The 144,179-nt window shown below is 50.0% G+C and overlaps 1 protein-coding gene across 4 annotated transcripts; it reads right to left on the reverse strand.

The window, feature by feature from the left end:
• Window positions 1–5,532: 5,532 nt before the first annotated feature.
• lipeb (lipase, hormone-sensitive b) lies at window positions 5,533–117,404 on the reverse strand. Of its 4 annotated transcripts, XM_052045492.1 has the most exons (13): window positions 117,319–117,404; window positions 73,129–73,664; window positions 60,106–60,196; window positions 46,281–46,301; window positions 42,694–42,839; window positions 40,703–40,888; window positions 29,246–29,395; window positions 27,414–27,558; window positions 26,314–26,541; window positions 19,803–19,970; window positions 17,365–17,463; window positions 10,665–11,053; window positions 5,533–9,132 (listed from the first exon to the last, which is right to left on the reverse strand). In XM_052045492.1, the coding sequence occupies exons 1-13, from the start codon at window positions 117,380–117,382 to the stop codon at window positions 8,854–8,856; spliced, it is 2,502 nt and encodes an 833-aa protein (XP_051901452.1). In that variant the 5' UTR covers window positions 117,383–117,404; the 3' UTR covers window positions 5,533–8,853. The 4 variants fall into 4 exon arrangements, with proteins under 4 accessions (XP_051901452.1, XP_051901453.1, XP_051901454.1 ...); XM_052045493.1 differs by lacking the exon at window positions 46,281–46,301; XM_052045494.1 differs by lacking the exon at window positions 17,365–17,463.
• Window positions 117,405–144,179: the final 26,775 nt, after the last annotated feature.

The following is a 144,179-nucleotide window of genomic DNA, read 5'->3' on the forward strand; positions in this document are numbered from 1 at the left end:
CCTCCACAGCCCTCTGTGGCAACGAATTCCACAGATTCACCACCCGATGCACCATAGAAAGCATCCTATCTGGATGCATCACGGCTTGGTACGACAACTGCTCTGCCCAGGACCGCAAGAAACTGCAGAGAGTTGTGGACACAGCCCACCGAAACCAGCCTCCCCTCCTTGGATGCTGCCTCGGTGAAGCAGCCGGCATAATCAAAGACCCCACCCACCCAGGTCATTCTCTCTTCTCCCTCTCCCAACAGGTAGAAGATACAGGAGCCTGAGGGCACGTACCACCAGGCTCAAGGACAGCTTCTATCCCACTGTGATGTCTGTTGAACGGTTCCCTTATACGATGAGATGGACTCTTGACCTCAATCTACCTTGCTGTGACTTTGCACCTTATTGTCTACCTGCACTGCACTTCCCTGTAGCTGTGACACTTTATTCTGCATTCTGTTGTCGTTTTACCCTGTACTACCTCAATGCACTGTGTAATGAATTGATCTGTACGATCGGTATGCAAGACAAGTTTTTCACTGTACCTCAGTACAAGTGACAATAATAAACCAATACCAATACCCTCTGGCTGAAGAAATTCCTCCTCGTCTCAGTTCTAAAGGGACGTCCCTTTATTCCAAGGCTGTGCCCTTGGATCCCGGACAGAGTGTGTGTGTGTGTGTGTGTGAGAGTGTGTGTGTGTGTGTTTAGCTTGCACGTTCTCCCTGTGACCCCATGGGTTCCCCTGGGTGCTCTGGTTCCCTCCCACATCCCAACGATGTGCAGGGTTGGTGGGTTAATTAGCCGCTGTAAACCGCACTCCTCCCACCCACCCCCTCAGTGAGTGGGGTCATGCACTCTGGTAGGAAGAATAAAGGCATGGACTATTTTCTAAACGGGGAGAGAATTCAGAAATCGGAGGTCCAAGGGGACTTGGGAGTCTCGGTGCAGGATTCCCTGAAGGTTAACTTGCAGGTTGGGTCATTGCAAGTGCAATGTCAGCATTCATTTCAAGAGGACTAGAATATAAAAGCAAGGATGTAATGCTGAGGCTTTATAAGGCGTAGGCCAGACCACATCTGGAGTATTGTGAGCAGTTTTGGGTCCCGTATCTGAGGAAGGATGTGCTGGAGTTGGAGAGGGTCCAGAGGAGGTTCACAATCCCGGGTTAACGTACGAGGAGCGTTTGACGTCTCTGGGCCTGTCCTCGATGGAGCTCAGAAGGATGAGGGAGGGGTGGCATCTCATTGAAACCTCCCGGGTACTGAAAGGCCTGGATAGAGCGGACGTGGAGAGGCTGTTTCCGTCAGTGGGAGAGTCCGGGATCCGAGGGCACAGCCTCAGAATAAAGGGACGACCCTTTAGAACGGAGATGAGGAGGAATTTCTTCAGCCAGAGGGTGGTGAATCTGTGAAATCCATTGCCACAGAGGGCTGTGGAGGCCAAGTCATTGGGTGTATTTAAGGCAGAGAATGATAAAGTTCTCGATTGGTGAGGGCAGAAGGTCGGACAATGGGGCTACAAAGAAAATCAGCTGTCATTGAACAGTGGGACAGATTCGATGGGCCGTACAGGATACTTGCCTTCATAGGCCGGGACGTAGATCTAAGAGCAGGGAGCTCTTGATACAACTTTATAAAGCATTGGCCAGCCCTCAAATGGAGCACTGCATCCAGTTCTGGTCCCCACACTGCGGGAAGGACATGACTGCACTGGAGGGGGCTGCAGAGGGGACCCCCCAGGACAGTGCCCTGGGACAGGGCATTTTGGTTATGAGGGGAGACCGGAGGGGCTGGGTCTGTCCTCCCTGGAGCAGAGCAGGGAGTGAGTGGGCACCCGATGGAGGTGGACAACATCGTGAGGAGGAGATACAGGGTGGAGCGTGAGAATTTGAGGTGTCCGGACTGGCATTTGAACGGCCGAGGGAGGGAAGGGTTCGGCCAGGAAAATGGGATTAGTCACAGAGTCACACACAGCACGGAAACAAGTCCTTTGGCCCAACTCGTCCATGCTGACCAGAGGGCCTTCCTGAGCGGGACCCATTTGCCCGGCTGTTATGAGAAAGGTTCTTTTGGATCTCAAAGATAGAGGTATCTGGACACACAGTCTTTGTACTTTAAAAAGGAGGATTTTACTTACAAAGACGGACGCGGGAACAGAATGAGAAGGAACCAATGCACGCTCACACACTCGCGCTTGGGTGATCGCGAAATGTGGGGGAAGTCGCAACAGGGGTGAGTCGCACCCACGCAACAAACTAGTACAAATGGTCAGGGAATGAACAAATATGTTGTCTGAACCCCCTGAATCTGGACAAACAACGGCTCTACGTTACCGGGAATCTACTTAGGATGCCCCTAGACCCCTGTGAAAGTGCACTCTCTCACCTGTGGTCTCGACCCCGGCAGCAATCGGCAAAGAGGAAGAGCTGCCCATGTGTACCATCTTTTATAGGGCTGGAACTGGGTGGAACCCGTTCAGGTAATTCAAACAAATGACTCAGGGTGAAGAACAAGGGTGTGTTACCAAGCCAATCCTTAGGTGTGCTCTTAATGGGTGGGGCAGAGCCGAACCCTTGATTGACAGTGGTGTCGCTTCCGACCCATCGGACAATGCTATCATCCGACCATGGGGGTCAGTAGTGTTGTCACTGTCATCTGACCCCTGGCCTCTCATACTACACCGGCTTTGGGCCATATCCCTCTAAAGCTTTCCCATCCAAATGCCTTTTACATGTTGTAACTGTACCTGCCTCTACCACTTCCTCTGGCAGCTCGTTCCACACACCCTTTTGTGTGTGAAGAACTTGCCCCTTTAAATCTTTCCCCTCTCACCTCAAACCTGTGCCCTCTAGTTTTAGACTCCCTGACCCTCGGGGGGGGGGGGGGGGGCCGGAAAGTGCTGTGACCACCCACCTGATCTATGCCCCCTCATGATGTTACAAACCTCCATAAGTTCACCTCTCAGCCTCCTTCGCTCCGGGGAAAACAGTCCCGGCAGTGTAGATAGGTGCGATGGATCGCATTCACACTGTGGGCCGTAGGGCCTGTTCTCCTGCTGGATGACCTGATGACTTTGGGGCAGGAACGGGGAAATGGATCAGGAGGAATTGGTCTACCTATGACCAGCAACGAGGCCTTCTGTGACGTAAACCTTGGTATGAATCCAAGTAAATGTGAGGTATAGCATTTTGGGAGATCAAACCAGGGTGGGACGTTCAGTGATTGGTAGGGCCCCGGGGAGTGTTGTGGACCAGAGGGACTCGGGGGTACCCCTTACCTGGGAAAAAGACTGTGTGCATAATTCTCTGAAAACGGCTTCACAGGTAGACAGGGAGGTGAAGAAGGCATTTGGCACACTGGCCTTCATCGGTCAGGGCACCGAGTAAAATCGGTAAATTGGTTTATTATTGTCACTTGTACTGAGGTACAGTGAAAAACTTGTCTTGCATAGTTCATACAGATCAATTCATTACACAGTGCACTGAGGTAGTACAGGGTAAAACAATACAGAATGTAGAATAAAGTGTTACAGTTACAGAGAAAGTGCAGTGCAGGCAGACAATAAGGTGAAAGGCCATAACGAGGTAGATTGTGAGGTCAAGAGCCCATCTTATCGTATATGGGAACCGTTCAATAGTTTAGGTAAGTTTTTTTTTACACAGAGAGCAGTGGGTGCCTGGAATGTGCTGCCAGGGGTGGGGGTGGAGGCAGATATGATAGAGAGGGTTAAGAGGCTCTTAGACAGGCCCATGGATGTGCAGGAAATGGAGGGATGTGGACACTCTGCAGTCAGAAGGGATTACTAGTTCAATTACTAGTTTAATTAGTTTGACACCACCAGGTGGACTGACTGAAAGGTGACCTCGAGCAAGAACAGCCAGTTCTGAGAGACTCAGGTAAGGCACCATCAGTGGTAGACTTCACTGTTGAGTCCGGAAAGCTGTTCTGATCGTTGGGTCTCATTGCAGCAGTGTGCAGGTATCCAGAGGCAGAGAGGTCGGAGTGAGAGTGGGGCTGGAAGCTGCAGATGCTGGCATCTAGAGCAACAAACTATCTGCTGGAGAGACTCAGCATGTCGAGCAGCGTCTGTAGGAGGGGTGAGGAATTGTTGGCGTTTCAGGTCGAGACCCCTGCATCAGGACTGGGAGTGGGGAGCGGAGACAGCCAGTGTCAAGAGACGAGGGGGTAGATGTACTAGAGAACCGTTCAATAGTCTTATAACAGCGGGATAGAAGCTGGCCTTCAGCTGGGAAGTTATGCTGCAGTTGTACAAAGACGTTGGCGAGGCTGCACTTGGAGTATTGTGTTCAGTTTTGGTCACCCTGTTATAGGAAAGATGTTACTAAACTAGAAAGAGTGCAGAAGAGATTTACCAGGACGTTGCCTGGACTTGGGGGCCTGAGTTACAAGGAGAGGTTGTGTAGACTAGGACTTTATTCCCTGGAACGTAGGAGATTGAGGGGGTGACCTGATAGAGGGATATAAGAGCATTAGGGGCATAGACAGAGTGAAAGCACATCATCTTTTTCCCAAGGAGGGGGTGTTAAACACAAGAGGGCATAGGTTTAAGATCAGAGGCAAAAGGGACATCAGGGGCAGTTTCTTCACACAATTCGGAACAAGCTTCCGGAAATAGTGGGTGAGGTGGGCACATTAGCAACGTTTAAAAGCCATTGAGATAAGCCCATGGATAGGAGAGGTTTAGAGGGCTAGGGGCCAAACGTGGGCAGGTGGGACTAGCTCGCTGGGCAACACAGTCAGTGTGGATGAGTTGGGGCCAAAGGGCCTGCTTCCGTGCTGTGTGACTCTCTGAATCCATGAATCCTTTCTCACCCACGCCGTGTGTGTCTGGTAGTGCCGTGGTTAGGTTAGTGGGCTCGCCACAGTTCTGCGCCAGTTGTCCTGAGACACAGGTTTGAATCCCAGCACTGCGGTTGGGGAATTTCATTTTAATGAATCCAGTTGTGTTGGTTTGTGTCTACGTGTGACTGCAGACACAGTGTGTCGACTCTTAACCTGCCTCAGCAGGAGAGAGAGAGCACCAGATTCTGGAAATGTCCGTGGCTGGTACCTCCAGTGAACAGAGAAATAAATTCAGTCCACCAATCTAGCCTCCCCTCCGTGGACTCCCACTGTCTACACTTCCCACTGACTCGGTAAAGCAGCCAACATAATCCAAGACCCCTCCCACCACAGACATTCTCCCTTCTCCCCCCTCCCAAAGCAGCCGGCATAATCAGGGACCCCACCCACCCTGGACATTCTCTCTTCTCCCCCCTCCCATCGGGCAGAAGATACAAAAGCCTGAAAGCACGTACCACCAGGCTCAAGGACAGCTCTAAGACTATTGAACGGTCCCCTAGTACAATAAGATGGACTCTTGACCACAATCTACCTCGTCGTGGCCCTTTCACCTTATTGCCTGCCTGCACTGCACTTTCTCTGTAACTGTAACATTTTATTCTGCATTCTGTTATTGTTTTCCCTTGTACTACCTCGATGCACTGATGTGATGAAACAATTTGTATGGACGGCATGCAAAACAAAGTTTTTCACTGTACCTTGGTACATGTGACAATAATAAACCAATTTGCCTATTAATCCTTGTGACAACGAGCTGTCTGGAGCAGAGTTTGGATTTCTTGACATCTGCAATTCCTGCCTGTGGCTTTCATTATCACAGCGATTGGAATCATTGTCCATTAAAACCTCTCAATAGTTCAGAGACATCTTCTTCCCCCACCGAGGGCAGAGAGGACCTTCCTTTTGCTCCTTTGCCAAAGACTCTTTCACAAAAGCCCAAGCAATAAGCCAAGTTTTAAACCAAGCCCCAATAAGTTTCAAATGACCCTCGGCATTTTTCAATTCCTCTCCCTCTGGGAATAAGCATTAGTTTTATTTGTTCGTGGCCTCATTAACCTTGGTCCCAGTAACCGGCGTATCTATAAGCAGAGGTCCCACAGCTCGATACCTCAGCGAGGATTTTATTCTCGGAGTGATGGGTGACCTTTCTCTTACCCAGATGTCGCACACACTGAGGGGTGCTGAAATTCAACTGATAATCACATGTTCTGCTCTGCAGATTTATTGAGGTGACCCATTGCTGTTCACTCAGTGCCAACTCTTCCCCTGCACTGGTGTGATACCTACTCTTTCTCTCTGTCTCCTACTGGCCAGCAAACTATCCATTCCAAATCTTGACCCATATTCTCTATTTCTTTATACATTCTGTCTTTATACGTTCTGCCTTTATACATTCTGCCTTTATACGTTCTGCCTTTACACGTTCTGCCTTTGTACGTTCTGCCTTTATATGCTCTGCCACTGCTGGTTTGCTGATACAGGTTGATGTATAAATGGGGCAAAGTGATAGGTTAACCTACAGCCAACCCACCCTCAGCTTTTACTGGGATGTTACTCCCATTATTCCCTGTCCATTTTCCCACCACAATTAATTTCTCCTTGGCCAATCCCTCGGGATTGAGGGTGACCTGCTCCCACTCAGGTTCAGTGGGGTGGGGGGGGAGCTGATGAAGTGGGAATCTCTGACCCTTCCACATATGGGGCAGGAGGTAGTTTGTGGGGGAGGGGTGCGCTCTTTCCGCCACGTGCGGGGGCCTGTGGGCGGTCGGGACACGTGGTCTTCAGGTTCTCCCTCGCACCCTGGACCCTCCCTCCCTCCACTCGGAGTGGTGGTGGGACAGTGGGAGGAATGTTGCGTTTCTTGAACGATCTCCAAGCTCCTCCTCGAAGCTCTCCCCTCTGCCTGCCCCGGTAATCTCGTCCTGTGTGGCAGAGCTCAGGATGGGAGCGTCCGACCTGGGATCTGGTGTCGGACGAGCGACGTGTCCTGCCCAGTTGAACGGGACGGGGTGTGATCAAGTTTTCAGGGACGGGACACCGGCACCGACCCGCTCGCCCTGCCGGTGAATGGGGAGGACGTTTGGGGGGAGGGGCGGGGTTTGGCAGGGTCTTCCTGCCTGGAGGCCTCAGGAGCATACAGGAGAGGGGCCAGGGGGTGGTGGACCACTGGGATGTGGGGAGCACCCGGGGGAAACCCACGGGATCACAGGGAGAGTGTGTAAACTCCACACACACACACACACACACACACACACACACACACACACACACACACACACACACACACACACATACTCACATAGACACACACACACACATAGACACACACACAGACACACATACACAGACATACATAGAGACACACACACATAGACACAGACACACACAGAGACACACACATGGACACAGGCACAGGCACACACATAGACACACAGGCACACACACAAACACACAGAGAGATGGACACATACACACAGGCAACCACAGACATACAGACATAGACACACAAACACACACACACACACACACACACACACACACACACAGTCACACACACACACAGGAAATGGCCTCAGTTAGCTCAGAATAAATATATTATGAAAGTCAGTACTATTACAAACAGCAGAATTCTTTAAGCCTTTTTACACATACCTAATACCGGTATATGATGCAGATACACACACACACACACACACACACACAGAGACACAGGCACACACACACACACTTAGAAAGAGAACTCCGCAGATGAACACCTGAGGAGGTCATGCACCCACAGGTGGACTCACACACGGACAAAAACACAGACCTGTCAGGCCCCTGCATCCACAGAGTGATGCGCACACACACACACTGACACACACCGGGAGAAACGCTGACTCATACGCCTGCAGGAACGCACACATCAAGAAAACGAGACGCATGGGAGCAAGACTTGCAGATGAAGGAAGTGTGTGGACATGGGCAGGGGGAAATGCAGACACACAGTCAGAGGGAACCAGCTGTGAGTTGGTTGGATGCATCCGTACACAGAGACAGTGAAAAGTAAAGTGCTGCTCATGCACAGAGAAACACTGACACACGGTACATGAAGAAATAAGTGTGTACACATGCACATTAGATTTGCGTACACACAAACTGACTCTCCAAAGCAAGGAAGCAAACTTAAATATTCAGATGGATTTACACACACAATGAAAGACTTGCGCACAGGAACAGAAAGAAATGCAGACTTGTGCAGGCAAACGCAGACTCAAGCAAACGCAGACACGTGCGGGCAAACAGACTCAAGCAGAGGCAGGCCCACAACAGGCAAACACGGACTCACGTAGCCGAACGCAGACTCACCAAGGCAAATGCAGGCTCACAGACACAAACGCAGGCTCACAGACACAAACGCAGACTCAAGCAAATGCAGGTCCGCAGCCGTGAACACAGACTCACGTGTGGCCAGCCAAACAGAATCACACAGGAAAACACAGACTGGTGCGCGCGTGCACACACACACACACACACACACACACACACACAGATTAGACTCGAAAAGGAAAACACAAACACACACGCGCAGCCCCAAACACAGGAGAATGGACACACACGTCAACCGAGAGAGACCACCTCAGACGCAGAACCACACCCACGGGTGCAGAAGCGGCGACTCCCGAGGTCCAGAGGTTAGCCGCAGGCGTGCCCGCGCTGGGCGGGACGCGCCGCGCTTTGGTCCGTGTTAGTGCTGTGGCTCGTGCTGGAGCAGGGGCATCTGGCGCTACGGGGCGAGCCGATCCCACGCAGCCCTCGTGCAGGAGACTTGAGAACCCCTGTCCTGTCCCACAGAGAGACCCACCGGCCGGAACCCAGGAGGGGTCGAGACCCGAACGCGCGACACCCATCCGCACAAGAGCCATCCGCGCGAGCGATGCAGAGCGCGCCGTCTCGGCTGAGCGGAGGGGGAGTTTGCGGCGGGGGGGAGGGAGGGGGAGAGAGGGAGGGTTTTCCTCTCTCAAGCCCCCGTCTCCCGGTCGACGGGCTGCGGGACCTGAGGCTTGGCCCCCAGCCGCTCCAGCTTCCTGTGCGCCCGGACCGTCTTGCTCTGCAACACCTCCCGGATCTTGGCCACGCAGATCTTGGATGCCTCCTTGGTCTCGCGGGAGAGCTGGGACAGGCTCAGGAAGCCGTGGGGCAGGTCCTCCACCACGCACAGCGTCACCGGCTGCCCCAGGCCCCGCAGTCTCTTGGCAAACATCACCGCGTCGTCCAGCATCGGGTCCAGGGCGCAGGCCTGGGGAGAGGACGGGGAGGAGGAGGAGGGGAGGGGGAGTGGGAGAGGAGGAGGAGGGGCAGGAGGAGAGGGATGAGGAGACAGGAGGGTCAGACCTGGAACTTATTGAGCACAGATACAGGCCCTTCGGCCCAACCAGTCCCTGCTGACCACGGTGCCCACCCAGCGAGTCCCAATTCCCTGCGTTCGGCCCATATCCCTCCAAGCCCCAGCCCTCCATGTACCTATCCAAGTGTTTCTTGAATGATCCTGTTGTACCAGCCTCACCCACTTCCTCTGGCAGCTCGTTCCATGTACTCACCACCCTCAGGTCCCTTTTAAATCTTTCCCCTCTCACCCTAAACCTAGCGTACTCAGCGGCACGCTCGCCTTCATCGGTCGGGCCGCTGAGTACAAGAGTCGGGAGGTCACGTTGCAGCTGTATAAAACTCTGGTCAGGCTGCACTTGGGGTGTTGTGCGCAGTTCTGGTCGCCCCCGTTACAGGAAGGGTGTGGGGGCTTTGGAGAGGGTGCAGGAGAGGTTCACCAGGACGCTGCCTGGATTAGAGGGCCTCAGCTATAAGGAGAGGTCGGACAAACTTGGGTTGTTTTCTCTGGAGCGGTGGAGGCTGAGGGGAGACCTGATAGAGGTTTATAAGATTATGAGAGGCACAGATAGGGTAGACAGTCAGAGTCGAAATGTCTAATTCTGGAGGGCATGCATTTAAGGTGAGAGGGGGAAAGTTCAAAGGCAGTTTTTTTACACAGAGAGTGGTGGGTACTTGGAATGCTCTGCCAGGGGTGGGGGTGGAGGCAGATACGATAGAGGGGTTTAAGAGTGAGTTAGGCAGCCACGTGGATGTGCAGGGAATGGAGGGAGATGGACATTGTGTAGGCAGAAGGGATTAATTCGGCATTGAGTTCAGCACAGGGATGGTGTGTGAAGGGCCTGTCCTCGTGCTGTACTGTTCTGTGTTCTGTCTCTGCTCTGTGTCACTCTATCACGCTGTATCTGTCTCTCTCTGACTCTGTCTATCTGTGTCTCTGTGTCTGTCTCTGTGACTCTCTCTGTGTCTCTCTGTCTGTGATTCTGTCTGTGTCTCTGTCTCTCTGTGACTCTGTCTACCTGTGTCTCTGCCTACCTGTGTCTCTGTGTCTGTCTCTGTGACTCTCTCTGTGTCTCTCTGTCTGTGATTCTGTCTGTGTCTCTGTCTCTCTGTGACTCTGTCTACCTGTGTCTCTGCCTACCTGTGTCTCTGTGTCTGTGACTCTGTGTCTGTGACTCTGTGACTTTGTGTCTGTGTCTGTGACTCTGTCTCTCTCTGTCTGTGTCTCTGTGAGGCTGTGTCTCTGTGACTTTGTGTCTGTGTCTGTGACTCTGTGTCTGTGACTCTGTCTCTCTGTGTCTGTGACTCTGTGACTTTGTGTCTGTGTCTGTGACTCTGTCTCTCTGTGTCTGTGTCTCTGTGAGGCTGTGTCTCTGTGACCGTGTCAGCGTCTCTGTGACTTCGTAAGTCTGTGACTCTGTGAGGCTGTGACTCTGTGACACTCACCACGAGGTGTACGGCTGGCAGGCCTTTCAACATGTGGTCAGGCGCCAGCAACGGTGACATGAAGGGGTTCTTCACGATGGCGGACGTGTGCATCTTGATGTTTCCCGAACCACTGCGGAGGGGCTGGAAACCCTCAGGGAACTTGGATGCCCTGGGCCTTGGCTCCTCCTCCTTCTCCTCTAGGCCCAGCTCGAAGCCCAGCCTCGCCCCGTCCCTGCCCCCACCCCCACGTGCCGGCAGCTGCTCGCCCTGGCCGGGGGCCAGGACGGTCTCCTCCTCGGCTTCCTCGCAGGTCCTGCTCATCACGTAGTCGCGCTGGGAGTCCAGCGAAGAGTGGCTGCTACATGGCCTGCTGAGGGCCGCCTCCGAGCAGCTCTTCCTCAACCCGTCTGTTGGGGGGCGGAGTGTGGGGAGGGGGGAGAGGGTGGGGGGAGTGAGTGGGGGGAGTGTGAGGGGAGAGGGTCGGGTGAGTGTGGGGGGAGAGGGTGGGGGGTGTGTGAGGGGGAGTGTGGGGGGAGTGTGGACGCAGGGGGAGAGGGTGGGGGGAGTGTGGGGGGAGAGGGTGGGGGGAGTGTGGGGGAGAGGGAGAGGGTGGGGGGAGTGTGGGGGGAGAGGGAGAGGGTGGGGGGGAGTGTGGGGGAGAGGGAGAGGGTGGGGGGAGTGTGGGGGGAGAGGGAGAGGGTGGGGGGGAGTGTGGGGGCGGAGGGAGAGGGTGGGGAGTGTGGGGGAGGGGGGAGGGTGGGGGGAGTGTGGGGGCGGAGGGAGAGGGTGAGGGGAGTATGGCGGCGGAGGGAGGGGGTGGGGGAGTGTGGGGGAGGGGGGAGAGGGTGGGGGGGAGTGTGGGGGAGAGGGTGGGAGGAGTGTGGGGGCGGAGGGGAGAGGGTGGGGGCGGGGGGAGAGGGTGGGGGGAGTGTGGGGGAGAGGGTGGGGGAGTGTGGGGGCAGAGGGAGAGGGTGAGGGGAGTATGGCGGCGGAGGGAGGGGGTGGGGGAGTGTGGGGGAGGGGGGAGGGTGGGGGGAGTGTGGGGGCGGAGGGGGGAGGGTGGGGGGAGTGTGGGGGAGAGGGCGGGGGAGTGTGGGGGCGGAGGGAGGGGGTGGGGGAGTGTGGGGGAGGGGGGAGAGGGTGGGGGGGAGTGTGGGGGCGGAGGGAGGGGGTGGGGGAGTGTGGGGGAGGGGGGAGAGGGTGGGGGGGAGTGTGGGGGCGGAGGGGGGAGGGTGGGGGGGAGTGTGGGGAGGTAAAGGTGGGAAGGACATCGAAGGAACAAGACGAAGACTTCCTCAATCACAGTGTGAATTGCGACCACATTCACCCCACCCCCCCGTTCCGTCGCGCCGACGACACGCAGGTAGGGCGGTGGGACGGGATCCCCTCCCCTCCCCACCCCACCTCTCCGACCCTCAGGACGCATGGCGCGACAATGCAACATGGGGGACCAGGCAGCCAGTTTGCGCACAGCAGGATCCCACGAGCTGGTGTTTTAGCGAGGTCGGCTGGGGTGCGGGGGGTGGGGGGTGGTGGGGTGAAGCTTGGACCTTTGGTGGGATCTGCAGGATGAAAGGGACAACTGGTAAACCATTTTGTTTATCAATGGATAAATTACACGCTTGTCACTTCCGATCTGTCTTCACAGCGCGAGAACTTACCTGGAACAGTACAGCACAGGAACAGGCCCTTCAGCCCACAATGTTTTGCCGAACTAATTAAACTAGTAATTAATTGCCTGACTAAACTAATCCCTTCTGACTACACAGTGCCCACATCCCTCCATTCCCTGCACATCCATGTGCCTATCTACAAGCCTCTTAAACCCCTCTATCGTATCTGCCGCCACCCCCACCCCTGGCAGCACATTCCAGGCACCCACCGCGCTCTGTGTAAAAAAACTTGCCCCGCACATCTCCTTTGAACTTCCCCCCCTCTCACCTTCAGTGCACGGCCTCTAGTATTGGACATTTCGACCCTGGGGGAAAGAGATACCGGCTGTCTACTCTATCAGTGCCTCTCATAATCTTATAAACCTCTATCAGGTCTCCCCTCAGCCTCTGCCGCTCCAGAGAAAACAACCCGAGTTTGTCCGACCTCTCCTTATAGCTCATGCTCCCTAATCCAGGCAGCGTCCTGGTGAACCTCTTCTGCACCCTCTCCAAAGCCCCCACACCCTTCCTGTAACGGGGCCGACCAGAACTGCACACAACACCCCAAAAGTGCGACCTAACAGTTTTATACAGCCGCAACGTGACCTCCTGACTCTTGTACTCAGTGCCCCGACCGATGAAGGTGAGCGTGCCGTACGCCTTCTTTACCGTCCTGTCTACTTGTGCGGCCACTTTCAGGGCGCGATGGACTTGGATCCCAAGATCCCTCTGCACATCAATACCGTTAAGGGTCCTGCCACTAACAGTGTACTGTCCCTTTACACTCGACCTCCCAAATTGCGACACCTCACCCATGGCCGGATTAAACTCCATCTGCCACTTCTCCGCCCATATCTGCAACTATAAGATTTCTTTATTAGTCACATGTACATTGAAACACAGTGAAATGCATCTTTTGCGTAGAGTGTTCTGGGGGCAGCCCGCAAGTGTCGCCGAGCTTCAACATAGCACACCCACAACTTCCTAACCCGTACGTCTTTGGAATATGGGAGGAAACTGGAGCACCCAGAGGAAACCCACACAGGCACGGGGAGAACGTACAAACTCCTCGCAGACAGCGGCGGGAATTGAACCCTGTCGCTGGCTCTGTAATAGCGTTATGCTGACTGCTACACCACCAAGCTCCTGTATCTAACACCATCTGGAAGAACGTACAGGAGCTGGAAAAAGCCCGGACTTCCAGACTCAAGGACACCTTCTTCCCCACTGCTATCAGACTCCTGAACCAACCACCTCTCTCACCTCCCCTTCACGGTGGTGCTGCCACACAGTCTCAGACTCTTAACTCCACCTCTTTTGATTATTCCGTTACCGTCACTTTAACATTTTCTTTTGCATGACTTCAGTTTGCACGACAGACCTGGTACCGTTCTGCCGTGTACACTGTTTACTGTGAGCTTCATGTGAGCAAGGAATTTAACTGATGGCAAATGAATCCAATGGATTTCCTTAACCTCAGCCTCAGATTCAACGAATCCTCCTCCAGCTCTCCACACGTCCTCCGAATCAAAGGTGTTGCCATGGCAACCAGCAGAGGAACAGGCCCTGAGGCCTACCGTGTCCCCGTTGACACTGAATCTACACTGACCCCACTTGCCCCGCATTAGGTCCATATACCTAGCTCCTGATGTCGGGGACTAGACAGAGGGGTATAGACAGAGTAAATGCGAGTAGGCTCTTTCTACCCAGATTAGGAGAGATAAGTGTGAGAGGACATGGCTTTCGGGTGAAAGGGGAAAGGTTTAGGGGGAACATTAGGGGGAACTTCTTCACTCAGAGAGTGGTGGGAGTGTGGAACGGGCTGCCATCTGAAGTGGTAAATGTGGGCTCACTCTTAAGTTTTAAGAATAAATTGGAAGGATACATGGACGGGAGAGGTCTGGAGGGTTATGGACTGGGTGCAGGTCAATGGGACTAGCGGAATAAAGTTTTGGCACAGACTAGAAGGGCCGAATGGCCTGCTTTCTGTGCTATAGTGTTCTATGGATGCTGCCTTGACCTGCTGAGTTAGTTTTTTGCTCCAGATTCCAGCACTTGTATTCTCTTTGTGTCTCCTTTCTATGCGTTGCCTATTTGAATGTCTGCCTAAATACCTCTTAAACCTAGCGGTTGTATCTGGTTCTCCCACCTCCCAGGGCAGCAGGCTCCAGATGTCAACCACCCTCTGTGTAAAAAAAAACTTACCCCTCAGTTCCCCTTTAAAGTCCCAACCTGTGCCCTCTACTCCTGCCCGATTGTGGGATTGATGAGGCAGACCTTGTTCTACAATTAGGGTCTCTTTTTCCAATACCCACTTGGTCTCCCTGCTGTAGGAACGATGCCGTTAAGCTGAATAGAGTGTGGAGGCGATTTACAAGGATGTCACCGGGACTCGAGGGGCTGAGTTATGGAGAGAGGTCGGGCAGGTTGGGACTTTATTCTTTGGAGCGTAGGGGCAACCTTATAGAGGTGTATAAAATCATGAGGGGCATCGATAGGGTGAATGTGCACAGTATTTTTCCCCAGGGTTAGGGAATCAAGAACTAGAGGGCACAGGTTTAAGAACATAGAACATTACAGCACAGTACAGGCCCTTCGGCCCACAACGTTGTGCCGACATTTTATCCTGCTCTAAGATCTATCTAACCCTTCCCTCCCACATAGCCCCCCATTTTTCTATCATTCATGTGCCTATCTAAGAGTCTCTTAAATGTCCCTAATGTATCAGCCCCCACAACCTCTGCCGGCAGTGCGTTCCACGCGCCCACCACTCTCTGTGTGAAGAAACTTACCCCTGATGTCCCCCTTATACCTTCCTCCAATCACCTTAAAATTATGTCCCCTCGTGTTAGCCATTGTCGCCCTGGGAAAAACTTACTCCGGAAGAGGCCGGAGGTTACTCCATCTAGGGTGGGATATTTAATTATCCTAAATGGAGACCACCCCCGTGTTGCGGGAAGGTTTGCTTTCCCAGAAAGCGGACTGTATCGTGATTTCCCACAATGTGAGGCCGTTTGTCCGCGGGTGCGTCAGGCAACACGAGCCGCGGAAGAAAATTCTGCATTTATTACTTTTTTATCCCCACACAAGTTCTGAGGGGAGGCCCGCCAGAGGTTTATAAGATTATGAGAGGCACAGGTAGAGTAGACAGCTGGTATCTTTCTCCCCCAGGGTTGAAATGTCCAATACTAGAGGCCACACAATGAAGGTGAGAGGGGGTAAGTTCAAAGGAGATGTGCGGGGCAAGTTTTTTTACACAGAGAGCGGTGGGTGCCTGGAATGTGCTGCCAGGGGTGGGGGTGGAGGCAGATGCGATAGAGCGGGCTAAGAAGCTGTTAGACAGACACACGGATGTGCAGGGAGTGGAGGGATGTGGACATTGTGCAGGCAGAAGGGATCAGGTGTCATTAGCTCAATTAGTTCGGCACAGACATCGTGGGCCGAAGGGCCTGTTCCTCCGCCGTACTGTTCTGTGTTCCGTGAAGGCAAATTTTATTCCGTAACTGGGATCCTCGGGTGGCGACTTGCGAATTCCGTACGGGAGAACGTCCCGGGAATCGTCCGCACCCGATTTTTTTTTCCCTTGAAGGAAAAGCCCTGAACTCGGCCCGAAGTTGAATGACAGAGGTAACTGAGGCATTGGGTGGAACTCCCCTGGTCTTTCCTCCCCCCACCCCGGAGCTGCCTGGGATGGGGTAGGTGCCTTCACACCCCATCCCCTGGAGCTGCCTGGGATGGGGTAGGTGCCTTCACACCCCCTCAGGAGGCTAAAGAAATTTGGTTTGTCCCCTTTGACTCTCTCCAACTTCTATCGATGCACCATAGAAAGCATCCTATCTGGATGCATCACGGCTTGGTATGGCAACTGCTCTGCCCAGGACAGCAAGAAGCTGCAGAGAGTTGGGGACACAGCCCAGCGCATCACGGACACCAGCCTCCCCTCCTTGGACTCTCTCTTTACCTCTCGTTGTCTTGGTGAAGCAGCCGGCATAATCAAAGACCCCACCCACCCGGGTCATTCTCTCTTCCCTCCTCTTCCATCAGGTAGCCTGAGGGCACGGACCACCAGACTTAAGGACAGCTTCTACCCCACTGTGATAAGACTATTGAACGGCTCCCTTATACAATGAGATGGACTCTGACCTCATGATCTACCTTGTTGTGACCTTGCACCTTATTGCACTGCACTTTCTCTGTAGCTGTGACACTTTGTACTGTTATTGTTTTTACCTGTACTACATCAATGCACTCTGTACTAACTCAATGTCACTGCACTGTGTAATGAATTGACCCGTACGATCGGTTTGCAAGACAAGTTTTTCACTGTACCTCGGTACAAGTGACAATAATAAACCGACACCAATACCCACCCCCCGGAGCTGCCTGGGATGGGGTAGGTGTAGTGGTGGTGGGGGGGGGGGCGTGGAGAGCATGCAGGGGAGGTAGACAGGATGCACCCAGGCACAATGACACAGAGCACAAGGCAGAGGCAGAGGTGAGGGGGAAGCAGGCAGGCACACAGGCAGGAAGGCAGAGGTTGGTCAGTGCAGGTGACAGCAGAGAGCAAGAGAGAGCGAGAGAGAGAGGAAATGACAGAGAGAGTGAGGGAGAGAGAGAGAGGGAGAGAATAGAGAGAATGAGAGAGAGGGAGGGAGGAAGAGAGAGAGAGGGAGAGAGAGAGAGAGAGGGAGAAAGGGAGAACGAGAGAGAGGGAGAGAGAGAGCGAGAGAGAGGGGAGAGAGAGCTAATGAGAGAGAAAATGAGAGAGAGGGAGAGAGAGAGAACGAGAGAGTGAGGGAGAGAGAGAGGGAGAGAGAGTGAGAGAATGAAAGAGAGAGAGAACGAGAGGGAGAGAGAGTGAGAGAATGTGAGAGAGAGAGATAGGGAGAGAGAGAGGGAGAATAGAGAGAACGAGAGCGAGAGAGAGAGGGAGGGAGGAGAGAGAGAGAGAACGAGAGAGAGCGAATGAGAGAACGAGGGAGAGGGAGAGAGAGAGGGAGAGAGAGAGGGAGAGAGAGAGAGGGAGAGAGAGAGAGAGAGAGAGGGAGAGAGAGAGAGGCTCCTACCAGAGGGTAGACAGTTAGATACCACAGGGCTCCTGGGGCGTAGCAGATGTACCAAGAGGTTGAGAGGTCGCCTGAGACAAGCCCACCACCGCAGTCCCACTGGAGAGACAAGAGAGAGCTCAGAGGGAGAGGGGAGCGGAGAGAGGGGCTCCAGCACGGCTGGGTTGGAAAGGGAGGGGAGTGTGGGCTGCCCAACCTTTTGTCCCCAGCCCCTGGTTTGTTGGTCCGGTGCCTGGTTCCTGAGGGCGGATAACTCCAGACACAGCCTCCCATCTTGTCATCCCCCTCTTGCCTTCCCTCTGCACTGCCCCGCCGTCCCCAGCAACACAGCCCTCCACACGCCCCATACACCCATGCACACAAGCAGCATGCATGCATATACTCACAGAAACACAGGCGAACGTGTGTATAGGTAAACACATCAGTCATGCATTTGCATAGGCACAGATGCAGAGGCATAGATACATCCATATTATTGCATTTCGGCATGTGCACACACCCACACGCATCTGTATGTGTACACACACATCTGTACACGTACACACACCCACACATATCTGTAGGCACACACACATCTGTACACGTATGCACACCCACACACATCTGTATGTGTAACACACATCTGTATGTGTACACACACCACACACATCTGTACACGTACACACACCCACACACATCCGTATGCGTACACACACATCTGTACACTATGCACACCCACACACATCTGTACGCACACACACCCACAGACATCTGTACACATATGCACACCCACATGCACCTGTATGCACACACCACACACATCTGTACGCGCACACACATCTGTACATGTACACACACCCACACACATCTGTACACACACACACATCTGTATACGTACACACACCCACACACATCTGTACACACACACACATCTGTACACATATGCACACCCACCTGTATGCACACACATCTGTACACACACACATCTGTACATGTACACACACCCACACACATCTGTACATGCACACACATCTGTACACATATGCACACCCACACGCACCTGTACACACACACACCCACACACATCTGTACGCGTACACACACACAGCTGTACGTGCACACACACATCTGAACGCGAACAAACACACATTTGTATGCACACCCACACACATCTGTACACACACACCCACACCCACATGCACCTGTATGCACACACACCCACGCACATCTGTACATTCTACCTGTGCCCTTTAACAACCGATCATAGTGGTGGTACCTGGGGCGATGTACAGGCCTGGCCCCATGAGGAGGGCTGGTTTCTTGCCCGTCGGATGGGTTTTACCAACAGTCGGTCGTTTGGGGCTGGACCGTACCGCTGCCCAGTGCTTCCTCCCAAATCATCCCCCCCCACGGAACTGAAACCCTATTGCTGCCATCGTGGGATTTCAACTCGGGACCCCAGAGCAGAGTCAAGCTCTTTGGATTACTCATCCAGTAACTTAAGCACTGCATCACTGTCCCCTCCCCACTCCTCACCTGCACACAGAAAACACCCAGAATGCATAAATTCTGATGTCAAAAATAATTAATAAAAAGTAATTTTTCAAAAACGTAATTTAAAAAATAAAGAAAAAATACTTGACAGGTCAGGCAGCATCTGTGGAGAGAGAAACAGCTGACTCTCTGACTTTATTTCAGATTTCCCGGCACCTGCGGGGTTTTTTCCCCGATTTTTCTTTGTTGTTGGAGCAGTTGGTAGGGGTGACCCTCTGCCTGTCCACGAGGTGTTTGTGAGCTGAGGAAGGGGTGCCACAGTGGCGGGGGGGTGTTGGCCTTCCACCAGAAGGTTATCGACCCGCGGCAATTCCCCCTGCACAGGCGCTGACTGACCTGCTGAGTATTCATAGACTGGCTGCCTCTTCTCTTCCGATATGGAGGCGTGGGAAGCTGGGAGGGAGTATTCGTCCAGGAGCCAATGGATCTCAACAGATTTCGGGATGGGGGGGAATACAAGTTGGGAAGGGCGTGGGATTCCGACAACGGGAACGTTGGGGGAAATGACGCCCGTAGAGTCTGGGGATGGGGGTGTGTCCGGAGAAGGGAGGGGGTTCTGGGAACGTGAGGGGGAGGGGTTTTCCCGTGGACATTCTGGGATGGTGATGTGTCCAGAGGTGGGTTTTGGTCACTGGGGAAGCGGGTGAGATGGTGTGGGTGGGAGAAACAGTGAACGGAATGGTGGCAAGGAGGGGAAGGTAAGGTTCGGGGATTGGGAAGGGGGATGGAGCCGGGTACGGAGGGAGGGGTGGGCTCCTGAGAACATGGCATGCGGTTCCCCATTGAGAGGGTTTCCCGGCAAAGGGGATGGCGAGGGAGAGATGGGTGGGGACGCTCCTGGGGCGGGGTGGGAGGTGAGACCGGGCAGTGCGGGAGGGGAGGCGCGTGGAGGAGGCCACACTCACCGGGTTTGCCGCCTCCCTTGCCAGAGTCAAGCAGGGAGCTGATCCAGGCAGACGCCCCCAGGCGGATATCCCGCAGGATCGGGGCCGTGTCGTTGCGCGCCACGCTCAATGGATCCGCCTTTTCCAGGGAGGAGGAGGAGGAGGGGGAGCCGTCCGCCGGCTCCAGACCTGTGGAGCAAAACTGGACATGGTCAGAGGGGGCCGGGGAGGGAGACAACACCCGCTGCACCCCCTCCCTACTCCCCTCCCGCTCGGGAGCTATGCCTGAGCCCCAGGGATGTCGGGGAGTGGAACAGCACAGAGAAAGGCCCTTCGGCCATACCCGTCCGTGCTGACCCCTCTGCCCATCGACACCAATCCCACTTGCCCGCGTTGGGAGAGAATCCTTCCATGCCGAGCCTAACGTGAGAGTTATGTTCCACGTGTCAGTGGCTTCAAATTCCTGGCCGTTAACGTATCGGACGACCTGTCCTGGGCACAGCACGTAGGCGCCATCACAAGGAAGGCGCGCCAGTGTCTTTTCGGCTTGTCACTGAACACTCCAACAAGCTTCTACAGATGTGCTGTTGGAAGTGTCCTGACCGGTTGCGTCACGGTCTGGGACGGTGATTCGAATGCGCAGGAACGTAAGAAGCTGCAGAGAGTCGTGGACTCAGCCCCAATACATCACGGGCACATCCCTCCCCACCATCGGTGGTATCTACAGGAGGAGCCGCCTCAAGAAGGCAACGTCCGTCGTCAAAGATCCCCCCACCGTCCGGGCCGTGCCGTCTTCTCGCAGCTCCCATCGGGCAGGAGGTACAGAAGCCTGAAGTCCCCACACCACCAGGTTCAGGAACAGCGACTTCCCTTCAACCATTCGGTTCTTGAACTGACCGGCACAACCCTAATCACTGCCTCAGCAACGGAACACTATGGACCACCTTGTGCTCTACGGTGGACTTGTCTCTGATTGTGGCTTTTGAACACGAATGTCTTGTTCTTGCACAGTCTTTTTTATGAGGATGCTGGAGGGACTGAGTTATGGAGAGAGGTTGAACAGATTGGGACTTTTTTTTCCTTGGAGCGTAGGAGACTGAGGGGTGACCTTCTAGAAGTATATAAAATCATGAGGGGCATCGATAGGGTGAATGTGCACAGTTTTTTCCCCCAGGGTTGGGGAATCAAGAACAGGAGGGCACAGGTTTAAGGTGAGAGGGGAGAGATTTAATAGAAACCTGAGGGGGAAGATTTTCACTTGGTCCGTCTGTGGAACGAGCTGCCAGAGGAAGTGGGTGAGGCAGGTACATTAACATTTAAAAGGTACTTGGACAGGGACGTGGATGGGAAAGGTTCAGAGGGATATGGGCCAAACATGGGCAAATGGGACTGGCTTAGATAGGAATCTTGGTCGGCACTGACCAGTTGGGCCGAAGGGCCTGTTTCCGTGCTGTGTGACTATCCCTTCACTGTCTTGAAAACTTATATTCTGTGTGTTGCCTGTACCTACGTTCCTGTGATGATGCTGCAAACTATTCTTTGTACCTGTATCTCACCGTACTCGTGCACGTGACAATACACTCGTCTGTCCAAATGCCTCTGAAGCATAGCGATAGTATCTGATTCCACACCTCCCCTGACAGCATGTTCCAGATATCAGCCACTCTCTGCGTCAAGAAACTTTCCCCTTAGATCCCCTGTAAAACTCCCTTCCTCTCACCTCAAACCTCTGCTGCCTTGTTTTCAATACCCCTACCCTGGGGGAGAAAAGATTCTGACTGTCTACCCTGTCTCTGCCTCTCATAATCTTATAAACTTCTGTCAGGCCTCTGCCGCTCCAGGGAAAACAACCCAAGTTTGTCCGACCTCTCCTTATAGCTCATGCTCTCTAATCCAGGCAGCGTCCTGGTGAACCTCTCCCGCACCCTCTCCAAAGCCCCCCACACCCTTCCTGTAACGGGGTGACCAGAACTGAATGCAATACTCCAGAAGTGGCCTCACCAGCGTTGTAGTCATAGAGTTTCGCTGCCTTATCATCCACTCAGGCACTCTGGCCCCATCCTATCACTGATATTTCCTTTGTCCAATCCACCTCTCCTCCTACCTCTTTCGAAACTAACCTCGCTTCTCCCTCCACACATTCTCTCTTCCCGCCATGCACCTTAAACAGGTGACCTCCAGTATTTGACATTTCTACCCTGGGGAAAAGATCCCGGCCGTCTACTCTGTCTGTGCCTCTCATAATCTTATAAACTTCTATCGGGTCTCCCCTTAGCCTCCCCCGCTCCAGGGAAAACAAGCACAGCCTGTCCAATCTCTCCCTGTAACTACATCCCTCCATCCCAGGCAACATCCTGGGGAATCTCTTCCAGTGCAGTCACCGCCTCCCTGTGGTGTGGTGAATGGAACTGTACACAGTTCACTGCTCCCTCTGCACTGACGATGTTTGCTTTGTATTGCCCCTCGGGTCCCCTTTAAACCTTCCCTTCTCGCCTTCAGCCTCTGCCCTCTAGTCAGACTCCCCGACCCTGGGGGGGGAAAGACGGTGACCGTCCACCTTATCTACGCCCCTCATGGTTTTATAAACCCCCATAAGGTCACCCCTCAGCCTCCTTCGCTCCAGGGAAAACAGTCCCGGCCTGTCCAGCCTCTCCTTATAACTTGAGCCCTCCAGTCCCAGGAACGTCCCCATGAATCTCTCCTGCCCTCTCTCCAGCTCAGTGACGTCCTTCCTATAGCTGGGTGACCAGAACTGCACACGGTGCTCCAAGTGCGGTCTCACCGACGTCCTGTGCTGTTGTAATGTGACGTCCCATCTCCTGTACTCGATGAAGGCCAGCGTGCCAAATGCCTTCTTCACCACCCTATCTAACTGTGTTGCCACTTTCAATGAACAATTGGTATTGGTATTGGTTTATTATTATTGTCACTTGTACCGAGGTACAGTGAAAAACTTGTCTTGCATACCGATCGTTCTGGTCAATTCATTACACAGTGCAGATACATTGAGGTAGTACAGAGTGCATTGAGGTCGTACAGGGTGCATTGAGGTCGTACAGGTAAAAACAATAACAGTACAGAGTAAAGTGTCACAGCTACAGGGAAGTGCAGTGCAGGTAGACAATAAGGTGCAAGCTCACAACGAGATAGATTGTAAGGTCAAGAGTCCATCTCATCGTATAAGGGAATCATTCAATAGTCTTATCACAGTGGGATGTACCTGCACCTCTCTCTGTTCTACAACATTCTCCAGGGCCCTGTTATTTAAGAAGTCCTGCCCTACTTATACTATGAATGGTGGGGCGCTAGGGAGTGTAATGGAACAGAGGGACCAGAGCACGTGCATAGTTCGTTGAAAGCAGCGTCACAGGTAGACAGGGCGGTGAAGAAGGCGTTTGGCGCGCTGGCTTTCATCAGTCAGAGCATCAAGTACAGGAGTTGGGACATTATGTTGCAGTTGTATAAGTCGTTGGTGAAGCCACACTTGGAGCACTGTGTACAGTTTTGGTCGCCCTGTTAAGGAAAGACGTGGTTAAACTGGAAAGAGCACAGAGAAGATTTATGAGGATGTTGCCAGGACTCGAGGGCCTGAGTTATAGGGAGAGGTTGGCCAGGCCAGGATTTTATTCCTGAGAGCGCAGGAGAATGAGGGGTGAAGTGTTTAAAGTTATGAGAGGCACAGATCAGGTGGACGGTAACAGTCTTTTCCCCAGGGTAGGGGAGTCCAAAACTAGGGGGCATAGGTTTAGGGTGAGAGGGGAAAGGTTTAAAAGGGACCTGAGGGGCAACTTTTTCCACAGAGGGTGGTGAGTGTGTGGAACGAGCTGCCAGAGGAAGCGGGTGAGGCAGGGACAACAGGATCATTGGAGAAGCACTTGGACAAGTACATGGAGGGGCGGGGCTTGGAGGGATATGGGCCGAACGCAGGAAATTGGGACTAGCTGGGTGGGCACAGTGGTCGGCATGGACTGGTTGGGCCGAATGGCCTGTATCCATGCTGTATTGCTCTGAGACTCTATGGTTTGTCTTACCAAACCGCACTGGCCTTCATCAGTCAGGGCACTGAGCGTAAAAGTGGGGAGGTCATGGTGCGTTGGTGAGGCCGCACTTGGAGTATTGAGTTCAGTTTTGGTCGCCCTGCTGTAGGAAAGATGTTGCTAAACTGGAAAGAGAGCAGAAGAGATTTACAAGGATGCTGCCAGGACTCGAGGTACTGAATTATAGGGAGAGGTTGGGCAGGCCAGGACTTTATTCCTGAGAGTGCAGGAAATTGAGAGGTGTATAAAATCATGAGGAGCATCGATAGAGTGAGTGCATGCAGTCTTTTTCCCAGGGCTGAGGAATGAAGAACTAGAGGGCACAGGCTTAACGAGTGAGGGGAGAGACTTAACAGGAACCTGAGGGGGAACATCTTCACTTGGTCAGTATGTGGAACGAGCTGCCAGAGGAAATGGGTGAGGCAGGTACATTAACAACATTTAGAAGGTACTTGTACAGGTCCACGGATGGGAAAGGTTTAGAGGGATATGGGCCAAACGCAGGCAAATGGGGCTGGCTGGGATGGGAATCTTGGTCAGCATGGACCAGTTGGGCCGAAGGGCCTGTCTCTGTGCTGTCTGACCCTGTGACCTCACATTTAACCGAGTTAAACTCCATCTGCCACTCCTGGGCCCACTCTGTTCACCCACCTCCCCCCCTCCCCCAACCCTGATGGATGAACTCGCGCGCATTCACACCCTCCGTACGCCGGTGACACCCAGCTATCTCCCACCTCCCAACTATTTAAAACGCGCTCGCTCTCCCAATTCCCGTGTCCACCAGGGCCTGAACTGCTCACCCCTCCTCTCCCAGCGGCCGCTGCCTGACCTGCCGGGTGTCCTGCAGCGCCTCCCGGTTTTTGTCTCAGCCCTCTGGCCTCTGCAAGATTTTATTTAATACAATACAGAACAGGACAGCGCAGGCCATTCATAGAACATAGAACAATTACAGCACAATTCAGGCCCTTCAGCCCACAAAGCTGTGCCGAACATGTCCCTACCTTAGAAATTACTAGGCTTACCCATAGCCCTCTATTTTACTCAGCTCCATGTACCTACCTAACAGTCTCTTGAAAGACCCTATCGTATCCGCCTCCACCACCGTTGCCAGCAGCCCATTCCACACACTCACCACTCTCTGAGTAAAAAACTTACCCCTGACATCTCCTCTGTACCTACTCCCCAGCACCTTAAACCTGTGTCCTCCTGTGGCAAGCATTTCAGCCCTCGGGAAAAGCCTCTGACTATCCACACGATCAATGCCTCTCATCATCTTATACACCTCTATCAGGTCCCCCCTCATCCTCCGTCTCTCCAAGGAGAAAGGGCCGAGTTCCCTCAACCTGCTTTCATAAGGCATGCTCCCCAATCCAGGCAACATCCTTGTAAATCTCCTCTGCACCCTCTCTATGGCTTCCACATCCTTCCTGTACTGAGGTGACCAGAACTGAGCACAATCGACCAGAACTGAGCACAACAAAATGCTAAATGTCCTCCTCCTGTGTATCATCCCCATCCCTCCATATTCATGTGTCTATCTAAAAGCCTCCACCAGACTGCCTGCTTGCAGTACTACCCCTGGCAACACATTCCAGGCACCCACCACTCTTTGTGTAAAAAAACCTGCCCCTCACGTCACCTTTAAACCTCCCCCCACCAATCTTCAGAGCACGTCCTCTGGTGTTTGAAATTTCTACCCTGGGGGAGAAAGGTTCAGATTGTATCCCCTATCTATGCCTCTCATAATTTTAAAAACCTCAGCCTCCACCGCTCCAGAGGAAACAACCCAAGTTTGTCCAACCTCTCCTTATAGCTGATGCCCTCTAATCCAGGCAGCATCCCGGTGATCCTCTCCTGCGCCCTCTCCAAAGCCCCCCACACCCTTCCTGTAATGGGGGCGACCAAAACTGAATGCAAATGATGTCAAATTAAACTAAATCCCTTCTGCCCACACAGTGTCCACGTCCCTCCATTCCCTGCACATCCGTGTGTCTGTTGAAGATCCTCTTAAGCCCCTCTATCGTATCTGCCTCCACCCCCACCCCTGGCAGCACATTCCAGGCACCCACCGCTCTCTGTGTAAAAAACTTGCCCCGCACATCTCCTGTGAACTTCCCCCCTCTCACCTTCAATGCATGCCCTCTAGTATTACACATTTTGACCCTGGGGATAAAAGATACTGGCTGTCTACTCTACCTGTGCCTCTCATAACCTTATAAACCTCTATCAGGTCTCCCCTCAGCCTCTGGTATTAGACATTTCAACCCTGGGGAAAAAGACTCCCAGTATCTAGATAACCTATGCCTAGATAACCTTTAAATACTTCTATCAGCCTTCGCCGCTCCAGAGAAAACAACCCAAGTTTGTCCGACCTCTCCTCATAGCTCATGCTCTCTAATCCAGGCAGCGTCCTGGTGAACCTCTGCCGCACCCTCTCCTCAAAAGATCTCCGCTGTGGACCCACTGCCAGTAGGTGCCTCTGCCCCGGGTCTCACCTGCGTAGGCGCCCAGGCACCTGGAGAGGACGCTGAGTGGGAGCAGTGGGTCGATGAAGGTCAGGAGGCGTGACGGGGAGGCGGTGGCCTGGAGCAGGGTGGCGGGGTAGGCAACCATGATCCCGTCGGGCAGCCTGACCCCGTAGGAAGCAGCCTGCATGCAGACGGTAATGCACAGGTTCCCTCCTGCACTGTCGCCGGCCAGGCAGATCCGCTCTCCCGTCGAACCTGGAGGGGAAGGAGAGCAAGGAGTGAGGCGATTGAGGCACAGGGAGGTTCAGTACGTGCCTCTGCCGTGGACAGGGGTGTGGGGGAGCGAGAGCGGCCGGGTTACGGTGCTTGAAAACCAAACCGCTGGGCTGTTTATCCAGTGACACCAGTGTAGCGCAGCGGGAAGGGCCACTGGCAAAACTGCTCTGGAGACCCGGGTTCAATCCCGACCTCTGATGCTGTGTGTGTGTAGTGAGAGTGTGCAGTGAGTGTGTCGTGTGTGTGTGTGTGTATGTGTGTGTGTGTGTGTGTGTGTGCGCGTGCGCGCAGTGAGTGTCTGAGTGTGTGTAGTGAGAGTGTCTTAGCATGTGTGTCTGTGTGGGAGAGTGTATGTCTGAGTGTGTGTGTGAGAGAAAGTGTCTGAGTGTGTAGGTGTGTGCGAGAGGAGAATGTGTGTGTGTGTGTGTGTGTGTGGGGACTGGATCCTCAACTTCCTCATTGGGAGACCACAGTCAGTGCGGATCGGTGGTAACTTCTCCTCACTGATGGTCAACACAGGCGCACCTCGAGGATGTGTGCTTAGCCCACTGCTCTACTCTCTCTACACTCATGACGGTGTGGCTAGGCACAGCTTGAACGCCATCTATAAATGTGGGACATGCCCTCTTCTCGTTACTACCATCGGAGAGGAGGTACAGGGGCCTGAAGACCCACACTCAATGATTCAGGAACAGCTTCTTCCCCTCCGCCATCAGATTCCTGAACGGTCCGTGAACCCGTGAACACTCCCTCGTTATTCCCCTTTTGCACTATTTAGTTATTTTTGTAACTAATCAATCGGCCCCTCTCTATGCCCCATTCCAGCCCTGCTCCAGGGCTGGGACACCTACCCAACAAATGGCAGTTCTTCACCGCCCAGCAATAGGCAAAGAAACATTCTTCCAGGGCCCGGGGGAAGGGGGCCTCAGGCGCCAGGGAGTAATCGACGGACAGTATCGGCGAGTCCAGCTCGTGGGACCAGCTCTTCAGGTAAGGCTGAAAGACAGAAACAGAGACAGGGTCAGCAAGGACCTCAGCAGTGCGGGAAGTCAGGACACAGGACAGGGGGCAGAGGGCAGAGCACGGGGTGTGCGACACTGAGAGGTGGGAGTGGGGCAGAGACAGAGGCAGAGCAATGCTGGTCCCTTATTAAAGAGTCCAGCTCAAAGTGCAGGGGAGGGAATGGGAGGGTGGTGGTGAGAGATCATGGTAGTTGTGGTGCCCAGGACTGTGGTGGAGGTGGCATTCCTCCTGCCCCGGGAGTGTGTGACGGGACGGTGCGGAGGGAGCTTCACCCTGTGTCTGACCCCGGGAGTGTGTGATGGGACGGTGCGGAGGGAGCTTCACCCTGTGTCTGACCCCGGGAGTGTGTGACGGGACGGTGTGGAGGGAGCTTCACCCTGTGTCTGACCCCGGGAGTGTGTGACGGGATGGTGCGGAGGGAGCTTCACCCTGTGTCTGACCCCGGGAGTGTGTGACGGGACGGTGCGGAGGGAGCTTCACCCTGTGTCTGACCCCGGGAGTGTGTGACGGGACGGTGCGGAGGGAGCTTCACCCTGTGTCTGACCCCGGGAGTGTGTGATGGGATGGTGCGGAGGGAGCCTCACCCTGTGTCTGACCCCGGGAGTGTGTGATGGGACGGCGCGGAGGGAGCTTCACTCTGTGTCTGACCCCGGGAGTGTGTGATGGGATGGTGCGGAGGGAGCTTCACCCTGTGTCTGACCCCGGGAGTGTGTGACGGGACGGTGCGGAGGGAGCTTCACCCTGTGTCTGACCCCGGGAGTGTGTGATGGGATGGTGCGGAGGGAGCTTCACCCTGTGTCTGACCCCGGGAGTGTGTGACGGGACGGTGCTGAGGGAGCTTCACTCTGTGTCTGACCCCGGGAGTGTGTGATGGGACGGTGCGGAGGGAGCTTCACCCTGTGTCTGACCCCGGGAGTGTGTGACGGGATGGTGCGGAGGGAGCTTCACCCTGTGTCTGACCCCGGGAGTGTGTGATGGGACGGCGCGGAGGGAGCTTCACCCTGTGTCTGACCCCGGGAGTGTGTGACGGGACGGTGCTGAGGGAGCTTCACCCTGTGTCTGACCCCGGGAGTGTGTGACGGGACGGTGCGGAGGGAGCTTCACCCTGTGTCTGACCCCGGGAGTGTGTGACGGGATGGTGCGGAGGGAGCTTCACCCTGTGTCTGACCCCGGGAGTGTGTGATGGGACGGCGCGGAGGGAGCTTCACTCTGTGTCTGACCCCGGGAGTGTGTGATGGGACGGTGCGGAGGGAGCTTCACCCTGTGTCTGACCCCGGGAGTGTGTGATGGGACGGTGCGGAGGGAGCTTCACCCTGTGTCTGACCCCGGGAGTGTGTGACGGGACGGTGCGGAGGGAGCTTCACCCTGTGTCTGACCCCGGGAGTGTGTGATGGGATGGTGCGGAGGGAGCTTCACCCTGTGTCTGACCCCAGGAGTGTGTGATGGGACAGTGCGGAGGGAGCTTCACCCTGTGTCTGACCCTGGGAGTATGTGATGGGACGGTGCAGAGGGAGCTTCCACCAGACTCAGATGGAGGTCTCGATCCAAACCATCGGTTTCCCTCCACAGATGCTTCCCGATGCGCTGTTTCTGCAAGCGGTTTGGTGCATCGCCGCAGGTTCCAGCGCCCGCGGGTCTCATTCGTCCCCCGGACCCCTACCTCGTGTGACTTGGAGGTCTGCGCCACGAATCCCCCGCCATGGAAATGGACGACCAGGAACCTGGAGCGCGGCGCCTTCTTGCTTTTCAGGCGCATGTCGAGGCTCAGCTGCGCCTCTGGTTTGCAGAGGCTGTTGAGTTCGTCGCTCTCCTGATGCCGGAGGGGATTGGAAGGAAGAGGTACAGGTGTTACTGCAGGGAAGGACACTGAGGTTTGGCCCGTCTACTTCCTGCTGGGCTGTCTATCCCTCCTTCCCCAGCTGATTCCCTTCAAGGTGCCCTTCCTTCGGAAGTCATCGATTGTCTGCCGCCGCACGTCCCGATGGGTCTATTAGCTCTCCCTGTGTAAAAGAGTTAACCTGGCGGCATGGACGTCGAATTCTCAAACTTCTGGTCAGTGCTCCCCCTCTTTTCCTCTCTCTCCTCCCGCCCTCTCTCCACCTGCCCCTCACCCTCCCACTCCCCCCACTGGATCCCCCTCCCCACCTCCCTCCCTTTACTCCACCGTCCCACCTTCCTCTCTGTTGCGGGAAAAGGTTCTTTTGGGTCTCAAAAGCAGAGGTACCCGGACACAGTCTTTGGGTTTTAAAAAGAATTGACTTACAAAGGCAAACGCGGGAACTGAATGACGGATCGGAAGCACACTCACACGCACGCACTCGGGTGATCGCGAAACGTGGGGGGAGTCGCAACAGGGGCGAAGTGTACACACACACACATACAAGCGCGCACACGCACGCACACGCACACACACACACACGCACACACACGCACGTACACACACACGCGCACACACATGCACATATACACACACACACACACACACACACACACACACACACACACACACACACACACACACACACACACACAGAGTAAACTAGTTACAAATGGTCAGGGAACAACACAATACAGTGCCTGAACCTCTCCCTGCCTCTGGGCCTACTGGAAATCTACTTAAAAACACCCCTAAACCCCTGTGGACATGCACACACTTCCCAGTGGCCCCTCGACGTGGTTTCAACCCTGGTAGCAATCAAGAGAGAGAAAGGGCCACGCACAAGTGGCATCCTTTATAGTGCTGGAGAGCTGGGTGGAGCCAGCTCAGGTAATTCGAGAAGTCCAGTGGGTCATGGCCAGGTATGAGAGGTGTGCACGGGGACCAGTGGTCAGGAGTCCGCTGCTAATGGCTGGGTGGGGCTAGACCCTGATTGACAGTGGTGTCACTTTCCACCAGTGCTCAGTGGTGTCACATAACAGCCATGACCTTTCACATTACACTCTCCCGTCAGGTTCCATGGTCTGTGGCCCTCTGTCACCTCCACCTCCCCAGCTTCCTCCCTGCTCTCCCCTCCCCGCCCCCCCCACCCAACCTGCCAATCGCTCCCCTCACCTGGATCCACCTATCACCTGCCTGCTCTTCCCCTCCACCCCTTTAGACCGGCCGTCTCCCCTCTCTATCTTTCAGTCCTGATGCGGGGTCTCAACCCGAAACGTCGACAGCCCGTTTCCCTCCACGTATGCTGCCCGACCCGCTGAGTTCCTCCAGCGGTTTGGTGTGTTGCTCCAGATTCCAACATATGCAGTCTCTTGTGTCTGCTATCAAGAGTCTGTCACTAGGGGGTGGTCCTGTAAGGCTGCAGTACCAAGGGTTACATGCCAGAAATTTGAGAGAGTCAGGGAGCAGAAGTGAGTGTAGCTGCTATTACTAGGGAGAAGGTGCTTGGAAAGCTTAAAGGTCTGAAGGTGGATAAGTCACCTGGACCAGATGGACAACACCCCAAGAGATTGTGGAGGCAGTAGTAATGATCTTTCAAGAATCACTAGATTCAGGAATGGTTCCGGAGGACTGGAAAATCACAAATGTCACTCCACTCAAAAGACAGGAAATTATAGGCCAGTTAGCCTGGCTTCAGTGCTTGGTAAGATGTTAGGGTCCATTATTAAAGATGAGGTTTCAGGGTATTTGGAAGCACATGATAAAATAGGCTGAAGTCAGCATGGTTTATTTAAGGGGAGATCTTGCCTGAAAAATCTGTTGGAATTCTTTTAGGAAGTAACAGGCAGGATAGACAAAGGAGAGTCAGTGGATGTTGTTTACTTGGGTTTTCAGAAGGCCTTTGACAAGGTGCTGCACATGAGGCTGCTAAACAAGATGGTAGCCCACGGTATTACAGGAGAGGTACCAGCATGGATAGAAGTTTGCCTGACTGGCAGAAGGCAGACAGTGGGAATAAAGGGGGCCTTTTCTGGTTGGCTGCCGGTGACGAGTGGTGTTCCGCAGGGGTCGGTGTTGGGTCCGCTACTTTTCACGTTACATGTTAATGATCTGGATGACGGAATCGATGGTTTTGTGGCCAAGTTTGCAGATGATACAAAGGTAGGTGGAGGGGCAGGTAGTGTTGTGGAAGCAGGGAGTCTGCAGAAGGACTTGGACAGGTTGGGAGAATGGGCAAAGAAGTGGCAGATGGAACACAGCGTAGGGAAGTGTGCGGTCACGCACTGTGGTAGAAGGAATAAAGGCGTAGACTGTTTTCTAAACAGAGAGAATTCAGAAATCGGAGGTGCAGAGGGACTTGGGAGTCCTGGTGCAGGATTCCCTGAAGGTTACCTTGCAGGTTGAGTCGGTAGTACGGAAGGCAAATGCAATGTTAGCATTCATTTCGAGAGGACTAGAATATAAAAGCAAGGATGTAACGCTGAGGCTTTATAAGGCGTTGGTCAGACCACATTTGGAGTATTGTGAGCAGTTTTCGGCCCAATATCTAAGGAAGGATGTGCTGGCGTTGGAGAGGGTCCAGAGGAGGTTTACAAGAATGATCCTGGGGGCAAAAGGGTTAACATATGAGAAGCGTTTGATGGGTCTGGGCCTGTACTCGCTGGAATTTAGAAGGATGAGGGGGGATCTCACTGAAACCTACCGAACAGAGAAAGGCCTGGATAGAGTGGACGTGGAGAGGATGTTTCCATCAGAATAGAAGGACGTCCCTTTAGAACAGAGATGAAGAGGAATTACTTTAGCCAGAGGGTGGTGAATCTGTGGAATTCATTGCCACAGGCAGCTGTGGAGGCCAAGTCATTGGGTGTGTTTAAAGGGGAGGTTGATAGGTTCTTGATTAGTGAGGAGTGGAAGGTTACGGAGAGAAGGCAGGAGAACGGGGTTGAGAGGGAAAAATAAATCAGCTGTGATCGAATGGTGGAGCAGACTCGATGGGCCGAATGGCCTGATTCCATTCCTATGTCTAATGGTCTTTCACCAGTTTGTCTGTGAGACTGCAGTACCGGGGGTTGTCTGTGAGACTGTAGTACTGGGGTTGTCTGTGAGACTGTAGTACTGGGGTTATCTGTGAGACTGCAGTACCGGGGGTTGTCTGTGAGACTGTAGTACTGGGGGTTGTCTGTGAGACTGCAGTACTGGGGGTTGTCTGTGAGACTGTAGTACTGGGGGTTATCTGTGAGACTGTAGTACCGGGGGTTGTCTGTGAGACTGCAGTACTGGGGGTTGTCTGTGAGACTGTAGTACTGGGGGTTATCTGTGAGACTGTAGTACCGGGGGTTGTCTGTGAGACTGCAGTACTGGGGGTTGTCTGTGAGACTGTAGTACCGGGAGTTGTCTGTGAGACTGCAGTACCGGGGGTTGTCTGTGAGACTGTAGTACCGGGGGTTATCTGTGAGACTGTAGTACTGGGGGTTGTCTGTGAGACTGCAGTACTGGGGATTGTCTGTGAGACTGTAGTACTGGGGGTTGTCTGTGAGATTGTAGTACCGGGGGTTGTCTGTGAGACTGCAGTACCGGGGATTGTCTGTGAGACTTGTAGTACCGGGGGTTGTCTGTGAGACTGCAGTACCGGCGGTTGTCTGTGAGACTGTAGTACTGGGGTTGTCTGTGAGACTGTAGTACTGGGGTTATCTGTGAGACTGCAGTACCGGGGGTTGTCTGTGAGACTGTAGTACTGGGGGTTGTCTGTGAGACTGCAGTACTGGGGGTTGTCTGTGAGACTGTAGTACTGGGGGTTATCTGTGAGACTGTAGTACCGGGGGTTATCTGTGAGACTGTAGTACCGGGGGTTGTCTGTGAGACTGTAGTACCGGGGGTTGTCTGTGAGACTGCAGTACTGGGGGTTGTCTGTGAGACTGTAGTACTGGGGGTTATCTGTGAGACTGTAGTACTGGGGGTTGTCTATGAGACTGCAGTACTGGGGGTTGTCTGTGAGACTGTAGTACTGGGGGTTATCTGTGAGACTGTAGTACCGGGGGTTGTCTGTGAGACTGCAGTACTGGGGGTTGTCTGTGAGACTGTAGTACTGGGGGTTATCTGTGAGATGGTAGTGCTGGGGGTTATCTGTGAGACTGTAGTACCGGGAGTTGTCTGTGAGACTGCAGTACCGGGAGTTGTCTGTTAAGACTGTAGTACCGGGGGTTGTCTGTGAGACTGCAGTACCGGGAGTTGTCTGTGAGACTGCAGTACCGGGGGTTATCTGTGAGAGTGCAGTACCGGGGGTTGTCTGAGGCTGCAGTACCGGGGGTTGTCTGTGAGACTGTAGTACTGGGGGTTGTCTGTGAGGCTGTAGTACCGGGGGTTGCCTGTGAGACTAGTACCAGGGGTTGTCTGTGAGACTGCAGTACCGGCGGTTGTCTGTGAGACTGTAGTACCGGGGGTTGTCTGTGAGACTGCAGTACCGGGAGTTGTCTGTGAGAATGTAGTACCAGCAGTTGTCTGTGAGACTGTAGTACTGGGGGTTATCTGTGAGACTGTAGTACTGGGGGTTGTCTGTGAGACTGCAGTACTGGGGATTGTCTGTGAGACTTGTAGCACCGGGGGTTGTCTGTGAGACTGCAGTACCGGCGGTTGTCTGTGAGACTGCAGTACCGGCGGTTGTCTGTGAGACTGCAGTACTGGGGGTTGTCTGTGAGACTGCAGTACTGGGGATTGTCTGTGAGACTTGTAGCACCGGGGGTTGTCTGTGAGACTGCAGTACCGGCGGTTGTCTGTGAGACTGCAGTACCGGCGGTTGTCTGTGAGACTGCAGTACTGGGGGTTGTCTGTGAGACTGCAGTACCGGGGGTTGTCTGTGAGGCTGTAGTACAGGGGGCTGTCTGTGAGGCTGTAGTACCGGGGGCTGTCTGTGAGAGTGCAGTACCGGGGGTTGTCTGAGGCTGTAGTACCGGGGGCTGTCTGTGAGAGTGCAGTACCGGGGGTTGTCTGAGGCTGTAGTACCGGGGGCTGTCTGTGAGAGTGCAGTACCGGGGGTTGTCTGAGGCTGTAGTACCGGGGGTTGTCTGTGAGGCTGTAGTACCGGGGATTGTCTGTGAGACTGTAGTACCGGGGATTGTCTGTGAGACTGTAGTACCGGGGGTTGTCTGTGAGGCTGTAGTACCGGGGATTGTCTGTGAGGCTGTAGTACCGGGGGTTGTCTGAGGCTGTAGTACCGGGGATTGTCTGTGAGGCTGTAGTACCGGGGGTTGTCTGTGAGACTGTAGTACCGGGGATTGTCTGTGAGACTGTAGTACCGGGGGTTGTCTGTGAGGCTGTAGTACCGGGGATTGTCTGTGAGGCTGTAGTACCGGGGGTTGTCTGAGGCTGTAGTACCGGGGATTGTCTGTGAGGCTGTAGTACCGGGGGTTGTCTGTGAGACTGTAGTACCGGGGATTGTCTGTGAGACTGTAGTACCGGGGGTTGTCTGTGAGGCTGTAGTACCGGGGATTGTCTGTGAGGCTGTAGTACCGGGGGTTGTCTGAGGCTGTAGTACCGGGGATTGTCTGTGAGGCTGTAGTACCGGGGATTGTCTGTGAGGCTGTAGTACCGGGGGTTGTCTGTGAGGCTGTAGTACCGGGGGTTGTCTGAGGCTGTAGTACCGGGGATTGTCTGTGAGGCTGTAGTACCGGGGATTGTCTGTGAGGCTGTAGTACCGGGGGTTGTCTGTGAGACTGTAGTACCAGGGGTTGTCTGTGAGGCTGTAGTACCGGGGGTTGTCTGTGAGACTGTAGTACCGGGGGTTGTCTGTGAGACTGTAGTACCAGGGGTTGTCTGTGAGGCTGTAGTACCGGGGGTTGTCTGTGAGACTGTAGTACCGGGGGTTGTCTGTGAGACTGTAGTACCAGGGGTTGACACCAGGGGGCTGGGTTATGAATGCAGTACCCGCTCTGCACCAGCAGGTGGCGCTGCAGGCGCGTTATGGGGACCCCCCGGCGGCGGGGCCCTGGTACTGCAGCCTACCCCAGCCCCCTGGTGTCCAGCACCCGGTACTGCAGCCTCTCCGGTTCACAGACAGCAGTGTGTGCAGGACCAGTCCCCTCAGTGTGGCGGGCCAGGACCGCACTGTAATTCCTGCTTAATCTGTGCTTTTCATGGTCAGCAACACTGAAGAGCTGATTGTTGATTTGAGCAAGGGGAAGGAGGGCGAACATGCGCCAGTCCACATTGGTGGAGAGAGTCAGCAGCTTTAAAATCCCCGGCGTTAACATATCGGACGAACTGTCCCAGGCCAAGCACGTTGAATTTCGGTGGTGCTACCATGTTCTTGGACTCTTAACTCTCCCTCTCTTGGTTATTCTGCTTTTGTTGCTTCAGCGTTTCCTCAGCACTACTTCAGCCTGCACTACAATCTGCAGGCACGGTAGTGTAGCAGTCAGCGTGACGCTATTACAGCACCAGCGACCCCGGTTCAATTCCAGCCGCTGTCTGGAAGGAGTTTGTATGTTCTCCCCTTGTCGGCGTGGGTTTCCTCCGGGTGCTCTGGTTTCCTCCCACATTTCAGCAACGTACGGGTTAGGAAGTTGTGGGCATGCTATGCTGGCGCCGGAAGCGTGGTGACACTGGCGGGCTGCCCCCAGAACACTCTGTGCAAAAGATGCATTTCACTGTGTGTTTCGATGTACATGTGACTGATAAAGAAATCTTATCTTGCTGTTTTGAACTCATTGTTTTTCTTGCTGTAGTTATTATTATCACGTACACTTTACTCTTTGAGTTTCACATGAGCAAGGAATTTCATTGTGCTCCAGTGTATATAACGATAAATTAATATAATCTAATCCTTAGCTTTCTGGAGCAAGGAAATCCTTCACTGCAGTGGTAAACAGATGCCCTCTTATTCTGAGAACATGGCCTCAGGCAATAGGCTCTCTTATGAGCACTTACACTGACAAGCCCCCTAAGAATTGTCTCTACTGTACTTCAGTCAGGCCTGTCAGTAGATTGCAATCACAAGCAAGGCATGAACGTGTTTTTATTTTCTTAGGCGGTTAAGGAGGTTCGGCTTGTCACCGAACACTCAACAAACTTCTACAGATGCACTGTTGATAAGATATTTATTTATTAGTCACATGTACATCGAAACACACAGTGAAATGCGTCTTTTTGCGTTACTGAGAATGTGCTGGGGGCAGCCCAATATCCTGACCGGTTGCATCACGGTCTGGTACGGCAATTCGAATGCGCAGGAACGTAAGAAGCTGCAGGGAGTGGTGGACTCAGCCCCAATACATCACGGGCACATCCCTCCCCCACCGTCGGTGGTATCTACAGGAGCCGCTGCCTCATGAAGGCAATGTCAGTCGTCAAAGATCCCCCCACCATCCGGGCCGTGCCGTCTTCTCCCAGCTCCCATCGGGCAGGAGGTACGGAAGCCTGAAGTCCCCACACCACCAGGTTCAGGAACAGCGACTTCCCTTCAACCATTCGGTTCTTGAACCGACCGGCACAACCCTAATCACTGCCTCAGTACAGCAACACTGGGGCCACTTTGCACTACAGTGGACTTTGTTTTTGTTCTAAATGTGTTCTTGTAAAAATTGTGTCTAATTTATGTTTAATTTATGTTTTTGTTGTGAGTGTTGTGTCTCTGATGCTCTGTGCCTGTGATGCTGCTGCAAGTCAGTTTTTCATTGCACCTGTGCACACACGGACTTGTGCGTCTGACAATAAACTCGACTTTGAACTACCCTACAGGAGGTGCAGGGCAGTGGCAGGATAATGCTGGGGCTGAAGAGTTTTCGGTATGAGGAGGGACTTGCTAAGCTGGGGATGTTTACTTTGGAACGGAGGAGTCTGAAGGGCGATTTAATGTATAAAGCTTTATAAGGGTTCGAAACAGGGAGCGCCTCAAGTAACTATCGAGTAATAGTAACCTCCACACATTTCCATCAAGGTTCCCCTCCCGATCCTACCCCTCACCCACACACTGGGGGGGGGGGGGGTGAAATTCTCAGCTGGTTAACCCACCGACCCCTCCCGTCGTTGGGACGTGGGAGGGAACTGGAGCACCCGGGGGGGGGGGGGGGGGTCACAGGGAGAAGGTGCAAACGCCACACACACACACACACACACACACACACACACCATCACACACACACACCATCACACACACACACACACACACACACACACACACACACACACACACACACACACACACACACACAGAGCGGCAGAGGTGGGGATTGAACCCAGGGTCAATGGAGCTGGGAGCCCTGAGCAGATAGGGGACGGCTTTGAGTGGCAGGATTTGGGGGGTGGGGGGGCGGTGTTGAGGAGGATATTTGACGAGTGCCGAGGTGTCTGGCGCTCACATCCTGCGCGGAAATCTCTGCTGCACTCACTTTGCCGGTGGGCGGATGTCGAGGGTTAGAACCAGGAAACCGGGATTCACTTGAACGTGGCTGGCACAGGATGGGCAGAAGACTAACAGAGGCACAACTCATCCATGCCGACCCGAGCTTGTCCCATCTCCCCGCGTTTGGGCCATATCCCTCTAAACCTTTCCTATCCGTGTGCCTCGCCCTTTCAAATGTTGTTAATGTACCTGCCTCACCCACTTCCTCTGGCAGCTCGTTCCACGTACGGACCACCCTCTGGTGAAGAAGTTGTCCCTCGGGTCCCCTTTAAATCTTTCCCCTCTCACTTTAAACCTATACCCTCTGGTTTTAGACTCCCCGACCCTGGGGGGAAAAGATGGTGACCGTCCACCTTATCTATGCCCCTCGTGGTTTTATAAACCTCCATAAGGTCACCCCTCAGCCTCCTTCGCTCCAGGGAAAACAGTCCCGGCCTGTCCAGCCTCTCCTTATAACTCAAGCTCTCCAGTCCCAGGAACATCCCCATGAATCTTTCCTGCCCCCTCTCCAGCTCAGTGACGTCCTTCCTATAGCTGGGCGACCAGAACTGCGCACAGTGCTCCAAGTGCAGACTCACCAACAGCTGTAACGTGACGTCGAAACTCCTGTACTCAGTGCCCTGACCGAAGAAGGCCAGCGTGCCGAATGCCTTCTTCACCGCCCTGTCTATCTGTGACGCCACTTTCAGGGAACTATGTACCTGTACCCTGTGGTCTCTCTGTTCTACAACACTCCCCAGGGCCCTGTCTTTCACTGTGTAAGTCCTGCCTTAGTTAACTTCACAAAACGTAACACTTTGCACTTAAATTCCATGTGCAATTCTTTGGCCCACTTTCTCAGTTGATCTACATAGAACGTAGAAGAGTATAGCAGTGGAGCAGGCCCTTCGGCCCACAATGTCTGTGCCGTACACGATGCCAAATTAAACAAAATCACTTCAGCCTGCACATGATCCATATTCCTCCACTCCCTGCACATCCATATGTCTGTCTAACAGGCTCTTAACAGGCTCTTAACCCCCTCTATCGTATCTGCCTCCACCACCACCCCTGGCAGCACATTCCAGGCACCCACCGCTCTCCGTGTAAAAAAACTTGCCCCGCACATCTCCTTTGAACTTGCCCCTCTCTCACCTTAAATGCATATTCTCTAGCGTTAGACATTTCAACCTCTGGGGAAAAGATTCTCACTGTCTACTCGATCTATGTATCAGGTCTCCCCTCAGCCTCCGCCGCTACAGAGAAAACAACACAAGTTTGTCTACCCTCTCCTTAGAGCTCATGCCCTCTTGGCGAAGCAGCCAGCATAGTCAAAGACCCCACCCACCCGGGACATTCTCTCTTCTTCCCTCTCCCATCAGGCAGAAGATACAGGAGCCTGAGGGCATGTACCACCAGGCTCAAGGACAGCTTCTATCCCACGGTGATAAGACTATTGAACAGTTCTCTCATACGATGAGATGGACTCTTGACCTCACAATCTACCTCGTTATGACCTTGCACCTTATTGTCTGCCTGCACTGCACTTTCTCTGTAGCTGTGACACTTCACTCTGTATTCTGTTATTATTTTACCCTGTACTACCTCATTGCACTGTGTAATGAATTGACCTGTACGATCAGTATGCAAGACAAGTTTTTCACTGTACCTCGGTACAAGTAACAATAATAAACCAAGACCAATACCAATTTTTTGGTAAAAATTATGTAGAATTTATGTTTATTTTCTGTTTTTCTTGTGAATGTTGTGTCTCTGATGCTCTGTGCCTGTGATGCTGCTGCAAGTAAGTTTTTAATTGCACCCGTGCGCACACGGACTTTTGCATCTGACAATAAACTCAACCCTGGGGTAAAAGATACTGGCTGTCTACTCTATCTGTGCCTCTCATAATCTTATAAACCTCTTCCCTCAGCCTCTGCCGCTTCAGGGAGAACAACCCAAGTTTGTCCAACCTCTCCTTACAGCTCATGCTCTCTAATCCAGGCAGCATCCTGGTGAACCTCTTCTGGTATTGGTTTATTCTTGTCACTTGTACCGAGGTACAGTGAAAAACTTGTCTAGCATACCGATCGTACAGGTCAATTCATTACACAGTGCAGTTACATTGAATTGGTACAGGGTGCATTGAGGTAGTACAGAGTGCACTGAGGTAGTACAGGTAAAAACAATAACAGTACAGTGTCACAGCTACAGAGAAAGTGCAGTGCAATAAGGTGCAAGGTCACAACGAGGTAGATCGTGAGGTCAGAATCCATCTCATCGTATAAGGGAACCGTTCAATAGTCTTATCACAGTGGGGTAGAAGCTGTCCTTAAGTCTGGTGGTACGTGCCCTCAGGCTCCTGTGTCTTCTACCCGATGGAAGAGGAGAGAAGAGAGAATGACCCGGGTGGGTGGCGTCTTTGATTATGCTGGCTGCTACACCAAGACAGCGAGGGGTAAAGGCAGAGTCCACAGAGGGGAGGCTGGTGTACGTGACGCGCTGGGCTGTGTCCACAACTCTCTGCGGTTTCTTGCGGTGCTGGGCAGAGCAGTTGCCGTCCCAAGCCGTGATGCATCCAGATAGGATGCACCCTCTCCAAAGCCCCCCACACCCTTCCTGTCGCAGATCCCTCTGTCACCTTAGATAATCTTCTTTACTGTCCACTGTACCACCAAACTGACGAACCACATCAGCGAAGTGTCAATATAGACGACAAACAACAGTGGGCCCAGCACCGGTCCCTGTGGCACACCACTGCCTACAACCCACCACTCCCACCCACTGACCTACCGCCAAGCCAATTCTGCATTCAAGCTGAGGTGCGTACGAATGAACGACATCACACGCGGAAGGTGCGTTACCTGCCCGTCTCGTAGCTCGTAGGAGATGAGTCTCATCTGCACGGGGCCGGGTCCGGAGTGAGCGACGGGAGGCGTTATCTGCACCATCAGGTTGGGGTCCACCAGCAGAGGCAGCTCAAAGGGGTTGGGCGGGACGGAGAGAGTCTTGTTCACACGCACTGTGGTGGAGGTGAGCGTCACCAACGACTGGTGGGGAGAGAGTCACAAGGAACAGGGAGGATGAGCAGCTGCAAATGTTCAGAGACTATACCCATACTAACGGGCCATTTGCCCAGCTGAAAAATGCCAAATCTTAACACAAGATCCACCCAATGTATTTACCTCTGGTGTAAGGAGTGGTGTAGGACAGAGAGACCTAGGGGTACAGGTAGATAGTTCCGTGAGACACAGGTGGGCAGGGTGGTGTAGGACAGAGAGACCTCAGGGTACAGGTAGATAGTTCCGTGAGACACAGGTGGACAGGGTGGTGTAGGACAGAGAGACCTAGGGGTACAGGTAGATAGTTCCATGAGACACAGGTGGGCAGGGTGGTGTAGGACAGAGAGACCTCAGGGTACAGGTAGATAGTTCCGTGAGACACAGGTGGACAGGGTGGTGTAGGACAGAGAGACCTAGGGGTACAGGTAGATAGTTCCATGAGACACAGGTGGGCAGGGTGGTGTAGGACAGAGAGACCTCAGGGTACAGGTAGATAGTTCCATGAGACACAGGTGGACAGGGTGGTGTAGGACAGAGAGGCCTTGGCACGCTGGCCTTCATTGGTCAGGGCACTGAGTACAGGAGTTGGGACGTCCTGTTACAGCTGTACAAGGCGTCGGTGAGACCGCACTTGGAGCACTGTGCGCAGTTCTGGTTGCCCAGCTATGGGAAGGACGTCACTGAGCTGGAGAGGGGGCAGGTAAGATTCACGGGGACGTTCCTGGGACTGGAGGGCTGGAGTTATAAGGAGAGGCTGGACAGGCCGGGACTGTTTTCCCTGGAGCGAAGGAGGCTGAGGGGTGACCTTATGGAGGTTTATAAAGCCATGAGGGGCATAGATAAGGGGGATGGTCACCGTCTTTTCCCCCCAGGGTGGGGGAGCCTGAAACTAGAGGGCATAGGTTAAAGGTGAGAGGGGAGAGATTTAAAGGGGCAGGTTTTCCACACAGAGGGTGGTGGGTGTGTGGAACGAGCTGCCAGAGGAAGTGGTAGAGGCGGGTACAGTTGAACAGGGAAAGGTTTAGAGGGATATGGGCTAAACACGAGCAAATGGGACTCCCTCAGGTGGGCACCATGGTCAGCATGGACCAGTTGGGCCAAAGGGCCTGTTTCTGTGCTGTATTGAGTTCAAGAGCCGCGAGGTGATGTTGCAGCTCTGTAGAACTCTGCTCAGACCACATCTGGAGTATTGTGTTCAGTTCTGGTCGCCTCATTATAGAAAGGATGTGGAAGCTTTAGAGAGGGTGCAGAGGAGATTTACCAGGATGCTGCCTGGATTGGAGAGCATGTCTTATGAGGATAGGTTGAGTGAGCTAGGGCTTTTCTCTTTGGAGAGAAGGAGGGTGAGAGGTGACTTGATAGAGGTGTACAAGATGATAAGAGGCATAGATCGAGTGGACAGTCAGAGACTTTTTCCCAAGGCGACAATGGCTAACACGAGGGGGCATAATTTTAAGGTGGTTGGAGGAAGGTATAAGGGGGATGTCAGGGGTAAGTTTTTTACACAAAGAGTGGTGGGTGCATGGATTGCACTGCCGGCAGAGGTGGTGGGGGCAGATACATTAGGGACATTTAAGAGACTCTTAGATAGACACATGAATGATAGAGAAATGGAGGGCTATGTGGGAGGAAAGGGTTAGATAGATCTTAGAGCAGGATAAAATGTCGGCACAACACTGTGGGCCGAAGGGCCTGTACTGTGCTATGAGCTATGACTCTGTGAGCGCTCGGTTTGCGTAGATGTTGAACCACGGCCCAGATTCGGTGAGAGCAGTTGGCAGGGAGGAACTCACGGCAAGGATCTCCATCTCGGTGATGTTCCAGAAGGCCTTCCAGAAATGGACGTCCAGGTTCTGGGTGAGTCTCTCGAACTCAGAGCCCCGCAGCTCGGGATCGATGGCATACTTCCCACTGGTGAAGATGGAGGTGGCAGCGATGCCTGTGAAGATTTGAGCCGGGTGTTCACACATCAGGAACAACGTGCTCCCCCCCAACACGCACAGCAACATGAGTTCTAATGCAATCTCCGATACCTCCCCAACACGCTGCTGCCGATGGAGATGTTCAGGGGAATGAGACAAATCTGGTGCATGCCTGAACAAGGAGGATTACCAGTGGGCGAAAGTTCCCTTATGTATGGGCAGTGCCGTGGTGCAGCGGGCAGAGCCACTGCCTCCCAGCTCCGGAGACCCAGGTTCAATCCTGACCTCCGGGTGTGTGTGTGTGTGTGTGTGTGTGTGTGTGTGTGTGTGTGTGTGTGTGTGTGTGTGTGTCTCCCTCCTCCTTATGTGTGTATGTGTGTGTGTGTGGGTCTCCCTCCTCCCCTCTGCGTGTGTGTGTGTGTGTGTGTGTGTGTGTGTGTCTCCCTCCTCCCTTTGTGTGTGTGTGTGTCTCCCTCCTCCACTGTGACTCTGTGTGTGTGTGTGTGTGTGTGTGTGTCTCCCTCCTCCACTGTGACTCTGTGTGTGTGTGTGTGTGTGTTTGTGTGTGTGTGTGTAGTTTGCACGTTCTCCCTGTGACCCTGTGGGTTCCCTCCCACATCTGGCTGAAGAAAGGTCCCCCTCAAATCATACCTTAAATCAGCGTCCCCTGGATTTATTCACCTCTGATACAACTTTCCTGCAGCCTACCCTAACTATACCCCTCGCAACTGTGTATACTGCAGCCAGGTCCCGTCTTACACTCCGGAGCAGAGCAGACCCAGCCCCGCTGTAAATTGCCCCCTGGTGTATGGGTGAGAGGGAGAATCTGGGGGGGAGGGGGAGGGTGGAGTTGATGGGAATGTGGGGGCAGTGGGTCACAGAGGATGTGATTGGCCTGCGAGCCGGCATAGCTTTGAAGGGCCGAATGGCAGGAAAAAGAGGTTGAAGGAAACACTAACATATAAATGACTTGCTCGGTAACTTTACTCTGGACCCACCCCGCTGTGGGAAAGATGCTGTTATCGGACGTTGCCGGGACTCGAGGGACTGAGTTGTGGAGGGAGGTTGGGCAGGTTGGGACTTTTTCATTGGAGCGTGAGGGGTGACTTTATAGAGGTGTATAAAATCACGAGGGGCATTGATAGGGTGAATGCGCACAGTCTTTCTCCCCCAGGGTTGGGGAATCAACAACCAGAGGGGAGGGGAGAGACTTAACAGGAACCTGAGGGGCAACTTTTTCACTTGGTCAGTATGTGGAACGAGCTGCCAGAGGAAGTGGGTGAGGCAGGTATATTAACAACATTTAGAAGGCACTTGGACAGGGACATGGATGGGAAAGGTTCAGAGGGATATGGGCCAAACGCGGGCAAATGGCTTGGATGGGAATCTTGGTCGGCACAGACCAGTTGGGCTGAAGGGCCTGTTTCCGTGCTGTGTGACTGTAAGGGAAGACTGGATTTAGCAAATGAGCGACAAAACCCATTATTTGAGAACAATCTGATGGATCGAGACTGTGTCAAAAACCCAAAAACAATCGAGCTTGGTGTGGACTTTAAGAAGATGATGAGGTGGGGCTGTACAATTTGGACAAACTTTAAAGTTTTGAGGCATAAACCAAACACAGTAAACAGTCCGGTCAATTGTCAGAGGAGAAACTCAGCAAAAGACAGTGGGAGTTAGTCAGATGACTGGCATAGTGCAAGAGGTGGTCACGTATTCTTAGGACAAAGACTTCGCTTGTGGAAGTGAAAAACATGAGATCAGGAAGAAAGGGCTGATACACGGAACAGTACAGCACAGGAACAGGCCCTTCGGCCCACCATGTTGTGCTGAACTAATTAAACTAGTAATTAAACGCCTAACTAAATGAATCCCTTCTGCCTGCACAGTGTCCACCTCCCTCCATCCCTTGCACATCCATGGGCCTGTCAAAGACCCTCTTAAACCCCTCTATCGTATCTGCCTCCACCCCCACCCCTGGCAGCACATTCCAGGCACCCACCGCTCTCTGTGTAAAAAAACTTGCCCCGCACATCTCCTTTGAACTTTCCCCCCTCTCACCTTAAATTCACACCCTCTGGTATTAGACATTTTGGCCCTGGGGGAGAAAGATACCGGCTGTCCACTCTATCTGTGTAGAGTAGACAGGCAGTATCTTATAAACCTCTATCAGGTCTCCCCTCAGCCTTCGTCACTCCAGAGAAAACAACCCAAATTTGTCCAACCTCTCCTTATAGCTCATGTTCTCTAATCCAGGCAGCATCCTGGTGAACCTCTTCTGGTATTGGTTTATTATTGTCACTTGTACCAAGGTACAGTGAAAAACTTGTCTTGCTGTCTGTCTACTCTATCTGTGCCTCTCATAATCTTATAAACCTCTATCAGGTCTCCCCTCAGCCTCTGCCGCTCCAGAGAAAACAACCCAAGTTTGTCTGACCTCTCCTTATAGCTCATGCTCTCTAATCCAGGCAGCATCCTGGTGAACCTCTTCTGCACCCTCTCCAAAGCCCCAAAATCCTTCCTGTAACAGGAGCGACCAGAACTGAATGCAATACTCCAGATGCGGCCTGACCAGAGTTTTATAAAGCTGCAACATAACTTCCCGACTCTTGAACGCAGTGCCTCGACTAATGAAGGCAAGCGTGCCGTACGCCTTCTTTACCGCCCTGTGGACCTGTGCGGCCACTTTCAGACTTGTACCCCAAGATCCCTCTGTATGCCAACACTGTGAAGGGTCCTGCCATTGACTGTGTACTGTCCCTTTATATTTGACCTCCCAAAGTGCAACACCTCATCAGATTAAACTCAATCTGCTATTTCTCTGCCCATATCTGCAATTGATCTATATCCTGCTGTATCCTTTGGCAATCTTCTACACTGTCCACAACACCACTAATCTGTGTATACAAAAGACGGAAAGTCAGATCTCTATCAATTAAATGAAACAAAGAAATCTAACTCAGGGGAAAAAATACTGCAAGGGAACTCAGGGCAAATAGACGGCCATGCCATCTTTCCACAGCTCCCATCGGGCAGGAGGTACAGAAGCCTGAAGTCCCCACACCACCAGGTTCAGGAACAGCGACTTCCCTTCAACCATTCAGTTCTTGAACCAACCGGCACAACCCTAATCACTGCCTCAGTACAGCAACACTGGGACCACTTTGCACTAAAATCGACTTTGTTTCTGTTCTAATTGTGTTCTTTCTTGTAAAAATGGTGTGTAATTTATGAATAATTCATGTTTCTCTTGTGAGTGTTGTGTCTCTGATGCTCTGTGCCTGTGATGCTGCTGCAAGTAAGTTTTCGTTGCACCCTGTGCATGTGACAATGAACTTGACATCTGTCTGACTCCAAGGGGAGAATGCTGTCTAGTACAGCAGCCAAAAACATCCTCCTGATACGAGTAAAGTTAACACGGGAACAGCTCAGTATTAGAAACACATAAACGGACTCACCATACTGTGGTAAGCTACCCACTTCCGTTAGTGAAGGCATGAGATTAAAAGAAAAAGAAAGCATTTTAATGTTACTGCCCACTGCCTGACACACCTTCCCTTTCTCACTTCTACAGACATCCCTCCTGACTGGGAATTACATTGGTTTTAATGCATCGATCTCTACTGGGACAGAAGCAGGTGGGGATTGGGTGTAAACTTCTCATCAGACACTCCCACAGCAGATCAGGTACAGCGTAAAGCTGCCTCCACACACACCGTCCCATCAAACACTCCCAGAGCAGGTACAACACTGGTCAGGTACAGCGTAAAGCTGCCTCCACACACACCGTCCCATCAAACACTCCCAGAGCAGGTACAACACTGGTCGGGTACAGTGTAAAGGTGCCTCCACACATGCCGTCCCATCAAACACTCCCAGAGCAGGTACAACACTGGTCAAGTACAGTGTACAGCTCCCTCCACACACACTGTCCTATCAAACACTCCCAAAGCAGGTACAACACTGGTCAGGTACAGCGTATAGCTCCCTCCACACACACCGTCCCATCAAACACTCCCAGAGCAGGTACCACACTGGTTGGATACAGCGTGAGGCTCCCTCCCTCCCACACTGTCCCACCAAGCACCGGTCAGACACAGTAAAGCTCAGCTTACACTGTAGAGAGTCATTGAGAGATACAGGACAGAAACAGGCCCTTCTGCCCACCAAATCCGTGCCGACCATTAACCACCCACTTATACTAATCCCATTTTATTCTCCCCACATTTCCATTGTGCCCCCCAAACTCAAACCCCATCTGGACTGGGGGGGAGCAATTCACAGCGGCCGATTAACCCACCGACCCCGCACGTCGTTGGGATGTGGGAGGAGAGTGGGGGGGAAACCCACGCCGTCGCAGGGAGAATGTACAAACTCCGCACACGGACACAGGCAGCAGCAGAGGTCGGGACAACAGTTGGGGGCACAGGGTCCGCTGGAGAACAGCGTGCGATAGTGACGGGATTGTGTTCCAGGAATGCTATACAGTGGAAATATTCAACTGTTGGAAAATTCAGAAAAGGGCAATGAATCAGCGGCAAGGAACAGCATGAGTCAGAGTCAGGGTGAAAATGTCGAGCACAGTCACGGGAGGGCTGAGGTGAATCTTTGAGGATTGAAACACAGGGCCCACAATGGTGCGGATGGGGAGATTAACTGGGGTGATTGAACCAACAGAGTCAGTATTGGTATTGGTTTATTATTGTCACTTGTACCAAGGTACAGTGAAAAACTTGTCTTGCATACCATTCGTATAGGTCAATTCATTACACAGTGCATTGAGGTAGTAGAGGGTAAAGACAATAACAGAATACAGAGTAAAGTGTCACAGCTACAGGGAAGTGCAGTGCAGGTAGACAATAAGGTGCAAGGCCACGACAAGGTAGATTGTGAGGTCAAGAGCTCATCTCATCGTATAAGGGAACTGTTTAATAGTCTTATCACAGTGGGATCAAGCTGTCCTTGAGCCTGGTGGTATGTGCCCTCAGGCTCCTGTATCTTTTGACTGATAGGAGAGAAGAGAGAATGACCCGGGTGGGTGGGGGTCTTTGATTATGCTGGCTGCTTCATCAAGGCAGCGAGAGGTATAGAGAGTCCATGGAGGGGAGGCTGGTGTCCGTAATGCGCTGGGCTGTGTCCACAACTCTCTGCAGCTTCTTGTGGTCCTGGGCAGAGCAGTTGCCATACCAAGCCGTGATACATTTAGATAGGATGCTTTCCATGGTGCATCGATAACAGTTGGTGAGAGTCAAAGGGGACATGCCAGATTTCTTTAGCCTCCTGAGGAAGTAGAGGCGCTGGTGAGCTTTCTTGGCCGTGGCATCTACAGTAGGACCCAGGACGTATGTGCACTGTACAACCACAGTGCAAAATCTTTTACTGATGGCCTTTTATTCATCATTATGGTCAGAGTATCTGAATTTTTATATTGTTAAATTGGTTTATTATGGTCGCATGTACCGAGGCACAGTAAAAAACCTTCTTTTGCATGCCATCCACACAGATCCACACAGATTACTTTGCACTACAATTGATTTTTTTTGTTCTAATTGTGTTCTTTCTTGTAAAAATTGTGGATAATTTGTGTTCTTCTTGTGAATGCTGCTTATCTGATGCTCTGTGCCTGTGATGCTGCTGCAAGTAAGTTTTTCATTGCACCTGTGCACACACGGACTTGTGCGCCTGACAATAAACTCAACTTGGCTTGACATCGGTGCATTGAGGTAGTACAAGGGAAAAGCAATAACAGAATGCAGAATAGTGTTACAGTTACAGAGAAAGTGCAGTGCAGACAGACAATAAGTTGCAAGGGCCACGACCAGGTAGATTGTGAGGTCAAGAGTCCATCTTATCGTACTCACAATCTACCTCATCGTGGCCCTTGCACCTTATTGTCTGCCTGCACTGCACTTTCTCTGTAGCTGTGACACTTTATTCTGCGTTTTGCTGTGCGTACCTCCACATGTCAATAGGACACAGAATCCTACAAACCACCGGCACACAGTAGCAGCAGTTTGTACCATCTACAGGACGCACTGCAGCAACTCACCAAGTCTCCTCAGACAGCACCTTCCAAACCCCCCACCTCTGTCAGCTGCAAGGACAAGGGCAGTAAAAGCACGGGGAACACCACCCCCACCACCTCCCCCCCCCTCCCCGCCCCGGAAGTTGCCCTCTGAGCCACACCTCATCCCGACCGGAAATATATTGCCCTTCCTCCACCGTCACCGGGTCAGAACCCTGGAACTCCCTCCGTAACGACACCGTGTGTGCGCCCACACCGAAAAGGACTGCAGTGGTTCGAGACGGCAGCTCGCCGCCAACTGATTGTCCCAGACAATCCTTCCAGGTGAAGCAGCACTTCACCTGTGAGTCCGAGAAGGTCATTTATCGCGTCCGGTGCTCCCAGTGCGGCCTCCCCTACATCAGAGAGACCCGATGCAGATCGGGGTGACCGCTCTGTCGAGCACCTTTGCTCCGTCCGTCGCAACAGCCAGGACCTCCCAGTGGCCGCCCACTTCAATTCCACATCCCACTCCCTACCGAAATGTCTGTCCACAGCCTCCTCTACTGCCACGTTGAGGCCAGACACACATTGGAGGAACAACACCTCACGTTCCGCCTTGGGAGTCTCCAACCTGATGGCCTCAACATCAATTTCTTCCCTTATTCCTGTGGCTCCCTTCCCCCACCTTGATGACCTGCCCATCTCCTCTCCTCCCCCCATCCTTCATTCCATGGTGCACTGCCCTCACCTACCCAATTCCTCCTCCTTCAGCCCTCGGCCTCTTCTACCCGTCACCTCTCAGCTTATTCCATCTTCTCCCCCCTCCCCCACCCACCTACCTGCCCCCCTCGCCTGGACTCACCTACCCCCTGCCTGCGTGTGCTCCTCCACCCTCCCCCCACCTTCTTATTCTGGCTTCTGCCCTCTTCCTCTCCAGTCCCGATGAAGGGTCTCAGCCTGAAACGTCGACTGGTTATTTCCCTCCACAGATGCTGCCCGACCTGCTGAGTTCCTCCAGCACTTTGTGTGGATTGCTCCAGATTCTAGCATCCCCAGAATCTCTTGTGTCAACACCACCTTCTCGGGGCAACTGGGGACGGACAGTGAAATGCTGGCTCAGCTGTGAGCCACCCATTGAGCGATAAAAGAAACATAAACCGAGGAAACAAGCTGCTTATCTGACTAATTATCCAAGCGTGACAAGTGTGACAAACACACAAGTGTGAGGTGTTGTATTTTGGAAGGACAAATCAAGGTAGGACATACACAGTAAACGGTAGGGCACTGAGGATTCCGGAGGAACAAAGGGATCTGGGAATTCAGATACATAATCCCCTGAAAGTGCCATCACAGGTAGACAGGGTTGTAAAGAAAGCTTTTGGCATCCTGGCATTCATAAATCAAAGTACTGAGTACAGGAGCTGGGATGTTATGGTGAGGTTGTATAAGACATTGGAGTATTGTGTACAGTTCTGGTCACTAACTATAGGAAGGATATCAGTAAGATTGAAAGAGTGCAGAGGAGATTTACTAGAATGTTGCCGGGTCTTCAGGAGTTGAGTTACAGGGAAAGATTGAACAGGTTAGGACTTTATTCCTTGGAGTGTAGAAGAATGAGGGGAGATTTGATAGAGGTTTACAAAATTATGAGGGGTATAGACAGAGTTAATGCGAGTAGGCTCTTTCCACCTAGATTAGGAGAGATAAGTGTGAGAGGACGGCTTTAGGGTGAAAGGGGAACGGTTTAGGGGGAACATTAGGGGGAACTTCTTCACAGAGAGTGGTGGGAGTGTGGAACGGGCTGCCATCTGATGTGGTAAATGCGGGCTCACTCTTGTTTTAAGGATAAATTGGACAGATACATGGATGGGAGAGGTCTGGAGGGTTATGGACTGGGTGCAGGTCAATGTGACTAGCAGAATAAAGTTTTGGCACAGACCAGAAAGGCCGAATGGCCTGTTTTCTGTGCTGTAGTGTTCTATGGTTCTATCAGGAAGTTTGAACATAATACTGACTTGCTCTAACCTGAAATCCAGACTAAAGTAACCAAGGAACCTTAATTTCTTTTTACGTTACTTTACTCAGGCACGGTAGTGTAGCGGTTAGCGTAACACTATTACAGCGCCAGTGACCTGGGTTCAATTTGTCTGTAAGGGGTTTATACGTTCTCCCCATGTCTGCGTGGGTTTCCTCTGGGTGCTCCGGTTTCCTCCCACATTCCAAAGATGTATGGGTTAGGAAGTTGTGGGCGTGCTATGTTGGCACCGAAAGCGTGGCGACACTTGCGGGCTGCCCCCCATAACACTCTACGCAAAAAAGACGCATTTCACTGTGTGTTTCGATGTACCTGTGACTAATAAAGATATCTTAAAAGGTCACATGACGAAAAGGTGGCAAGCAAAATATCTGTTCAGGAGACATTGGAGACAGCGGATGCTGGAATCTGGAGCAACACACAAAATGCTGGAGGAACTCAGCAGGTCAGGCAGCATCTGTGGAGGGGAATGGACAGTCGATGTTTTGGATGAAGGGTCTTGACCCAAAACGTCAACTGTCCATTTCCCTTCATAGATGCTGTCTGACCCACTGTAGTGTCAGTTCCTGAAGAGAATTTACCTCAGGACACTGACTGCCTGCAAAGGATTTCAAAGTGCTGATAAGCTCAGACCCCAAAGCCAACAGAGTAACTCCTCGGAGATAATTGATAACATCAGACCATTAATTGGACTAATAGGGCAAGCTTGCAGAACCTTGTAGAGAGTAAACTGGACAATTACAGACCGGGAAGGTTGCACCAATTACGGGTTCGATTCCTTTGTTTTACAACAAAAAGAGGTCTCAGTGACAAACTGGACAATGTGGGGTATCGGGGTATACGTATCGTTGGTGATGTGGTTTAAGGACGGTAGGAATATCGCCAACAATTGTGGAATTTACACAGTCAACAGATTTTGGACAGGGAAACCATTGTGTGATTACTTTGAGATATTCACCCTGGCGTTCAAGCACACAATCTGTTGTCTGAGGAATAATATTGTATGTTTTACCCCTCTACATCCTTCAGGAACAGGGTACATGGAGTGGGTGGACCGACACCATTTAATAAATAGTGAAAGGTTTGGATGGGTATACAACAGAAATCTATTCTCTGTTAGATTATTGATACTGGTAATCTTATCCATAATATAAGATTATGTGGCTACACGATATTATACGTTGAATAAAATTGACACTAAAATTGGTGGTATAGTGGACAGTGAAAAAGGTAATATGAGATCAAGGGAATACATCGGTGGTATCTACAGGAGGCGCTGGCTCAAGAAGGCAACGTCCGTCATCAAGGATCCCCCCACCATCCGGGCCGTGTCATCTTCTCGCAGGTCCCATCGGGCAGGAGGTACAAAAGCCTGAAGTCCCCACACCACCAGGTTCAGGAACGGAGACTTCCCTTCAACCATTCGGTTCTTGAACCAACCGGCACAACCCTAATCATTGCCTCAGTACAGCAACACTGGGACCACTTTGATCACTTTGCACTGAAATAGACAATTTTCTTTTGTTCTAGTTGTGTTCTTTCTTATAAAAATTGTGTATAATTTATGTATAATTTATGTTTTTCTTGTGAATGCTGCTTACGTGATGCTCTGTGCCTGTGATACTGCTCCAAGTAGGTTCACCAATGCACCTGTGCACACACGGACTTGTGTGTCTGACACTAAACTCGACTTTCACATTGGGTAGAGGAATCTAAGACTAGAGGGCACAGATTTAGGGTGAGAGGGGTAAGATTTAAAGGGGACCCCAGGGGCAACTTCTTCCACACAGAGGGTGGTGGGTGTGTGGAACGAGCTGCCAGAGGAAGTTGGTAGAGGGTGGTACAATATCAACGTTTAAATGACATTTAGACAGGTGCAGGGATAGGAAAGGTTTAGAGGGATATGGGTCAAATGGGAACCAGCTCACAGAGGTACCTTGTTCGGCATGAATGAGTCGGGCTTCTATGCTATATAACGCAGTGACCCTATGGTATCACGTCCTGCATGGTACCTTACATTCCGTCTAAGGATGCAATGGCAGGAATTTCACTGGCAGGGCAGAATTCTGGAAGAACAAGCTGTAGTTTCTTCTCCCACCATCTGTGCCACAGAGGAAGCATTGTGTGGATTAATACAACAAATCGACTGCATTACAGACAGCGCACCCAGATTAATGGAATTAACGCAGTCAACAGACTGTAGACAGGGAAGTCATTGTGTGACTATTTTGAGATATCCACTCTGGTATAGAGGCACAGAACATTAATACTTTGCCTTTCAACCCCTATACGTCCTTCAGGAACAGGGTAAGCGGGGATGGTGGACAAACGCTGTCAAAAGGAGGACATTGTTAACATTAGAGAAAGTGCCTTTTAAACGTTGTTATTGTACCCCCCTCTACCACTTCCTCAGGCAGCTCGTTCCACACACCCACCACCCTCAGCGTGAAGAAGTTGCCCCTCGGGTCCCCTTTAAATCTTACCCCTCTCACCCTAAATCTGTGCCCTCTAGCCTCAGATTCCTCTACCCAATATGAAAGTCGAGTTTAGTGTCAGACACACAAGTCCGTGCGTCCAGTTTTTGATTTCCTTTCCCTGGGAAAAAGGACTGTGACCATCCACCTCATCGATGCCCCTCGTGATTTTATACATCTCTACAAGGTCACCCCTCAATCTCCTGTGCGCCAAGGAATAAAGTCTTTGCCTGCCCAACCTCTCCCTATGACTCAGTTCCTTGAGTCCTGGCAACATTCCTGTAAATCTTCATTGCACTTTTTCCTGCTTGATGACGTCTTTCCTATGACAGGGTGACCAAATTAATCTCTGGGACGGATTCATCACAGGATGAACTTGTTGCTCATGAGATAAGAGACAATGTAACCTGCTCTCCTTTTCGCCAAGTGACAGGGATGAATTGGGAACTCAGCTTGCTTTACTAGGACCCAAGGTCTCAGGGGTCATAAGTCCAGAAGATATAGGACCAGAATTAGGCCATTCGGCCCATCGAGTCTGCTCCTGTATTCAATCATGGCTGACTTTTTTTCTCAACCCCATTCTCCTGCCTTCTCGCCATCTCCCCGTAACCCTTAACCCCCTTACCGATCAAGAGCCTATCAATATCTGCCTTAAATACACCCAGTGACTTGGCCTCCACCACCCTCTGCGGCCACAAATTCCACAGACTCACCGCCCTCTGGCTGAAGAAATTCCTCCTCATCTCTGTTCTAAAGGGATGTCCCTTTATTCTGAGGCTATGCCCTCGGATCCTTGTCTCTCCCACTGATGGGAACATCCTCTCCGCGTCTGCTCTATCCAGGCCTTTCAGTATCCGATAAGTTTCAATGAGATCCTCCTTTGTCCTTCTGAACTGCATCGAGTACAGGCCCACAGACATCAAACACTCCTCAAACGTTAAACCTTTCATTCTTGTGAACCTCCTCTTGACCCTCTCCAGGGCCAGCACATCCTTCCTTAGATACAGGGCCCAAAACTGCTCACAATATTCCAAATCCGGTCTGATCAATGCCTTATAAAGCCTCAGCATCACATCCTTGCTTTTGTATTCCTCTCGAAATGAATTCTAATGTTGCATTTGCCTTCCTTACCACCGACTAAACCTGCAAGTTGACTTTCACGGAATCCTCAACTAGTCCTTTTCCATCTCCGATTTCTGAATTCTCTCCTCATTTAGAAAACTGTCTACACCTTTATTCTTCCTACCAGAGTGCATTAACCCCACACTGCCCTACACTGCATTTCATCTGCCACTTCCTTGCCCACTCTCCCAACCTGTCCAAGTCCTTCTGCAGACTCTCTGTGACACTACCTGTCTCTCCACCTGACCGTATCACCTGCAAACTTGGCCACGATGCCATCAGTTCCTTCATCCAGTCCCAATACACTGGAAGCAACAAGACAGGGGCTGTCATGTAGTAGGGTAGGAAACAATGAGTCTCCTCGTAGACACCTCCAGTGTCATCCCAGATATCAACAGTGGAGTTGGCAGTTACTATGGAAAAAAGACATGGCAGATGGAATTTAATCTGGCCAAGTGTGAGATGTTGCACTTTGGGAGGTCAAATGTGCAGGGACAGGACACAGTTAATGGCAGGACCCTTAACAGTGTTGATGTACAGAGGGATCTTGTCCAAGTCCATAGCTCCCTGAAAGTGGCCGCACATGTCGACAGGGTGGTAAGGGAGGCGTACGGCACGCTTGCCTTTATTAGTTGAGGCATTGAGTTCAAGAGTCAGGAAGTTATGTTGCAGCTTTATAAAACTCTGGTCAGGCCGTATCTGGAGTATTGCATTCAGTTCTGGTCGCCCCCGTTACAGGAAGGATGTGGAGGCTTTGGAGAGGGTGCAGAAGAGGTTCACCAGGATGCTGCCTGGATTAGAGGCCACATGCTATAAGGAGAGGTTGGACAAACTTGGGTTGTTTTCTCTGGAGCGGCAGAGGCTGAGGGGAGACCTGATAGAGGTTTATAAGATTATGAGAGGCACAGATAGAGTAGACAGCCGGGATCTTTTTCCCCAGGGTCAAAATGTCTAATATTAGAGGCAATGTATTTAAGGTGAGAGGGGGGAAAGTTCAAAGGAGATGTGCAGGGCAGGTTTTTTTTACACAGAGAGCAGTGGGTGGCTGGAATGTGCTGCCAGGGGTGGGGGTGGAGGCAGATACGATAGAGGGGTTTAAGAGGCTCTTTGTTAGGTACATGGATGTGCAGGGAATGGAGGGAGATGGACCTTGTGTTGGAAGAAGGAATTAGGTGTTTAATTACATTTAATTAATTCAGCACAACCTTGTGGGCTGAAGTGCCTGTTCCTGTGCTGTACTGTTTGATGTTCTATGACGTTACTAGAGGCCCAAGTTAAGAGAGCAAAATTCCTATGTGATAAGATTGGTTCTCAGACCCAGACGGGGAATGATGTCCTTGTCTGAATGCCCAGGAGCGATCAATTCCACCCCACCTCTGTACCCGATTGACTCAGTACCCAGTGGAAAATGGAGGTGATAGTGTGACAACCAATAGTCCAGCTGTAACGGGGCAAACACGGATGAAATGGTTCGAATCTGGACTGGACTATTGGTGTGGTACTTTCTCTTTGGATGGGGCGGGGCGGGGTGTGGGGGGAGGGTGGATAAAATAAAAGGCAGATGCCGGAAATCTGAAATAAAATCAGAAAACACTCAGCAGGTCAGGGCCGCAACCGGTGGGAAGAGAAACGAGTTAATGTTTCAGGTCGAAGACTCTGACCTACCGGTCTGTGGCCTCCTGTACAGTGAGGCACAACACAAGCTTGAGGAGCAGCACCTTATCTTCTCCCTGGGCAGGTCGGGTTTCACAGCCTTCTGGACTCAACACTGAATTCTAAGACTTCAGGTACCTCGATTTCTCGGTCAGTAACGGTCGTCGATATTGGCTCAACTTGTTCGTTTGCTCCCCTCTTTCACCCCTCTGGGTGTTGCAGGACTTTCCCCAGCCTGACCTGCCGGGCACGTCTTCCTGCTCTGCATTTTGCAGCGCCTACATCCTTTTGTCCACACTCCAGCTCTCTGACTGCCCCCATTGACCAGATAACCTTGTTCACAGCTTATCCCCATGGTCACCCTGGTTTTACCCCATCACAGACATTCCCCCCCTCACCCACGCGCCCCCCCCCACCCCCACAACCACCTTCTTTGTTCTCCTTCCCAGTTCTGAGGAAGGGTCTTCAACCTGAAACGGTAACTCCGGCTCTCTTCCCACAGAGGCTGCCTGACCTGCTGAGCAGGAGGTACAGAAGCCTGAAGTCCCACACGGCCAGGTTCAGGAACAACGATTTCCCTTCAACCATTCAGTTCTTGAACCGACCGGCACAACCCTAATCACTGCCTCAGTACAGCAACACTGGGACCACTTTGCACTGCAATGGACTTCATTTTGTTCTAATTGTGTTCTTTCTTGTAAAAATTGTGCCTAATTTATGTTTAACTTATTATGAAGGTTGTGCATCTGATGCTCTGTGCCAGAGATGCTGCTGCAGTAAGTTTTTCGTTGCACCTGTGCATACATGGACTTGTGCGTCTGACAGTAAATTCCACTTTGACTTTTGAGTGTTCCCAGCATTTTCTCTTTATATTTTAGGAAGTAGGGGAGGGATGGGTCTTGGAAACAGGAGCCAACGCCTTACCAAACCCTGGAAGTGCATGAGAACCTGGGCTGGCAGAGAGACCCTGGAGCCAGCATTCACAAGAAGAAACTCGGAGACTTGGGAGTCTGAGAATGAAGGGAAGCCAAGATTGATCCCCACCTGTCCTGATGAGTGGTAGACTGTACAAGGTGCTGGTGTTTAGAACATAGAAGAGTACAGCACAGTAGATGTAGGAAGCAAATGTAGGAACTACGTTAGACTATTGTTTATTGACTACAGCTCTGCCTTCAATACTATAATTCCAAGCAAGCTCATCTCCAAACTCCTGGGATTCAACACCTCCCTCTGTAACTGGATCCTTGACTTCCTGACCAACAGACTGCAATCAGTGAGGATAGGCAGCAATACCTCCAGCACAATTATTCTCAACACTGGTACCCCACATGGCTGTGTCCTCAGCCCTCTACTCCACTCCCTATACACTCACGACTGCGTGGTCAGATTCTGCTCTAACTCCATCTACAAGTTTGCAGATGATAACCACCGTTGTAGGCCGTATCTCAAATAACGATGAGTCGAAGTATAGGAAGGAGATAGAGAGCTTAGTGGAATGGTGTCATGACAACAACCTTTCCCTCAATGTCAATAAAACAAAAGAGCTGGTCATTGACCAGGAAAGGGGGCGGTGTACATGCACCTGTCTACATCAATGGTGTTGAGGTCGAGAGGGTTGAGAGCTTCAAGTTCCTAGGAGTGAACATCACCAATAGCCTGTCCTGGTCCAACCACATAGACTCCATGGCCAAGAAAGCTCACCAGCGCCTCTACTTCCTCAGGAGGCTAAATAAAGTTGGCATGTCCCATTTGACACTCACCGACAGTTATCGATGCACCACAGAAAGCATCCTATCTGGATGTATCACGGCTTGGTATGGCAACTACTCTGCCCGGGACCGCAAGAAACTGCAGAGAGTTGTGGACACAGCTCAGCACATCACAGAAACCAGCCTCCCCTCCACGGACTCTGTCTACATTTCCTGCTGCCTCGGTAAAGCAGCCAGCATAATCAAAGACCCCACCCATCAGAACATTCTCTCTTCTCCCCTCTCCCATCAGGCAGAAGATACAAAAGCCTGAAAGCATGTACCACCAGGCAGGCACGGTAGTGTAGCGGTTAGCGTTACGCTATTACGGCGCCAGCAAACTGGGTTCAATTCCGGCCGCTGTCTGTAAGGAGTTTGTACATTGTCCCCCCAATGTCTGCCTGGGTTTCCTCCGGGTGCTCCAGTTTCCTCCCACGCTCCAAAAGACGTATGGGTTAGGAAGTTGTGGGCATGCTATGTTGGCGCCGGAAGCGTGGCGACACTTGCCGGCTGCCCCAGAACACTCTACGCAAAGATGCATTTCACTGTGTGTTTCGATGTACACTTGACTAATAAAGAAATCTCTTATCACCAGCCTCAAGGACAGCTTCTATCCCACTATTATAAGACTAATGAACAGTCCCCTTATATGATAAAATGGACTCTTGACCTCACAATCTACCTCGTTATGACCTTGCACCTAATTGTCTGCCTGCACTGCATTTTCTCCGTAGCTGTGACACTTCACTCTGCATTCTGTATTGTTTTTACCCTGTACTACCTCAATGCACTGTGTAATGAATTGATCTGTACGGACGGTATGCAAGACGTTTTTCACTGTACCTCAGTAGAAGTGACAATAATAGACCGATTCCAATTCTAATTCCAAGGAAGATCAGGAAGAAAGGGCTGATACACAGAACAGTACAGCACAGGATCAGGCCCTTTGGCCCATGATGTTGTGCTGAACTAATTAAACTAGTAATTAAACACCTAAGTAAACCAATCCCTTCTGCCAACACAGTGCCCACATCCCTCCGTTCCCTGCACATCCATGGGCCTGTCTAAGAGCCTTTTAAACCCCTCTATCGTATCTGCCTCCACCTCCACCCCTGGCAGCACATTCCAGGCACCCACCGCTCTCTGTGTAAAAAAACTTGCCCCACACATCTCCTTTGAACTTTCCCCCCCTCACCTTAAATGCATGCCCTCTAGTGTTAGACATTTCAACCCTGGGAAAAAAGATACTGGCTGTCTACTCTATCTGTGCCTCTCATAATTTTATAAACCTTTATCAGGTCTCTCCTCAGCCTCCACCGCTCCAGAGAAAACAACCCAAGTTTGTCCGACCTCTCCTTATAGCACATGCTCTCTAATCCAGGCAGCATCCTGGTGAACCTCTTCTGCACCCTCTCCAAAGCCCCCACACCCTTCCTGTAACGGGGGCGACCAGAACTGAATGCAATACTCCAGATGTGCCCTGACCAGTTTTATAAAGCTGCAACATAACTTCCCGACTCTCGAGCTCAGTGCCTCAACTGATAAAGGCAAGCGTGCCGTAGACCTTCTTTACCACTTCTTTATACACCTTCTGTTTCTATGTAGTCTTTGCAGTTAAGAGATTGAATAAAGCTAAGTATACCTCGGTGGCATAGTTCAAATACAAGTCGGTTGGATTTCTCTTATAGTGGAATATGAGCAGCATAGAGGCTCAGCGGGTAGAGCCACTGCCTCCTGACTCCAGAGACCCGGGTTCAATCCCGACCTCCGGCGGGGTGGTGTGTGTGTGTGTGTGTGTGTGTGTGTGTGTGTGTGTGTGTGTGTGTGTGTGTGTGTGTGTGTGTGTGTGTGTGTGTGTGTGTGTGTGTGGTTGGAGTTTGCACCCACATTCTCTCTTCTCTCCTGTCCCATCAGGCAGAAGATACAGGAGCCTGAGGGCACGTACCACCAGACTCAAGAACAGCTTCCTCCCACATGCCAACCAGATGCGGGGTCGGTGGGTTAATTACCCCCCTAGTGTGTAGGTGAGGGGTAGCATCTGGGGGGCACAGTTGGTGGGAATGTGGGGGGAAAATACATTGGGATTATTGTCAGATTAGTGCGGTTGCGTGGTTGTTGGTTAGCACGGACTCAGTGGGCAGAAGGGCCTGTTTCCCTGCTGTATCTCTCAAAGCTTATCCACACTTCCATGTAATTGCTCTGTGATTCTGTGAGAGCAGGCACAGACTCATGCATTCACCTTACCGAAGCTGGTTTCATGTCTCCTGTAGTTCTCTCCGAACGACACCAGGCCGATTGAGATGGTTTGGAGGAAGGGGCGGATGGAAGGGCTAAACTGTAAGGAAGGAGAGGTGAAAGGTCAGACGCTAAATACTTCAAGATGACTGGTACAGAAGGCGTATGGCATGCTTGCCTTTATTTGTCGAGGCACTGAGCTCGAGATTCGGGAAGTTATGTTGCAGCTTTATAAAACTCTGGTCAGGCCGCATCTGGAGTATTGCATTCAGTTCTGGTCGCCCCCGTTACAGGAAGGGTGGGGGGGCTTTGGAGAGTGTGTAGGAGAGGTTCACCAGGATGCTGCCTGGATTAGAGGGCATGAGCTATAAGGAGAGGTTGGACAAACTTGGGTTGTTTTCTCTGGAGCGGCGGAGGATGAGGGGAGACCTGATAGAAATTTATAAGATTATGAGAGGCACAGATAGAGTAGACAGCCGATATCTCTTTCGCCAGGGTTGAAATGTCTAATACTAGAGGGTGTGCATTTGAGGTGAAGGGGGGAAAGTTCAAAGGAGATGTGTGGGGCAAGTTTTTTTTATACAGAGAGTGGTGGGTGCCTGGAATGTGCTGCCAGGGGTGGGGGTGGAGGCAGATACGATAGAGGGGTTTAAGAGGCTCTTAGACAGACACATGGATGTGCAGGGATGTGGACATTGTGTCGACAGGAGGGATTAGTTTAATTAGTTGTTTAATTACTGGTTTAATTAGTTCAACACAACATGGTGGGCCAAAGGGCCTGTTCCTGTGCTGTACTGTTCTATGTACAGAGGGCCACAGGGAAATGGTCAGGAATGTACCACACCCCATTGACATCCTGAGATAAGGTACAACCAAAGGGGCCTGAGAGGAGAGAGGGAGGGACACCATTACCTCAGTGGGGGTTGGTATAATCGGCAGCCAAAACAGGAAGCACCTTTACATCTTGCTTTGTAAGAATAGCCCCAAGCCTGAACCACCCACAAACATATGGCCAGACCGCAGGCTAAAAACAAAAAATAACCTGCAGATGCCGGTGATCTGAAACAAAAACAGATCATGCAGAAAACACTCAGCAGGTCAGGCAGCATCTGTGGAGAGGGGAACAGAGTCAAGGGTTCAGGTCAACAGGAGCAGAAAATGGTAGAAAGGCTCAGCAGGTGGAGCAGAGAGAGAAACGGTTAACTCAGGTCGGGGAGAGAACTGGGAAAGAGAGAGAACAAGTTGGGTTTGAGTTGTGGAGAAGGTGGGGGAGGGATGGGTAAGACAATGAGTTAATGGTCAGTTAGAAGTATGTTAGCTTTATTTGCCTGTGAAATGTGTTGTAACCGGTGAGACAGTCCCAGCAGGCTCCACAATGGGCAGGTACGGTAGCATAAAACTATTACAGCGCCAGCAACCCGGGTTCAATTCCCGCCGCTGTCTGTAAGGAGTTTGTACGTTCTCCCCGTGTCTGCGTGGGTTTCCTCCGGGTGCTCCGGTTTCCTCCCACATTCCAAAGACGTACGGGTTAGGAAGTTGTGGGCGTGCTACGTTGGCGCCGGAAGCGTGGCGACACTCGCGGGCTGCCCCCCGGAACACTCTACGCAAAAGATGCATTTCAATGTGTGTTTTGATGCACATGTGACTAATAAAGATCTTATCTTATCTATATCAAGTGAACACAGTCATAGAGTCACACAGCACGGAAATAGGCCCTTCAGTCCAACTGGTCCATGCTGACTGTGTTGCCCAGCGAGCTAGCCCCACCTGCCCGCGTTTGGCCCATAGCCCTCTAAGCCCCTCCTATCCAGATGGCTTTTAAATGTTGCTAATGTGCCCGCCTCAACCACTATTTCTGGCAGCTCATTCCAAATACGCACCACCCTTTGCGTGAAGAAGCTGCCCCTGATATCCCTTTTAAATCTCTCGCCTTGGATCTTAAACCTATGCCCTCTTGTTTTTAGCACCCCTTCCCTGGAAAAAAGTCTGTGTGCTTTCACCCTGTCTATGCCCTTCATGATCTTGTATACCTTTATCAGGTCACCCCACGTTCTGCTACATTCCAAGGAGTAAAGACCCAGCCTGGCCAACCTCTCCCGATAACTCAGGCCCTCGAGTCCTGGCAACATCCTCATAAATCTTCTCTGTGCTCTTTCCAGTTTAACCACGTCTTTCCTGTAACAGGGTGACCAAAACTGTACACAGTGCTCCAAGTGCAGCCTCACCAACGACTTACATAACAGCAACATAGCGTCCCAACTCAAGGCGACAGATGAAGGCCAGTGTGCCAAATGCCTTATTCACTACCCTGTCTACCTGTGCTATGGTTATCAGTTGTACCTACATGAGGCTCTGCCAGTGACTTTAGAAAGTTAAGGAAGTTCGGCTTGTCACCAAACACTCCAACAAACTTCTACAGATGTACTGTTGAAAGTTCCTGACTGGTTGCATCACAGTCTGGTACAGCGATTCGAACGCGCAGGAACGTAAGAAGCTGCAGAGAGTCGTGGACTCAGCCCCAATACATCACGGGCACATCCCTCCCCACCATCGGTGGTATCTACAGGAGGCGCTGCCTCAAGAAGGCAATGTCTGTCATCAAAGATCCCCCCACCATCCGGGCCGTGCCGTCTTCTCGCAGCTCCCATCGGGTAGGAGGTACAGAAGCCTGAAGTCCCCACACCACCAGGTTCAGGAACAGCGACTTCCCTTCAACCATTCGGTTCTTGAACCGACCGGCACAACCCTAATCACTGCCTCAGTACAGCAACACTGGGGCCACTTTGCACTGCAATGGACTTTGTTTATTGGTTCTAATTGTGTATACATTTTTCTATAATTTATGAATAATTTATGGTTACCTTGTGAGTGTTGTGTCGCTGGTGCTCTGTGCCTGTGATGCCGCTGCTAGTAAGTTTTTCTTTGCACCTGTGCACACACTGACTTGTGTGTGTGAGACAATACCCCGACTTTGAATAAGAAGAACTGAGCCAAGAACGATAGCATAAAAAAAACAAACTGCTGGAGGAGCTCAGCAGGTCGAGCAGCATCTGTGGAGCCAAATCGATGGTCAACGTTTCGAGTGGAGAACCTGCGTCAGGACTGAGCTCTTCCAGCAGTTTACATTTTACATTGTCCCTCCAGATTACAGCATTTTCAGTTTCTGTGCCGAAATGACGACATTCAGAAATGGCCAGTTCTGATCCAGACAGCAAGAGCGAGTTACCCGAAGTTGACGGATTCAACGTTGAGCTCGGAAGTCTGCGACCCGATCAGGCAGAAGATGAGGCACTGTTCCTCAAACTTGCATTAGAAACATAGAAAACCTACAGCACAATTCAGGCCCTCTGGCCCACAAACCTGTGTCGAACATGTCCCTACCTTAGAAATTACTAGGTTTACCCAGAGCCCTCTATTTTTCTAAGCTCCATGTACATATCCAAAAGTCTCTTAAACGAACCTATCGTATCCGCCTCCACCACCGTTGCCGGCAGCCCGTTCCACGCACTCACCACTCTCTGAGTAAAAAACTTACCCCTGACATCTCCTCTGTACCTACTCCCCACCACCTTAAACTTTTGTCCTCTTGTAGCAACCCTTTCAGCCCTGGGAAAAAGCCCCTGACTATCCACACGATCAATGCCTCTCATCATCTTATACACCTCTATCAGGTCCCCCCTCATCCTCTGTTGCTCCAAGTAGCAGTACAGGAGGCCACAGACTGACAGGTCAAGGTGGGAGTAGGCTGGTGATCTAAAGTAGCTTGACCGTCAGTGTTAACGCTGCTAACTGTTGATGCAGACTCAGTGACCGCTTCGCTGGCCACCTCTGCTCCATCCGCCGTGGCCGCCTGGATCTCCTGGTGGGCGGCCATTTTAATTCCCCTCCCAGTTCCCACACCAACATGTTTGCCCTCAGCCTCCTCCACTGGGAAGTGGAGGCTAAACACAAATCAGAGCAGCAGCACCTCGTACTCCCCCTGGTCAGTCTACAACCCAATGATGTGAATACGTGAACACCCCTCTGGTCCCTTTTCTCTCCTCTCCTGATCCACCTGGCTCTTCCCCCTCCTCTATCCTCTCCATCGCCCCATCACCCTCACACTCCTCCCACCAGTTCCCCTCCCCACCTCCCTCTGTTCCACCCTCCACCTCCCTCTCCTGTCAGACTCCATCATCTTCAGCCATCTGTCACCTCCCAGCCTCTCACTATTTCCACTCTCCTCCCTCCTCTATCTGCCTACCACCCAGCCCCCCGCGCCTGGATCCACCTATCACCTGCCAGCTCCTGCTTCACCCCTTCCCCTCTGCCTCTTTATCCTGACCATCTCCCCTCTCTATCTTTCAGGCCAGATGAAGGGTCTCGACCAGAAACGTCGACTGTCCATTTCCCTCCACAGGTGCTGCCCGACCCGCTGAGTTCCTCCAGCGTTTTGAGTGTTGTCTCTGAAACGTTAAGTTTCCCTCTCCACAGACACTGCCTGGTCTGCAGAGTGTTTCCTCCATTATCTGTCTCACCGAAAGGTGGCTCACACCTGCTTCACCTGACTGCGCCGCACAACCCGAGGGCTTCTCTATTCAATGGACGGATGGTGTCCTTGGGCAAAGTAAGAGGCGGAGGGGTCTGTTTCCTAATCAACTCCTCGTGGTGCTCAGATGTGATGGTCCTGGCGAGTTCTCGCTCACCCAGCCTGGAATATCTAACAGTAAAGTGTTGCCCACACTACCTGCCGCGGGAGTTCCCTTCAGACTTTTTCCCAGGGTGACAATGGCTACATGAGTGGACATAATTTTAAGGTGATTGGAGGAAGGTATAAGGGGGATGTCAGGGGTAAGTTTTTTTACGCAAAGAGTGGCGGGTGCGTGGAACGCACTGCCAGCAGAGGTTGTGGGGGCAGATACATTAGGGACCTTTAAGAGACTCTTAGATAGACACGTGAATGATAGAGAAATGGAGGGGGGGGGGTATGTGGGAGAGAAGGGTTAGATGGATCTTAGAGCAGGAAAAAATGTCGGCACAACATTGTGGGCTGAAGGGCCTGTACTGTGCTGTAATGTTCTATGTTCTAGCTCTCCTGACAGCAGTCTACATCCCACCCCAGACGGACATGAAGCCTACACTCAATGAACTATACTCTGTGGTCAACAACCTTGAAACAGGATACCCTGAGGCCCTCTTCATTATTGCTGGTGACTTCAACCAGGCCAACCTCAAGAGTGTGTTACCAAAGTTCTACCAGCATGTCTTCTGTCCCACCAAGAGCCCTAACACCCTTGACCATTGCTATACAACCATCAAAGATGCCTTCTGAGCCACCCCCCGCCCTCACTTTGGGAAATCGGACCACCAGGCTGTGCTCCTCCTCCTCCCTGCATACAAACAGAGACTGAAACGGGAGGATCCAGTACAGAGAGTCGTGCAGTGCTGATCTGAGGAAATAGATGAGCTTCTACGGGACTGCTTTGAGTCAGTGGACTGGTCCATGATCAAAGACTCAGCAGCCAACCTAGATGAGTACGACACCACTGTCATGGACTTCATCCGTAAGTCTGTAGAGGACTGTGCACGAAAGGAGTCAATCCGGTGTTCCCAAACCGCAAACCATGGATAAACAGGGAGATCCTTTCCCTACTGAAGTCCAGGACTGCAGCATTCAAATCAGCTGACCCTGACCTATACAAAAAATCGAGATACGACTTATGTAAAGCTGCCAGAGATGCCAAGAGACGATACCAGTCCAAAATTGAGTCCCAAGCCAGCTGTCAGTCGTGACAGGGCTTACCTGCTAGAACGGACTACAAAACGCAGTCGGGCAGCATCGCTGACAACAGCGCATCCGTTCTCGATGAGCTTAATGCATTCTATGCATGTTTTGAACAGAACGGGAGTGGATTGTCACCAACCACCCTGACAGTCTCCAATGCACCTGAACCCACTGTCACCGTTGCAGGCTTCAGATCAGTCTGCCAGAGAGTGAACCTGCGGAAAACATCTGGCCTGGATGGAGTCCCTGGCTGTGTGCTCATATCCTGCGCAGAGAAGCTGGCGGGGGTATTTGCAGACATTTTTAACCCCTCACTACTACAATCTCAGGTTCCCACCTGCGTTAAGACCACTATCATCCTGGTACCAAAGAAAAATAAGGTAACGTGCCTTCATGACTACCACCCGGTGGCTCTGACATCCACCATCATGAAGGGCTTCAATAGGCTGGTCATGGCACACATTAACTCCAGCCTCCCAGGCAACCTCAACCCACTGCAGTTCGCCTACCCCTGAAACAGGTCCTCGGCAGATGCCATCTCCCTGACATCACAGGCATATCCCTCCCCGCCATCAGTGGTATCTACAGGAGGTGCTGCCTCAAGAAGGCAACGTCCGTCATCAGAGATCCCCACCATCTTGCCTGTGATGCTGCTGCAAGTAAGTTTTTCATTGCACCTGTGCACACATGGACTTGTGCGTCTGACAGTAAACTCCACTTTGACTTTGATCTCAGGAGCAACTGGATAATAAAGACACCCATGTCAGACTACTATTTATTGACTACAGCGCCACCTTCAATGCTGTAACTCAAAGCAAACTCATCTCCAGGCTCCTAGACCTGGGACTCAGCACCTCTCTTTGCAACTGGATCCTTGACTTCCTGACCAACAGACTGCAATCAGTGAGGATCAGCAGCAATACCTCCGGCACGATTATTCTCAACACTGGTGCACCTCAAGGCTGCGTCCTCAGCCCTCTACTCTACTCCCTATACACCCACGACTGCATGGCCAGATTCTGCTCTAACTCCATCTACAGGTTTGCAGATGACACAATTGTAGTGGGCCGAATCTCAAATAACAATGAGTCAGATTACAGAAAGGAGATACAGAGTCTAGTGGTGTGGTGTCAAGACAACAATGTCAGCAAAACAAAAGAGCTGGTCATTGACTTCAGAAAGCGGGGGGGGGGGGGCACGGTGCACATGCTCCTGTTTACATCAACAGTGCTGAGGTCAAGAGGGTTGAAACCTTCAAGGTCCTGGGAGTGAACATCACCAATAGCCTATCCTGGTCCAACCACGTAGACACCACGGCCAAGAAAGCTCACCAGCGCCTCTACTTCCTCAGAAGGCTAAGGAAATTCACCATTCCCCTGTTGACCCTCACCAATTTTTATCGATGCACCATAGAAAGCATCCTATCTGTATACATCACAGCTTGGTATGGCAACTGCTCTGCCCAGGACCACAAGGAACTTGCAGAGAGTTGTGAACACAGCTCAGCACATCACAGAAACCAGTATCCCCTCCATCTACACTTTTCGCTGCCTCAGTAAAGCAGCCAGCATAATCAGACCCCCACCCACCCCGGACATTCTCTCTTCTCCCCCCTCCCATCAGGCAGAACATACAAAAGCCTGAAAGCACGTACCACCAGGCTCAAGGACAGCTTCTATCCCGCTGTTATAAGACGATAGAATTGTCCTCTAGTACGATAAGATGGACTCTTGACCTCACAATCTACCTCGTTATGACCTTGCACTTTATTGCCTGCCTGCACTGCACTTTCTCTGTAACTGTAACACTTTATTCTGCATTGTTATTGTTTTCCCTTGTACTACCTCGATGCACTGATGTGATGAAATGATCTGTATGGACGGCATGCAAAACCAAGTTTTTCACTGTACCTCGGTACATGTGACAATAATAAGCCAATTTACCAGTCACCAGTATCTGCAGTTCTATCATTTTCATTTAATGTTTTAGGTTGATGGCTCTTCAATGTTACATCCTGTAATAGAACATAGAACAGTACAGCATAGGAACAGGCCATTTGGCCCAATATGTCTGTGCCGGCCATGATGTCAAGTAAAACTAATCCCATCTGCCTACACGTAGACTATATCCCTCTGGAGCTGAAACAGTTAAATTATAGATATGTTCCCTGAACAACACGCATGGTCCCTTGAGTTTAGAAGATTAAAGGTCACCCTGATCTCCTGTTGAAGTCATTTAGTTGGGAAGATACAGAGGAACCATACAGCAAGTGAGTCCAGAACAATGGGACATAGTCTTCAACTTAGAACCAAGTGACTTGGCAGGGATGTCAGACCGTTCAATGCCTCAAGCTGCCTTCGCCTTACACTAAGGTCATGGCTGATCCATCCTCCCTCTTGTCCACTTTCCCGATCCCTCCTCATAACCGTCGATTCCCTTACTGATTAAAAATCTATCCCAGCTTTGAGTATAATTCAAGTATTCTGCTCTGGAGAGTGGTAAACACAGCCCAGTCTATCACGGGCTCGTTACTTCCTTCCATCCTGCCCATCTTCTCCGTGCGTTGCTTCAGGGAGGCGAACAGCATCGTGAAGGATACCTGCCACCCTGGGTCATTGCATTTTCTCCCTCCTACCTTCTGGGAGAAGATACAGGAGCTTGAAAGCCCGGACATCCAGACTCAAGAACAGCTTCTTCCCCACTGCTTCAGACTCTCACACGCCCCCTTCCTGGCGGTGCTGCCACAGTCTCAGACTCTTATCTCCACCTCTCCCGATTATTCCGTTATTGTCACTTTAGCATTTCTTTTTGCACTACTTCAGTTTGCACGATGATCTTTGCACCAGTCTGCTGTTTTGTGCTCACTGTACTTATTATAAGATCACATGTCACATGTACATTGAAACACACAGTGAGATGCACCTTTTGTGTAGAGTGTTCTGGGGGGCAGCCTGCAAGTGTTGTCATGCTTCCAGCACCAACATAGCATGCCCACAACTTCCTAACCTGTATGTCTTTGGAATGTGGGAGGAAACCGGAGCCCCCAGAGGAAACCCACGCAGACACACGGGGAGAACGTACAAACTCCTTACAGACAGCGGCCGGAATTGAACCCGGGTCGCTGGCTCTGTAATAGCGTTACGCTAACTGCTACAATCACCATGTACACTGCTTACTCTGTGAGTCTCATGTGAATAAGGAATTTCATTGCAATCTGGTGTATATAAGGATAAACCAATCTAATCTAATCTCCTTGGCTTTCTGGAGCAAGGAAATCCTGAAAGGAAGAAATTCATCGTCACTGTAGTCGTAAACAGATGCCCTCATTCTGAGACCATGGCCTCTAGCAATAGGCTCTCCCACCAGGGGAAACTTCCTCACAGCACTTAGACTATCAAGTCCCTTGACAATTGTATAAGCTTCAGGAGGGCTGTCAGTAGGGATGCAATCACAAAGAAGGTGTGCCAACGTCTTTACTTTCTTAGCAGGTTAAGGAGGTTCGGCTTGTCACTGAACACTCTAACAAACATCTACAGATGTGCTGTTGGAAGTGTCCTGACCGGTTGCATCACGGTCTGGGACGGCAATTTGAACGCGCAGGAATGTAAGAAGCTGCAGAGAGTCGTGGACTCAGCCCCAATACATCACGGGCACATCCCTCCCCACCATTGGTGGTATCTACAGGAGGTGCTGCCAAATCTACCGTCAAAGATCCCCCCACCATCCGGGCTGTGCTGTCTTCTCACAGCTCCCATCGGGCAGGAGGTACAGAAGCCTGAAGTCCCCACACCACCAGGTTCAGGAACAGCGACTTCCCTTCAACCATCCGGTTCTTGAACCGACCGGCACAACCCTAATCACTGCCTCAGTACAGTGACACTGGGACCACTTTGCACTACAATGGACATTGTTTTTTTTTGTTCTAATTGTGTTCCTTCTTGTAAAAATTGTGTTTAATTTTTATGCTTTTCTTGTGAGTGTTGTGTCTCTGATACTCTGTGCCTGTGATGCTGCTGCAAGTAAGTTTTCCATTGCACCTGCGCACACATGGACTTGTGCGTTTGACAGTAAACTCAACTTTGATTCTCAATTTGTCAAAATTCCAACAAGCATTAAACCAGCCTGTTCAATCTTTCCCTCTAAATCAGTCCCTCTTCCAGGGTCATCCGAGCGAATCTCCCCTGAGCTACCCCCAATGATGTCATAGAGTCATACAGCATGGAAACAGGCCATTCGGCCCACCTTGTTCTACTGACCAGTGGGCACGCATCCATAATTATTCCATCTCCCAGCACTTGGCCTGAACCTGCTCTGCCTGGGTGATTCAAGTGCTTGTCTACACACTTCTTAGATACTGTCAGTGACTCTGTTTCCACCGGTCTCTGGGTGAAAAAGGTCAAAGAGGGCAGGAAACGGGGACCCACTGAGCTCAAAGGGGGCAGGAAACAGGTACCCGGTAGGTTTAAAGGGAGCTGGAAATGGGGACCCATTGAGCTCAAAGGGGACGGGAAATGGGTACCCAGTAGGTTTAAAGGGAACGGGAAATGGGGTCATGGTGAGTTTAAAGGGGCTGGGAAACAGGGTCCTGGTAGGTTTAAAGGGAGTGGGAAACAGGGTCCCATTGGGTTTAAAAGGAGTGTGAAACGGGGTCCCGGTGAGTTTAAAGGAAGCGGGAAACGGGGTCCCGGTGAGTTTAACAGGAGCGGGAAACAGGATCCCCAGTGGGTTTACAGGGAGCAGGAAATGTGGTCCAGGTCAGTTTAAAGGGAGCGGGAAACAGGGTCCTGGTGAGTTCAAAGGGAGCAGGAAACAGGGTCCCGGTGGATTTAAAGGGAGTGGGAAACGGGGTCCTGGTGGGTTTAACGGGAGTGGGAAACAGGGTCCCGGTAGGTTTACAGGGAGTGGGAAACGGAGTCCCGGTCAGTTTAAAGGGAGCAGGAAACCAGGTCATGGTGAGTTTAAAGGGAGCGGAAAACGGGGTCTCGGTGAGCTTAAAGGGAGCGGGAAACGGGGTCCTGGTGAGTTTAAAGGGACCGTAGGAAATAGGGAACTCTGGCAGCATGTTCCAGGTACTCACCACTATCTGGGTCGAAAAGATCCCCCTTAGATCGCCCCTCTAAATTTCTTACCCTAAACCTACGTCCTCTAGTTTTAATTACCTCTGATAAGTTTCCTGCGGTCTACCGCCCCTTTACCCCTCATAATTTTTGGTACCCCAATCATGTCTCCTCAGTCCTCTCCACTCTAGGGAGAACGGACCCAGCCTCTCCAGTCTCTGCTCAAAAGTGAAACACTCCGTCCCAGGCAACATCCTGGGGGATATCCTCTGCACCCTCTCCAGCGCTGTCAGCTCCTTCCCACAGTGTGGTGACCAGAACTGCACGCAGTACTCCAGCTGTGGCCTGACCAAAGTTTTATAAAGTTGAGCAGAACCTCCCTGCTCTTGGATTCAATGTCCCAGATAATGAAGGTCACACCTTCTTGACCACGTTATTTCATTGTGCTGCCACCTTCAAGTATCTTTGGACCGACATCGAGGTTCTTCCGTTCCTCAGTACTCCCTGGGACCCTACCATTCACATTAGTGCTCCCAAAATTCATCACCTCACATTTATCAGGATTTATGATAGTTGCTTTCCTTAAATAAGGGGCCAAAAATGTTCACAGTACTCCAGATGTGGTCTAACTGGTGCCTTGTACAGATATAGTAAGATCTCTACTTTTGGACTCCAGTTGCCTTGAAGTAAAAGCCAGCATTCTGTCACCCTTCCCGACTACCCGCCGCACCCGATACTCTGGTCGTCAGTTATTTGGAAATCCCAATGGCTTGGCATGTGGCTCACAAGGTTCTGTTTCCCACTCCCTTTGAACTCACCGGGACCCCGTTTCCCACTCCTTTTACACTCAACTGAACACCGTTTCCCACTCCCTTTACACAGTGCACAAGTGGATGAGAGTGTTGTCCTATCAAGTGAGGCCAGACTGTTTGGGTTTGTATGCCTTTACTGAGATTGGGGGAGAGGATGTGGGCAGGTGGGTGATCTTATTCAATCATGTCAGGTCCTAAGGGGGCTTGACAGGATAGATGTTGAAACATTTTCGCGATGGGGGTCTCAAACAAAGGGACGCAGCTCCTAAACAAGGGGCAAGACAATTAAAATAGGAAGTTTCTTCACTCAGAGGGTGGGGAATCTCTGGAATTCCAGAGATGGGGAGGCATGCAGGGTTTGGAGGGGGTTGTAGAAGACTGGAGGGGCTCACAGAGACAGGGAGTGGTGTAGGGGTTGGAGGGGGTTACAGAGACAGGGAGGGCTGTAGGGGCCATAGGAGGTTATAGATAGGGAGGGGTGTAGGGGTTGGAGGGGGTTACAGAGACAGGGAGGGGTGTAGGGGTTGGAGGGGGTTATAGGTAGGGAGGGGTGTAGGGGTTGGAGGGGGTTATAGATAGGGAGGGGTGTAGGGGTTGGAGGGGTGTAGGTGTTGGAGGGGGTTATAGATAGGGAGGGGTGTCGGGGCCGGAGGGGGTTACGGAGATAGGAAGGGGTGTCGGGGCCGGAGGGGGTTACGGGGATAGGGAGGGGTGTCGGGGCCGGAGGGGGTTACGGGGATAGGAAGGGGTGTCGGGGCCGGAGGGGGTTACGGGGATAGGGAGGGGTGTATGGGCCGGAGGGGGTTACGGAGATAGGAAGGGGTGTCGGGGCCGGAGGGGGTTACGGAGATAGGAGGGGGTGCAGGGGCCGGAGGGGGTTACGGGGATAGGAGGGGGTGCAGGGGCCGGAGGGGGTTACGGGGATAGGAAGGGGTGTCGGGGCCGGAGGGGGTTACGGGGATAGGGAGGGGGTGTCAGGGCCGGACGGGGTTACGGGGATAAGAGGGGTTACGGGGATAGGGAGGGGTGTCAGGGCCGGACGGGGTTACGGGGATAGGGAGGGGTGTCGGGGCCGGAGGGGGTTACGGGGATAGGGAGGGGGTGTCGGGGCCGGAGGGGGTTACGGAGATAGGAAGGGGTGTAGGGGCCAGAGGGGGTTACGGAGATAGGAAGGGGTGACGGGGCCGGAGGGGGTTACGGAGATAGGAAGGGATGACGGGGCCAGAGGGGGTTACGGGGATAGGGAGGGGTGTCGGGGCTGGAGGGGGTTACGGGGATAGGGAGGGGTGTCGGGGCCGGAGGGGGTTACGGGGATAGGGAGGGGTGTAGGGGCCGGAGGGGGTTATGGAGATAGGAAGGGGTGTATGGGCAGGAGGGGGTTACGGAGATAGGCACTCACCTGGAAGCCCAAGCACCGTCCGTAGAAGCAGCCCTTGTGCATGGAGTTCGATTCATGGAGGAACTCCTCGGACAGGCCCCTCTCCTCGCTGAAGAAGAGGTCACCGAGCTTGTTGGTGGTGAGCAGTTTCTGGGCGATGTAGAGGAGGGCGCGGAGCTGCCGCAGGGCCGAGCTGTAGGCCTCGATCTCCATCAGGTTGTGGCTGGTGCGGAAGAAGATGCTGTGGCGGTTGGCCGAGATGTAGCGGGCCTTGTGGATGATGTGGAGGACACAGGAGCGCACCACCTTCATCAGGCTGCGGTAGCCATTGGCCGGCGTCCGCTCGTCAAAGTCAAAGTCGGCGCAGACCGCCGAGAAGCTGAGCATCAGGGGCTGGAGCCCGCGCCCGTGCTCCTGGATTTGGGTGAAGGCAGCGATGAAGCGGCGGGAAGTCTCTGACAGGTTCTCCTGGAAGAAGCGGACGTTGTCCTCGGTGACAGACAGCAGCACTAGGAACATGGTCCTCGTGTCCATGGAGGAGGCGTGCTTGATGGACCCTGGAGAGGCAAAGTCAAATTTACTGTGTTGCAAGCCAGGTTGCTGTTTAGTGAATGTCCCTTTAAGGCAACTGGACAGTAGTGTAGTCGTGTGTGTATAGTGCTATCTGAGGACTGCAAGACTATATATGGAGCGTACTGGCTGTTGCCCAGGGAGATGGGGTGGGTGGGGAGAGAGAGAGCGAGAGAGAGAGAGAGAGACAGAGAGACAGAGAGACAGAGACTGAGACTGACTGACTGCCGGTCTCTGTATCTCTGGATGAAGAACAATAGCTGTGTCTGTCACTATACAATCCATGTACGGAGTTTTGGAGCAATCTGTGGTGTCCACTTTGTCGTTAACCTGTACTGAAAAGCAGGTATATCTGTGTACGTCCATGTATCGAGTGCCCTCAGTGTGGCAGATACTTTGGAACAAAGCAATGGAGATCTTCGGTGACTGAGGTGTCGTATGGGTTCCGTTGTGGAACTTGCGGATTTTGTAAATTCTCTCTACTATCTACTGTGGTTTTTAAAAGCTTCTGCTCATCGTTCTATCTTATGACTTGCTGAACTGAACTTTGAGAACTATTCCTAGACTTGGGGTTTGGGAACTTGCCACACACACACTTCGAGTTTATTTTGGGCTTAATGTTTAATATCTAACGTTTTTATTTCTCTTATTATTACAAGTAGTTATTAATAAATAGATTCTAACACTTACACATGGCTCGTTGTGTTTCTATTGTTGCTGGTACATAACAACTGTCAGATGCACAAGTCCATGTGTGCAGCACCATCACAGGCACAGAGCATCAGATAAGCAGCATTCACAAGAAAAGCATGAATTAAACATAAATGATACCCAATTTTCACAAGAAAGAACACCATTAGAACAAAAACAATGCTGTGCAAAGTGGTCCCAGTGTTGCTGTACTGAGGCAATGATTAGGGTTGTGCCGGTCGGTTCAAGAACCGAATGGTTGAAGGGAAGTCGCTGTTCCTGAACCTGGTGGTGTGGGGAATTCAGGCTTCTGTACCTCCTGCCTGAGAAGATGGCACTGCCCGGATGGAGGGGGAATCTTTGATTATGGACGTTGCTTTCTTGAGGCAGCGCCTCCTGTAGATACCACCAATGGTGGGGAGGGATGTACCCGGGATGACGTTGAAGGGAAGAGAGGCAGCCAATTATGTTGGCTATTGCCCGGGCAGATTAATCTACTTGGGAACCCAACAAGTTCCTTGTTTCCCCATGTGCAGCACACCAGGAGGAACACAAAACGAACACCTCCCTTGGCTCCCAGGTAACCAGGCAATTCGCCTACCGCTGAAACAGGTCCATGGCAGACACCATCTCCCTGGCCCTACACTCATTTCTGGAGCATCTGGACAGGAAAGACACCTACGTCAGACAATTGTTTATTGACCGCAGCAGCGCCTTCAATTCCATAATTCCAAGCAAACTCATCTCTAAATTCCTGGACCCGGGACTCAACACCTCCCTTTGCAACTGGACTTTCTGACCAACAGACCGCAATCAGTGAGGATAGGCGGCAATACCTCTAGCACGATTTTTCTCAACACTGGTGCCCCACAAGGCTGCGTCCTCAGCCCTCTACTCTACTCCCTATTAACTCACGACTGCGTGGTCAGATTCTGCTCTAACTCCATCTGTAAGTTTGCAGATGACACCACCGTAGTGGGCCGTATCTCAAATAATGATGATTCAGAGTACAGGGAGCAGATAGAGAGCTCAGTGACATGGTGTCATGACAACAACCTTTCCCTCAATGTCAGCAAAACAAAAGAACTGGTCATTGACTTCAGGAAACGGGGCGGTGTATATGCTCCTGTTTACATCAATGGTACTGTTGTGGAGATGGTTGAGAGCTTCAAGTTCCTGGAAGTGAACATTACCGATAGCCTGACCTGGGCCAACCATGTAGACCCCATGGTCAAGAGAGTGCATCAGCACTTCTACTTCCTCAGGAGGCTAAAGAAATTCGCTACATCTCTGTTGACCCTCACCAATTTTTATAGATGCACCATAGAAAGCATCCTATCCAGATGCATCATGACCTGGTATGGCAACTGCTCTGCCCGGGACCACAAGAAACTGCAGAGAGTTGTGGACACAGCTCAGCACATCACAAGAACCAGCCTCCCCTCCATGGACTCTGTCTACACTTCTTGCTGCCTCGGGAAAGCAGCCAGCATAATTGAAGACGCCCACCCACCCTGGACATTCTCTCTTCTCCCCCCTCCCAGCGGGCACAGGATACAAAAGCCTGAAAACATGTACCACCAGGTTCAAGGACAGCTTCTATCCTGCTGTTATAAAACTATTGAATGGTCCCCTGGTATGACAAGATGGACTCTTGACCTCACAATCTACCTCGTCGTGGCCCTTGCACTTTATTCTGCATTCTGTCATTGTTTTCCCTTGTACTACCTCAATGCACTAATGCAATGAAATGATCTGTCTGGACGGCATGCAAAACAAAGTTTTTCACCATACCTCGGTACATGTGACAATAATAAACTAATTGACCAATTTAACTCCATCACATTCTCAACTACCCTTGCAAAATGTGGATCAGCGCTTGAATCACTAATTTTCCCAGGATGGAAGTGTCAAATACTTTGTAAAGTACTTTACTTTACGTAAAGAATGTTTCCAAATAAATGTTTCATAAGACCGTAAGCTATAGGGGCAGAATTAGGCCATTCGGCCCATCGAGTCTGTTCCACCATACAATCGTGGCTGATTTTTTTTCAACCCCATTCTCCCACCTTCTCCCCGTAACCCCCTCACCAATCACTAGTTTGCAAGTGATTCAGAAACATTCTTCACATCAACTACTTCACAAGTTAATTCATTGTGTTATTTAGTTAATGGCAGTTGAATGAAACATGGCCACTCTGCATTGGAAACACTCAATTAGCCTGCTTGAGGGTGCAGAGGAGATTTACAAGGATGTTGCCTGGAATGCGGAGCATGCCGTATGAAAGCAGGTTGAGGGAACTCGGCCTTTTCTCCTTGGAGCAACGGAGGATGAGGGGGGACCTGATTGAGGTGTACAAGATGGTGAGAGGTATTGATAGGGTAGATAGTCAGAGGCTTTTCCCCAGGGCTGAATTGGTGGCCACAAGAGGACACAGGTTTAAGGTGCTGGGGAGTAGATATAGAGGAGATGTCAGGGGTAAGTTTTTTACTCAGAGAGTGGTGAGTGCGTGGAACGGGCTGCCGGAAACGGTGGTGGGGGCGGATATGATAGGGTCTTTCAAGAGACTGTTAGATAGGTACATGGAGCTGAGTAAAATAGAGGGCTATGGGTAAGCCTAGTAATTTCTAGGGTAGGGACATGTTCGGCACAGCTTTGTGGGCCAAAGGGCCTGAATTGTGCTGTAATTGTCCTATGTTCTATGTTCTATGAGACAGCTGCCCTTATTTGTGTTACATGGCCTATAACTAATCAGGGTTAAGTTTTATAATCAAATAAACATTCCCCGGTGAGTCAGAACCATTCTTTACATTAGGTAATTTGCAACCAGTTACTTAATTGTTTTATTTAGTTAATAGCAGTTGAATGAAATGTGGGTTCAGACTTTATTCCTTGGAGAGTAGGAGAATGAGGGGTGACCTTATAGGCAGGCACGGTAGTGTAGCGGTTAGGGTAACACTTTACAGCGCCAGCGACCGGGGTTCAATTCCGGCCGCTGTCTGTAAGGAGCTTGTACGTTCTCCTCGTGTGTGCGTGGGTTTCCTCCGGGTGCTCCGGTTTCCTCCCACATTCCAAAGACATATGGGTTAGCAAGTTGTGGGCGTGCTATGTTGGCACCTGAAGCGTGGTGACACTTGTGGGCTGCCTCCCAGAACACTCTACGCAAAAGACGTATTTCACTGTGTGTTTTGATGTACATGTGACTAATAAAGATCTTATCTTAAAAGTCATGAGGGGCATAGACAGGGTGAAAGCACACGGTTATTTTCTCAGGGAAAGTTAATGAAAAACTAGAAGGCATAGGTTTAAGGTGAGGGGAAACATTTAAAAGCGGTAGAGGCCGGTACAAATACAGCATTTAAAGGACATTTAGATGGGTACATGGACAGGAAAGGTTTAGAGGGATATGGGCCACACGTGGGTAAATGGGATTAGATAAGATGGGCATCTTGGTCAGCATGTGCCAAAGGGTGCTGTGTGACTCTAGCGGACATAAGTTTAAGGTGCGAGGGGGAAAGTTTAAAGGAGATTTACAAGGCAAGTGTCTGTTTTACAGAGAGTGGAGGGTGCCTGGAACGGGCTGCCAGGGGAGGTGGTGGAGGCAGATACGATAGAGGGGTTTAAGAGGCATTTAGACAGACACATGAACAGGCCAGGAATGGAGGGATATGGATCATAAACAGGCAGATATGTAGTTTAAATTGTAATCATGGCTGGCACCGACACAGTGGGCTGAAGGGCCTGTTTCTTCTGTGACCACGAGGGTTTCCCTCCAGGTGCTCCAATTTCCTCCCACATTCCAAAGTAGGCCAGATTGTTAGATATTGGAAACTGTGAATTTCCCCACGTGTAGGTGTGTGGTTAAATCTGGAGGAATTGACAGGAATATGGGGAGAATAAAATGGGATTAGTGTACCCCCAGGCCCAAGGACAGCTTTTGTCACGCTGATTTAAGACTATTGAACGGTTCCCTAGTACGATAAGATGGACTCTTGACCTCACAATCTACCTCGTCGTGGCCCTTGCACCTTATTGTCTGCCTGCACTGCACTTTCTCTGTAGCTGGGACACTTTATTCTGCATTCTGTTATTGCTTTTCCCTTGTACTACCTCGATGTACTGATGTGATGAAATGCTCTGTATGGACGGCATGCAGAACAAAGTTTTTCACTGTACCTCGGTACATGTGACAATAATAAACCAATTTACCAACTTAAGTGGGTGGTCTATGGTCAGTACGGACTCAGTGGTCTGAAGGGTCTGTTTCCATACCGTATCCCTCTGTAACTCTGTGACCAAAGAGAGAGGGAGGAATGTACAAAGAGTGGGCAGAGGAATAGATAAACAGGCGGTGGATGGAGACAGGGTTGGAAACTCTGAGGATCTGCAATTAGGAGCAAAACTCTTGTAACTCGTGAAATACTAGTGGATGTTGATGATCAGAGGGACCTTGGTACACCGATTCACAAAGCAACAATATGAGGGCTCACTGGCTGCCCCCCGGTAATGAACAGTTTCCGTTTTTACAGAGGTCGATAAGTCGGGAAATAGACCAAAACAAAATCTCTCGAGATGGTAACCATACCTGAACAGTATTGCAATGAACAGCATGATGAGAGAGAGAGAGAGAGAGAGAGTGGAAACGAGTTCTACCCTCCGTAGGAATGAACATGGGTACATATAGGGTCATAAAGTTGTACAGTATGGGGAAAGTCCTTTTGGTCCATACTAGTCCATGCTGACCTAGATGTATATTCAAGCTAATCCCATTTCCCACCACTTGGCCCATATCCCTCTAAACTCTTGTCATCTTAAGTGTATCTAATGTACCTGCCTCAGCCACTTCCCCTGGAAGCCACCACCTGCTGTGTAAAAAAGTTGCCACTCAGGTTCTTACTAAAAACCTTTCTCCTCTAACCTTAAAACTACATCCTCTAGTTTTCCATTCCCTAACCCTGGAAAAAGGACCGTTCACCCTATCTATTGCCCCTCATGATTTTATAAACCCTCATGAGATCACCCTCGGTAGACTAAAGGCCGAGCCTGTCCAACCTCTCCCTACAACTCAGTCCCTCGAGTCCTGGCAACATCTTTGTAAATCTTTTCTGCACTCTTTCCAGCTTAGTCACATCTTTCCTATAACAGGGTGACCAAAACTGAACACAATACTCCAAGTGCGGCCTCACCGACATCTCGTACAACCAGAACACAACCTCCCAACTTCTATATTCAGTGCCCTGACTGATGAAAGTCAGCGTGCCAGAAGTCTTCTTCACTTGTCTACCTGTGACTCCACTTTAAGGGAACTATGCACCTGTACTCTGAGGTCCCTCTGTTCTACGACACTCCCCAGGGCCCTGCCGTTCAATGTAAAAGTCCTACCTTGGTTTAATAATATTATGGGAGCTCTTTCAAATGCAAGGGGTGTCCACAAGTCGGGTGTTTGTAATCCGGGGACGGACTTTATCAAGGTAAGAGGCAGGTAAACCTTTATTACATGCAAGCACCGCAGAGACAGCGCTGGAGGTTGAGTATAGGGGCTATTTTTAAACCCCTGGTTCGAGATTCACCCACAGAATTACCCACACAGCCACTCATAGAACTCTGGTTAGACCACACTTGGAGTATTGTGTTCAGTTCTGGTTGCCTCATTGTAGGAAGGATGTGGAAGCTTTAGAGAGGGTGCAGAGGAGATTTACCAGGATGCTGCCTGGATTGGAGAGCATGTCTTATGAGGATAGGTTGAGTGAGCTAGGGCTTTTCTCTTTGGAGAGAAGGAGGGTGAGAGGTGACTTGAGAGAGGTGTACAAGATGATAAGAGGCATAGATCGAGTGGACAGTCAGAGACTTTTTCCCAGGGTGACAATGGCTAACACGAGGGGACATAATTTTAAGGTGATTGGAGGAAGGTATAAGGGGGATGTCAAGGGTAAGTTTTTTTACACAGAGAGTGGTGTGTGCGTGGAACGCACTGCCGGCAGAGGTTGTGGGGGCAGATACATTAGGGACATTTAAGAGACTCTTAGATAGGCACATGAATGATAGAGAAATGGGGGGCTATGAGGGAGGGAAGGGTTAGATAGATCTTAGAGCAGGATAAAATGTTGGCACAACATCGTGGGCCGAAGGGCCTGTACTGTGCTGTAGTGTTCTATGTTAGATCTCTCCCAGATCCCCTCTAAATCTCACACCCTTTGCCCTAAATCAATGACCTCTAGTTCTATCTACGTGGGAGAAAGTTTCCTGCAGTCTACACTGCAGTCTCATAATTTTATATACCTCAGTCATGTTCTCTCTTAACCTCCCTCTGCTCCAGGGAGAATGGACCCAGCTTGATAGCCTGCGCAAGAGGAAGAGGGCATTAAGGTTCACAGCAGGATAGATAGAACATAGAACAGTCCAGCACAGGAACAGCCCTTCGGCCCACAATGTCTGTGCTGACCATGATGCCAAATCAAACTAAACCTATTTGCCTGCACATGATCCATATCCTTCCATTTCTATTTTTTTTGGAATTTTTTGGATAACTTGGAAACCAAGGAACGATTGAATCTACCTGCTCGCTAGAAATGGTTTCCCTGTACACGGATTAGATCTGTCTTCCTGGGAAGAGCATGTTGTGTTTGTAGGAACAAACGTACGAACACCAGCCTTTTGAGTTTAATAACATTATGGGAGCTCGCTCAAATGTTGAAGTTGGGTGTTTGTAACCCAGGGACGGACTGTATCAAGGTAAGAGGCATGTAATCCTTTATTACATGCAAAGGCCACAGAGACAGTGCTGGAGGCTGAGTAACTGGGCAATATTTTACTTTTAAATTGTGACCTGGGTGCTGAAGGTGGCATTTGGCACGCTTACTGGTTAGACCACACTTGGAGTACTGTGTCCAATTCTGGTCGCCTCATTATAGGAAGGATGTGGAAGCGTTGGAAAGGGTGCAGAGGAGATTTACCAGGATGCTGCCTGGTTTAGAGAGTATGCATTATGAGGAGAGACTAAGGGAGCTAGGACTTTACTCATTGGAGAGAAGGAGGATGAGGGGAGACATGATAGAGGTGTACAAAATATTAAGAGGAATAGATAGAGTGGACAGCCAGCGCCTCTTTCCCAGGGCACCAATGCTCAATACAAGAGGGCATGGCTTTAAAGTAGTGGGTGGGAAGTTCAAGGGAGTTATCAGAGGGAGGTTTTTCACCCAGAGAGTGGTTGGTGCATGGAATGCGCTGCCTGGGGTGGTGGTGGAGGCTGATACGTTGGTCAAGTTCAAGAGATTGTTAGATAAGCATATGGAGGAATTTAAAATAGAGGGATATGTGGGAGGAAGGGGTTAGATAGTCTTAGGCGAGGTTTAAAGTTTGGCACAACATGGTGGGCCGAAGGGCCTGTATTGTGCTGTATTGTTCTATGTTCTATGGTTCTTACCCTCATCGATCAGGATATTGAGTACAGGAGCTGGGATGTCATGTTACAGCTGTACAAGATGTTGGTAAGATTTGGAGTACTGTGCGCAGTTCTAGTCGCCCTGCTATAGGAAGCATGTCATTAAACTGGAGAGGGTGCAGGAAAGATTCACGTGGACGTTACCGGGACTGGCGGGCTTGAGTTACAAGGAGAGACCGGGACTGTTTTCCCTGGAGCGAAGGAGGCTGAGGGGTGACCTGATAGAGGTTTATAAAATCGTGAGGGGCAAAGATAAGTTGGATGGTCACCGTCTTTTCCCCAGGGTAGGGGAGTCCAATACTCGAGGGCACAGGTTTAAATTAAGAGGTAAAAGAGTTAAAAGGGACCTGAGGGGCAACGTTTTCAAAGAGAGTGTGTTATTCTGTAGTTATAATAAAGAACTACAGTTCCCAGTAGGCAATGCAAGGGGTCACATGGGGGAACCGGAAGTGGCTGTAAAAAGAGAGGGAAAGCAAGCTGTCTGTTGTTGGTTAATAAAATGTTCAGATGTTAAACCCACGTGAAGTTTGTCTCTTGATGAAGAACAAACATAACAGAGAGGATGGTGAGTACGTGGAACGAGTTAGGAAGTGGTCAAGGTGGGTACAATTATGAAATTTAGAAGGTATATGGATAGGAAAGACTTAGAGGGATATGGGCCAAACACAGGCAAAAGCGACTAGCTCACTTGGGTGGCATGGACGAGTTGGGCTGAAGGGCCTTCCATGTATAACTCTTGGACTCTTGGACCCATGGTTCTAGATTCTTCTACAGGAGGAAACATCCTCTCCACACCTACCCTGTTGACACCCCTCAGGTTCAATCAAGTCCCCCCACACCCGTCTCCACCCCCCTCCCCCCGTCAGTCTTCTAACCTTCAAGGCTTCCCTTCCAACCTCTCCCCACAAGACAACCTGCCCATTCCTGAACTTCCCTGAACCACTTCCAACACATCCTAGATGTGGCTAAGCTGTTTCCCTTGGTGGGTAAGTCTAGGACTAGAGGACACAGTCTTAGAATTAGAGGGTACCTGTTTAGAACAGAAATGAGGAGATACTTCTTTTAGCCAGAGGGTCGTGGATTTATGGAATTCTTTGCCACATACAGCTGTGGAGGCCCGATCATTGGGGGCGTTTAAGGAGGAGGTTGATAGCTATCTAATTAGTCAGGGTATCAAGGGATAGGGGGAAAAGGCCGGGAATTGGGGCTAGATCGGAATAGTTTAGTTTAGCTCATGGAGCAGACTCGATGGGCTGAATGACCTACTTCTGCTCCTTTGTCTTGTGATTTTGTGATCCTTCCTCAAGCAGAGACACCAATACTGTGCACAGAACACCTGATACGGTTTCACCAATGCCCGATATAACTGAAACACGATCTTTCCCTCTCCATTTAATTCCCCCATCAATAAATGATAACATTGTTAGCTTTATTAATTAGTTGCTGTACCTGCATACTTAGTTTTGGAAATCCCGTAATTGGACACTGGACTGCACTACATCACAGACCACAGCACTCACTCACCAACGAAATGACATGCTTCACGGAGCCATAGAGTGATACAGCACGGAAACGGGCCCTTTGGCCCACTGAGTCATGCCATCCCATCAACCACCCATCTACACCGATCCCTTTTAATTCTCCCCGCATTCCCATTGACTCCCCTTGGATTGTACCGCTCACGCACACACCGGGGAGGGGGGGTGATTAACCACACACACCGGGGGGGGGTGATTAACCACCCACCCCGCACATTGTTGGAAACCGGAGCACCCGTGGGAAACCCACACGACTGGCAGGGGGAACGTGCAAACTCCACACACACACAGCAGCCGAGGTGGGGATCGAACCCGGGTCTCTGGTGCTGTGAGGCAGCGGCTTTACCTGCTGCACTAACTGTGCTGTCCTTCATTTTAAGATCTCTTTATCAGTCACATGTACATCGAAACACACAGTGAAATGCATCTTTTGCGTAGTGTGTTCTGGGGGGCAGCCCAGAATTATCTGGCACCAACATAGCACACCCACAACTTCCTAACCCGTACGTCTTTGGAATGTGGGAGGAAACTGGAGCACCTGGAAAAAACCCAGGCAGACACGGGGGAGGGGGAGAACATACAAACTCCTTACAGACAGCGGCGGAAATTGAACCCGGGTCGCTGGCGCTGTAATAACGTTACACTAACCGCTACACTACTGTGCCTGCCCATTACACGACTGTTACATTACTCTTAAAGGCTAAAGATGAACTCTTGATCTCCCAGTCTACCTCGTCGTGGCCCTTGCACCTTATTGTCTGCCTGCACTGCACTTTCTCTGTAGCTGTAACACTTCATTCTGCATTCTGTCTTCCTTTTTACTACCTCGATGTACTTATGTACGGAATGATCTGTCTGGATGGCACACAAACCAAAGTTTTTCACTGTACCTCGGTACATGTGACAATAATAAACCGATTACCATTTGCTTTTATGTTCACAGGAACAATCCTGGAAATGAAAGGGTTAACGTATGAGGCGTGTTTGATGTCTCTGTGCCTGTACTCGATGGAGTTCAGAAGGATGGGTGGTGGGGGGGGGGGGGGTGGATCTGACTGAAACCTACCGAATACTGAAAGGCCTGGATAGAGCGGACGTGGAGAGGATGTTTCCATCAGTGGGAGAGTCCAGGATCCCAGGGCACAGCCTCAGAATAAAGGGATGTCCCTTTATTGGTATTGGTATTGGTTTATTATTGTCACTTGTACCAAGGTGCAGTGAAAAACTTGTCTTGAATATCGTTTGTACAGGTCAATTCATTACACAGTGCAGTTACATAGAGTTAGTACAGAGTGCATTGATGTAGTACAGGTAAAAACAATAACAGTACAAAGTGTCACAGCTACAGAGAAAGTGCAGTGCAGGTAGACAATAAGGTGCAAAGTCACAACAAGGTAGATTGTGAGGTCAGAGTCCATCTCATCATATCAGGGAACCGTTCAATAGTCTTATCACAGTGGGGTAGAAGCTGTCCTTGAGCCTGGTGGTACGTGCCCTCAGGCTCCTGTATCTTCTGCCTGATGGAAGAGGAGAGAAGAGAGAATGTCCCGGGTGGGTGGGGACTTTGATTATGCTGGCTGCTACACCAAGGCAGCAAGAGGTAAAGACAGAGTCCATGGAGGGGAAGCTGTTTTCCGTGACGTGCTCGGCTGTGTCCACAACTCTCTGCGGTTTCTTGCAGTCCTGGGCAGAGCAGTTGCCATGCCAAGCTGTGATGCATCCGGATAGGATGCTTTCTGTGGTGCATCGGTAAAAGTTGGTGAGTGTCAAAGGGGACATATCGAATTTCTTTAGCCTCCTGAGGAAGTAGAGGCGCTGGTGAGCTTTATTGGCTGTGGCGTCTATGTGATTTGACCAGGACAGGCTATTGGTGATGTTCACTCCTAGAGAGGAATCTCTACAGCCAGGGGGGTGGCAAATCTGTGGAATTCGTTGCCATGGCTGTGGGAGCCAAGTCTTTTGGTGTATTTAAGGCAGAGATTGATATGGTCTGGATTGGTAAGGGGGTTCAGGGTTATGGCGAGAAGGCAGGAGAATCGGGCTGAGTAAAACAAAATTCAGCCATGATCGAATGGCGGAGCAGACTCGATGGGCTGAATGGCCTAATTCTGCTCCTATATCTTATGGTCTTTACTTTTCCTGCCACAATGGACTTCACATTATATCGCACCTTTACCCTCTCACTTAACCTATCTATATCCCCTTCTAGCCTTCCTGCATCATCACCTTACTTTCTGACGTATCTTTGTGTCATCAGCGACCTTATCTTTGATGCCTTCTTCATATATTTGTATCGACGGTAAAAAATCCCGGCCCCAGCAGTGATTCCTGTGAAACATCTTTCCAATGAAGAAAAGACCAAATGATGCATCTCTACTTCTCGTTAGGCAGCCGACGCTGTATCCAGGTCAAGGTGTCACTTCCTGAACATTGAGTGGTTATTTTCTGCACTGACTTCTGTTGTGGCTCCTTATCAAACACCATCTGTCTGTCCATGTATAACACCTTCTCGGGACTTGCCTTTTATCACGAGAGAAAAAACAGGGAGAAAGCATGGGGAAGGGGGGAGGATTTGGGACAGCAAGAGTTGGAGGGGGGGGGGGTCAGAACTGGAGCAGGCAGTTGGGGGGGGAACAGAGCGAGCACTGGAGGTGGAATGAGGGAAGGAGAGAGAGAGAGAGCATGGGAGGGAGAGAGGAGGGGGATAAAGAGAGTTTTGGAGAGGAAGAGAGAAGGAGGGGAGAGCATTTTGAGAGGGACAGATAGGTTGGAGAGAGCATAGGAGAGAGAGAAAGGGTGGGAGAAGTAGAGAGCATGGGAGAGAGGGAAGGAGAGAGAGAGTGGGGGGAGAAAGTGTGTGAGGGTGAAAGAGCATTTGAAAGAGAGAGAGAGCGCGCATGTGTGTGTGTGTGTGTGTGTGTGTGTGTGTGTGTGTGTGTGTGTGTGTCTGAGAGAGCGGGCATGGGAGAGAGAGTGGAAGAGAGAGCGTGAGAGGGAGCATGGGAGGGAGGGAGAGCGTAGGGGAGAGAGAAACCAAGAAACCATGGCGGTGGGGGGGGCAAGGGGGGAGAGAGAGAGGGAGAGAGAGGGAGAGAGAAAGAGCAGTGAGTGGAAGTGGGAGTGGGGGGTGTGGGAGTGAGGGGGAATGGGAGAGGGAGGGGGAGAGGGACTATGAGGCTCAATGACTACCGACCAGTGGCTCTGACATCCACCATCATGAAGTGCTTTGAGAGGCTGGTCATGGCACGCATCAACTCCAGCCTCCCAGACAACCCACTGCAATTCGCCTATCGCTGAAACAGGTCTACAGCGGATTCCATCTCCCTGGCCCTACACTCAGCTCTGGAGCATCTGGACAGTAAGGACTATTGTTTATTGACTACAGCTCTGCCTTCAATAATACCAAGCTAGCTTGTCACCAAACTTCGAGACCTAGGACTCAACACCTCCCTCTGTAATTGGATCCTTGACTTTCTAACAAACAGACCGCAATCAGTGAGGATAGGCAGCAATTCCTCCAGCACGATTATTCTCAACACTGGTGCCCCACAAGGCTGCGTCCTCAGCCCTCTACTCTACTCCCTATACACTCATGACTGTGTGGCCAGATTCTGCTCTAACTCCATCTACAAGTTTGCAGATGATACCACCGTTGTAGGCCATATCTCAAACAGTGATGAATTGGAGTACAGGAAGGAGATAGAGAGCTTAGTGGAATGGAGTCATGACAACAACCTTTCCCTCAATGTCAACGAAACTAAAGAGCTGGTCATTGACTTCAGGAAAGGGGGCGGTGTACATACACCAGTTTACATCAATGGTGCTGAGGTCGAGAGGGTTGACAGCTTCAAGTTCCTGGGAGTGAACATCACCAACAACCTGTCCTGGACAAACCACGTGGATGCCATGGCCAAGAAAGCTCACCAGCGCCTCTACTTCCTCAGGAGGCTAAAGAAATTTGGTTTGTCCCCTTTGACTCTCACCAACTTTTACCGATGCACCATAGAAAGCATCCTATCAGGATGTATCACGGCTTGGTACGGCAACTGCTCTGCCCAAGACCGCAAGAAGCTGCAGAGAGTTGTGGACACAGCCCAGCGCATCACGGACACCAGTCTCCCCTCCTTGGACTCAGTCTTTACCTCTCGTTGTCTTGGTGAAGCAGCCAGAATAATCAAAGACCCCACCCACCTGGGACATTCTCTCTTCTCTCCTCTTCCATCGGGTAGAAGATACAGGAGCCTGAGGGCACGTACCACCAGACTTAAGGACAGCTTCTACCCCACTGTGATAAGACTATTGAATGGTTCCTTTATACAATGAGATGGACTCTGACCTCACGATCTATCTTGTTGTGACCTTGCACCTTATTGCACTGCACTTTCTCTGTATCTGTGACACTTTACTCTGTACTGTTACTGTTTTTACCTGTACTACATCAATGCACTCTGTACTAACTTGATGTAACTGCACTGTGTAATGAATTGACCTGTAAGATCAGTTTGTGAGACACGTTTTTCACTGTACCTTGGTACAAGTGACAATAATAAACCAATACCAATACCAATACTCAGAGATTCACATGCCAGGGTCCCTCATTTTATACTTAAAACAAAGAAGCCTATGTGCTAAGTTCCACATACCAAGCCATCTGTAACGATTTACTTTTGCTTCATTGTCCGTTACTTTCTTATCTTTGAGCACTCTGTAACTCAGCAGCAGCTCGTCATGCTACAACCTGACGTCACAGACAGCTCCAGGTTCCAAGGCTAACCGCTTATCCCAAACAGCTAGCAAAGACAGGATACTCCCCAACTAACTACTTCTTTGATTTACACAAGGCACCTGGACATCATGCATCTCAAGTATAGCCACGCCATAGTTAGGCCACAGCAGCTGAATAACATTAACCCTTACATTCCCAGTTACTTTTACACTGCCACAACGATCACGTCAGAAGCAAAGTGGAACCAAGTCATCCTCGATCCTGGAGCCATACGGCGTGGAAGCCAGCCATTCGGCCCACCGAGTCCCATGCTAACCACTGGGCATCCATCAGCATTGACCAGCATCAGTGTTAACCCCAACATCCAGCACTTGGTCCACAGCCTCAATGTCCGGGCGAGTCAACTGCTCATCGAGACACTTCTTAAATATTGTCAGCGACTCTGCCTCCAGAAAACTCTCCTGCAGTCAACCCCGTCATGGCCCTCGCACTTTATTTGTCTACTGGCACTGCACTTTCTCTGTAACCATAACACTATATTCTGCATTCTGTTTTCCTTCTGTACTACCTCAAAGTACTTATGCATGGAATGAATCGTCTGCAAACAAAAGCTTTTCGCTCTATCTTGGTACGTGTGACAATAAGATAATAAAATAAGATTTATTTATCAGTCACATGTACATCGAAACACACAGTGAAATGCATCTTTTGCGTAGTGTTCTGGGGGGGCAGCCCGCAAGTGTCGCCACGCTTCTGGCGCCAACATAGCATGCCCGCAACTTCCTAACCCGTATGTTGGGGATCTCTGAGTGGGGATCAGTACAGAGCTCGGGTTACACTATTTATTCTTTCTCTGTATCCTTCACTCCCGCTAATGAAAGAAAAATAAAGCCCTTGTTGTACGCTCCCGGAGGAAACCCAGGCAGACACGGGAGGAGAACGTACAAACTCCTTACAGACAGTGGTGGGAATTGAACCCGGGTCGCTGGCGCTGTAATAGCGTTAAGCTAACTGCTACACTACTAAACCAGTTACCAGTATATTCCAGATACTCACCACTCTCTGAGTATAAAAAATCTCTCTCAGATCCCCTCTAAATCTCACACCCCTTGCCCTAAATCTCTGACCTCTGGATTTATCTACCTCTGACATGGGAGAAAGTTTCCTGCAGTCTACCCCTCATCATTTTATACAGCTCAGTCATGTAACCCCTTAACTCCTTCCACTCCAGGAAGAACAGACCCAGCTTGATAGACTGCACAAGATGAAGAGGGCATTGAGGTCCGTGGCTGAGTGGATAGAATATAGAACAGTCCAGCACAGGAACAGGCCCTTCGGCCCACAATGTCTGTGCTGACCATGATGCCAAACTGAACTAAATCTATCTGCCTGCACATGATCCATATCCCTCCATTCCTTTTTTTTGGATAAATTGGAAACTTAGGAACAACTGAATCTACCCGCTTGCTATAAATGGTGTCCCCGGATATGGATTAGATCTGTCAGCCTGGGAAGGGCGTGTTGTGTTCATAGGGACAAACGTACGTACGTCGGACTTTTGAATTTAATAATATTATGGGAGCTTGCTCAAATGTAGAGGGAGTCCATAAGACGGGTGTTCCTAACCCGGGGAAGGACTGTGTAAAGGTAGAAAGCAGAGAGTCATAGAGCATGGAAACAGTCCCTTTGGCCCAACTTGCCCATGCCAACTGTGTTGCCCAGCGAGCTAGTCCCATCTGCCTGCGTTTGGCCCATAGCCCTCTAAACCTCTCCTATCCATGGACTTGTCTAGATGGCCTTCAAACATTGCTAATGTGCCCGCCTCAACCAGTATTTCTGGCAGCTCATTCCAAATACTCACCACCCTTTGTGTGAAGAAGCTGCCCCTGATGTCCCTTTTGAATCTCTCACCTCTGATCTTAAACCCATGCCCTCTTGTTTTTAACACCCTCTCCCTGGGGAAAAAGACTATGTGCTTTCACCCTGTCTATGCCCCTCATGATCTCATACACCTCTATCAGGTCACCCCCTCAATCTCCTACGTTCCAGGGAATGAAGTCCTAGTCTACACAACCTCTCCTTGTAACTCAGGCCCCCAAGTCCAGGCAATGTCCTGGTAAATCCCTTCTGCAATCTTTTTAGTTTAACAACATCTTTCCTACAACAAGGTGACCAAAACTGTACACAATACTGTAAGTGCGGCCTCACCAATGTCTAATATAACTATAACATAATTTCCCAACCTGACTGATGAAGGCCAATGTGTCAAATGCCTTCTTCACCACCCTGTCTACCTGTGATGCTGCTTTCAGTGAACTCTGCACTTGTACTCCTAGGTCCCTTTGGTCCATAACGCTCCCCAGGGCCCTACCAATCACTGTACAAGTCCTTCCCTGGTTTGATCTCCCAAAATGCCATACCTCACATTTATCTGGATTGAAAGTCATTTGCCAATCCTCAGCCCACATACCCAGCTGATCAAGATACCCTTGTAATTCTTCATAACCTACATTATCTACAACACCACCTATTTTAGTATCACCCACAAACTTACTAACCATGCTTTGTATGTAAATTACAAACAGCAAAGGCCCCAGCACCGACCCCTGTGCCGCACCACCAGACACGGGCCTCCAGTCCGAGAAACAACCCTTGACCATCACCCTCTCCTTCCTACCACTGAGCCAATTACCCTTAACCCACTCACCAATGAAGAACCTATCAACCTCTGCCTTAAACACACCCAATGACTTGGCCTCCACCTCCCTCTGTGGCAACGAATTCCACAGATTCACCACCCTCTGGCTGAAGAAATTCCTCCTCGTCTCAGTTCTAAAGGGACGTCCCTTTACTCTGAGGCTGTGCCCTCGGATCCCGGACTCTCCCACTGTTGGGAACATCCTCTCCACATCTGCTCTATCCAGGCCTTTCAGTATCCGGGAGGTTTCAGTGAGATTCCCACCCGCTCCCACTCCCCAGCCCTTCTTTCGGAACTCTATAGAGGACAAGCCCAGAGATGTCATCAGCCCATGATGTCTCTGCCAAGCATTTTTTGGCAGAATTGCCAGATTAACAGTGTTCTGTCAACATGTCATTGTTTTCGAAGTGCGTCACCGACCAACAAATTAAGCAATGTAATTCATATGTTTTGGTCTGATAAAACAGGCACCTCTCTCCACCTGAGTGTGTAGTTTGTGGAGCAGTAATATTGTTCTAGTCAGTGCCACAAGCCATGGTCCTGCACATTTCTGCAGACACTTAACTAGGCAAGGCATAGAAGGAATCAGTCCTAATGTGGGTAAATGGGATGAGTGTAGATGGGGAACAGGGTCTGACGTGGTGGGTCAAGGGGCCTGTTTCTGTGCTGTACAACTCTGTGACTCTATAACACACAGGCCCACACACAGGCCCACACACAGGCCCACACACAGGCTCACACACAGGCTCACACACACACACACACACACACACACACACACATGCACGCACACGCACATGCACGCACATGCGCACGCACCACACGCACACACACATGCACACACACACACGCAAAGGTACACAAATTCAAACACACACAGGTACACAAATGCATACACACACACATACGTACACAAATACATACACATACGCACACACAGACAGGTATAAAAATACACACACACACACAGATATACAAATACATACACACGAATACATACACACACAAATACATACACACACAAATATATACACAGACACAGAAATACACACAAATGGATACATACAGACATGAATACATACTCAGAAAGTACACAAATACACACACACACACACACACACACACACACACACACACACACACACACACACACACACACACACACACACACACACACACACACACACACACACACACACACACTTGGGACTGAACTGGACGAAGCTAGCCTCCAGCTCCACACTGGACAGGGACCTCACAATTAATGTCACGGCCTTGGCTGAAAACTGCACAAGTTCTTACTAAGGATTCACCACTGAAGGAACAAGATCAGGCCAAACTGTGGAAACACAACGAGCATCCGGTGGGGCAGAAGGTAAGTCAGATGGACAGTTAGCACAGGGAATGGTGGGGGAGAGGTGAAGGAGAAAGATTGGGAAGTAGTGCGCTGGGAGGAAAGGAGCAAAACAGACTGAGGGCGGTGAGGGGGTGGGGGGGAGGAGCTGGCAGTGTGGAGGGGGCAGGAAGAAGTTTTGGGGCAAACATTGAAGACTGAAGATCAAAGAGGGAAGGTGGTGACAGAAAAGTGGGAAAACAGGCAGAGCGAATAAATAAAGTGCAGAGAGAGGGAGGGGGGAGCATAGAGAGGGGGGGCGCAGAGAGAGGGGCGAGCACAGAGAGGGGGGAGCACAGAGAGAGAGGGGAGCACAGAGAGAGAGGGGAGCACAGGGGGGAGCACAGAGAGCAGGCAGCGCAGAGAGAGAGGGGGCAGCGCAGAGAGAGGGGGGGAGCGCAGAGAGAGAGGGGCGCAGAGAGAGGGGGAGCACAGAGAGAGAGGGGAGCACAGAGAGAGGGGAGCGCAGGGGGGAGCACAGAGAGGGGGCAGCGCAGAGAGGGGGGAGCGCAGAGAGAGAGGGGGGAGGGCAGAGAGAGGGGGGTGCAGAGAGAGAGGGGCGCAGAGAGAGAGGGGAGCACAGGGAGAGGGGGAGCACAAAGAGAGAGAGGGGGGAGCACAGGGAGAGACAGATGGAGTGCAGAGAGAGAGGGTGCAGAGAGAGATGGGGGGCCGAAGAGAGGGGGGCAGAGAGAGGGGGGCAGAGAGAGATGGGGGCGAAGAGAGACGGGGTGGAGAGAGACGGGGTGGAGAGAGATGGGGTGGAGAGAGACGGGGTGGAGAGAGAGGGGGGTGAAGGGGGCGGAGAGAGAAGGGTGCAGAGAGAGTGAGGGAGTGCAGAAAGAGAGAAGGAGCGCGGAGAGAGAGAGGGAGCTCAGAGGGAGAGAGAGGGTGCAGAGAGAACGAGAGGGATGCAGAGAGAGAGAGAGAGACAGACAGACAGACAGAGGGAGCAAGTGGACGTGAGAGTCAGAGGGTGGGAGAGGGTGTGAAAGGGAGTGAAGTACCCAAGTTCGTGTTTACCCGTCACACATACACCAATTCAACTTGTAAATATATGACCAATTCTTCAACACTGACTGCTGACTTAACTGCACAGTGGAAGTTTCAGTAACATCTGGTGCCCAAAGGTGAAAATGTGAAAGTGATTACCTTTGTCCTGTTCTGTGGTCACTCAATGTAAAACCCCCGGGAGGAACACTTAGAACTGCTTCGTGTCTGATCAGTGGCACAGACCGGAACCTAACCAATGCTGAATTTGGTCCAACTCAGCTGATCCTGCTCAGAAATTGCCTTACCTCACCCTTTTATCTGGTTTGAACAAACTCCAAGGTTACACGCATATCTTTGCCCTGAGAGCACAGGGCCAAGGGCAACTCAGAGTTTCAGGCACACACAGATTCTCCCAACTGTCCGTCCGGGAGACGGGGAATCTAATTCCTTCATGACTTGGAAGCCACATCTCAAGCAAGAGCAGCCCTGAAGAAGAGGTTCCACCTGAAACGTCAACTGCCCATTTACCTTCATAGACGCTGCCTGACCCGCTGAGTTCCTCCAGCATTTTGTGTGTTGCTCACGCAAGGGCAGGAAGGTCACGGTACAACTTTATGAAAGAGACACAAGAGACTGCAGATGCTGGAACCCGGAGCGACAAACAACCTGCTGGAGAAACTCAGCGGGTCGGGCAGCATCTGTGGTGGGGGAGAGGAAGAAGGAGGGGAGAGGGAGGGAGAGGGGGAGAGGGAGGGGCGAGGGAAAGAGGGGAGGGGAGATGGAGGGAAGGAGAGAGGGAGGGAAGGAGAGAGGGAGGGAGGGAGAGAGAGAGAGAGGGGAAGGGAGAGAGAGGGGAGAGAGAGGGAGAGGGAGAGAGGGGAAGGGAGAGAGAGGGGAGAGAGAGGGAGAGGGAGGGAGAGAGGGAGGAAGGGAGGGAGAGAGAGAGGGAGGGAGAGAATAGATACTGACGGTGACTAATCGAATACACTGAAACCCTGATAATCAAATAACCAACTATTCAGAAATTCCAATTATTTTGCATCTGGTCCTGTTTTCCCGCTCCCTTTAAACTCACCAGGACCCCGGGAGGGAGGGAGGGGGGGAGGAACCGTCGACATTTCGGGTTGAAAGTCTGCATCAGAACTTAATGAAACATTGGTCAAACCACAGCTGGGGTATCGTGTGCAGTTGTGATCACCGCACTATGGGAAGGATGTGACTGTGCTGTGCTGGAGAGGGTACAGAGGTGACCTGGAGGATGTAGGATGGAGCTTTTCAGTTATCTGGAGTAGCTGGGGTTGTCTCTCCTGGACTGGAGGAGTCTGAGGGGTGAATCTGGCGGAACTGAAGAGAAGACAACAAGAAATTCTGCAGATGCTGGAATCTGGAGCAATCCACGAAAAGTGCTGGAGGAACTCAGCAGGCCAGGCAGCATCCATGGAGGGAAATAACCAGTCGACGTTTCGGGCCGAGACCCTTCATTGGGATTGGAGAGGAAGAGGGCAGAAGCCGGAATAAGAAGGCGAAGGGAAGAGAAGTTACAAGGGGCACAGATAGGGGAGACATTTCCCTCAGTAGAGATGTCTGTAATCCAGGGGGAAAAGTTTAAGATGAACATAAAACATAACATAAAACAGTACAGCACAATACAGGCCCTTCAGCCCACCATGTTGTGCTGACCTTTAAACCTCGCCTAAGACTATCGAACCCCTTCCTCCCACATATCCCTCTATTTTAAAATCCCCCATATACATCTGGTAATCTCCTGAATTTGACCAATGTACCTGCCTCCACCACCGCCCCAGGCAGCGCATTCCATGCCCCAACCACTCTCTGGGTAAAAAAAACTCCCTCTGATAATTCCCTTGAACTTTCCACCCATTATGTTAAAGCCATGCCCTCTTGTATTGAGCATTGGTGCCCTGGGAAAGAGGCACTGGCTGTCCACTCTATCTATTCCTCTTAATATTTTGTACACCTCTATCATGTCTCCTCTCATCCTCCTCCTCGCCAAAGAGTAAAGCCCTAGCTCCCTCAGTCTCTCCTCATAATGCACACTCTCCAAACCAGGCAGCATCCTGGTAAATCTCCTCTGCACCCTTTCCAACGCTTCCACATCCTTCCTATAATGAGGTGACCAGAACTGGACACAGTACTCTAAGTGTGGTCTAACCAGAGTTTTGTAGAGCTGCATCCAGCATTCTATGCTATATGACTCCATAACATGATTGAGATCCTGTTTCTCAGTTGATGCTTCAAATGGACCCATCAACCTGTTTGGGTAGGGATAGAAAATCTCCTAACTTGGACATGAGAGATCTCCCTGGGCCCTGACCAACATTGCTCCTTCATCCAGCACCATCAAAAACAAACTGATTTCTGAGGGGACGTTTCTGGGACCATGCTTTACGCAAATCAGTCGTCGTGTTCTTGAAACATCACATTGGGAAGGACATGTCACTTGTAATACCCAACAACAGAATCCCGACACGGACACTAATCCGAGGAAGAGATTAGCAGGAGGACAGAGGAAAAGACGCCAGGCAGTGCTCAGAAGCTCCCTGAGGAAGTGTAATGTTCCCATCGACTCCCAGGGATCTCTAAGTGGTGAAGGAGTACACAGAGCTGTGCATGTTGTAGAAGGTGTGCACCAAATTACAAACTACACTGCACTTTCTCTGTAGCTGTGACACTTTACTCTGTACTGTTATTGTTTTTACCTGTACTACATCAATGCACTCTGTACTAACCCAATGTAACTGCACTGTGTAATGAATTGACCTGTACGATCGGTTTGCAAGACAAGTTTTTCACTGTACCTCGGTACAAGTGACAATAATAAACCAAGACCAATACCAATACCCCAGCTCTGGGATAAAGACTCTGAATGTCTACCCTATTATCCCCCTACAGACATCATCAATAAATTCGCAGATGACACCACTGTTGTTGGCAGAATCTCAGACGGCGACAAAGAGGCGTACAGGAGCGAGATAGATGGGCTGGTTGAGTGGTGTCACAACAACAACCTCGCACTCAATGCCAGCAGGACCAAGGAACTGATTGTGGACTTCAGGAAGGGGATGTCGGGAGAACCAGTCCTCATTAAGGGGTCAGCGGTGGAAAGGGTGAGCAGCTTCAGGTTCCTGGGCGTCAACATCTCTGAGGATCTATCCTGCGCCCAACACACTGATGCAATCAATCACGAAGAAGGTACACCAGAGTTTGAGGAGATTCGGTACGTCACCAAAGACTCTTGCAGATGTGTGGTGGAGAGTATTCTGACTGGTTGCATCACAGCCTGGTATGGAGGCTCCAATGTGCAGGATCGTAAGAGGCTGCAGAGGGTTGTAGACTCAGCCAGCTCCATCACGGGCACAACCCTCCCCGCCACCGAGGACATCTTCAAGAGGCAGTGCCTCAGGAAGGAGGCATCCAACACTAAGGACCCTCACCATCCGGGACATGCCCTCTTCTCATTAATACCATCGGAGAGGAGGTACAGGAGCCTGAAGACCCACACTCAACGACTCAGGAACAGCTTCTTCCCCTCCGCCATCAGATCTCTGAATGGTCCATGAACCCATGAAGACTACCTTGTTATTCCTTTTTTGTGCACTATTTATTTATTTTGTAATTTATAGTAATTTTATGTCTTTGCTCTGGACTGCTGCCACAAAATTTCACAACATAAGTCAGTGGTAATAAACCTAATTCTGATTCTTCTCATGATTTTATAAACCTGTAGCAGAACACCCCTAACCCTAACCCTCCTACATTCCAGCGAGAATAAACACAGCTTATACAATCTCTCCTCATAACCACAGCCCTCCATTCCAGGCAACACCCTGGTGCATCTCTTCTGCACACTCTCTATGGTGACTGCACCCTTCCTGTAGTGTGGTGACCAGAACTGTACACAATACTCCAAGTGCGGCTGAACCAATGTTTTGCACAGTTGCAACTTGATGCCCCAATTCTTCTACTACTCAGTGCCTCGGCTATGAAGGCAAGCGGACCAAATGCTTTCATCACCACCCTATCCATCGATGCCATACATTGGCTACCAGCTGGTCCATCTGTGGAAGAGATGGATCATCTCTGAATCCACAGAAGCCGAGTGATTGGAGATCACTCTCGATTCCAAGGGACTGCCTATGAAGGTGACTACAACGAGAATGTGGTTACAATGAAATGGTTTGGGAAATCCCAAGGTAGTGAATAAATGTGCAATAGACTCCTTTATAATGAAGGCAAAAAGAAATCACATATTAGAGTCATTGAGTCACAGAGCAATACAGCACGGATACAGGCCCTTCGGCCCAACCTGTCCCTGCCGACCACGGTGCCCACCCAGCTGGTCCCAATTCCCTGCACTCAGCTCTCCAAGCCCCGCCCCTCCATATACCTATCCAAGTGCTTCTCCAATGATCCTGTTGTACCCGCCTCACCCACTTCCTCTGGCAGCTCGTTCCATATACTCACCACCCTCTGGGTGAAAAAGTTGCCCCTCAGGTCTCTTTTAAATCTTTTCTCTCTCACCCTAAACCTATGCCCCATAGTTTTGGACTCCCGTACCCTGGAGAAAAGACTGTTATCGTCCACCTTATCTATGCCTCTCATAATTTTAAACACTTCTCATTCTCCTACGTTCCAAGGAATAAAGACCCAGCCTGGCCAACCTCTCCTTGTAACTCAGGCCCTCGAGTCCTGGCAACATCCTCGTAAATCTTCTCTGTGCTCTTTCCAGTTTAACTACGTCTTTCCTGTAACAGGGTGACCAAAACTGCACACAGTACTCCAAGTGCGAACTCATCAACGACTTATACAACTGCAACATAATGTCCCAACTCCTGTACTCGATGCCCTGACTGATGAAAGCCAGCATGCCAAACGCCTTTTTCACCACCCTGTCTACCTGTCACGCTGCCTTCAACAAACTATGCGCTTGTACTCTCCGAGGTCCCTCTGTTCCATTGCACTCCCAAGTACCCCACCATTCACAGACTAACGAGAACTCTCCACTCAGTTTACTGATCCAGCAGTCAACGGCCAGGATCAGGGGATTATGATAAGGCCTTGAAGGGATTGTTCAGTCCGCCACACTCAGGGCTGACAACAGGATGACAGAAAGACCTTGTACCCAAAGAGCACTCCATCATTCAACACTGCCAAGTGTTGCTGCAACATTGGCCTTTAACTAAACAGCACGATCACTCACTCTGTTGAGAGCTGGCACTGGTCCAGCTGTGGGAAGTGAGGAAATGCAAATGTTGAGATTCTGAAATTAAAACAGAAAATGCTGGGAACTCTGAGCAGGTCAGGCAACATCTGCGGAGACAAAAACAGTCATCTTTTCTCTGACCGGGAGGGAAGGGTTAGATAGATCTTAGAGCAGGATAAAGTGTCGACACAACAGTGTGGGCCGAAGGGCCTGTACTGTGCTGTAATGTTCAATGTTCTAAGTTTTAACAGGCTGTGGGGAGAGAGTGGGGCAGTGGGATCAGTGTGGGGACTGATACAGGGCTGTGGGGAGAGAGGGGGCGGTGGGGTTAGTTTGGAACTGGTACAGGGCTGTGGGGAGAGAGTGGGGCAGTGGGGTTAGTTTGGAACTGATACAGGGCTGTGGGGAGAGCGGGGCAGTGGGGTTAGTTTGGAACTGGTACAGGGCTGTGGGGAATACCTGAGGCTGTGAAATTAGACTTTGATACAGGGTTCCACACACCCACCACTCTCTGTGTAAAAAACTTACTGTCAAACCCAGACTAATCCCACTGCTCCGCTCTCTCCCCACAGCCCTGTGTCAGTCCCCACACTGATCCCACTGCCCCTCTCTCTCCCCACAGCCCTGTGTCAGTCCCCAAACTGATCCCACTGCCCCGCTCCCTCCCCACAGACCTGCGTCAGTCCCCACACTGATCCCACTGCCCCGCTCCCTCCCCACAGCCCTGTGTCAGTCCCCAAACTGATCCCACTGCCCCGCTCCCTCCCCACAGCCCTGTGTCAGTCCCCAAACTGATCCCACTGCCCCTCTCTCTCCCCACAGCCCTGTGTCAGTCCCCACACGGATCCCACTGCCCCGCTCCCTCCCCACAGCCCTGTAGCTTCCTGTACTTCAAAGGTGCACCTTGTTTCCTCTGCCTCAACCACTTCCTGTAGCAAAGCGTTCTTTGTTACAAATGTGGTTTCTACACCTATCCTCTCATTTAATGAACACCTAAAAATCCCCACCAACAGTGAATTTAAAGTTTGATTTTCTAAGTTTCCAAACAGTTCTCCCTGCAATTGGCAGGAACATAGCTCCAACTACTGTAATGTTGCTTGTTTCCATCACTGCCTCAGCTGAGCTCACCCTGAATCCAAGAACACATGGAACAAGGAGGAGCAGGCTAACTCACCCTTCAAGCCTGTCCCACTATTCAATATAATCGTGCCTGATCCACCCCGGGTCTCAACTACCTCAAGTCATAGAACATCGAGCAGTACAGCACAGGAACAGGCCCTTTGGCCCACAATGTTCTGATGAACTAATTAAACTAGTCACGGTAGTGTAGCGGTTAGTGTAACGCTATTACAGCGCCAGCGACCCGGGTTCAATTCCCGGCGCTGTCTGTGAGGAGTTTGTACGTTCTCCCCGTGTCTCTGCGTGGGTTTCCTCCGGGTGCTCCGGTTTCCTCCCACATTCCAAAGACGTACGGGTTAGGAAGTTGCGGGCGTGCTACGTTGGCGCTGGAAGCGTGGTGACACTTGCGGGCTGCCCCCAGAACACTCGACGCAAAAAATGCACTTCACCGTGTGTTTCAATGTACATGTGACTCATAAAGATATCTTATCTTATCTTAAATGCCTAACTAAACCAATCCCTTCTGCCTGCAGAGTGTCCACATCCCCCCGTTCCCTGCACATCCATGGGCCTGTCTAACAGCCTCTCAAACCCCTCTATCGTATCTGCCTCCACCCCCACCCCTGGCAGCACATTCCAGGCACCCACCGCTCTCTGTGTAAAAAACTTGCCCCACACATCTCCTTTGAACTTTCCCCCCTCTCACCTTAAATACATGCCCTCCAGTATTAGACATTTCAACCCTGGGAGAAAGATACCGGCTGTCTACTTTATCTGTGCCTCTCATAATCTTATAAACTTCTGCCAGTTCTCCCCTCAGCCTCCACCGCTCCAGAGAAAACAGCCTCAGCCTCCACATATTGGGGCGTCCAGATGTGGCCTAACCAGAGTTTTATAAAGCTGCAACATAACTTCCTTATTCTTGAGCTCAATGCCTCAACTAATAAAGGCAAGCGTGCTGTACAAAAAGCAAAAAACTGCAAATGCAGGAATCTAAAATAAAAAACAGAACATGCTGGAAACACTCAGCAGGTCAGGCAGCGACAGTAGAGAGACAGAAACAGTTGATGTTTCAGATTATTGTGCTACAGAATTGGGAAAAGTATTATATTGAGCATTGGAGACACAAGAGACTGCAGATGCAGGAATCTGCAGCAAAAATTAAACTGCTGGAACATAGAACAGTACAGCACTGGACAGGCCATTCGGCCCACAATGTTGTGCCAATCTTGATGCCAATTTATATGAAATGTCCTCCTCCTGTGTATCATCCACATCCCTCCATTCCCTTCATAGTCATGTGTGTATCTGAAACTCCACCAAACTGCGTAATTCCACTGCTACCCCTGGTAACCCACTCCAGGCACCCACCGCTCTCTGCGTAAAGAAACCTGCCCCTCACGTCACCTTTAAACCTCCCCCCTCCAACCTTAAAAGCATGTCCTCTGGTGTTTGACGTTTCTACCCTGGGGAACAGATTCTGACTGACTACTCTATCTGTGCCTCTCATAATTTTAAAAACCACTATCAGGTCTCCCCTCAGCCTCCGCCGCTCCAGAGAAAACAACCCAAGTCTGTCCAACCTCTCCTTATAGCTCATGCTCTCTAATCCAGGCAGCATCCTGGTGAACCTCTCCTGCACCCTCTCCAAAGCCCCCACACCCTTTCTGTAACGGGGCGACCAGAACTGCACACAATACTCCAAGTGCGGTCTGACTAAGGTTTTATACAGCTGCAGCGTGACTTCCTTACTCTTGTACTCAACACCCCTACCGATGAAGGCAAGCATTCCATACGCCTTCAATACCACCTTATCCACTTGTGTAGCCACTTGCAGTGAACAATGGATCTGGACCCCAAGATCCCTTTGTACCTCAATGATATTAAGGGGCCGACCATTAGCTGTATACTTTCTCCTTTCATTTGACCTCCCAAAGTGCAACACCTCACACTTGCCCGGATTAAACGCCATCTGCCACTCCTCTGCCCATATACTCAGTGCGTCGAGCAGCATCTGATGCAGGGTCTTAACTCAAAACCTCGAGCATCCCGTTGCTTCCATACATTTTGTTTAACCCATCAGGATATTGAGTACATTTTAAGTTGCAGACAAGTGGGGGAGGGAGGGCTGGAGAGGCAAAGGGAATCTCAGAGGGACTGAGAGAGGGTGGTGAGGGCTTGTCTACCTGTAACGCACTTGCCTGTAGCTGTGACACTTTACTCTGTGTTCTGTTATTGTTTTTACCGTGTACTACCTCAATGCACTGTGTAATGAATTGATCTGTACGAACAGTATGCAAGACAAGTTTTTCACTGTACGTCGGTACAAGTGACAATAATGAAGATAAGATGAGATTTCTTTATTAGTCACACGTACATTGAAACACACAGTGAGATGCATCTTTTGCGTAGAGTGTTCTGGGGGGCAGCCCGCAAGTGTCGCCACGCTTCCGGCGCCAACATAGCACGCCCACAACTTCCTAACCCGTACGTCTTTGGAATGTGGGAGGAAACCGGAGCACCCGGAGGAAACCCACGCAGGCACGGTGGGAACATACAAACTCTTTACAGACAGCGGGCGGAATTGAACCCGGGTCGCTGACACTGTAATAGTGTCACACTAACCACTACACTACCATGGCAATACCAATGCCAATTAATCAGGTCTGGCCGGGGGAGACGTATGTAAAGGGAGATAAAGCAAAGAAGAGAGAGAGAAGAAAGCACATGTGAAGAGTGAGCTTCAAAACACTGCGAGTGCTGGAAATCTGAAATACAAGCAGAATGTTGGGCGTAGCCAGGCAGTACTTATAGAGAAAGAAACACAGTGGGCTACACATTTCTTCAGGACTGGTCAGTTCTGATACAACTGAAAAGGCCAATTATCTGCAGTTGTTGGATTCAATATTAAGCCCAGATGGCTATAACATTACAGGTCAGAAGGTGGAGTACCGTTCAACGGGCCGATGTTGGGCTTCATGGTAGGTGGTCAAATACAGAGCGGCCAGAGTGGGGAGTGAGATGGAGAACTAAAATGGCAGGAGGCACAGGGGACTGCAGGTGCTGGAATCCGGAGCAACATGCAAGATGCTGGAGGTACTCAAATGGGCCAGGCAGCATCTGTGGAGGGGAATGGACAGTCAACTTTTCAGGTTGAGATTCTCAGTCCAAATGAAGGGTCCCAATGAGTACCTCCAGCATCCTGTTCATTGGAAATAAAATGACAGGTGACTGGTAACTCAGGGTCACCCCTTTGAAGCTGGAGGTGTTCCGCAAAGTTCGGTTTCCCCAGTGTAGAGGAGAACACATCATGAGTACTGCATGCAGTGCATTAAACTGGAGGAGGTACAAGTGAGTTGTTGCTTCACCTAGAAGGTGTGTTTGGGTCTCGGGATGCCAGGACGGAAGCGATTAAAGGGCAGGTGTTGCACTCAAGGAGCCTGGAGAAGGGGAGTGGGTGTTGGTGAAATGGAGGAGTGAGCCACTGTGGAGGACAAGGTCCTTTGGAGTGCCGAAGGTGGAGTGGGTGGGAAGACGTTACATAGAACATAGAACAGTACAGCACAGTACAGGCCCTTCAGCCCATGATGTTGTGCTGACATTTTATCCTGCTCTAAGATCTACCTAACCCTTCTTTCCCACATAGCCCCCCATTTCTCTATCATTCATGTGCCTAAGAGTCACTTAAATGTCCCTAATGTATCTGCCCCCACAACCTCTGCTGGCAGTGCGTTCCACGCACCCACCACTCTCTGTGTAAAAAACCTACCTCTGACATCCCCCTTATACCTTCCTCCAATCACCTTAAAATTATGTCTGCTTGTGTTAGCCATTGTTGCCCTGGGAAAAAGTCTCTGACTGTCCACTCGATCTATGCCACTTATCACCTTGGTCGCCTCTCATCCTCCTTCTCTCCAAAGAGAAAAACCTTAATTCACTCAACCTATCCTCATAAGACATGCTCTCCAATCCAGGCAGCATCCTGGTAAACCTCCTCTGTACCCTCTCTAAAGCTTCCACATCTTTCCTATAATGAGGCGACCAGAACTGAACACAATACTCCAAGTGTGGTCTGACCAGAGTTCTATAGAGCTGCAATATCACCTCGTGGCTCTTGAACTCAATACCCCGAATAATGAAGGCCTACCCAACATATGCCTTCTTAACAATCCTATCGACCTGCACGGCCACCTTGAGGGATCTATGGACGTGGATCCCAAGATCGCTCTGTTCCTCCACACTGCTAAGAGTCCTGTCATTAACCATGTATTCTGCCTTCAGATTCGATCTCCCGAAGTGTATCACTTCGCACTTTCCCGGCTTGAACTCCATCTGCCACTTCTCAGCCCAGGTTGCATTCTGTCAATATCCTGTTGTAACCTACAGCAACCTTCTACACTATCCACAACACCACCAACCTTTGAATCATCAGCAAACTTACTAACCCACCCTTCCACATCCTCATTGAAGTCATTTATAAAAATCACAAAGAGCAGGGGTCCCAGAACAGCTCCCTGCGGAACACCACTGGTCACCGACCTCCAGGCAGAACATGCTCCATCTGCCACCACCCTCTGTCTTCTATGGGCGAGCCAATTCTGAATCCACATGGCCAAGTTTCCCTGGATCCCATGCCTCCTGACTTTCTGAATGAGCTTTCCATGAGGAACTGGTAGTGACATCATGTTGAAGGTGGTGGAACAAAGTCAGTGTTATCTCTTGTACTGCTCCCAGGTTTAGAGAAGCGCGCGCCCCTGTCGGTGATAATAAACCTGATTCTGATCAATGGTGCTGAGGTGGAGATGTTTGAAAGCTTCAAGTTCCTGGGTATGAACATCACCAATAGCCTATTCTGGTCCATCCACATAGATGTTACAACCAAGAAAGCTCACCAGGGCCTTTACTTCCTCAGAAGGATACGGAAATTCGACATGTCCCCAATGACTTTCTCCAACGTTTACCGATGCACCATCGAAAGCATCCCATCTGGGTGCATCCCGGCTTGGTACGGCAACTGCTCTGCCCAGGACCGCAAGAAACTGCAAAGAGTTGTGGACACAGCCCAGCGCATCACGCAGACCAACCTCCCTTCTGAGGACTCCTACACTTCCCGCTGCCTCGGGAAAGTACCCAACATAATCATGGACCCCTCCTATCCCGGACATTCTCTCTTCTCCCCCCTCCCATCGGGCAGAAGATACAAAAGCTTGAAAACATGCACCACCAGGCTGAAGGACAGCTTCTATCCTGCTGTTATCAGACTCTTGAACAGACTTCCTGTATGTTAAAGATGGACTCTTGACCTCACAATCTACCTCATCGCGGCTCTTGCACCTTATTGTCTGCCTGCACTGCACTTTCTCTGTAACTGTGACACTTTATTCTGCATTCTGTTATTGCTTTTCCCTTGTACTACCTCGATGTACTGATGTTTTCAAATGATCTGCATAGATGGCACGCAAAACAAATGCTACAATAATAAACTAATTATCTCGTCGTGGCCCTTGCACCTTATTGTCTGCCCGCACCACACTCTCTCTGTAACTGTAACACTTTATTCTGCATTCTTTTTTTCCTTTTGTTCTACCTCGATGTGCTTATGTATGGAATGATCTGTATTTTTTTGGCACGCAAACAAAAGCTTTTCACAGGATCTCAGTACATGTAACAATAATAAACCAATTACCAATTACCACCCAGCACTATTGACAAGTTGGAGCTCAGTCCAAAACTCCTGGCCATATGCCAACACATCACGCTCCACTGATCTACAGTCCTGTATTTACTGAGCTGAACCCAATCTCAATCTGGTAATTTTGAAGTTCTCATGCTGGTTTTCAAATCCCTACCTATATCCGTACTCCCTTCCTGCCCTCCTTTGACGACCTCTGCGCTCTGCTAATCCCGACCTTCGAACATCTGTAACGAGTTTGTACGTTCTCCCCGTGTGTCTGCGTGGGTTTCCTCTGGGTGCTCTGGTTTCCTCCCACATTCCAAAAGGCGTACAGGTTAGGAAGTTGTGGGCATGCTATGCTGGTGCCGGAAGCGTGGCGACACTTGCGGGCTGCCCCCAGCACATTCCCAGTAACGCAAAAAGATGCATTTCACTATGTGTTTCAATGTACATGTGACTAATAAATAAATATCTATCTTCAATTCCTACCACTCCACTTCTGACAGCTGTGGCTTCAGCTGTTAAATCCCCAAGTTGTGGAACTGCCTCCCCGACCTCTCCTCCTCTATACCCCTCGATCCTCCTTAGAACCTACCTCCCTCAAAGCCTGTCAGCACCAAAACATTTTGTCTGGTAACACTGCTATGAAACTCTTAGGAGGTTTAATTACATCAAATGTATGATATAAAAGCAAGCTGTTGTTGCTTCTAACCAGAAAAGATACTAGTTCCCCATTCATATTGTGAAGCACTATATACTGAACCTCCTCATAGAGTCATGGAGTTATACAGCATAAAACAGGCTCTTCAGCCCAACTCATCCATGTTGACCAAGTTGCCTACCTGAGCTAGTCCCATTTGCCCGCATGTGGCCCAGATCCCTCGAAACATTTCCTGCCCATGAACCTGTCCAAATGTCACAATTGTACCTGCCTCTACAGTTCCTCTGGTAGCTCGTTCCATATACCCACCACCCTCCAAGTGAAAGACTTGCCCCTCAGGTCCCTTTTAAATCTTTCTCCTCTCATTTTAAACCTATGCCCTGTAGTTTTAGACTCCCTTACCCTGGGAAAAAGACTATGACCATTCACCTTATTATCTCTGCCCCTCATGACTTTATATACACAGGTGGATAGGGTAAGTGAGAAAGCTTATGGGATGTTAGCTTTCATAAATCACGGGATCGAGTTTAAGAGCCACAAGGTAATGATGCAGCTCTACAAAACTCTGGTTAGACCGCACTTGGAGTACTGTGTCCAGTTCTGGTCACCTCATTATGGGAAGGATGTGGAAGCGTTGGAAAGGGTGCAGAGGAGATTTACCAGGATGCTGCCCGGTTTAGAGAGTATGCATTATGAGGAGAGACTGAGGGAGCTCGGGCTTTACTCTTTGGAGAGAAGGAGGATGAGAGGAGACATGATAGAGGTGTACAGAATATTAAGAGGAACGGATAGAGTGGACAGCCAGTGCCTCTTTTCTAGGGCACCAATGCTCAATACAAGAGGGCATGGCTTTAAAGTAATGGGTGGGAAGTTTAAGGGAGATATCAGAGGAAGGTTTTTTACCCAGAGAGTGGTTGGGGCGTGGAATGCGCTGCCTGGGGCGGTGGTGGAGGCAGGTACATTGGTCAAATTCAAGACATTGTTAGATAAGCATATGGAGGAATTTAAAATAGAGGGACATGTGGGAGGAAGGGGTTAGATAGTCGTAGGCGAGGTTTAAAGGTCGGAACAACATTGTGGGTTGAAGGGCCTGTATTGTGCTGTACTGTTGTATGATCTATACCTCCATCAGGTCACCCCTCAGCCTCCTTCGCTCCAGGGAAAACAGTCTCAGCCTGTCCAGCCTCTCCTTATAACACAAGCCCTCCAGTCCCGGGAACATCCTTCTGAATGTTTTCTGCACCCTTCCCAGCTTAACGATGTCCTTCCTACAGCTGAGCGACCAGAACCGCACACAATACACCAACGTCCTGTACAGCTGTAACCCAAGTCCCAATTTAGGAAGCACCATTATGTGCAGAAACACCTCCAAGTTAGCATTAGACCAACAAGGATCGATGGGAAGGACACGATTGTATTGGAGAGGGTGCAGAGGAGATTCATCAGGAAGTTGTCTGGGATGGAGCGCTGTAACACGGCATCCCAACTGCTATACTCAGTCCCCTGACCGATGAAGGCCAGCGCGCCATACGCCTTCTTCACCCCCCTATCTACCTGTGCCGCTGATTTAAGGGAACTATGTACCTGTACCCCTCGGTCTCTTTGTTGCTCTGAGCAGCCTGTTGATTACAGTCGTAAGATGTGACACAATTAATTACAGTGTGCTGTCTTTTAATTGCAATCACAGATGAAATCACAATGACTGTCCTATGATACGATGTTCCCAATGCACATAGTATTCCAATACAAATACACTTTACACACTTTACACACACAATTTATGCTGCTGAAAATCAAAAAAAAAATTGCTGGAAATACGACATAAAAACAGAAAAAGCTGGAAATGAGACTCTTCAACCTGAAACGTTTTAACTGTTTCTCCTTCCACTGACCTGATGTGGGTTTCCCTGCATTTTCTGCTTTTAGGTCATAGAACACTACAGCACAGTACAGGCCCTTCGGCCCACAATGTTGTGCCGACATTTTATCCTGCTCTAAGATCTATCTAACCCTTCCCTCCCACATAGCCCCCTATTTTAAGGCCCTGAGCTCTGGTTAGTTTGGGGAGCACGACAGGTCATAATGTCAGTAGGAACGATAGAACACTACAGCACAGAAAACAGGCCATTCAGCCCTTCTAGTCTGTGCCGGAATTATTCCGCTAGTCCCATTGACCTGCACCGAGTACATAACCCCCCAGACCTCTCCCGTCCATGTATCTATCCAATTCATTCTTAAAACTTAAGAGTGAGCCCACATTTACCACGTCAGATGCTCCCCCTAATGTTCCCCCTAAACCTTGCCCCTTTTACCCTAAAGCCATGTCCTCTTGTACTTATCTCTCCTAATCTAGGTGGAAAGAGCCTGCTTGCATTTACTCTGTCTATACCCCTCATAATTTTGTAAACCTCTATGAAATCTCCCCTCATTCTTCTACGCTCCAAGGAATAAATCTGTTCAATCTTTCCCTGTAACTCAACTCCTGAAGACCTGGCAACATTCTAGTAAATCTCCTCTGCACTCTTTCAATCTTACTGATATCCTTCCTATAGTTACTGACCAGAACTGCACACCATACTCCAAATTTGGCCTCACCAACGTCTCATACAACCTCACCATAACATGCCAAGGGAAGGGAGGAGAGCTGGCATTGAAGCTGGAGGCAAAAGAGAGATGGAGCAAAAAAATGAGCAGCGGGTCAGGCAGCGTCTGTGGGGGGAAGTGGACAGTCGACATTTTGGGTCGAGACCCTTCACCTGGGATGAAAGAGTAGAGGGGCTGCAGCCAGTGTAACAAGGTGGTGGGGAGGGGCGAGGTGAAAGCTGGCAAGCGAGAGGTGGATACAGGCGAGGAGAGAGATGGAGTCTGGTGGGGGAGAGGAAAGGCTGGAGAGGGCGACAGAGGCTGGGAGGTGGGGAGGGGGCAATAAAGGGCTGCAGATGGTGGGATCTGAGAGGAGAGGAAGGCGGAGCATGGAACCCGTTACGAGCCCAGGTTGCTACTTGGTGAGGGTCCCTTTTAGGTGCCTGAACAGTAGCGTGTGTGGCTTTGTCTGACTACTGCAAGTGGGAGCGAAGAGCTTCTATGACTGGGATAATTGGAATGCTGCAGGTGTCTGAGGGAGGATTCATTGAAGTGCTGGCAACTGCAGACATATCTGTGAGCTGATTCTTGAACCCACACAGACACAGAGAAGAGAGAGAGAGAGAGACAGAGAGAGAGACAGAGTTGGTAGCACTGACTGTGAAGCACAATCGTTGTGACTCTTGCTTTGCAATTCATACATGGATTTTTGGAGCAATCTGTAGAGTCCACTTTGTCGTTAACCTGTACCGGGAAGCAGGTATATCTGTGGGTGGCCACGTATCGAGTGCCCTTGGTGTGGCAGATACTTCGGAACAAAACAGTGGAGATCTTTGACGACTGGGGCATCGTATTGGTTCCACCGTGGAACTTGCGGAATTCGTAAACTCCTTCTCTCTACCTTCTACTCTACATTATAATGTGGTTTTCAGAAGCTTTTGCTCATCGTTTTGCAGAGTGACTTACTGAACTGAACTGAACTTTGAGAACTGTTCTAAGGATAAGTTAGCCCGTTTTTATCACCATATAAATCCTATATGTGACAGATGGAATTCGGAGGTGGCTTCAGATGTAATTCGGTTTTGGTCCTGCCCTCTTTTGGAAAAATATTGGAAAGACATTTTTAATATTATTTCAATAGTATTGTATATTGATTTACAACCTCATCCTATTACTGCAGCCTTTGGGTTACCAATGATGGAGTTGGGCCATCTATCCGCTTCAGTCTGTCCTATCATTGCATTTGTTACATTAATGGCCAAGAGATCCATTCTATTTAACTGGAAGGACGCTATACCTCCAACCACATTTCAATGGTTTTCTCAAACTATAACATGTTTAAACTTAGAAAAACATTAGGAGGGTACTGTTGATCCTTCGCTTAAACTTGAGGAAGTTTGGAGCCCATTTATTCAATATTTCCATATGATGTAAACTGACCTTTTTTGAATCCCTTCCAATAACCTTTTACTTGAATACAGAGGAGCGGAGCTGACGACATAATAATGTTTTTCAACTGAAGAAACATCAGTCCAGCTTTTTTTTTGAAGTTTTTGGTTTGCTTTTGTTTATTTTTTTTTCTTTGTTGTTTTGGTTTTGGTTTTATTTTTGGGGTTCTGTTTTCATATAATCAAATTTCTTTTCAAATTCTTTTCGATCATGATCATTTAGTAAGAGATTGGGAGGTTCAGATTATATATTTTACTCCCTGAGTTTGTACATGTCAGCTGTTGTTATCGTAATCCCGATCTCTCCACACCACGTGTACAATCACTAGTGTTATGTATATTAATTTGAAATTTAATAAAAAGATTGATAAAGAGAACTGTTCCTAGACTGGGTGGTTTGGGAACTTGCCACACACACATTTCGGTTTACTTCGGTCAATGTCTGATAGAACCATACAACAATACAGCACAATACAGGCCCTTCGGCCCACCATGTTGTGCTGACCTTTAAACCTCACCTAAGGCTATCTAACCCCTTCCTCCCACATATCCCTCTATTTTAAATTCCTCCATATGCTTATCTAACAATCTCTTGAACTTGACCAACGTATCAGCCTCCACCACCACCCAAGGCAGCACATTCCATGCACCAACCACTCTGTGGGTGAAAAACCTCCCTCTGATATCTCCCTTGAACTTCCCACCCATTACTTTAAAGCCATGCCCCCTTGTATTGAGCATTGGTGCCCTGGGAAAGAGGCGCTGGCTGTCCACTCTATCTATTCCTCTTAATATTTTGTACACCTCTATCATGTCTCCCCTCATCCTCCTTCTCTCCAAAGGGCAAAGCCCGAGCTCCCTTAGTCTCTCCTCATAATGCATCCTCTCCAATCCAGGCAGCATCCCAGTAAATCTCTTCTGCACCCTTTCCAACGCTTCCACATCCTTCCTGTAATGTGCCGACCAGAACTGGACGCAGTACTCCAAGTGCGGTCTAACCAGAGTTTTGTAGAGCTGCATCATTACCTCGCGGCTCTTAAACTCGATCCCACGACTTATGAAAGCTAACACCCCATAAGCTTTCTCAACTACCCTATCCACCTGTGAGGCAACTTTCAGGGATCTGTGGATATGGACCCCCAGATCCCTCTGATATCTAACATTTTTTTTCTTATTATTACAAGTAGTTACTAATAAATAGGTTTTAACATTGGAACCTTGCTCGTTATGTTTCTATTGCTGCTGGTATGTAACAAACCAAATAAGGGAGGTGGGGAGGGCAGGTGGGGACAGTGAGGGGAGTCACCCAGTGGGAGGAGGGTGTGGGCGATGGGCAGATGGGGCAGGTGGGGGAGGGGAAAGGAACGGGGTGAGCGGGGTTTGGAAAGAAGTGGGTGTGTGGGCAGAGCTGGTAGGTCGGAATGAGAAAGATGAGAAGCAGAGGGAGAGCAGGTTACCCGAGCTTGCAGAATTCAGGATTCATCCCATCCTCACAAGAGAGGGGAGGTCTAGTCTGGGAGTCAGTGGGTTTACAGTAAATGTCAGTGGACGCTGCCTGGATTAGAGGGTACAAGCTATAAGGAGAGGTTGGACAAACTTGGGTCGTTTTAAGATGAGATTTATTAGTCACATGTACATTGAAACACACGGTGAAATGCATCTTTTGAGGGTTCTGGGGGGTCAGCCCGCAAGTGTCGCCACGCTTCTGGCGCCAACGTAGCACGCCCGCAACTCCCTAACCCGTACATCTCTGGAATGTGGGAGGAAACCAGAGCACCCGGGGGAAACCCACGGGGAGAACGTACAAGCTCCTTACAGACAGCGGCCGGAATTGAACCCAGGTTGCTGGCACAGTAATAGCGTTGCGCTAACCACAACACTACCATGTTTCTCTGGAGCGGTGGAGGCTGAGGGGAGACCTGATATAAGTTTATAAAATTATGAGAGGCACAGACAGGGGAGAGAGTCAGAATCTTTTTCCCAGGTAGATATCTCAAATACTAGAGGATGTGCATTTAAGGTGAGAGGGGCAAGGAGATGTGCAGGGCAAGTTTTTTTTAAACACAGAGAGTGGTGGATGCCTGGAATGTGCTGCCAGGGGTGGTGGTGGAGGCAGATACGATAGTGGTTTTTAAGAGGCTTTTCGACAGACACATTGAACAGTCAGGGAACAGAGGGACACGGATCATGTGCAGGCAGAACAGGTTGAGTTTAGAGGAACAAAGGACTCAGATGCTGGAATCCAGATGAAAAACACGATGATGCTGGAGGAACTCAGCAGGCCAGGCAGCATCCGTGGAGAAAAGCAGGTGGTCAACGTTTCAGGTCAGAACCCTTCTTGGCACTGTGTTTGGCGCAGATATCGTGGGCCGAAGGGCCTGTTCCTGTGCTGTACTGTTCTATGTTCTATGGTTTGTCTCTTGAGATGGAGACAGAGAGATCAAGGAAGGGGTGTTGGAAATGGTCCAAGTGAATTTGAGGGTAGGGTGGAAGCTGACGGATGGCATCCCTACAAGAAGCAGGGTGGGAGGAATTGTAGCTCCTGGTCGTTGGCCTGTGTGTGTTCGGGAAGGGAAGGAACAGCTGGACAAGGAATATACTGCCAAGGCGCACTGCCCAGAAGGAGCATGAATCTGGAAGATCCAGTGGAGACCATCCAGTGTGAAGAGTGGGAAAGCAGTTATTTGGTGTGAAGAAGGGAAACGTACAAATGACAACTACTCTGGGAGTTAAAGCTTCCTACTGAAGGACAGCACAAGCAAACTACAACCAAACTTCCATGCAGAACTGCGTAAATTGGCCCATCTTTGCCACAAAGAACAGGTAACCACATTCCCTGTGGCGTAGAGAATCCGAGGTTACAGAACAACAGATTGCTGAAAATTGCAATGCAGAATAATCCCATCAAAAGTATCCAAACTAACCACCATGGCTCATTCCCCACAGTAGATATCACACTCGACTTGCATCGGAGTTTGGTCTTGTAAATGTACACCAAGGTTTCTGGGGCACTGGAGACAAGACCACAAGATATAGGAGCAAAATTAGGCCATTTGGCCCATCGAATCTGCTTCTCCATTGTTGTTTTACCTCAACCCCATTCTCCCGCCTTCTCCCTGTAACCCCCAACCCCCTTACCCATCAAGAACCTAGCGATCTCTGCCTTAAATACACCCAGTGACTTGGCCTCCACTGCCCTCTTGAGGCAACGAATTCCACAGATTCACCGCCCTCTGGCTGAAGAAATTCCTCCTCACCTCATTTCTGAAGGGACGTCCCTTTATTCTGAGGTCCTAGGCTCTCCTACTGATGGGAACATCCTCTCCACGTCCGCTCTATCCAGGCCTTTCAGTATCCAGCAGTTTTCAATGAGATCCACCCACCCACCTCATCCTTGTGCACTCCATCGAGTCTCCATTGAATAGGGGGCTAGGTGGGAGGGAAGGGTTAGATAGATCTTAGAGCAGGATAAAATGTCGGCGCAGCATTGTGGGCCGAAGGGCCTGCACTGTGCTGTAATCTTCTCTTAGTCCATGGAAGCTTAGATCACGTGGGATCCAGGGGAAGATAGTGGATTGGATTCATCATTGGCTCAGTGGTAGGGTGATGGTCGAGGGCTATTTCTCCAACTGGAGGCCTGTGTCTAGTGGAGTGCCACAGGGGCTGGTGCTGGGACCTTTGTTGTACGTCATTTTATATAAACTACTTGGATGTGAATGTACAAGGCATGGTTAGTAAGTTTGCGGGTGATACTAAAATAGGCGGTGTTGTAGATTGTGTAGAAGGTGATCGAAAATTACAGGGGGATCTTGATGGAATGGGAAAGGTTCGACTTAATGACATCAGGGCAGAGCTAGAATTCTCTGGAATACCCTTCCTGCAGGAGAAAGCCATTCGGTCTATGGTGGCTGTCTTGACATGCAGTGAGATCATTCCTGACTTTTTTTACTTCTGTACCATTTCTTGCATGAATCCCATTTCCCTTAATTCCCGGAATATCTAAAAAAATCTCCCAGGAATGAAAGATAGAGACTGGTTTATCCTCTAAAGGAGAGAAGATTGTGATCTGGAGGACGCAACTAGAGACCGCAGAGGCTGGAATCTGCAGCAAAAAGCAAACTGCTGGAGGAACGGTGGGTCGAGCAGCATCTGTGGAGGCAGAGAGGTAGAAAGGAACAGCTAACTCCTCTCCCTGCACAGATGCAGCCTGACCCGCTGAGTTCATCCAGCAGTTTGCTTTCTGAAGTGGAGACGATGCCTAACACATATGACAACATTTCCACAGAGGGTGTGGCAGCAACTGTACAAGTCATTGGTGCGACCGCACTTGAAGCATTGTGTGTTGTTCTGGTCGCCCAGCTATAGGAAGGACATCACTAAGCTGGAGAGGGTGCAGTAAGGATTCACGAGGATGTTACCGGGCACGGTAGTGCAGCGGTTAGCGTAACACTATTACAGCGCCAGCGACCCGGGTTCAATTCCGGCCGCTGTCTGTAAGGAGTTTGTATGTTCTCCCCGTGACTACGTGGGTTTCCTCTGGGTGCTCTGGTTTCCTCCCACATTCCAAAGACGTACGGGTTAGGAAGTTGTGAGCGTGCTATGTTGGCGCCAGAAGCGTGGCGACACTTGCAGGCTGCCCCCCAGAACACTCGACGCAAAAGATGCATTTCACTGTGTGTCTCGATGTACACGTGACTAATAAAGAAATCTTATAAGGAGGGACTGGACAGGCCGGGACTGTTTTCCCTGGAGCGAAGGAGGCTGAGGGGTGACCTTATAGAGGTTTATAATATCATGAGGAGCATCGATAAAGTGGATGGTCATTTTCCCCAGGGTAATCTAAAACCAGGGGGCACAGGTTAAAGGTGAGAGGGGAAAGATTTAAAGGGGACCTGAGGGGCAAGTGCTTCACACAGAGGGTGGTGGATATAACAGAGCTGCTAGAGAAGCAGTAGAGGCAGGTACAAACACAGGGTTTTAAAAGACATGGATAGCAAAGGTTTAGAGGGATATGGGCCAAACACAGGCAAATAGGACTGGCTCAGGTCGGCACCTTGGTCAGCACGGACGAGTTGGGCCGAAGGGCCTTTTTCTGTGCTGTATAACTCTACGTCTCTTATGAACATAGTAGTTAAACTACTAGGCTGGCTATCCAGGGGTGTGGAATAATGATTCAGAGACACGAGTCCGAGTTAAGTTCTGGAATAAAAAGCCAGTGACCACTGGATTGTAATAAAATCTCAACATAACATCCGTTTCACTGCTCACTCCCTCAACAAGTCGAGGCACTTTCAAGGGTTATGCAGAATCATACCGAGAGTCCCTCTGTTCTTGCACACCCTTTAGTTCGCTAATGCCGTTACTGTGTCTGTACTGTACTGTGCTGTAGTGTTTTGTGTTCTATGTTCTAAAAGGGATTAAATCAGCCGTCCTTGCTCATCCTGGCTCGTGTCCCCTCACCACGATAACAGTGGGCTGATTCTTACCGGCATATAACAAAACAAAGATGCCAAAGCCGCTGGGAGTGACACTAAGGCTGCGATCCACGGATACAATATCTTCTGTGTTAGCTTTACACTGCAAGTTAGGCCACAGCAATCAAGCCGCAGGTTGTCAAACTGAGCTGAGACACACGAGCACTGCAGACGCTGGCTCTGACGCAAACCTACCCGCGTTCCTGAACCCCAGTACTCGCGACCCTGGCGCTGGTTGCAAACCAACTGTTTGACACTTCACAAGACATCAAACGCAAGTCCATTCCAAGGCCACCAGGGTTAACCAGACAGCACAGCAGAGAGCTCTGGAGGAACATGTAAAATTTGCCAGCACTTCCAGAGTTACGCAGCCGACTTCACGAGTGCACGGATCCGCAGGTAGTAAGTCAGGAGGGAGGGAAGACTTTAGTGCACTCAGTTCAATGACAATTGGGGATAAATTAACAAGCTGGTGAAGAAACTCAGGGGGTCAGGCAGTATGAGCCGGGGGGGGGGGGGGGGGGGGTGGGGTGGAAACGGACAGTCGACGTTTCGGGTCAAGACTCCACATCAGTCCAGACTGTCCATTTGGGGTTGAGAGGGATTTTGGCAGGCATGGGGCTCGTTTCACTGAAGCCTTCGCCAGCCAAGTGACCAAGCACTGCCCTGCCACAATTAACACAGCAGAGTTCAATGGGAAGCTCTGAGGTACAATTTACAAAGGCTGTGGTCATCAGGAGAATGTGGTCATCACAGCAATGCAAATGCACCAGCAGTGTGACTGAAGCAGGGAGCTGGGCGGGACATACTTGGCGACCAGGGGCGGCAGGTCTCTGCAGTAACCAAACGCCCACCACTGGGTCATTGTGCTAACCAACCCCACACTCTCCCCTCACCACTCCCGGCTCAGGTCCACCCCAGCAACCAAACACCCAGCTGTCCCCCTAGTAACCCCCCCAGATCCCCATGGCAACCCACCCCAGACCAGGTCCCCCTGGTAACCAGACCTCCCCAGATCCCCATGGCAACTCACCCCAGACCAGGTCCGCCCAGTAACCAAGTCTCCCCAGATCCCCATGGCAACCACCCCAGACCAGGTCCCCCTGGTAACCAGACCTCCCCAGATCCCCATGGCAACTCACCCCAGACCAGGTCCGCCCAGTAACCAAGTCTCCCCAGATCCCCATGGCAACCACCCCAGACCAGGTCTGTCCAGATCCCCATGGCAACCCACCCCAGACCAGATCCCCCCAGTAACCAAGGCTCTCCAGATCCCCATAGGAACCCACCCCAGACCAGGTCCCCCTGGTAACCAGATCTCCCCAGATCCCCATGGCAACTCACCCCAGACCAGGTCCGCCCAGTAACCAAGTCTCCCCAGATCCCCATGGCAACCACCCCAGACCAGGTCTCTCCAGATCCCCATGGCAACCCACCCCAGACCTGGTCTCCCCAGATCCCCATGGCAACCCACCCCAGACCAGGTCCCCCCGGTAACCAGGTCTCCTCAGATCCCCATGGCAACCCACCCCGGACCAGGTCCCCCTGGTAACCAGGTCTCCTCAGATCCCCATGGCAACCCACCCCGGACCAGGTCCCCCTGGTAACCAGGTCTCCTCAGATCCCCATGGCAACCCACCCCGGACCAGGTCCCCCTGGTAACCAGGTCTCCTCAGATCCCCATGGCAACCCACCCCGGACCAGGTCCCCCTGGTGTCCAGGTCTCCTCAGATCCCTATGGCAACCGTCCCCAGCGCCTTGCAGTGGTCAAGCTCCACCCCCTCGGTTGCCCCGGTAACCTTGTTGCCGACCAGCATGGCCGGTCTCCCTGGTGACGGGGTCTCCCTGGTAACCAACGTTCCGGATCAGGGACCCCCCCTCCTCCCCTCCCCAAACTCCTCCCCTTCCCCCACCCTTCGTGACGGGCGCGGACGCAGAGTTACCGGGGTAACCGGTCTCCATGGTAACAGGTACCCACCTGCCGGCTCCCGGACCGAGGCGCCTCTTCCCTCCGACCCCGGCGCCGCTCCGCCCGACGCCATCTTCACCGCCCGCCGTTGACAAGGCGGCCGACCAATCACCGCCTCCTCCTCCTCGGCCACCGGGCTGTCAATCAGTTCTAGAACCCGCCCTCTGACAGCATTCACCAATCAGCGCTCGCGGTATCACCCAGCCGACAACGCCCTCTCCCTTCAGCGCCAATCAGCTGGCAGGCAGGCTCTGGCCCTCCCATCCAATCCCTATCCAGGACGCCGCCCAGCCTACGTCAATCAACACCCAAGTCCCACCCTCTCCTCAGACAGCTCCCGCCAATCACGGAAAGCCCCGCCCCTCAAGCCGAGGCGGCCGGCCTCCTCCCCTGATGTGACGTCATCGAGGCAGAGAGCGAATGGGACGCCGGAGCGGGGCTGGGGGGGCGGGACCGTGCTGGAACGCGGAAGTTGAATCAGGAAGCAGAAGGGCTGGGGGGACTCAGTGGGTCGGGCAGCGCCTGTGGAGGGAGGGGGGACGGTCAGCGTCTGCCGTGGGGACCCTGCACCAGGGTCGAGGGGGCAGAGCAACGATTGTGCGGCCAGTGCGAGGGCAGGGGTGGGACAGAGGCTGGTAAAGTGGTTTATTATTGTCACACGTACCGAGGTACAGTGAAAAGCTTTGCTTTGCCTGCCATCCCTGCAGATCATCTGATCACATCGAGGTAGTACAAGGGGAGAAGCAACAACAGAATGCAGAATAAAGTGTCACGGTTACAGAGAAAGTGCAGTGCAGGCAGACAATAAGGTGCAAGGGCCACGACCAGGAAGATTGTGAGGTCCATCTTATCGTACTAGGGGACCGTTCAATAGTCTTATAGCAGAGCTGTCCTTGAGCCTGGTGGTACGTGCTTTCAGGCTTTTGCATCTTCTGCCCGAAGGGAGAGGAGACAATGTCCGGGGTGGGTGGGGGTCTTTGATTATGCCGGCTGCTTTACTGAGGCAGCGGGAAGTGTGGACAGAGTCCATGGAGGGGAGGCTGGTTTCCGTGACGCGCTGAGCTGTGTCCACAACTCCCTGCTGTTACTTGCAGTCCCGGGCAGAGCAGTTGCCCTACCAAGCCGTGATACATCCAGATAGGATCCATTCTATGGTGCATCGATAAAAATTGGTGAGGGTCAAAGGGTACATGCCAAATTTCTTTAGCCTCCTGAGGAAGTAGAGGTGCTGTTAAGGTTTCTCAGCCGTGCTATGGAATCACAGGCAGTCAGGGGTGGAACGGGAGATCCTCACACAGAAGCGACAGAGTTCAGGGTCAAACACGGCTCCCCAGTGCTTCTTTGGTAAATTGGTTTATTATTGTCACGTGTACAGTGTCTTGCGTGACGTCCATGTAGATCATTTCACCACATCGGTGCATTGAGGTTGTACAATGGAGAAGCAACAACAGAATGCAGAATAAAGTGTTGCAGTTCCAGAGAAAGTGCAGTGCAGGCAGACAGTAAGGTGCAAGGGCCATGACGCGGTAGATTGTGAGGCCAACAGTCCACCTCGGTACATATGACAATAATTAACCAATGTACCTCAATGTTTCCCTTAATATCCAACAATCTATGAGTATCTATGATGAATCAGCTCAGCAAACAAGCTTCTGTGATGGAAATTTGAAGGTTCACTATGTACTGGCTGAAGACTTCTCAACTTAATCCCGAATATCAAGATGCTTATTGTGAGCAAAAGATAAATTGCTGGAAGAACTCAACTTAAAAGTCCTGAAGGTACTCGGCCTGAAACGTCGACTGTTCGTTTCCCTCCACGGATGCTGCCTGATCCACTGAGTTCCTCCAGCATCCTGCGTGTTGCTGGAAGAACTCAGTGAGTCCGGCAACATCTGTGGAGGGAAAGGGATGGTCGATGTTTCAGATCGAGAACCTGTATCGGGACTGAGAGTGCAGAGGGAAGGGAACCAGGGTATGGAAGTGAGAGGGAGGGGTGGGATCAGTTGAGGGGGGAAGATGATGGGCAGATGGCGCCGGGGAGGAGTGTTGAGGCAGGAGGCTGGTGGGTGACAGGTGGAAACGGTTAAGGGAGGGACAATTGGCAGGTGAGACAAGGTAGGGGAGTGGTAGGAGGTAGGGGAGGGGATCTAAGGGAGAGGAAGACTGGAGGAACTCAGCGGGTCGGGCAGCATCTCTGGAGGGAAACGGACAGACGACGTCAGGACTGGGAAGAAAGAGGGGAGAGAGCCGGTATAAAGAGATGGAGGGAAGGGGCTGAGCAGGAGCTGGGGGGGTGATCCAGGTGGGGGGTGGTGGTGATAGACAGGTGAGGGAGGGGGGGAGAGCGGGAATGAAGTGGGAAGTGTTGTGGTTACCCGCGATAAATAGATGATCAGGAGAAGCAGAAGGTTCCTCAAGAAGTTAAACTTTTATTTGCAAACAAAAGTTGTGACAGTCAGACAGTCAGTTACCAGTCACCCTCTGACTACTGCTCTCTCTGACTGCCCCTGAGCAAAGCTTGCGGGCTTTTTTTTATACCTTTTTTTCATAGTTCAATTACATTGTTACAATCCATCATGTTCTCTCTTATCTTCACAGTTTCATCCTTTACCATTTGCCTCCTTCCACAGTTGTCTCCTGGCTCACAACCATTTGTCTTTCGCCACAGTCATTTCCTGACTCAGTCACAGGGTGCCCCAATTATCTATGGGCATTGGGAGTACTGGTACTAGGCTACAGAACTATCAGTATAAAACAATACTAGGCTTTAGCTACAAGGCTAACAGTTATAAAACATCACAATGTGTCTCTATTACTTATGAGTTCTAAGACTCACTAGCACCTGGCTTATCAGTTATGAAAACTATCAGCTACAGAACTGCTACAAAATCATCAGTCGCACTAGCCAAAACAACCATTAGCTACGCAATAGATCAACAGTGTCTTCCTAGGAATGGGCTAACTATTTCTTTAATGTGCTATATGTTTCCCGCACTAAGAGTTTCCAGCGCTCGGGCTGGAGAAGAAGGAGGCCCAGCAGCCATCTTAAGGAGATCAGCAGCCATCTTTAACACAGAGCAGCCTATGAATAAAAAAAGAATAGCCTCTATTTTCTATATATTCTATAGAAGCGATAGGTGGGGGTGACAGAGGGCTGAAAAAGATGGAATCTGATAGGAGAGGACAGTGGACCCTGGAATAAAGGGGAGGAGGTAGGGAGGGGAACCGGAGGGAGGAGTGTGGGGGTGGTGGGCAGATAGAGGGCGAGAGAGGGCAAAAAGGGTTTCAGGACCAGTGCGATAAGGAAAAATAGATGGGGGACAGAGGGAAGTGGTTTTACTTACTCTGTGATTTTTATAAACGACCTGGATGAGGAAGTGGAGGGGTGGGTTAGTAAGTTTGCGGATGACACAAAGGTTGGGGGTGTTGTGGATAGTTTGGAGGGCTGTCAGAGGTTACAGAGGGACATAGATAGGATGTAAAGCTGGGCTGAGAAGTGGCAGATGCAGTTCAACCCAGATAAGTGTGAAGTGGTTCATTTTGGTAGGTCAAATATGACGGCGGAGAATAGTATTAATGGTAGGACTCTTGGCAGTGTGGAGGATCAGAGCGATCCTGGGGTCTGAGTCCATAGGACACTCAAAGCAGCTGCACAGGTTGACTCTGTGGTTAAGAAGGCATACGGTGTATTGCCCTTTATCAATCGGGGAATTGAATTTAGGAGCCGAGAGGTATTGTTGCAGCTATATAGGTCCCTGGTCAGACCCCACTTGGATTATTGTGCTCAGTTCTGGTCATAAAAAGGATGCAGAGGAGATTTACAAGGATGCTGCCTGGAATGCGGAGCATGCCATGCCTTTTCTCCTTGGAGCGACGGAGGATGAGGGGGGACCCGATAGAGGTGTATAAGATGATGAGAGGCATTGATCGTGTGGATAGTCAGAGGATTTTTCCCAGGGCTGAAATGGTGGCCACAAGAGGACACAGGTTTAAGTTGCTGGGGTAAGTTTTTTACTCAGAGAGTGGTGAGTGCATGGAATGGGCTGCCGGCAACGGTGGTGGAGGCGGATACGTGAGGGTCTTTTAAGAGACTTTTGGATAGGCACATGGAGCTTAGAAAAATAGAGGGCTATGGGTAAGCCTAGTAATTTCTAAGGTAGGGACATGTTTGGCACAACTTTGTGGGCTGAAGGGCCTGAATTGTGCTGTAGGTTTTCTATGTTTATATGGTTACCAGAAATGAGAGAAATCGATGTTCATGCTGTCAGGTTGGAAACTGCCAAGATGAAAGATGAGGTGTTGTTCCTCTCATCTGCACCTAGCCTCGGCTCGGCAGTGGATGGACATGTTGGTGTGGGAATGGGAAGTAGAATTAAAATGGCTGGCCACCGGGAGAGCCCAGTGGATGGAGCGAAGACGCTTGGCGAAGTGATTCCCCAACCGGCCGGTGTAAAGGAGGCCGCACCGGAAGCACCGGACGCAATAAATGACCCCCTCGGACTCACGGGTGAAGCGCTGCCTCACCCGGTAGGATTGTCTGGGACAATCAATTGGCAGCAAGTTGCCGTCTCGAACCACTGCAGTCCTCGAGGTGTGGGCGCACCCATGGTGCCGTTATGGAGGGAGCTCCAGGGTTCTGACCCAGCGACGGTGAAGGAAGGGCGATATATTTCCTGTCGGGATGGGGTGTGGCTGGGATGGCAACTTCCACACCTTCCGGGGCGGGGGGCGGGGGAAGGTGGTGGGGGTGGTGTTCCCTGTGTTTTTGCTGCCCTTGTCCTTGCAGCTGACAGAGGTGGGGGGTTTGGAAGGTGCTGTCTGAGGAGACTTGGTGAGTTGCTGCAGTGCGTCCTGTAGATGGTACAAACTGCTGCTACTGTGTGCCGGTGGTTTGTAGGATTCTGTGCCCTATTGACATGCAGAGTATCCAAACTGGATAATTCATTGTTCAAACCACTGGATTGCAGGCTGTCCACGCGGAGTATGAGGTGTTGTTCTCCTGTTTGTGTTTGGATCACTGGCAGTGGAGGGGGTCGAGGACATTCAGGTCGGTGTGGGAGTGGGGAGTTGAAAAGATCTGCGCTGCGAAGATCAAGGATTGCCGTTGTGGACGGAGCACAGGTGATCTGCACACCTTGTCCACGCTTGGTCTCACTGATGTAGAGGAGGCCAGTTCAGTGGACCGGGCTGGAGGAGGTGCATGTGAATCTCGGCCTGACCTGGAAGGGCTGATTAGGTCCCTGGATGGCGGTATTGGTATTGGTTTATTATTGTCACGTACCGAGGTACAATGAAAAACTTGGCTTGCATACTGATCGTACAGGTCAATTTATTACACAGTGCAGTTACATTGAGTTAGTACAGAGTGCACTGATGTAGTACAGGTAAAAACAATAACAGTACAGAGTAAAGTGTCACAGCTACAGAGGAAGTGCAGTGCAATAAGATGCAAGGTCACAACAAAGTAGATCGTGAGGTCAGAGTCCAGCTCATCGTATAAGGGAACCGTTCAATAGTCTTATCACCGTGGGATAGAAGCTGTCCTTGAGCCTGGTGGTATGTGCCATCAAGCTCCTGTATCTTCTACCTGATGGGAGAGGGGAGACGAGAGAATGACCCGGGTGGGTGGGGTCTTTGATTATGCTGGCTGCTTCGCCAAGGCAGTGAGAGGTAAAGGCGGAGTCCAAGGAGGAGAGGCTGGTGTCCATGATGCGCTGGGCTGTGTCCACAACTCTCTGCAGTTTCTTGCGGTCCTGGGCAGAGCAGTTGCCATACCAAGCCGTGATGCATCCAGATAGAATGCTTTCTATGGTGCATCGATAAAAGCTGGTGAGTGTCAAAGGGGACAAACTGAATTTCTTTAGCCTCCTGAGGAAGTAGAGGTGCTGGTGAGCTTTCTTGGCCATGGTATCTACGTGATTGGACCAGGATAGGCTGTTGGTGATGTTCACTCCTAGGAACTTGAAGGTCTGAACACTCTTGACCTCAGCACCATTGATGTAGACAGGTGCATGTACACCACCCCCCTTCCTGAAGTCAATGACCAGCTCTTTTGTTGACATTGAGGGAAAGGTTGTTGTCATGACAACATTCCACTAAGCCCTGTATCTCCTTCCTGTACTCCGACTCATCGCTGTTTGAGATACGGCCTACAATGGTGGTATCATCTGCAAACTTGTAGATGGAGCTAGAGCAGAATCTGGCCACACAGTCATGAGTGTATAGGGAGTAGAGTAGAGGGCTGAGGACGCAGCCTTCTGGGGCACCAGTGTGGAGAATAATCATGCCGGAGGTAATGCTGCCTATCCTCACTGATTGCGGTCTATTTGTTAGAAAGTCAAGGATTCAGTTACAGAGGGAGGTGTTGAGTCCTCGGTCTTGGAGTTTGGTGACAAAGTTTGCTTGGAATTATAGTATTGAAGGCAGAGTTGTAGTCAATAAACAGTAGTCTAATGTAGGTGTCTTTACTGTCTAGATGCTCCAGAGCTGAGTGTAGGACCAGGGAGATGGCATCCACTGTAGACCTGTTTTGACATTCCACCACCTGTGAGAAATAGAGATATTAAACATTAATTAAATGAAATTGCTTTGAATGCAAACTGCAATATTGACCCCAGTGGCAAAGTGACAACAGCTTGGATTTAGATTGCACTTTCAATGTAAATTGACATTCCAAGCACACAGCAGCCTTGATACTGAATAAAGTTTGACACCCATCTGTATCAAGGGATATGAAATGATCGAGAATTTTGTGAAAGAGTAGGTTTTAAGGAACGTCTTGGAGAGAGGCAGCTTAGGGAGGTAATTCCAGAATGTAGGAACCCAGGCAACTGAAACCATGGCCACCAAAGGTTAAGCAATTAAAATCAGGGATGATCAAGAGGCTCGAACCAGAAGAATACAAACATCTCAGAGGGCCACATGGCTGGTGGAGGTTACATTGTTTGGGAGGTATGCAACCATGGCAACTATTGGGTCTATAAAAAACCTAAAAGCATTGAAGACATGACTTGAAGCTATACAAGGGCATTTAAGGAGGAGTCACCATCACTGGCTTCAGCCGTCAGTCCTTGATGTATTGCTCTGGCAACCAGCAGAGGTAAAGCTTTGAACAAAGGTTCCATGTCTAAGCTTAGTCTCTTAGTACCACTATCAACAAACTATCCAGTTTAGTTCACATGGGGTTCATTTCTGAATCAATTTGGTGTTTATTTTTACTTTTGGTTTGGGGGTAAGGGTTTATATTTCTGAATCTAGTATTCATTTATGTACCAGTGGTCACACTGGGGAATTACGGCTGAATCATCAATGATAAGGGTTTATTTCTGAATCAACTGCCCACACAGGGGTTTTTTGTATGCACTGCCCACACTGGTGGGGGGCTATTTCTGAATCCAATGCCCATCATGGTGGTTTACCTACGTTTATGGTGCCCGTTGTGGCTTTATTTCTGAATTTAGTGCCCACACTGTTGACTTATTTCTGAATCTAGCATCCTGAATTGTCTGCATGAGTTTGAATGCGATTCTCAAGCACCATTGGAGTATTGTGTGCAATTGGTGGAGATTACAGTGTTTGGGAGGTGTGCAATCATGGCAGCTATTGGGCCATGGAAGTCTATAAAAACCCACTAAAGACCTAAAAGCATTGAAGACACAACTTGAAGCTACAAAAGGGATAAGGTTACGGGCATTTCAGGAGGAGTCACTATGAGTAGATTCAGTAGTCAGTCTTCGATGTATTAGACATGCAGTATATAAATGGTCGCCCGATTACAGGAAGGGTGTGGAGGCTTTGGAGAGGGTACAGAGGAGGTTTACCAGGATGCTGCCTGGATTAGAGGGTATGAGCTATAAGGAGAGGTTGGACAAACGTGGGTTGTTTTCTCTGGTGTTGGAAGCTGAGGGGAGACCTGATAGAAGTTTATAAAATTATGAGAGGCATAGATAGGGTAGACAGAATCTTTTCCCCAGGGTAGAAATGTCAAGTACAAGATGATGTGCATTTAAGGATAGGAGAAAGTTTTTACACAGAGAGTGGTGGGTGCCTGGAATGGGCTGCCAGGGGGAGTGGTGGAAGCAGATACGATAGAGATGTTTAATAGGCTGTTAGATGGACGCATGAATATGCTGGGAACGGAGGGATATGGATCATGTGCAGGCAGATGACACTTAGTTTAATTCAGCATCATGTTCAGTACAGACATTGTGGGCTGAAGGGCCTGTTCCTATACTGTTCTCCCAAGTGCATGCGAAGTAGCTGGAGTGTGGTAGCTTCCTCCAGCTCCACCGTTGGTGTTAAAACTGGCAGAAGTTCGATGTAGTCCTGGAAGGTTTTCTTCCAATGTAGCCAGGTTTCTGGTGTTGGTTTTGCCACAATTGTGGCCCAAAATGGACTGGGTGCTTGAAGTAGAGAGGCCATTCTTGTTTTGATCCGCGTTGCCAATCGTTACGTACGCGCGGAGCAAGAAAGACAACGGTACAGTAGAATAAACGTCTTTACCAATTCATATTAATCGAAATAAAGAAACTGAGCAACTCACAGTTGTAGATAGATGAGAAGGTCTGTGGAGACCTAAAAGCGCACGAGTCCCCGAAGTCCCACGCAAGAGGGTGTCGTTGCACCGCTGGGCGATTGACCGGCCAGTGTACACATGCGTATTGGTATATTATTGTCACTTGTACCGAGTTACAGTGAAAAGCTTGTCTTACAAACTGATCGTACAGGTCAATTCATTACATAGTGCAGTTACATTGGGTTAGTACAGAGTGCATTGAGGTAGTACAGGTAAGGTCAATAACAGTACAGAGTAAAGTGTCACAGCTACAGAGAAAGTGCAGTGCAATAAGGTGCAAGGTCACAACAAGGTAGATTGTAAGGTCAGAGTCCATCTCATTGTATAAGGGAACCGTTCAATAGTCTTATCACTGTGGGATAGAAGCTGTCCTTAAGTCTGGTGGTATGTGCCCTCAGGCTCCTGTATTTTCTACCTGATGGAAGAGGAGAGAAGAAAGAATGTCCCGGGTGGGTGGGGTCTTTGATTATGCTGACAACAAGAGGTAAAGGAGGGGAGGCTGGTGTCCGTGACACACTGGGCTGTGTCCACAATTCTCTGCAGCTTCTTGCAGTCCTGGGCAGAGCAGTTGCCATACCAAGCCATGATACATCCGGATAGGATGCTTTCTATGGTGCATCGGTAAAAGTTGGTGAGAGTCAAAGGGGACATGCCAAATTTCTTTAGCCTCCTGAGGAAGTAGAGGCACTGGTGAGCTTTCTTGGCCGTGGCGTCCATGTGATTTGACCAGGACAGGCTGTCGGTGATATTTTACGGCTTGAGAAGTATGCGAGGTCTCAGCCATTTGCCCTACACGTGGATGGGTGGAAGCGATCCAGGAGAGTAAACAATATCAGCAGGGTCCTGGGAGAGGGCACAGAAGACAGACACACGGCAAACAAGTGCAAGAAGAAAATAAAAGCAGAAAGTGCTGGGAACACTCAGAATTTTCTGATTTGATTTCGCATTTCCAGCAGTTGTAGTGTTTTAGTTTTCAAGAGGAAGGCGATATCGTTTGAGCAGCTGGGCCAGAGATAAAGGCACAGTCGAGTTTATTGTCAGATGCACGAGTCCATGTGTGAACAGGTGCAATGAAAAACTTATTTGCAGCAGCATCGCAGGCTGTTGGTGAGTTTACTAGTGCTACTAATTACAAATGAAGTTTTTTGCAAAGAAAAGTGAAGAGATACTTTGACCCTTTTGCCTTCAGAGATTGTTGTAAGTAATAAGTGTTACACATGCCATCAGGAAACAGCTGGTCAATACGTAATCAGGATACAGAAACTGGTAAGGAGGTGCAGTCTCAAGCTTTCTAAATCGGTTCTACTGGATCATTTCACGTGTGTACCGACCGAGGAGAGAATTAGGCCAAACTGGTACCAAGGATTTCACATTTGTGAGCTCGGACAGAATGGCCTCAGCTGTGGAGATGACGTCCATGAACCACCGGTACAGATATTTATTTCAGGTGAGTGTAAGAGTATACCTGGAGTCAAACAGCACAGAAACAGGCCCTTCAGCACAATCGAATCGTGCCAACCATCAAGCATCCATCGATACTAATGGCGTTTATCCCATTTTATATTCCCAGGTGCCAATCAACTTCCCCCCACCACACTGTTGAGGCATTTTACAGCAGCCAATTAACCTACTGACCCATAGAACCATAGAACACTACAGCACAGAAAACAGGCCATTTGGCTCTTCTAGTCTGTGCTGAAACTTTATTCTGCTAGTCCCATTGACCTGCACCCCGTCCATAACCCTCCAGACCTCTCCCGTCCATGTATCGATCCCATTTATTCTTAAAACAAGAGTGAGCCCGCATTTACCACGTCAGATGGCAGTTCGTTCCACACTCCCACCAGTCTCTGAGTGAAGAAGTTCCCCCTAATGTTCCCCCGAAACCTTACCCCTTTCACCCGAAAGCCATGTCCTCCGGTACTTATCTCTCCTAATCTAGGTGGAAAGAGCCTACTGGCATTAACTCTGTCTATACCCCTCATAATTTTGTAAACCTCCATCAAATCTCCCCTCATTCTTCTAAGCTGCAAGGAATAAAGTCCTAACCTGTTCAATCTTTCCCTGTAACTCAACTCCTGAAGACCCGGCAACATTCTAGTAAATCTCCTCTGTACTCTTTCAATCTTACTGATATCCTTCCTATAGTTAGTGACCAGAGCTGCACACAATACTCCAAATTTGGCCTCACCAATGTCTTATACCCATACGTCTTTGGAACGTGGGAGGAAACTGGAGCACCCGGGGTAACCCACACAGTCACAGCGAGAGCGTACAAATTCCATAGAGACACCACCAGATGTCAGGGTTGAACCTCAAGTGTGACAGCTGTGAGGCTGTGGCTCTGCTACCTGCACTATGGTGCTACTTTGCCCCACTCTGCCGTCCCTGTACCCTGTTGGGGTGGAGAGAAGCAGAGATGGGGAGGGAGCGAGATTAAACTATCCTGGAAAGGGTAGCACCAGCTGTCAGTGCATGAAGTGGAACCACAGTAGTGGACCCAAAGGTACTGCAATCTCACATACTGAAGGGCATCCGCACTCGGCAGTTGGGAATTGCTCATGTGAAAAGGGCAGCAAGAGGCCACGTGCACTGGCCTGAGATTGGCCAAGACTTTGAAGATCAGGTGAAGTTCTGCTCAATGTGTCGTCATTAAAGGGCATAGCTGCCTACCACACAATGCAAATGTGGTGGCCAGCTTGTCTCCTCCAGAGGTTTCACAGTCACTTCTTCCAGCTGGCAACACACCATTCTCTTGTGCTTGTTGAGAGCTATTTAACGTGTCTGGGAAAGTTTTATTCCTCCATAGAATGAACCATACAAGCTTTGGGTTATTTATTCTTCCTTCGGGGAACTGACTTCCAGTAAAGGTCCCCAGTTCAGCTCAGCAAAGTCAATTCTGAAGAAGTTTTCCTTCTCCGATCTTTGTTCCTTCAGCACATTTGTCATGTTCCATCCCTCTTATCCAGGCAGTCTTAACATTCCCGGCTAAGACACTGACGGTCCGCTGATTGCGGATACAAGTGAGTTTGGTACCTCCCGATTTGGAAGGACAGATGGTGGAGAGGAGTCTGAAGGGGTGACACAAGTCACAAGGTCAGGAGAGGCAGGTTCAGGCAGAGGACACTGTAAAATCCTTCAGTTACCAACCATGGGAAATTAGCAAGATAGAGGCAAGGGGAAACTGTACAAGTCCTGTGAGTCAAGGTGAAATCTGGAGAATTGCATTCAGTTCTGGTCACCCCATTATAGGAAGGAGGTGGAGGCTTTGGAGAGGGTGCAGAAGAGATTTACCAGGATGCTGCCTGGATTAGAGGGCATGTGCTATGAGGAGAGGTCAGACAAACTTGGGTTGTTCTCTCTGGAGCAGTGGAGGCTGAGGGGAGACCTGACAGCGGTTTAAGATTATGTAAGGCATAGATAGAGTAGACAGCCGGTATCTTTCTCCCAGAGTTGAAATGTCTAATACCAGAAGGCGTGTGTTTAAGGTGAGAGGGGGAAAGTTTGAAGGAGATGTGAGGGTCATTTTTTTTTACAGAGGGCGGTGGGTGCCCGTAATGTGCAGCCGGGATATAGGGACGTTCAAGAAGCTCTAAGACAGGCACATAAGTGTGAGGGAAATGGAAGGATATGGACATTGTGTAGGCAGAAGATATTAGTTTAATTGGGCATTTGATTACTAATTTGATTGGTTCAACACAACATTGTGGGCTGAAGGACCTGTTCCTATGCTGTACTGTTCTATGTTCTATATGATGATGGGTGACAGGCTCGTGTTGATCAACTGGTACCCAGGGAAATTGACTGAGAACATATTGTGCAAGATGGGCATGCAGTTGGGTTACAGGATTGGTCACAAGACAAAGGAGCAGAAGTTGGCCATTCGGCCCATCGAGTCTGCTCTGCTACCTCACCATGAGCTAAACTATTCTCCCATCTAGCCCCAATTCCCGACCTTTTCCCCATATCCCTTGATACCCTGACTAATTAGATACCTATCAATCTCCTCCTCAAATGCCCCCAATGATCGGGCCTCCACAGCTGTATGTGGCAACGAATTCCACAAATCCACGACCCTCTGGCTAAAGAAATTTCTCCTCATTTCCGTTCTAAATGGGTACCCTCTAATTCTAAGACTGTGCCCTCTAGTCCTGGACTCACTCACCAAGGGAAACAACTCAGCCACATCTACTCGGTCCAGTCCTTTCAACGTTTGAAATGTTTCTATGAGGTCCCCTCTCATTCTTCTGTACTCCAATGAGTACAGTCCAAGAGCCGACAATCGCTCATTGGTCTTGTGTTACTGTCGTTGCTGGGCAAGGCATGAGGCAGACACGACCTGAAACCAAGTCAATGCCACACTGCCAAGCAGAGGGATTGAGGGGGATCTCGGAAGTTAACAACCAATGATTGATTAAATTTATGGTTGAAAAATTGTGTATTTACATGAAAATGTTTAATCTACTGTAAAAACATGTGAATAGTTTTTGAGAGTGAAACTTAATTGTAGGTAGTTGGTAATTTGAATAGGCGTGTGGGTTCTTACGGGGAAGTAATGCGGTGTGCATGAATGCAAGTGTACCTCAAAGAATGGTGACTTTAACACATTGTTGTACTAGCCGCTGCTGTTACTTAGTCGTTGACTACCTGCAATAAAAGATGTTTTGTGGATAGATCTGTCATTGCTCCTTTTATATTGAGCACTAACACAAAACAGCCTGGTGGCAGCAAACATACAAACTATATAATGGGCAAAAGTAGCAGAGCCACAGTGCTCCAGTGCTGCATGCTTTTGGAATGTGTGAGAAATAGAACCATATAACACTACAGCACAGAAAACAAGTTATTCGGCCCTTCTAGTCTGTGCCGAAACTTTATTCCGCTAGTCCCATTGACCTGCACCCCGTCCATAACCCTCCAGACTTCTCCCGTCCATGTATCTATCCAATTTATTCTTAAAACTTAAGAGTGAGCCCGCATTTACCACGTCAGATGGCAGCTTGTTCCACACTCCCACCACTCTGAGTGAAGAAGTTCCCCTTAAAGTTCTTCCTAAACCTTTCCCCTTTCACCCTGAAGCCATGTCCTCTCGTACTTATCTCTCCTAATCTAAGTGGAAAGAGCCTGCCTCTGTCTACACCCCTCATAATTTTGTAAACCTCTAACAAATCTCCCCTCATTCTTCTATGCTCCAAGGAATAAAGTCCTAACCTGTTCAATCTTTCCCTGTAACTCAACTCCTGAAGACCCGGCAACATGCTAGTAAATCTTCTCTGCATATTCTCTGCATTTATTCTCTGCATAAATCCAGTCAATCTTGATTACATATTCTCACTGTGACTACAGGGGTTTCCCTTCAAGTACTCTGGTATCCTCCCACATTCCCAGAAATGTGTGGGTTGTGTTACGAGCCAGGCTGCTATTTGATGAATGTCCCTTTAAGGCACCTGGATAGTAGAGTCGTAGTGTGTGTGTGTGTGGTGTTATCAAGACAACAAGACTACAACAACGCGCTGGCTGTTTTGCTCAGTGAGTCGAAGAGAGAGAGAGAGAGAGAGAGAGAGAGAGAGAGAGAGACACTGACTGCTGGTCTCTGTATCGATGGATGAAGAACAATAGCTGTGTCTGTCCCTGACATCCATGTATGGATTTTTGGAGCAATCAAGTGGAGTCCACTTTCCTGTGGACGGCCACGTATCGAGTGCCTTCGGGGTGGCAGATACTTCGGAACAAAACAGTGGAGATCATTGGAGATTGAGGTGTCGTATAGGTTCCATCGTGGAATATGTGGATTTCGTAATTTCTCTCTACATTCTCTCTACATTTTCTCTTCAGTCAATGGTGGTTTTTGCAAAAGCCTTTGCTCACGTTTCAGCTGATGACATGCTGAACTGAACTTTGAGAACTATTCCTAGACTCGGGGTTTGGGAATTTGCCACACACACACTTCGAGTTTATTAGTTTTGGGGATTATGTTTCATATCTAATGTTTTTACTTTTCTTATTATCACAAGTGGTTATTAATAAAATAGTTTCTAACACTTATACATGGATCGGTGTGTTTCTATTGTTGCCGGTATGTAACAGTTGATAGATTAATTGGCCACTGAAAATTACCTGAGTGTGTAAATTAGTTGAAGAATCTGGGATGTGATGGGAATGTGGGGAGAATAAAATGGGCTCAGGCAGAAGTGGAAAAGGTTGCTTGATGGTCAACTGGACTCAGTGCACTGAGGGACATGTCTCAATCTATGACTCTCTATAATTTCCCCACATGCACAATAAGTGATCATATGATATGGAACCTTCCAAACATCAGTGAGGTAGTTCCACCTACTACCATCACTTATTACCAGTTAAACCTACAGTAATCAAGTTTTTATGTAGCGTTCTTGAATCCCAAAACATTTCACGATGCTTGGACTGTTAACACAGGTCTCCGATGAAACATTATAACATCCGAAACACTCCAGGCCATTTGGATGTTCGGTAGTGTAACGGTTAGCGTAATGCTATTACAGCGTCAGCCACCCGGGTTCAATTCTGGCCACTGCCTGTAAAGAGTTTGTACGTTCTCCCCATGTCTGCGTGGGTTTCCACCGGGTGCTCCGGTTTCCTCCCACATTCCAAAAAGATGTATGGGTTAGGAAGTTGTGGGCGTGCTATGTTAGCGCCGGAAGCGTGGCGACACTTGTGGGCTGCCCCCCAGAACACTCTACACAAAACGATGTATTTCACTGTGTGTTTCGATGTACCTGTGACTAATAAAGAGATCATATCTTAAAAGGGGCTCAAAGAATATTAAGAATCACAAAAGGGTTGGTTTGTTAATAAAATATTGCAACTTTTTAAATTTTAATTCACAAAAGAAACAGATAATAACATAGCACAGGAGACTGCCATTCAGCCGAACTAACACATGCCGGCTTTTGGAAAGACCTATTCAGTTAGTTGCACTGAACAAAATGCGGGTGACTCCGCATTATGGGGGGGGTTGAATACCTAGAGAACAACCCGTATCGCGAAACCATGTCATCTCCGTGTGTCAAGGAATGCAATTTAAAGAAAAAAAATTCCGTTGATCTATTTTCTTTTTTTCTAACCCCCACACAGAATCCACGAGAGGGAGTTTTGTTCTGCATCTCAAATTTTTGGGTAGTGATTTGTGAATATACTGCAAGGGCGAATTTCCGTAACCCAAACGCGGGGATCGATTGTAGAAAATAAAAATTAAACCTCACTAGGTCGTAGTGAAAAGACGCAATGAAACTAGGGCCCACCAAGGCAACGGGGAGAAATTTCAGTTGAAAGCCAAAACTGGACCTAGCATTCAGCACTCAACGTCATCAGCCGAAGCTTCTGAAATAAGTTTGTGAACCATTCAATTGCACAATCCTCCTTCAGTGAAGTGAAAGAAAAGGTAAAAGAAAAGTATTGGCCATGAAATCTGGTCCTGTGGTGCAGGTTCTTACAGGTGTTGTAGATTATATTTTAGTTCTGAAATGGCATCCATGAGCAGATACACCTTTGTTATGTGATCCATACCAAATGCATGCAGCCAACAGCTGCTGGAAATGCAGAGAGGAGGCGGGCCTTGATGTAATTCAATATTGATGCAATGCCAGCACTGATGTATTGAAGGTCAATGATCCAACCCATTTCCTCCCATAACCTCACACAGATGAACACGTACAGCATCAGGAAAAACCCTTACCCATGACCCTAATCATAGTACCTGAGAGGCATCATCTGCTGCATCAAGTTAGTTGTTAATTAATTTCTATGCTGAATGTCAGGGAGGGGTTTGGATTGGTAGGGAGTGTGGATGGGTGAGTAGCTTTGGTCTCCTGCATCGGACAGCATAAGAGTCTGCTGATGATGTGTGTGGTATATTGCATTAGTCACTGCCCTCCTGAGGCCACTGATCTTACTGCATTGAGTTCATAGAAACACATAGAAGCACAATTCAGGCCCTTCGGCCCACAAAGTTGTGCCAAACATGTCCCTACCTTAGAAATTATTAGGCTTACCCATAGCCCTCTATTTTTCTAAGCTCCATGTGCCTATCCAAAAGTCTCTTAGAAGACCCTACTGTATCCGCCTCCACCGCCGTTGCCGGCAGCCCATTCCACACACTCACCCACTCTCTGAGTAAAAACCTTACCCCTGACATCTCCTCTGTACCTACTCCCCAGCACCTTAAACCTGTGTCCTCTTGTGGCCACCATTTCAGCCCTGGGAAAAAGTCTCTGACTATCCACATGATCAATGCCTCTCATCATCTTATACACCTCTATCAGGTCACCTCTCATCCTCTGTCGCTCCAAGGAGAAAAGGCCGAGTTCACTCAACTTGTTCTCATAAGGCATGCTCCCCAGTCCAGGCAACATCCTTGTAAATCTCCTCTGCACCCTCTGTATGGCTTCCACATCCTTCCTGTAGTGAGGTGACCAGAACTGAACACAGTACTCCAAGGGGAGTTCATTCTGACTAGACCCAGGCCAAGAACTGACACAAGTTTCTCCTCCCACTGCTTCTGTAGCGCAACGATGCAGAGCCTTTCGCCGGCTCCTGGAGCAGGTAATCTCTTCTACTAAGTCTTCCAGCGTTGTGTGGGAAATCATGCTGTGTGGGGGGGGGGGGGAAACGGGGGAAACTCTGCAGTCCCCTCTTTCCAGTGCTGTGCCATCTTTCCATGGACTCCAGGTCTGAATTAGTTTCAGGATACCTGCTTGTAGCTGCTGCATCTACAACACACCTCCCCTGTTAGGCTACCTTGAATGAATCCAGCTGAATGGTCCCAGACACAGATAAAATTGGGCTGCAGCTGAGAAAGTGAGCTGACAGACAGCACTAACTGAAAGCAGCAAGCAGGGAAACATGAAGTCAGCCTATTGTCCACATCGGACTGAGTGGGTATAGCCTGATCACACGTCTCCAGCCCCATCTTTGTGTTCAGAGTTTCTCAGGTCACCTCAATGCATTTTAAAGATGAGATTTCTTTATTAGTCACATGTACGTCGAAACTAGATCCGAGTGTGAGTCTAGAAGGACATCAGTAACAAAGGAAAATACCATGGAGTCAATTTCACCCAGGACTCAGCTTCACTGCCTGTTCCAGCATACCTTCAAAAGTCTGATCATTACACAAGTCAGAACAGCAGCAGCTGTATTCCTTGTTGCACACCACAAAACCGAGGTTGAAGGACAGAGGTTCACTGCAATCACACGTTCCACAGGCTTTGGAAAATTCTGCGTAATTAATTCTCCCTGAAAACAGAAGAAATTCCACGTTGAAATGCTGCCAAGCCTATTTAGTATATAGAAACATAGAAAACCTACAGCACAACTCAGGCCCTTCAGCCCACAAAGTTGTGCCGAACATGTCCCTACCTTAGAAATTACTAGGCTTAACCATAGCCCTCTATTTTTCTCAGCTCCATGTACCTATCCAACAGTCTCTTAAAAGACCCTATCGTATCCGCCTCCACCACCGTTGCCGGCAGCCCATTCCACACACTCACCACTCTCTGAGTAAAAAACTTACCCCTGACATCTCCTCTGTACCTACTCCCCACCACCTTAAACCTATGTCCTCTTGTGGCAACCATTTCAGCCCTGGGGAAAAGTCTCTGACTATCTACCCAATTATCCATTTAATTATTCATTCATTTAAACATGCAGTCAATTATTCAAATATGCTGCCATCCAACCCATCAATCCACTGACTTATCCCTTCATTCATTCACTCATTGCTATCCATTCATACACTGACTCTGAATAAGATAAGACAAGATCTCTTTATCAGTCTCATGTATATCGAAACACACAGTGAAATGCATCTTTTGCGTAGAGTGTTCTAGGCGCAGCCCCCAAATGTTGCCATGCATCCGGCGCCAACATAACACGCCCACAACTTCCTAACCCGTACGTCTTTGGAATGTGGGAGGAAACCGGAGCACCTGGAGGAAACCCACAGACACGGGGAGAATGTACAAACTCCTTACAGACAGTGGCCGGATTTGGACCCGGATTGCTGTCGCTGTGATAGCATTACGCCAACTGCTACACTACCGTGCCTGCGTGCGAATACTGAATGATACTGAAGAGAAATGCAGTTGTAATTGGGGATTAGTATAGTCAGGGGAATAGATACAATTCTCTGTCCCAAGGATCAAGAGTCCCGAAGGCTGCGTTGCCTGCCTGGTGCCTGGGCTCTGGACATCTCACCTGACCTGCACAGAAATTTGGAATAGGAGGGGAAAGATCCAGTTGTCATGGTCCATGTGGGTACCAACAACGTAGGAAGAACAAGGAAAGAGGTTCTGCTGAGGGAATTTGAGCAGCTAGAGACCAAATTAAAAAGCAGAACCAAAAAAGGCAATAATCTCTGGATTGCTACCTGAACCACGTGCAAATTAGCACTGGGTCAATAAGATCAGAGAGTTAAGTGATCAGAGAGCTCAAAGACTGGTGTGGGAGAAGTGGGTTTGAATTGTGGGATATTGGCACCAGTATTGGGGAAGGAGGGAGCTGTTCTGATGGGACAGGCTCCGCTTGAACCACGCTGGGACCAGGGTCCTGGCGAATCGCATAACTAGGGCTGTATAGTTGGGGGGGGGGGGGGTGGGGTTGGTGGCTTCAACAGATTGGGAAAAAAATGGATGAAGTAAAAGGGAAGGAGCGTGCAGGAGAGGTTACTGAAGCCTCCAGAATAACGAATAAGACAGAAAGTTTAGAAAAGTATAAGAATTTAACTTCAGGCAACATGGAGACAAATTTCAGAAGGGAGGTGAATACAGGACTGAAGGTGTGATATTTGAATGCACTCAGTATACAAAATAAGGTAGATGGACTTATAGCACAGTTAGAAATTGGCAGGTATGACGTTGTGGGCTTCACAGAGACGTGGCTGAAAGGTCACAACTGGCAGCTAAACATCCAAGGATACACATCCTATCGAAAAGACAGGCAAGTGGGCAGAGGGGGTGGGGTGGCTCTGTTGGTAAAAAATGAAATCAAATCCTTAGCAAGAAGTGACATAGGATCAGAAGATGTAGAATCCTTATAGGGAGAGTTAAGAAACTGCAAGGGTAAAAAGACCCTGATGGGAATTATATACACGCCTCTGAATAGTAGCCAGGATGTGGGGTACAAATTACAACAGGAGATAGAAAAGGCATGTAAAAGGGGCAGTGTTATGGGGGATTTCAATATGCAGGTAGATTGGGAAAATCAGTCTGGTACTGGATCCCAATGCCTATGAGATGGCTTTTTAGAGCAGCTTGTGGTCGAGCCCACTAGGGAAAAGGCAATTCAGGATTTGGTGTTGTGTAATGAACCAGATTTGATTAGGGAGCTGAAGGTAAAGGAACCCTTAGAAGGCAGTGATCATAATATGATAGAATTCACCCTGCAGTTTGAGAGGGAGAAGCTAAAATTGGATGTAACGGTATTACAGTTGAGAAAAGGTCACTACAGAGGCATGTGAGAGGAGCTGGCTAATGTTGATTGGAAGGCGACTCTAGCAGGGATGATGGTAGATCAGCAATGGCAGGAGTTTCTGGGAGTAATTCGAAAGATGCAGGATCAGTTCATCCCAAAGAAGCAGCAGCATTCTAAAGGGAGGGTGAGGCAACCGTGGCTGACAAGGGAAGTCAAAGACAGCATACAAGCAAAAGAGAGGGCATACAATATTGCAAAAATTAGTGGGAAGCTTTTAAAAACCAACAGAAGGCAACTAAAAAAGCAATAAGGGGAGAAAAAAGATGAAATATGAAGGTAAGCTAGCCAATAATATAAAAGAAGATACCAAGCAATTTTTCAGATATATAAAGGGTAAGAGAGGCAAGAGTGGACATCAGACCAGTGGAAAATGATGCTGCAGAGGTAGTAATGGGAAACGAAGACATGGCGGATGAACTGAATGAGTATTTCTGTGGAAGACACCAGCAACGTGCCAGAAATTCGAGAGAGTCAGGGGGCAGAAGTGAGTGCAGTCACTATTGCTAAGGAGAAGGTGCTTGGGAAGCTGAAAGGTCTGAAGGTGGACATGGAATGCGCTGCCTGGGGCGGTGGTGGAGGCTGATACATTGGTCAAGTTCAAGAGATTGTTAGATAAGCATATGGAGGAATTTAAGATAGAGGGATATGTGGGAGGAAGGGGTTAGATAGTCTTAGGAGTGTTTTGAAGGTCGGCACAACGTGGTGGGCCGAAGGGCCTGTATTGTGCTGCTGCTGTTATAAGTCACCTGGACCAGATGGACTACACCCCAGGGTTCTGAAAGAGGTAGCAGAACAGATCGTGGAGGCATTAGAAGAGATCTTTCAGGAATCACTAGATTCAGGAATGGTTCCGGAGGACTGGAAAATCACTGCACTTTTTAAGAAGGGAGGGAGGCAAAAGACAGGAGATTATAGGCCAGTTAGCCTGACTTCAGTGGTTGGTAAGATGTTAGAGTCCATTATTAAGGATGAGGTTTCGGGATACTTGGAAGCACATGATAAAATAGGCTGAAGTCAGCATTGTTTCCTTAAGGGGAGATCTTGCCTGAAAAATCTGTTGGAATTCTTTGAGGAAGTAACAGGCAGGATAGACAAAGGAGAGTCAGTGGATGTTGTTTACTTGGATTTTCAGAAGGCCTTTGACAAGGTGCTACACATGAGGCTGCTAAACAAGATAGGAGCTCATGGTATTACAGGAAAGGTTTGAAGATTGGCTGACTGGCAGAAGGCAAAGAGTGGGAATAAAGGGGGCCTTTTCTGGTTGGCTGCTGGTGACTAGTGGTATTCCACAGGGGTCGATGTTACTTTTCACATTACATGTTGATGATCTGGATGACAGAATTGATGGTTTTGTGGCCAAGTTTGCAGATGATACAAAGCTAGGTGGAGGGGCAGGTAGTGTTGTGGAAGCAGGGAGTCTGCAGATGAACTTGGACAGGCTGGGAGAATGGGCAAAGTGGCAGATGGAACACAGCGTAGGGAAGTGTGCGGTCACGCACTTTGGTAGAAGGAATAAAGGTGTAGACTATTTTCTAAACAGAGAGAATTCAGAAATTGGAAGTGCAAAGGGACTTGGGAGTCCTGGTGCAGGATTTCCTAAAGGTTAACTTGCAGTTTGAGTCAGTAGTAAGGAGGCAAATGCAATGTTAGCATTGATTTCAAGAGGACTAGAATATAAAAGCAAGGATGTACTGCTGAGGCCTTATAAGGCGTTGGTCAGACTGCACTTGGAATATTGTGAGCAGTTCTGGGCCCCTTACCTAAGGAAGGATGTGCTGGCATTGGAGAGGGTCCAGAGGAGGTTCACAAGAATGATCCTGGGAATGAAAGGGTTAACATATGAGGACCGTTTGATGGTTCTGGGCCTGTGCTTGTTGGAATTTAGAAGGATGAGAGGGGGACCTCATTGAAACCTACCGAATATTGAAAGGCCTGGATAGAGTGGATGTGGAGAGAATGTTTCCAGTAGTGGGAGAGTCTAGGACTACAGGGCACAACCTCAGAATAGAAGAGGAATTTCTTTAGCCAGAGGGCACTGAATCTGTGGAATTCATTGCCATAGACAGCTGTGGAGAACAAATCATTGGGTGTATTTATAACAGAGGCTGATAGGTTCTTGATTAGTAAGGGTGTCAAAGATTACGGAGAGAAGGCAGGAGAATAGGGTTGAGAGGGCAAAATAAATCAGCCGTGATTGAATGGCGGAGCAGACTCGATGGGCCAAATGGCCTGATTGTGCTCCTATGTCTTATGGTTCATTTAATCAACCAACAATCTGTTCAGTTATGCATTCCTCCCATCATTGATCTAATATCTATTACTATGGTTTTGCCTGCTGGGCATGCCCCAAAGATAAGATATCTTTATTAGTCACATGTACATCGAAACACACAGTGAAATGCATCTTTTGCATAGTGTGTTCTGGGGGCAGCCCGCAAGTGTCGCCACACTTCTGGCGCCAACACAGCGCGCCCACAACTTTCTAACCCATACGTCTTTGGAATATGGGAAGAAACCGAAGCACCCGGAGGAAACCCACGCAGACACGGGGAGAACATACAAACTCCTTACAGACAGCGGCTGGAAGGTGCTGTAATAGCGTTATGCTAACTGCTACACTATCGTGCCTGCCCTACCAACACATAACAGGCAAAGAAGTTTAATCTGCTTCTGAATTTAGTCTTACCCTATCAGAGATGTTCCCTTTGTCCAATCAACTTATTTTCTCTATCCCAGTTCAGACGATGGGTCCAACCTGAAATGTTAAACTCTGTTCTCTTTCCACAGATGCTGCCTGACTTGCTCTGTGTTTCCAACATTTTGTTTAAATTTTTCTTTATAAATACAACTTGATTTCCATCCCTCCAATCACTTTGTGGCTTTACACTCAAATGTTCCTTCCCAATGCACATCCTGCTCTCCCAGACATCCTGATCCCTCCTTTCCCTGTTCAAAACTGGCTATGTGGACCTAGCTTTTCAGACTTCCCAGGTTCCTATGACTCTCCCACCTTATTGTCCAATCCACTCACCTCAATACACACGGGCAACACACATTTGACATCACACCTTATAAAATTAATTTGTAGCTTCAGGGTTATGATCTCCCACCACCACTGAAAGAGCTTTAATTATTTTACTAGAAATTAGTTATTCAGAGGCAAATTAAAAAAAGGAAACTTCACCAAATGTGGTTGTGAATGATAAAGTCACTCTTCCTGTCCTGTTGAACAGATTCCTTCCTCTGGTCACAGTCTGGAGATGGTTTTGTACAACTGAAACACTTCAGCGAGGAGGCTGCAGCAAACCAAGCAAGTTAAGAAAAAAAGTCACAATTTCAGTTGCATTGAAAAAACCAAAACTTCAACCCTGGATGTTTGTAGAATTTCAGCTGTTCAGCCCTTGCACAATCCTGGCAAATGCAGACCTGCCTGTTATCACCCTGTTTAATCAGCTACAGGAGAGTCATCAGGGCCAGGTCCCTCACTGATGGTTTCAAACACTTTCGTTACAGCTTCGTAACTGGTCTGAAGCTCCAACATTGAATGTTTCTCTGCTTCTAACACCTGGCTCAGCAAATGTTGCCTGACTTGTTTTGAAACAAAACTCCAGAAATAAAGGGATTTTGTTCTTTCCTGGATTTCCCAATGTTGCTAAATACTGTTTGGCACCTGTCTCTTCAGTACTTTTTAGTTCCCCAAACTCTACCTCTGTCACAATGTCACACGAAGAGCGAGATCACGGAGAACCCAAATGAGGAACACTGGTCCGAGGCTGGAGTCGGGATGCTTCCTCAGAACTGAACGCAGAACGGCGAACAGAAGGAATCTTGCCTCGGGGCTCTGAGATGGAGTCTCGACACGGAAACAGGGCTTTCTAGGAGAAACAGTGAAACTGGGACTGCTCTAGAGTTAACAGCTCTAAGCAGCCAGGAGACAAAGTATACCCAGAGATAGACCAATAATCTGGCAACCAGGGTTCTTATACTAGTTTCCTGACGGAACTCAGGTGTGTGTCATTAGGTAAATGGTAGTGCATGGAAACCATGTGCTGCACGACACGGCACCATCAATGGGGATAAGGGGCAGAATCAAGAACCAGCACTCGGAACCATGACGATCTCTATGCTATAAATACCCTTTGTTTCCTTAAGTTTATATTATTCTCCAATTTCATTTTGTTTTTACCTTGTATACAACATCACCAACAGCCTGTCCTGGTCAAATCACGTAGATGCCACAGCCAAGAAAGCTCACCAGCGCCTCTACTTCCTCAGGAGGCTAAAGAAATTTGGTTTGTCCTGTTACGTACCAGCAACAAAAGAAACACACCAAGTCATGTAAATCCCAAATGTTCCACGACCTCTCACTGTCTTGGTGAAGCAGCCAGCATAATCAAAGACCCCACCCACCCACCCGGGTCATTCTCTCTTCTCTCCTCTTCCGTCAGGTAGAAGATACAGGAGCCTGAGGGCATGTATCACCAGACAAGGACAGCTTCTACCCCACTGTGATAAGACTATTGAACGGTTCCCTCCTACAATGAGATGGACTCTGACCTCACGATCTACCTTGTTGTGACCTTGCACCTTATTGCACTGCACTTCCCCTGTAGCTGTGACACTTTACTCTGTACTGTTATTGTTTTTACCTGTACTACCTCAATGCACTCTGTACTAACCCAATGTAACTGCACTGTGTAAGGAATTGACCTGTACGATCAGTATGCAAGACAAGTTTTTCCACTGTACCTCGGTACAAGTGACAATTATAAACCAATACTAATACCAAAATGTGAGTTTACTGGATTTCCAAATCAACAGCCTCTTGTTCAGTCATGTTCTTCTTCAGTTTCTGAGGAATGTATAAACATTTCAATCTATCAGCACATTTATTTTAAATAAGGAACGAGTGACATAGAATGTGGTGGGAGTTGCTGTTGTAGGGGTTGGAAAGAACTGTGTGTCAGCATTCTGAAATTCAAAGAACTGTAATGCAGAGTCAAACAGCAAAAAGCCCACCCATTCGCAACAATCCAACAGGAATCTTATTTTATTCTCCCCACATTCCCAGCGACTCTTCCCCAGCAGATTCCACAATTACAAGGCCATTCAACCCCTCATGTGTGTCAGCTCCTAGTACAGCAATTCCATCAGTCGCATTCCCCACTTTTCCCAGAGCCCTGCAAATTATTCTCCCTCCAGTGTCTTACCAATTTGCTTTTCAAAACACTAATTGACTCTATTTCCAACACTCTGGCAGTCCTTGAGTTGCAGATCGCAATTACCTTCTGGGTTATAAACAAAAATCCTCACAGAACAGTCACCCCATCACAGGAAGGGTGTGGGGGCTTTGGAGAGGGTGCAGGAGAGGTTCACCAGGACGCTGCCTGGATTAGAGAGCATGAGCTACAAGGAGAGGTTGGACAAACTTGTGTTGTTTTCTCCAGAGTGGTGGAGGCTGAGGGGAGACCTGACTGATGTTTAAAAGATGAAGAGAAGCATGGATAGGGTAGACAGCCGGTATCTATTTCCCAGGGTTGAAGTATCTAATACTAGAGGGCATGCATTTACGGTGAGGGGGGAAGTTCAAAGGAGGTGTGCGGGGCAAGTTTCTTTACCCCCAAACGTGAAGTGCCTGGAACGCACTGCCAAGGGTGGTAGTGCAGGCAAATACAATAGAGGCATTTAAAAGGTTCTTAGATGGGCACATGGATGTGCAGAGAATACCGATATTGAGTAGTGAAAAAGGATTATTTAATTGGGCAGTTAATTAGTTCAGCATAGTATTGTGGGCCGAAGAGCCTGTTCCTGTGCTGTACTGTACTGTTCTATGTAGAAGAGCAGTTAATGCCGCTGCTTTACAGCTTCAGGGTCTGAAGTTCAAAACTGACCTGGTTCAAAACCTGTCTGTTCAGTTTTCAGACTCTCCCCATTTCTACGTGGAATTTGTCTGGGTCCTCCTGGTATCCCATATGTTGACTGGCTACTGTGAATCACCCCGAGTACAAGTTCATGGCAAAAAGAACTAAATGGCAGTTGATGGGCATGTGATAGAATAAATTTCAGGGGTACCAGGAAATAAGAAGGGGAATGGGACTAATGGGATTGCTCCACTGAGAGCCAGCATAGACTTGATGAGCCAAATGGCCTCCTTCAGTAACAATGCAAGTTAAACAACCCCTTGTATACTTTGCCCAAAATTTTAAATCCGTTGTCCCTGGTCTTCAAACCATCAGATAGGAGCAGCTTCTTGCTACCTTGCACACTGCCTTCATATCCTATACAAAGTTAGGTGACCAGAACTAGACAACAGTCCAGCTTCCTCTTCTTTTTCTTCTTCTGCAGAATCATAGGTGACCCCTCTCATCCCTCCCACGACCTATTTGTCCCACTGCCATCTGGCAAGCGGCACCGGAGCATCCGGGCCAGAACTACTAGACTGTATGACAGTTTTTCTCCCCTAGGCTGTCAGGCTCCTGAATACCCTGGAGGCAGTCTCAGACAAATGCTGCGTCAAAAGCCCTGGTTTGCACAATGGCGCATAAGAACTTTGGCTGCTGCTGAACATGTTTATACACTTAGTGCAAGACTCTTCGTCCAGCTCGGTTTTGCACTGACCCTGCACTAATTTTGTATTCTGTATATACCATTTTTTGCACTGTTTGTACTTGCACAATTTTTTTGTCTGCATTTATTGTATGTCCCCTGTTCTATGTATGTCCTCTGTTGTGTGAGTCTGGGGGAAATGACATTTTGTTCCTCCATGTGTTTTTATAGCATATGGGTGAAT

The sequence above is a fragment of the Pristis pectinata genome, chromosome 39 (genome assembly GCF_009764475.1).
Source record: "Pristis pectinata isolate sPriPec2 chromosome 39, sPriPec2.1.pri, whole genome shotgun sequence".
Taxonomy (NCBI): Eukaryota; Metazoa; Chordata; class Chondrichthyes; order Rhinopristiformes; family Pristidae; genus Pristis; species Pristis pectinata.

Bases quoted from the DNA above. Each gene is read 5' to 3' on its own strand.
- lipeb (XM_052045492.1), bottom strand. From the start codon at position 117,382: ATGGCGTCGGGCGGAGCGGCGCCGGGGTCGGAGGGAAGAGGCGCCTCG. The intron at 73,665-117,318 runs GTGGGTACCTGT...TTGCCTCTCCAG, and splicing joins CTCGGTCCGGGAGCCGGCAG to GGTCCATCAAGCACGCCTCC. The intron at 19,971-26,313 runs GTGAGACCCGGG...TTTGCTCCACAG, and splicing joins GTGCCTGGGCGCCTACGCAG to GTCTGGAGCCGGCGGACGGC.